Here is a 115962-nt window from a genome sequence, read left to right as displayed (position 1 = left end):
CTGTCCTGTCCATAGACAGTCTATGGTTCTGTCCCGAGTGGACGTGGACATTACGTCGCCTCAGCGCTGCTCGCAGCTGCTCGCAGCTGATGCTTTACGTACAGTCGTAATATTACAGCTGTAACTAACAGCAGAAGAGCTTCAAAGTCACAATAGAAGCTACATTTTAGAAGTTGTACTATTTTTTGTTTGTGAAATTGACATAAACAACAAGTTTCCCGAAGTGGGTTAGGATTTGGGTTAAACATTACATTCACGAGCATTTATTGCTAAATGCGTGTGAATGTGAAGATATTTGCAATGTCCGAGCTCAGGATGAACCCCTGAATGCAGCAAAAGTTCAGTCGGCATATTGTGACAGTCATGGAGGAACAACGGAGCAGTTCGAACTCACAGTTCACACCAGGTACAGTACACAGCAACGAGTTTACTACTGAGTTAGTAAAACTGAGGACGTTTTGAAGTGTTACTACCGTTAGCTAGTCATTAACTAGTAAACCTCCTCTAACAGCCAGCTGTTTGGCAGCTAACAGTGTCATATCTGTGGCGGAAGTTAATAGGATTCAGTTACATTAGCTGAAAGCTGAATATTGTAACAGCCTCATTATGCTGAATTCAGGTCAGTTCCTGATGCTGAGAAGCACCAAGTTAGACTCCATGTAACCTACTTTCATGTAGCTGCAGTCACAACTTGTAAATCTAATGCTGTATGTTTCTGGTGTAACAAATGAACCAGACCAGTTAAATCTCTTGTAAATTCAGCATAAACTCCTCTTAATAACAGAATGATAACAGTATCTCTGAGGTTTCTGCTTATGGCTAGTCTGAGTTCAGAGTGGCCTGGTGTGTCACATGTGTTTGATTTGTTTTTTGATGTATTTGAATCAAATTTCTCACTTCAAGTTAATCATTAATCTTTGTCCATCTATCACTTTAGGCCCGGGGAGGGCAGAAACTTCACCAGATGCTTCATGTGACCAGAGCCCAGAGTCGGTTATCAGCAGACAGCTGAATGAACAGAGCCGCTTTGCTTTTGCTGCCCTGTGTGGCGTCTCCTTGGGCCAGTTGTTTACTGGATCTGAAAACAGGTTGCACAATCATGACAGTGAATGTCAGCAAGGTGTTCTGTATCTGTGTCCTTTATAGCGATATCAATGTGCTCTTGCCTCCTGTGTCTGTCAGTGTGTTTAGGGAGCAGTACCTGCAGGCTTTGGTCCGCTGGCTGGGTCTGGATGAGTCGGTGATGCCGGTTATGGGGGCTTTCCTGTCAGGCTTGGGCTTCGAAGGTACTGACACCTTCCTGTCCATCCTACAGGCGGACCCACTGCTGGCTGCAGGGGCCACCCCAGTCATACAGGTATCACTAATAACACGTTGGATGGGTTGCTGGAAATGAGACAATACAGAACATAAAGGTAGCAATGTATGAATAAAATAACTACAGAAATATGGAATCAAAGATAAATGTGATGAAAGATAATTGGAATTATGGTAGAAGGAACTGGATCAGCAGTTCCTGCTATGAGTATATCCCCAAAAAATCAAATCAATAATTGCGTTATTTCTAAGTTGAGAAGTAGAGTATTTCTTCTTATGAACAGTCTAGAACAGATACTTTATTAAGACCAATGAAAATTTGTCAGAGACTCGGTACAAGAAAAGTGAATATACCGATCACTGACACACAACTTAGACCACTGAGGCAAAGTCAGGCACACCTGTCATTTCCAGTTATCTAACTGCAATAAATGAACACCAGAACCTTCTTAAGTTTTGGTCTTGTGGCTTTTGTTTATCTCTATGTCTCTATCATGGCTCCACATGGAAATTAAACTGAACAGAAGAACTGAAAAATCTATATGTGAGACTTCACAAAGATGGAGAAGGATGCACTAAGATCAACTAAAATTAAGTGGAACCACATCTGCAGCAGTAATCAGGAGGTATAGAAGCAGCCATAGTACCATTTATCAGAGCTGCAGTAGTCATCCTCCTAAAATGACACCACAAATGGTGAACTACTTTCACAATCTAGCTTTAAAAAACAGATGACAGCTGCTTCAGACTTGCTACAGGGGTTATAAAGGTTTAGGTGGCGGCTGTGGCTCAGGTGGTAGAGCGGGTCGTCCAATGATAGAAGGGTTGGCGGTTCGATTCCCACTCTTACCTAGTCATGTGCTGTTGTGTCCTTGGGCAAGACACTTTACCTGCCTTGCCTCCAGTGCTGCTCTCACATTGGTGTGTGAATGTTGGTGGTGGTTGGAGGGGCTGTAGGCGTGGATTGGCAGCCATGCTTCTGTCAGTCTGCCCCAGGCAGCTGTGGCTACAAATGTAGCTTACTACCACCAGAGTGAGAATGATGTGTGAGGGAATGAATAATGGATCCATTGTGGAGTGCCTTGAAAAGTGCTATATAAATCTAATCCATTATTATAACTGGGAAGGTTAGGGTTAGTGAAAGGCAGTTTCTTATGTCCTAATGTCACCTGACATGGAAGCCAATAAGGAAAGGACACTTTTAACCCTGTAAGCCCTAAATATAGAAAAAAAAGGGCAAAAAAAGATAAAATAAAACAAACAAACAAGCAAAAACCCAAATATAGAAAAAAGACTGCACTGCTTATATATATATATATATATATATATATATATATATATATATATAAGCACAAATTTAAAAAATGTAAAAAGACTAAAAATATAGTAAACAAAAAATGAATAACTATATATATATATATATATGTCTGTGTGTGTGTGTGTGTGTGTGTGTGTGTGTGTGTGTGTGTGTGTATATAAAATACATTATGCATCCATAATAATAGAAAACATTAACGGAAGCATGATGAACTTTGGGATCACATTATTTTGTCAGATTGTGATCCAGATAAGTTTGTACTGCTCAGATGGCCTCCATCATCCACACAGAACATCTAAACAAAGAATACAACAATGAAGCTTTTTTATTCGTCTTTGATAAATCAAATTGTATTTCTTCACACACTGACTCTAACAAGTCCTGTCCTTGTATTACAGGATCTGGTGTCCTTTTCTGTCAAAGATGGTAAGAATCTTTGAAGAATGAATGACTTCAAAACTCAGGGTGAATTCATGAAAGCTTTTTACTTTGAAACTTCAATGGCATTTCATGTTCACAGGCCAGTATGATGCCAGAGCGAGAGTCCTGATCCGTCATGTCAGCTGTCTGCTCCGAGTCTCTCCACAGCAGCTGGAAGATTTTGAGGAAACTCTGGGAGAAAGACTGAGGGAAGGCGGAGAGGAGACCGAGTATGTGATGGTCGAATGGATGTGATTACATGTAGCCTTTTACAATAACTAATTAATACATTTTATATAGCTTAAATCTCAGTTCATTCAAAATACTCAGTCTTAGTATGTTTTTTCCCCCTTTTTATTGGAAAATCGTGTGTGTTTCAGTTTGTTTAAACCACACAATCACTGTGCATGGCAGTCGCATTTGTACCGAGTTATTGCATTATGATAGTTAGTAATAGTTGCCATAAATAAGCATTGTTTCAAAAATGTCGCCTTAAATGAACTTGAAGAGTCAAACCATCCATATTTATATGGATGGTTTGTCCCCCTCTGTTTCCATTAGGGAGGAATCCTCAAGGCGGCTGAGGAGAGAAAGGGGGAGGAAGTTACGACGTTACCTCCTCATCGGACTGGCCACTGTGGGGGGAGGAACTGTGATCGGTGATTATCCCTGCTTTAGTTCTGGGCATTTAAAATATCTAGTGGTGAAATTAAAGGCTTTAGTTGAAGATTGAATCAACTGATAATGAAATCACCATAACTTTATCAGAGGAATTCATGCAGACTGCTAGTGGCACAATTTCACCACACTTTTCCCTCTGTAGAGTTTTTCTTTGCACTTAATCACCTACATATAAGGATGAAGAGGGGGCATGACCTGTGCTAGGTGTTTACAGGAGATACTGTTTATCTTTTTACTTATTTATTTGGTAAGTAACTATGCATTACTTTTTGGTTTCTCGTTATGTTTTCTTTAGTATGAGTGTATGTGTATGTATACATACACTACCGTTCAAAAGTTTGAGGTCACATAGAAACGTCTGTAATTTGGAAGGAAAAGCATTTTTTTCCAATGAAGATAACATTAATTGAATCATAAATACAGTCTAGAGATTGTTAATGTAGTAAATGACTATTCTAGCTGGAAACGGCTGATTTTTAATGGAATATCTCCATAGGGGTACAGAGGGACATTTCCAGCAACCATCACTTCTGTGTTCTAATGCTACATTGTGTTAGCTAATGGTGTTGAAAGGCTCATTGATGATTAGAAAACCTTTGTGCAGTCATGTTAGCACATGAATTAAAGTGTGAGTTTTCATGAAAAACATGAAGTTTTCTGGGTGACCCCAAACTTTTGAACACTAATATATGTGTATATGTGTAAATATTAATCATAGACTGTATATAAAGTGGACGTAGTATCTGGCTCCAAAATTGAAGCCCACCCGGAAGTGTCAAAAACTTGCAATATCACGCCGTCCACTAGGGTTGGCTGCAAGAAGCTTTTTCTCCATAGACCCCAATTCATTTTTGGAAAAAATAAAATTTGATAGACTGATGTTCTACAGCTCAGGATTTTTTCCCCCGTTAGTTTTCATGGTCAAAATGAGAGATCATGTGGCTGATCTTAAAATAAATCAATACTGAATTTTAAATAAATCGTTAAAGTTGGCGGAGCCAGGGGGCGTGGCTATACTTGATAGACAGCAACAGAAGCCTCTGCGGTAAAATGTGGGCGGGATAAGAGAGTCCTCAGCCAATCCTGCCCCTAGTTGCTCTCCGGTCCAGCCTGTTTGATGACGCTTTTTACGTCACTGGCTCCAAAAAATCCAAAACGGCGACCAGGAAGTAGCAAAATCCGGGCTTCATTTTCTCAGCGTTGAAACCAACGGGTGACATCACGGTTAGTTCACGCCTGGTATTAATATATATATAGATGTGTGTATATGCGTAGAAATATCTAAATACGTAATATCATAATTGTATAGATTTGTATTGTATCCTACATGTATAAACAGAAATTGTGTATTATTTAAATATTGTATAATATATAGGAAACTGGAAATTATCAATAAATAGTTTATAGGAGGGCTGCACAATGGAGTAGTGGTTAGCACTTTCACCTAGCAGTCAGAAGATCCCTGGTTTCCCGGGTTCTTTCTGCATGGAGTTTGCATGTTCTCCCTGTGCATGCGTGGGTTTTCTCTAGGTACTCCGGCTTCCTCCCACAGTCCACAAACATGCTGAGGTTAATTGATTACTCTAAATTGCCCGTAGGTGTGAATGCGAGTGTGATTGCTTGTCTGTATATGTAGCCCTGTGACAGACTGGCGACCTGTCCAGGGTGTCCCCTGCCTTCGCCCAAGTCAGCTGGGATAGGCTCCAGCACCCCCCACAACCCTAGTGAGGATAAAGCGGTGTATAGAGAATGGATGGATGGATGGATAATTTATAGGAAATGGGTGGGATTAAATAAGTGTTTGTTTACTTCTCCTCACTCCTGTTCGAATATGTAGACCTAGTCCATAAATATCTCAATCAATCAGTCAATCAAACCTTGGTATAGAGTGGCTTTAGCTTTCTGTGCTGACTGTCATCTTTTTGCCTCTGCCAGGTGTGACAGGTGGACTGGCTGCTCCTTTGGTGGCAGCAGGGGCCGGTGCTGTGCTGGGGGCTGGAGGTGCTGCTGCTCTGGGCTCAGCCACTGGCATCGCTATCATGGCCTCTCTATTTGGAGCAGCAGGGGCTGGACTGACTGGTAAGAGCACTGGATGGTTGTGAACAGAAAGAAGTTTTCACCTGAAAAACAAAAAAAACTTGGTGAATTTATGTTTTTGACAAAAGTATGGCAAACTTCTCACACCCTCGACTGTACCATTATTTAGTGTTCATACATGGTCTCTCCAGGGTATAAGATGAAAAAGTGTGTCGGGGCGATTGAGGAATTTGAATTCCTGCCACTGAATTCTGGAAAGCATCTTCACCTGACCATTGCGGTGACAGGTTGGCTCTGCAGTGGTAAATACAGTAAGTACGGGTTCTTCTGTCAATTTCCATTATTTAGGATTAGGCGATTCAGAAAATAGCTTTTATTTTATCTGTGGACTAGTGGACTTTTTGGCAAATTATAAATCTGTATTTTGCATCACATTGACGCAAAAGTCACATTCTATTTCAACATTCCCATCAAGGCACTCAGCTTATTGATTGAGTTGGATCCATTATTTGGGCAGCAACCTAATTTTTGTAATTTAGCCTCTGCTGTACCTTCTGCATCGATAAACATTTGCTTGCATTTACCATATCAGAGGCTAGAAAATTGTATTGATGTACCTATTAAAAACTCATGGACATCTCACATAAAGCTGCCACTTGTGCATGTCTATCACACAGGAATAGTTACTAGGGATATTGTCCTTAACAAAAATGCATATGAGAATTTGCCCCCCAAAGTGGTACCAATGACCCCAATTTTACCCACTTGGCTCATGGACTAATATTACTTTTCATAAAGTGAGGTCACAGGCATAAAATGTGCATTTTATCCATTAGGTGAAGTCAGAAATTAATCAAGAATGATACAACCACAAAAAAAAGCCTGTTCAGGAATGCAAGCAAATAATGTGCTTTGCTATTTTTTCTGCTTTTTTGTAAAACAGTATATTTGAAAATTCACAGATAATAACACTAATTATATTTTAGCATTAAGGCTATCATTTTGATTAAAGAGCTTGCACATACTGGTGGATTAACCATTACAGTACCATAGAAAAATATTTTGGTCATCAGCAACACATTAATTTAGGACAAGTGGTGATCCAATAAATTTGTTAAGCACTGTATATCTCTGGCGGATGGAAAATATGTACAATTTAATGATACACGTCACACTTTTCTGCAACAAAAAGTCACTTACCATATCAAAGAATTTCCTTCTGATTAGAATCAAAGTATCTTCTTATTTTGCTTGCAGATGTGCTATTCTATAAACATGGCAGACCGTCAAGCTCCACAGATACAGTGAGCTTACATCAAGTGTGTGTTGAAACCACATCAGATAGTTTGACTTTTTAACAGTTAATCTTGCATAGCCCATTTTACAGAGCAATGAATGAATTCAGTTGGGTCAGTGCTAGGGCCATCGCATCCTTATGCACACAGTCCAAAACAAAGTAGATTAACCATCTAGTGAGCCAGACACATTTACTGTACTCTATTAGTAATTCATTCTCTACATGTTTTTGCCCAGTACAATCGGAGTTTATGGGCTTTTCCAGGTCAATTACATAGTAGTTTAAATAAAATGAAGAAGCTGCATGATGTGTCCCAGATAATGTTCTAAAACTGTACCAGTAGAGTGTTCACCTAAAATCATACAGACAAACCACTTTGGTTTTGCTTTTGCATAAAATGCAGCTCTCTGTCACTAATGAAACACACACACTCAGTTATAAGCTTAGCACTCTCTTCATTTACAATAGCTGAAAAAACACTTCAGTACAAGAGCTGCTTATTCGCTTCCTGACATGAAAACACAACTGCTGTGTTCCAGGTTCGTTCCAGGCCCCCTGGTGCAGCTTGGGTGAGTGCGGTGAACAGTACTGCCTGGTGTGGGAGTCACGTTTCCTCAGAGATCTGGGCTCAGCCATGACCTCTCTGTTGGACGGGCTGGTTAGCATGGTGGCCCAGGAAGCCCTCAAATACACAGTGCTGTCAGGTATGAGGATGGTTGCGCAGGACGCGCTCCTCACTGGATATATAGTTAGATACACAGGCAACACTGTTGTGTGGCAGACCTTTTGGAGCCAACATTTACTCAGATAATTGCTTGTAAAGAGCTGATGTCTGTTTACTATATTTGACTAACCCTGCTTGACGCTGCATTTATGTATTTTGCACCATCACACTGTCTAGGTATTGTGACGGCTCTGACATGGCCTGCGTCTCTGCTGGCAGCAGCCAGCGTCATTGATAACCCCTGGTGTGTTTGTCTTAACCGCTCAGCTGAGGTGGGGAAACATCTGGCTCAGGTTTTGAGAAGCAGGCAGCAGGTATCGTATTGCCTCTAATTTCTGTTATTACACACTTTAATGTAGTGTTACACAGTCTGCTGTCAGTCTGGAAAACTTGATAGAATATTTTGTGTAAACATTTACTGTTTGTAATTACTTCACCAAGGAACGAGGCGGAGTTATGTGACTATCGGCGTTGGTTTGTCTGTCTGTTTGTCTGACTTTTAGCAACATCACTCAAAAATGGACTAAGATTTGGATGAAATTTTCAGGGAAGGTCAGAAATGACACAAGGATCAGTTGATTAGATTTTGGCAGTGATGTGGCTTATAGTATGGATCCACGGATTTGTTAAGGATTTCTGTATTGTTTGCAAGACAGCAGCATAATGTCACTGTAACTATAACTACAAGTGAACACTACATCAGCTGCCTGCTGACGATCACATGATTGCGATCCTTATACAAATCGCCCGCTGTGGACTTATCAGGGCTTGTCCGTTGGAAATGATGCAAGAAACAGTTGATTTAAATTGTGGGGCTGTTTTCGAGTTCCATCAATTTCCGCCGCCCGTTACATATTTAGGTCACGTGATTCGGTATCTGTACATAATGTTCACATGCATAACACTTACTTGTGTTGAGCACAAGGTCATTTTGTTTGTGGGTACATCTATATTACAGTGAATGTCCACATTCTATGTAGCTGTGATTTTTGATCATCAATAACTAATAAACAAATGCTGCATTTCTAAAAAAAAAAAAAAAAGAATGCTGCATTTCTGATAATGTCACATGGTGGAATGAACAGTCTTGGTGGAGTACTGCACTCTCTGAGTGCTTTTCTAGTTATTTAATGTTTAATATAATATTTAATGTGGCATTTTTCTTCTTAAATTGACAGGTGCAGTAGAGTTTTCATTTTCTGTTTCTTTCTCTATTTGAAGGGGAAGCGGCCTGTCAGCCTCATAGGCTTCAGTCTTGGAGCCCGAGTTATCTACTACTGTCTGCAGGAGCTCGCCAGTGACCAAGGTGTGAGATATTCCTGGGATGAGGTTTGGACTTTTAAAAGTGCCAGTAATCCATCCAATTAGTGGAGCAGAATGCAGACTGCTGCGTTCATGCATAAAAGATGATATGCATTTATGTCTCTACATCCATCATTTTTTTCTAACAAGCTTTATTATTCTGTGTTGTTCTGAATCCTCAGGCTTTGAAGGAGTAGTGGAGGATGTGGTCCTCTTGGGGGCCCCAGTGGACGGCTCTGAGAAGGCCTGGGAGAGAATGGCCAAGGTTGTGGCTGGGAAAATAATCAATGGATACTGCAGGTAGAGCAGAGTTCTTTTCTGAAGTATGTATCCAGCACTGTTTAGGTCTCTAAGCGTTGCTGATACTTTAGTGCTCTGATGTTCTCACTGCTTAGTGAGGTGAGTTCATTGTTTGACTGCAGTAAATCTGGAAACTACTGTCTTGACAGCAAGCTTAATTATTTAAATATTACATGAATATGTTGTTGAGCATGATCTACCTCTCAGAGGGGACTGGCTGCTGGGATTCTTGTACCGAAGCTCAGCTGCACAGCTGTCTGTTGCTGGGTTACAGCCAATCAACATCCAGGATCGGCGGATAATCAATGTGGATCTTTCCTCTGTGGTGAGTCATAGCTTAGGATCAAATTTAAGTTCGTACACTATAGTAAGTACAGCTGAAGGTAAATGAACTGAAGGTTGTTTAACCTTTGAATGTTTTCACTATCAGTTTGGGTTCAGTATTAATTAAGTTCATTGTGTTTGGAGTTTTTTAAATTGTACTCGTGGTCCCTGACTAATTCATAAGAGGGAAGAGAAGTGCGTACTCCTACATGACACTACTGGCAAAAGAAATACAGCATTTCTGACAAAAGATGTATTTGTAGCTGCAATATTCATGTCTGTCAGTTCTAATAGATTACAGCTTATTTATGTGTTTGACCCTGAAAGATTCACATTAAGGTTTGTAAGCATTTATCTGGCTCTTTACGTCTAAGTAAATGCATCACTGGGGTCACAAGCTAGTCACTATCACGTTGATCTCATTGAACATAGCTGCTCGGTACACAATGACCAAATGAACAGACTCAAATCACACTTAAAGATTTAAAGAGCCTGTTAATAGTCGAAATTGTCACTGAGTGATATTATCCACAACACACACAATAAAAAAAAAAAATTGATTATTGCAGCTTGTATTTTTGGACGAATTGTTTATTTTAGTCTAATACAAAAATCTGTTGACAAATAAGGGAAAAAGATGTGACAATGAGATGTACTTTTAGTGGTGTAATGGTATTAAATACGTTTTCACATTTGCGCTTCAGAGGAGTTAAAAAAAGTAAGGCCCCTGCCAGTCTGTTTTAGTATACAGAAATACTTTTTGACAACCCTTAAAATCAACACAAAACCTATTACTTAACACTTATTTTGTTGCTTTGTTGAACGAGATACTGCATCAAAGCTTTCACATTTTACACAAAGAAACGCTGAAAAGAAAAGAACAGGAAGAACACACTCAAAATGTTGATGCAGTGTACACCAGAGACCTGTTCTATAAAGCATGCTAAGAAAAGTAGGACTTAAAGTTCAACAGCTGACTTGAACCTAAAATATCAGTGGCAGTTTAAGTGGTTCCATAAAGGGTAGTTCAAGTTCAAGCAATCAGGCTAGTTGTTGAGGTAACTGCGAGCTGTTGTGAAGCAGCCTGACAGGCCGAGTGTGGATCACATCAATCAGCAGCTGTGGTTCAGAGAGCAGCAACGATTACAAATATATTAAGGAGTCAAGCATCTAAAAAGTAAAAAGAGGTAATACTGCCACCATAGACAAAACCAAGAGAGACAGGCTGTAAGAAAAACTTCTGTTTGATTGAATGGAAATAGCAACTAAATTAAAAAGTATTTTTATACAGCCGGATTAAAAGAAGGATGTGAAGTGCAGGGAATCAGGAGCTCCCCTGGAAATATTAGTTGTGATTTTTCAGGGATCTTGAAAATATTCACCTTATATTGTTTTTGCAAAGCTTTCCTATGTTTCTATTTCTTCATTATCATGACTCATGTGTAAAATGAGGCTGGTATTGATCCATGATGCATGCATGAGGTCGATTCATCATTTTATCACTTTAATAAAGATACTTCAATCTACTGATACACAACTTAGATAGCATTATTTGTCATCAAACTCTAAATTTTTAGGTGAGCAAAATATTGGAACAGATAGATTTTTAAATAGATTAAAGTGAATAAGACTTAATATTTAGGTGCAAATCCTTGGCTTGCAATAACTACATCAAACCTGTGACCCACTGACATCGCCAGACTTTTGCTTTCTTCTTTTGTGATGCATTTTCAGGCTTTCAACCTCTTTCAGTTGTTGGTTTGGGGGATTAATCCCTTCAGTCTCCTCTAAAATGAAAAATGCAGCTCTACAGGGTCTGTAGATTAACTTTGCCAGTCTAAAACCTTCCACTTGTTGCCCCTGATGAACTCCTTTGTTGTTTTTTGTGTTTTGGGTCATTTTGCTGCATGATGAAGGATCTCCCCATCACTTTGGTTGCATCTTTTCTTAAATTGGCAGACTAAATGTTTCTTTAGACTTCTGAGTTAATTTTGCTGCTGCCATCATGTGTTTCATCATTAATGAAGATTAATGAGCCCATCCCAGAAGAAGCTATGCAAGCCCAAGCCATGACATTATCTGTCATGGCTTGATCATGAGTAGATTCTTTCTTTCTCCAAACTTTAGCCTTTCCATCACTTTGGTAAAAGTTAATCTTTGTCTCATCAGTCCTTAAAACTGTGTCCCAGAATTTTTGAGGCTCATCTCTGTACTTTTTTGTCTAATTCCAGCCTGGCCTTCCTATTCTTTTTGCTAATGAGTGGTTGGCATCTTCTGATGTAGCCTGTGTCGAAAACGCTCGATAACACATACCGTATGACTGAACATGTAATTTGCCTTATAGAACCAAAACAACTGGTCAATAAGTTGGAATAACTAAAGTAAACTAGCCTTATTTAGTAGACTTGTTTTGTGGAACTGGCCTCAGGTCATGTAACATAAGCAGTAGGAAAATATGTTGTACAGATAAATAAATAAAAGACCACTTTTGTACAAAGTAGTATTTTTTTTCTTGAGAAAAGTAACATATATATACTGTGATTTACAAAGAAGTATGAACTATTTTCAAACCATGAATGAAAGAACTGTAATTGTGCTTCCCAGGTGAAAGGCCACTTGGACTACATGCGTCAGATGGACACCATCTTGGTTGCAGTAGGAGTTCCGACCAAAGACATCCCAGGAGCCTCCTCTGCTCTTCCTCAGTCCGGACCAGTTACGAATGGGACAGTGGAAATCCCTGACCAAACAGCTAATGAGCAACAAGTGACCATCACACAAAATCCAGCCGAGAAGACTGAAACTTGTACACAAGAAAGCAGGGATGTGAAAGATGTGTCAGAGTCAGAAGAGACGGGTGATGGGTGGGATATCCCTGATATTTCACACCTGCTGGACTCATTCAGTGATACAGAATCGAACAGTCACATCACAACCCGGAACAATTCATCACTCACGTCTGAGGAAAACAACGCCACAGCACCTGATTTTAATTCCCAGCAAGACAGCACAGAGGAGGAGCTGGATAACGAACACATATCATGGAGCTGGGATGATACACACTGGACTACAGAGCATTCACACAAATAAAGGCGGCCAAACTTGTAAAGAGCATGTTACAGGACCAGCTGCTTCCTTGAAAACTCTCATCTTCTCAAGTTTTTTTTTTTTGCAACATCAAAGCTTTGTTGGAGAAAATATTCCTTTCATTCTCAACACAGACTGCACAAGACTCAATGTGACAGCTCCTAGCAACAAGCAACTGAAGTAGCAATTTAGTAATTATTAAATGCTACTGTTAATTATTACTGTGACTAAAAGCGAGTTTCTAGATGTATTAATTTAATATCTATTTAGAATTCAGCAGATTATATTGTTTTTTACCGACTGCGAATATGGACTCACTGTGAGATTAAATACCTGCAAATATTTGTTTGCTTTGCAGGGTTTATTGGATGCCGCAAATAGGTGCCTACTCTATTCATTTCATCATTTTCTTCTATTAGCTTGGTTGCTATAGATATTGTCACAGAAACTGAATTTCCATAAGGCTGGGGGCAACTCAGTGAATATGTCTCTTCAAGGCCACGCTTTTCTCTGTTCTCTTCTACCGACATGAACGTGATACACCGCTTACTCGATGTTACAGTGACATAGTATGCTGGCACTGAAAATTGGAATTAGTCTAAACCCTAGTTTTATAGAGAAATGTGTTTGGAAGGCACATCTTGAACTGTGTAACAGAAAGAAGCAGTTAAAGACAGAGCTGAAGCGTTTGTAGATATTTTTCTGTAAAAGTATAAAGTAGATTTTAATTGTGATTCTCAACTCAGCAAGTAAGGAATGAATTGTAATGAACCTCAGTGCTTGAATGAATGACTCCCTGATATGCTGGCGGACCGTTCAGTCCAGAGTGTCGACCTGATTGGGCAGAAGCAGAGGCAGCTCAATCCCAGCATGCTCAGCATCCAGCAGGTTGACGGCATCGGTGGCGGTGGCAGGGGGGTGGGTGGGGTCAGAGGCCAGGGGTGAGGGGGGGTTGCTGGCAATGTTGGGCTCTCCTGAGTTACGTAGCGAGAGAGAGAGAGCTGGCGAGGGTCTTCTGGGCGACCGCGAGGAACAGCAGGGCAAGAGCCTCCCCAGAGCTCGCTTGAAGTCCCTCATGAACAGCGGGTAGATGATGGGGTTGATGGTGCTGTTGCAGTAGCCCAGCCAGGTGATGGCGTCAAAGAGCGCAAGGGGCACACAGTCACACACTGCCTGGAAGAGCACAGTGAAAATTATTGTAGGCCTTAATGCATCATTTAAGGCGGTGTGAAAATAGACAAAAATACCTTTTGGGAAATGGACGAGGGTGTAACGGAGTAGACATCCTGACATTTGATTATAAATCCATTTCAATCCGACTATTTTATTTTTCTACTTGTGCTATATTTGGCCTGTTTTAAAATGTATTTATTTATTTGACAGGGACAGTGCACATTAATAAACGTTTATTTAGACAGCAATAGATGTAAATATGCCAGATTATAGCAACTTGCTAATTTACATCCCTAGGCAGGTTAATGCAAAGCAAGGCAAGCTTATTTGTACAGCACCCTTCATGTCCTAGACAATTCAAAATGCTTTATATAAAACATTAAGAGCATTACAGTGAGGTGCTGATAGTTAAAAGATATCGTGCAGACTTCATGCATGGACGCATGCAAAGAATGATTTAACCTGGACTTCAAAGTGTCTACATTAGGTGAAAGTTTAATCTCCACTGGCAGTTTGTTCCACTTGTTTGCAGCATAACAGCTAAATGCTGCTTCTGCATGTTTAGTTCAGACTGTGGCCTGGACTAGCTGACCATCTAAGAGCCCTGCTAGGTTTGCATTCTCTGAACATATCAGCTGTATTCTGGGCCTAAACCTTCTGGGATTTGTACAGTACACAGGTACACACAGAAAACATAACAGTGACACATACGGTGAAACATAGGACAATATGTCACAATAAAAGGACATGACAAAAAGCACACAAAGAAGTTAAAGGTCAAAGATGTGGGAGTTCTGTCTTATTTGGGCAAGTTTACTGTAATTATTATGTCTGTGAAACTGAACAAAGCAACATCTAACACAGACGAAGCAAACGCCCACCATTCATGAATTTGTAAAGACATGATCCAAAAAGACGCTTCTTCTGTGAAGACAGACATTTGGCTGACGTTTGCACCAATCACAGTATGTAATTAAGAAAATAGATAAAGAAATGAGCACACAGAAATATCATCTTAAAGTTACTCTGCAATGCTTCTGACCACTTATTGCTGTGGACCAGTGTTTTACATCACACTTTAAGGTATGCATGCGAATACTCACAGGTACTCATCGTACATATAACTCCCTGGATTTACACTGTTCTGCTGATGGGCTAAGATGGCAGGAATGCTTCAAAAGAGACGGGCAAACTGGATATGCATAGTGCACAATTTAAACTATTCAACAAAGGACCTAAAGGACACAGAATGTGAACACAACAGTGTACCTTTAACTTACAACACAATTTTGAAAAATGCAATTTATAATAATAAACAATTTAAACTACCTTTTATTGCCCTTCTGCAAATGTACTCATTATTTTGCCAAAAATGTACATTTATTTATTAAAAATGATTGTCATAGTTATTAATTTCCTTCAAAAACGGTTGTAATTACTCCGCCAAGGAACGCAGCAGAGTTATGTGATGACTAGCGCTGGTTTGTCTGTCCATCTGTCTGTTAGCAGCATTACTCAAAAAACGGACGAACAGATCTGGATGAAATTTTCGGAGAAGGTCAGAAATGACACAAAGAAATTAGATTTTGGCAGTGATGCAGTTTATAGTCTGGATCCATGGATTTGTTAAAGAATTCTGAATCATTGCCAGATAGCAGCACAGCGCCACTGTAACTATGACAACAAGATCACATGATGATCGCGATCCTACTATAAATCAACCACTGCTGACCACGAATTTTTTTGAAAGATTTCATCCGTAGGAAATCATACAACGATTGAGCAGCCTTGTTCTGCGCTCTGAGTGCTTTTCTTGTTCATTGATAAGATAGTAAATAGTTAACAAATAAATACAACCATGAAACTACACAAGCAATATTTGTTGTAAGACTTGTTTGCTAGTTTTCTAATTTACTCTTTAATTTGTGTTTATTTATTGCACTTTTTTTCTTTCAATAATTTATTTACTTAATAGTAATTTAGGATTGCAAGCAGCTGAGTTGGGAAATAATCAACAAACGTAATTTCATTAATGATAGAGCTTGGACAGAAATAAATAGAGGAATAAATAGATAAAGAAATATAACAAAATACATAAATAAGACTTAAAATAGTCTATTTATTGTCCATACAGTACTTTATCTATCTCCTTGGCAATGGTTAGATAAACACAGATCTTGAATATATCCACTAGATTTAGAGAGCGACAGTGAAGGAGGAGGCAGCTGTTAGAGGAGAACTTCCAATATTATCAAGATGAGCTGGGGAGGCAGTGGGAATAGGACAGAAAGGAGGGTGCATTTCACACACCACATTGAGTGTGAAAAGAAAGAAGAGCGCAGACACAGTCAAGTCTCCGTTATCTGTGTTGTGCAGGGGAGAAGCGAGAGGGCACAGATGGGAGATCAAAATGACTGGATAACTGAAAGCTTGAAAAACAGGAGAAGTGTCATTACCAATTTAGATTAAGCTGTTTTTTGACATTCATTTAGTCTCGCCGAGACTAATGAGTGCGTGTGTTTGGTCTATTCAAATCAAAATCAACAACCTAGAAGGAATAACAATTATAAATGGTTCTTTGGTAGGCTGTTTTCTGGGGTTTGGAATGAGTCAGCCACACAAAGCTGAAATGCCAATCTATTTCCTCATTAGATAGCTTGGCAAGTCTATGACGCCCAGGCTGGCCAATACAAAAATAGATCGGTATCCAAGTGTTTTTTCTCTCCTTCTTTCTTCCGTTTGCATTTATTTCACACTCTTTTGTGCCCACCACACATATAAATTAGTGAGAAAGCCACTGAATCACTAATATATATTTAAAAAAGCGCCATTCCAAAGAAATTAGACTGATTTTGAAATGGTTTGAGAAATTGTTGCAAATGTTTATGGTGAAGAAAAAAACAATTGCATGTGCATATATATGAAGTCAAACTGGACAAGATGGATAAAGTTGTTTGTATTTACCAGATCATCTGATCACACATCCAAGACAATAAAAGCACACAGAGAGCGCAGTACTCTGCCAAGGCTGTTCATTCCTCCATACGGGATTATCAGAAATGCAGCATTTTTTTAGGCATGCAGCACTTGCTTATTAGTTACTGATGATCAGAATTCACTGTACCATAGAATGCGGTCATTTAATATAGATGTACCAACAAACAAAATGACCTTGTGCTGAGCACAAGCATGTGTTATGCATGTGTATGTTATGTACGGATTCCGAATCGCATGACCTAAATATGTAACGGGTGGCATGAATTGATGGGACTCGGAAACATTCCTACAATTTAATCAGTTGTCCCTTGTGTCTTTTCCAATGGATGAGTCCCAATAATTCCTCAGTAGTGGATTTGTAGTAGGACTGCAATCATGTGATCGTCAGCAGGCAGCTGATGTGGTGTTCACTTGTTGTCATAGTTACAGTGACGCTGTGCCGCTATCTTGCAATGATGCAGAAATCTTTAACAAATCCATGGATCCAGACTCTAAGCCTCATCACTGCCAAAATCTAATTAAAATGAAAAATTTGTTCGTCTGTTTTTCAGAAATGTTGCGCACAGATGGAAGAACAGACAAACATACACCAATTGTCACATAACTCTGCCTTGGTCCTTGGCATAGTAACAACCCTGACGTGCTAAAATGTCACATACCATCGACCTCATTCTCTGTCATATCTGTGTTTGAGTCAGTGTCTGGCACCTCTACTGACCTGGGCCATGTTAGTGATGAAAAAGGGGAGCCAAGCACTGAAGAAGAGTCCCAGGAGGACTCCCAGCGTCAGACTGGCCTTCAGCGCCCTCCGACCCTGCCGGTGAGCCAGACGACGCTCGCTGTTCACTGAAAGCTGTGGACAGAACAGAACACTTTAGTCCCAGAGCAATGAAAGCCTTCTCTGGCTGCAAAGGCATATTGCAGAAACTGTTCCAGGCCTCCTTTTTGCCTCTTTGACAAGCAAATTAAATCACTGTGATCCACATCGACTAGTTCATGCACCGTATCTGTATTTTGCTTGAAGCTTTCTAGCACTTATCAGATTTATAGATTAAATAAAAGGAATTGCTCATTGTTTTTGAAATATGCATATTCACTTCCTTCCTGAGAATTATAGTATACAACAGAAATGAGTTTGCTCTTGTGCAATATTTCTTAAATGTGAAGTGATTCAAATGTTCATTGTCGCTCAACAATTGAAGTATTTCTAAGCTGACAAATAGAGTGATTATTCTTATGAACAAACAAAAACAAATTCTTTAGTGAAACTATACTGAAAATACATGTCTCAAGAAACTCAATGCAACAAGTGTGAAAACACCTGTGATCACTGGCACACTAGACAGAAAACCCGTCATCACTAAAGCTAAATTGAGTAAATCTATTTGAAATCAGCCTAACTGGATAATCCTGGCTATAAAATGAGCTGTGAAAACCTGAACGTTCTCAGTTTTAGACCTATGAAATGTGTCTATCTGCATGTTTGCAAGTATAGAACGCAATGTAGTTCCTCTAACCAGAGCCACAGTGGCTGTATGCAAAAAAAAGATGCCACAGACAGTGTACAGTTTAGCAGCTAAAAAACAGATGGGCGAGTGCTTCAGACTTAATAAAGAGGTTATCTGTGAGAATCAGAGTTTCTGTGACAGTATTAAATATCCACCTCTATGGACAGCATTAAGGAAAAACATCTTCTTTGCTGTTCAGTACAAATCTGCAAGATTGAACTTTATGAAGATACATGAGGAGAAATCTGATGAATGTTGGCAGCTCTTTCTTTGGTCAGAGGAAGACAAATTTGATCAGTTCACATGGGGTGAGCATGTTTGGTGTGAACCTGTTTAGGGCTTTCACAGTGAATGCACAGTCCTGACAGTGAAGCATGAATGTGGTAGGATGTGAAAGACAATTTGTGCAGCACTAGTGTCCTGCATGTCATTCAAAATAACAATGGGCTGACTTGTGCACTGAGTTCCTACTGTGGGGCTTGTATTGTTAGTGTAGTAAATATAAACTGTTGTGTTTAATTTACATATCCTACTGCTCAACTTAGAAGTCATGTGATTGTTGGGAGGTAATTTAATTTGGAATCATTTCACATTTAAGTGATGTTGCACTGGTGTTCTCATTCAGCTATACACATGAGAAATGAGAAGATCGATACCACTCATACACCTGTGGAACAAAGCTATAGATAGATTCAGCAGACAGTTAGTTTAGCACAGTGATTGAAAAAACTAGTCATTGGAAAAAATATCCCCTCCAAGCACCTCCAAAGCTGAACACATTATGATGAGTTGAAGGAGAATGCTTTTTAGCTGCTGGTAGGTGAAATCTGTAGTCCTTCAGACTGAGAAAAATGAACTCCTGCAAGCAGTCTTTTTAAGTGAATTAAATTTGATTGGAATTGCAATGTTCTGGTCCTTCAACTTTCACCAGGTCAAAATGAAGGGCAAGTATAGGCAAATTTAGCAGTAAGTAGCAAGTAAAAGGACAGTGTATCGGTCTTCTTTCTTCTTTACCTGTGGAAAGTTCCTCCTACACATGCATCGATAAGAATTGTAGGTGTGCATGAGCCCTCACTGTCTAGCTATTTTACCCTGCATCTGGCCTTTATGCTAAGCTAAGCTAATCACCTAGCAGTTCGTGTGGCATATTGAGTATATATGACACAATACTGGCCCTATGCAAGAAAGCAGATAGGAATATTTCTCAGTCAGTGTCAGTGTGTGTGTCCCTTGAGTATCCAGACATAGATTTTTGATGCCTTTTTAAGAAATATATTTCATTTTCTTTTGAGAGACCCGCTGGTACTTTTGTCCTTCACATTTCTTTTACATTTCTCAAGAATATTTATATAAGAAAAATGAACACCTAACATGCCTTACAAATAATGTTAAAAACTATTGCACTTTGTAATAGAGATCTTAAAAATCCCTAAAATGTATCAGACCGAGTTTTGGGTGAAACATGCAGTAAGGATTCAGCCATAAAAGATTTCAGTATTGAAACACATTGATGCACAATGTAAATGAAACTGTCTGACAGTGAAGAAGGTGATTTTAAAGCTCCTCTAAATGGTGTCAGAGTGAAAGTTAAATGTTCAGGTTTAAGTGAGTTACAATACGAAAATGTGATGAACTATGTGGCTGTAGATGTGCTTCTCTCTCCGAGATTTCTGGACCGGCCTTAAACTTCTTTCCATTTACTGGGTCTTGACTTTTCTTTTATATTTTCTTGCGTCAGAATGTCTACAGCATTATTTATTTAACACTATATATATATATATATATATATATATATATATATATATATATACTGTGATTCTTTTCACAACCTGGAAATGATGTTCTTTTATACTCATGAGAACAAAAAAATATCTTCTGTACAACCGTGTCCTTGCAGACAGCCTGTAAACAGTGCGTGGTGCATTCCATGTGTTGATTGAAACCTTATTCAATGACATCCCTTTAGCAACAGCCTCCACCACAACCACAAGGTCTTTTGCCTGTTGAGAGACTTTCTTCACAATTGCCTCAGCAGTAAGGGTACGTATAAACCTCCCTATTTAAACAGCATTTTTCAAGGTTGAGCCTTTTTCTATGCTTGTATAGCTTGCAAGGATGCAAATTCCTGGCCTTTAATCCTAGCCATAACCATGTTAGTTATTAAATGTAGAAGTGGATTTCTGCAATATAATTTTTACAGAATAGCCTGAGCCATATGTATGAACACTATTACTGCTTGGTCTCTGTTTCTTACCGGTACATTCTGTGACACAGGAGGCTCTTGGTGACTGCAGTCATCTCTGTCCTGCTGAGCTTGACCTGCTGCGACCCCAGGCGAAGGAGGCCGGGAGGGTTCTCCAAGAGATGGATGAGGGTGGGGTGGGTGGCTTAGTGCTGCAACCCTCTTGGCCTGTCTCCGTGCTGCCAGAAGGATTCGACAGTAGGTGAAGCAAATGGCGCTGGAGGGCAAAAAAAAGGTGAGCACAGAGGCCACCAGGGCAAAGGGAAGGGTGACCCGCAGGCGGCACTGGAAGGAAAGGCCTCCTGATGGTGACAGCTGAAAGTAGGACTCTGGGTACAGTTTGTCGGAGAAGGCGCTGATATTACTAATGCTAACCCCAGGAACCGACGTGTGTTCACTCCTGTGGCCTAAGCTGTGCCATTTCATCTCAATAGGCAGGAAGGAGGCCATTACTGCCAACCCCCAAGCAGCTCCGACCAGGAGTAATGCGCGAGGCGGTGTCATCCTCTGCTTGTAGCGTAGTGGTGAGATGATGAAGAGGTAACGGTCCAGGCTGATCACACACAAGTTGAGGATGGACGCACTGCAGCACATGACGTCAAAGCAAAGCCAAACTGGACAAAAGGCAGGCCACAGCACCCAGGATCCACACAGCACGTTGAGCATGGCGGGGGGCATGACCACCAAGGCCACCATTAGGTCAGACAGGAACAGAGACACCAGGAAGCAGTTTGAGGTGCACCGCAAAGAGCGATGTGCAAACACCAAAGCGATGAGCAACATGTTGCCACAGATTGTCATGACGATGATGATGGCCAGCATGAAGGCCAACAACCAAGGGCCACTGCCAGTGATGTTCCAAGCAACGGTGGTGGGAGAGCTGCTGTTGGAGCTTCCTATGGAGCCAGACAGGTGAGAGTCAGCCATGGTGCCCAACAATCAACAAAGCGGCTCCTGAAGGTTCTTCTTCAGGCTCCACTGAATGTTACCAACCTTAATCTGTTCTTCTTCTCAGCCAAAGCTCACAGATAAAAGACATTATTGAATAAACAGAAGCCACTGAATTGCTGCGTTGAAAAGACATTCAAACCTGTTATGGTTAACAGAACTGTTCTCCATGGATAAATATCTCCATCTCCCTTTGGCAGGAATACATTCAGGTGTCCTGGACTTACTGTACTTCCACTGCCACCAGTTAAATAATCCAAATAACCAACACCGCTTCACTCATCTCTCCATGCTGGCCACCATGTCTCTGCCTCATCCACAGCTCATAGCCAGAATGAGCCATTCGATAGCTGACTGAGGGTTTCGAAGCAGCATGTCACAATGATGACAAGCTCTGGAGGAGGGCACAGAGAGAGATGAGCTCTGACTAGCCATACAAGTGCAGTGACGGTGAGAGGACCCACTGAAGAAGAAAAGAATAAGGATCAATTCTCAGAAACATTGCTCACCTCACAGAAGTGCATTTGCTTTCACAAGTCCTTTGCTGATCTGGAGCTTTACCGCCTTGCACAAGTCCTTTAATTCTGGGATACAGCATAGGGGAGCAAAAACCAACACAAAACTGTGCGACAGTCATTTGTAAGCAAGGCTCTGTTCACAAGTGCTCTACAGGTATCATGGTTCTTGTAAGGCTGCCTTTATATCGCTCGCTCCTGTTAATCCCCGTGTCGGCCACTCCAGCTTGTCTCGCTGCCTGAGCGCACAGCTACTGAGAAGGAACGTGTCAAAGCATCGAGCTGTTAAAGCATAACCATGCACAATCACAGCCAAGATATGCTAATTCTACATCATAGGAACTTGTGTGGGTGGTCTTTTTCCATGTTTGGTCATACTGAAGCATAACTGTTAATATTATTTTTGCAGTGAATTGTAAAACATTGATGTTTTCTTAAAACGTGTATCTGTTTGAAAGGGTCATTTTGGTATAGTATGTGTACAATTTAAAGATGTAGCAAGAATTATAAGCTGTTGAAATGAATGATATTATTAATGATAATTTTATATCCATTACCTGTATATTGAATGGATATGTTCTGTACATTGCTCCAAAGGATCGGTCAGTGCTTTGAAACCTCTGCCTCCTCTGACTCAGTAACTTTGTTTTGAATATGTGTGGAATTTTCCTCTTTTTTTTTGCCTTAATGTTGTTTTTCACAGTTGCTGTCAAAATCAAATACACGTCGTTAACCTCAAATCTCTTTTCACACTTTGAAGATAGAACATTTACAACGTGTAACATAAATGACTACACCCCTGTGTAATATTTTGTGGGCATATGTGTGTATTACGTATAGAACTAGAAGTCTTCCATTGGATTAAAGTCAAGTGACATACTTGTGCGGGTCATAGATTTCACTTTTTCTTGTGTGATTTTGGCAGATCATTATCATGTGGGAAAATTCCTCTTCTGACAAACTTCTGCAGTCTGAGAGTCATCTTGTCAGCCAGCATTTTGGAATATCCACAGACATTCATGGTGCATCTTTAAGTATCATCTCCCCAACATCTTTTCCATTCAAATCATCACACTCCCGCGTTTGTGCTTCACTGTTTGGTCCATGTATTCACTATGGTAGACCTGCTATGGCTCATATTTTAACTAACATTTTTGCGCTAAAGGGCAAGAAAGTGCTTTCTACACTGTCCATAGGGGACTGCTTTATGCCATCTGAGCTGTCACAGAAACTTTGATTTACACCAGTGACCTTCATATCAAGTGTGAAGCACTTAATCATCTGCTTTTCGGAGCAGGATTGTGTCAATACAACACCGCCCAAGGTGCTATTTTAGGATGGCCACTGTAGCTTGGATTAGTGGTAATATGGCTGGTTCTATACTTCCTAATTCCTGCTGTAACTGCCTTTCCATTGATTTTGTTTGTTTACTGATCGTCCTGTATCCTTTTCCATCTCTGTGAAGTCCAATGATCAGATTTTTTTTAGTTCCCCTGGCAATTCTGGGTCGCTAGTCCATCACCACGTCACACAGAGAGACAAACAAGCAGACCCACATTCAGGCCTACGGACAATTTAGAATCACCAATTAACCTCAGCGTGTTCTTGGACTGTAGGAGGAGCCGGAGTTGATGCAAACATGTATATAGATATAGCCATAAAGTGAAAAAGTTCGGCTTTTCACAGCTTATTTTTTACACCATGTTCATGCAGTTAGATTGATTGGAAATCACAGGTCCACTTAATGTAGTTTCCATGATTTGTTACATTGATTCTGTATTTGGGACCTTGTATTTTCAATGTAGACTTTCTAAAGAGGAAATACTCTACTGTTCAGCTTAGAAATTATGCAGTTATTGAGAGATTATACAATTTTGGATCATTTTGCATTAAGGCCTATCGCACATGGATGCACTCACTTTGGTTATATATCTACTTGTAATTAAGCATGTATTTGACAAGTTTAATCACAGGTTACTTTACAGACATGCAAATTTATGAGCTTCTAAAATGTGATACATTATTATAGAAAAATATATCCTGAATAAATATTTATTCTTTAATTTTTGGTTTCACTGTTACTGTTAGAATGAAACAGAATAACCTTGAATGGGCAATATTTGAATGTTTCACTAAACACCACAAATATGTAAGTACATTTTATATTTTCCAAACTCCTCATGAATAGTAGATTTCTGCTAAGGTTTCAGAGATATTTTTCAGTGGCCATACCTTGTACAAACATTGAGATGACATGATAACCATAATTATTCACTTCCCAGCTCTTGAATACTAAATAGAATGAAACAAAAGCATGCATGGGGTGAAGTCCTGTGCACTGCAGCATTTTAACAGCCTTGCCAAATGCTAAACATAATAAGCAAAGCTCTTAATTTCCATACCCCCTCAGAAGTGACTAATCTCCACCATCACTACGCCCCTGTAATCTTCCACATCAGATCAGCTGCTGCCAGCCCTGTGACCCCCCTCACCCACACCAAGCCCACCACCTTATGGGACTGCACTTGCCTTGCTGCCCCCACCGTCCTCTCCGACAGATTTCATATAACCACTCTAACTCATATTTTAAACACATTTTTTTTAATCTGCACTAATACTTGACTCCTTGCTACTTGGAGTGTATGAAGTATTTTCTGGCCGTTATAATTCATTGCACGAGACTTATTTTTTGTACTACTTAGTTCAGTGTGAATCTACACGATTTTCAGCCCTCATTAAGAAACTGTGGAACAACTTATCACCCAGCCATCACACGTTTTTGTTGTTCTGATTATTTTATTAAATAAACACAGACTGTCCTGATCAGGCACACACAAATCATACAGAGTCATCCTAGGGAGGTTCGTCCGCAGGGAGGCAACACGCCAACAGCCAAAACAAAACCAAACAAAATGATGGAAAAAATAAAAAAGACAGTCCCTTGGTGACTTGCAGCTATTCCTCCTGCTGAAGAAAACAGAAACAATTTGTGTAACTCTTGATGAACATAAACGATGACATTATTAATCTAAGTTAGAAAACAAGAAATACTTATGTTTTTAACCCTCTGGAGTCATTGTTACTGCTATTTTACTTGGTGCCTGTGATCTGATCTTTATATGATATATATCATAAAAATATATATTGAATTTCCCTTCGGGGATGAATAAAGTGATTCTATTCTATTCTATAAATGTATGTATGTGTATATATATACACACACCCCAACCACCGTTCAAAAGTTTGGGATCAGACAGACAATTTCATGCTTTCTATGAAAACTCACACTTTTGTTCATGTGCTAACAAAACTGCACAAGAGTTTTCTAATCTTCAATTAGCCTTTCAACACCATTATCTAACACAATGTAGCATTAGAACACAGGAGTGATGGCTGCTGGAAATATTCCTCTGTACCCCTATGGAGATATTCCATTAAAAATCAGCCATTTCCAGCTAGAATATTCATTTACCACATTAAAAATGTCTAGATTGTATTTCTGATTCATTTAATGTTGTCTTCATTTAAAAAAAATGCTTTTTTAAAAAAAAAAAGGACATTTCTAAGTAACCCCAAACTTTTGAATGGTAGTGTATATATGTATATAAAAAAGCCTGTACTGTGTGATAGAAACCAGTTATCTATGTAATTTAATAAGAATACATATGCAGCTTTAACACCATAGCAGTACACAAAAATATGAATTGTTAAAACTGTAATTGGAATTTGAATTTAGAGCATTTTACTTTTTTCATATTGCAGCACAAAAACCGTATGAACACACAAACTCCAGAGGGGTAAGTTCTATATGTGCTTTATTAAGGGTCCGCAGATCCACAAACCAACCTTTTCACTTTTGTGCAGCAGATAATGTGACCTCAGGTCATTCTGGCAGTTGGCGTATGCCATGCCAAGTCCTGCCCCTGAGCCAAATGAAATCGGCCACGTGTGCCCTATAAATGAGAAACACAGTAAGGACGACAAAGAAACACATAACAGTGTGATTAAAACATAGTAGAGATGGTGTGTGAAATCCTTTTCACACTTCAGCCTTTTTTTTCCTGTACTTAACTTTAACGTGTATGTGCTGCTTTGAGGATAGGTGGTGTTCTGTTCTCATCAGAAGCTCAGCTTATAATAGTGTCTTTAGGGTTTTCAAAGTGTAGGTGGCTTGCTCATTTAATTATACAGCAATGTGCTTTAACTCTTTTTGTTTTTAAATGTTCTTGTGTGGGACCAGCAGTAATGTTATACAGAATTATGGACCCGGACAGGCACGGATGATAGCTAAAGGGGGTCCTTTTTGGGGGTATGACGTACAGGCGCACATACATCAATGAGCGGACCAAGTAAGAAGTTTGACAGTAGCTAGGTGAACGTGTCTGTATCGTTTTGCATCTGTATCTGAAGAGAGAACACACATTAAAAGAACTTTAAACTCATGCACACTTGGAGCCACTTTCTATCCGAGTGTGCAACATTTGACTAATAAATTTGACATAATACAAGTCTACTGAATGATGCGTTTAGTTAGAAAAGACAAGTGACAGTGGAAAAAGCAGGACCTTTGGTAGCAGTAGAGGACAACTCCTACACGTATGTGCTGCAGCAGCTACAGCAGACCCTTAGGTAGCTCTGCTCCTTCTCTGAAGGACCTCTGAGCTAAATGAAAGGTACAAGAGGCAGTAGAGCTACAAATCCATTAAGACTACTTACGTTTGAAGAACAGAACAGAGAATACAATTCCTAAGCCCAGCCCGGTACCTGAAAAACAGAGAGAAAAACATAAACAGCCACAGATTGACACAGATAATACTTAAATATCCAGCTATGGTGTTATCCTTATGTATTGTGTGCATATACTGTCTTATACTGAGTATAGCACATGTACAATTGAATCATATATTTTACATAGGCATTTTGTTGCTTTGTTTTTTAGTATCATGTATTAGATATGGCAATAGATTGTTCTCTATATATTATGCTGGGAAATCTAGTACTTTCCCCTGTGTCAATGTCAATACAGCCAACTCAAACACCTGGAAACTTAAGACGTCTTGCTTAAACAGAAATGACTACACCTCTGTGCAATATCCCTTAAATGTTAAATGATTAAAAATTATATGACTATACAGTAACTGCATTACTTCTAAGGTGAAAAATAGAGTATTTACACTTTTGTAAAAAATTATAAACTGACAGATAAAATTCACTATATTAAAAATACAGGCTCCACAGTCACAACTCAATGCAACAAAAGCCAGTCCACCTTTCATTACTGAACTTCAATTCTTTATTCTTCTTTTTTTTTTTTTAACAATACTGTGTATCTCCACCTTTGAATATGATGACAGATATACGTTTATTCTTCATGGGTTGTCACAGAAACTCTAATTTCATTGGTATCCCTGTGCCAAGTCTGGAGCACTGAAATCTGGTTTTCACAGCTAGATTGTGCTGGCAGCACAGTGGAGTTATTGTTGGAAGAACTGTAGCTTCAATTAGTGGTACCATGCCACACAACTAACCCTTAAACTAAGTAAAGATAAGAATGGAATGGTTCTATTTTTCACTAAAGAAAGAAAGTTGGTGCTCAGTGCTTACTCTGAGTTCAGGGTATTAAAAACTAACAACCACATCAAGAATCTTGTTGTAATCATTGATGAGGATCTAAATTTTAGCAGCCACATCAAAGCTGTAATTAAATCCCCATTCTGGCATCTTAAAAGCATACTCAATCTGAGAAACTCTGTGTGAAAAAACTCATTCATGCTTTAAATACCCATAGAGTGGATCACTGTAATGCTCCTTACTTGCGTCTCTAGTGAGACCAGTAGACATTTACATCTAATTCAAAATGCTGCAGCCAGAATACTAACAATAATCAATAAGAGAGAACACATTAATCAGACTCTTAGATCCCTGCACTGGCTTTAGTAGTCTGAGGCCCTACTTATGGGTATAAGTCTCTGAATGGCCTTCCACTGCTTTTAATGAATCAGTTAAATTCTGGTCTAAGCTGGTAAATACTACGGTTAAATGTGTCTGCACTGATATTCAGCTTGTTTTAATTCATATTTCCATTTATTTGGAAACTTGATCTTTTGTCTTTTTCCAGCCGTTTTAATTAATAATAAATTATTCCATAATTTTTTGTGCACTTTTCTCATTTTGTCACTACTGTTTTTTGATTCATCTAATCAATTGCATTTTATTCTCCTGTATTTTGTGTTTTATCTTTTACACGCTTTCATTTTTTGCCTTTTAATGTAAAGTCCTAAGTAACTTGTGTGTCTAAGGTTCTACATGTCTCCTGTAATTCCTGTTTACTGCTCTACCTGTGTTCCACTGATCATCCTGGATCATTTTCCAGTTTTGTCAGGTTTTTACCATGTAGAGCCATGACGCAGACAGCAACTCCTTTAGCACAAGACTCAGACACCCTCAGTGCAAGAAGGAGCGCTACCGCAGGTCCTTCATCCCCACTGCCATCAGACTGTATAACACTACTGTGTAGTTGTTATTATGTGCAATATTTATTATCTTGTTCTTGCACTTTCGTGACTTTTGCACTCCTCTGTTTTTTGTTTCTAAGAGCCCTGTAATGTTAAATTTCTCCTTTGTGAGATTAATAAAGTCTATCTTATCTTATCTTAACTTAGACATAGACAAACACAGTCCATAAAACTGAGAAGGTTCATAACAACCATTTTCATACAGTGAAATTAAATGAAAATGAAATGTGTACTCAGTTTAGTTTCCATCATCATGTGGTTTCAAATTTGTGTCAGTGATCACTGATTAAGTTTCTAGCTGGACCCTGTATTTTCAAAATAGTCTTCAGAGAGCATTTGTGATTATTCATTAAATGAAATATTCTGCTGGCAGATGATTAGGCTTTGAATTGTTTATAAGTGAAGTGATAATGCACAGGAGTGTACACGCCGCTAAATACTGCACACGACTATGACTTAAAGACCCACTTATTCATAATAACAGTAACGCTGAAGATTACAGTTCACTTCAGCACAATCTGTTGTGAATTATTTAGTTTAAATGCTAAAATTATTACATTTATACAGTTAAAAAATGTATTCATTCATATCTGCCTTCGCCCGAGTCAGCTGGGATAGGCTCCCGCACCCCCCGCGACCCTAGTGAGGATAAAGTGGTGTCTAGAGAATGGATGGATGGATGGATGTTAAAATTAATGAATGAGAGATGATTTTATTTTGGTAAAAATGTGTGAATGCGATAACAGGAAGTACATATATTTCATGTGCTTTTATGTTGGAAGTGAAAGAGAAGTAGTAATACTGCAAAAAGGTATGAGTTCCTAAACGTCTTGTTCCAGTGTTCCTCTAACTACAGCTTTTAATGTTCAGTTAAATGCTCAGAGATCTGAAAGGAGTCTCTCTGGCTTCATTTAAGAAGCTTCCGCTTAGCAACAATGATGCAACTTTACCTTCCGTCATTTCTAGTTAGCTGTATTCATCCTGGAAATGTAGCATAAGCCAAGATAATTAACAGTTTACATGATATTTAAACATATGTGTTATGCTAAACTCTGCCGAAGTGAAGAGTGAGCTCCTGAAACGTTTACACTCATATCAGAGCAAATATGTGCCAGTAAATTAGCAAACATCCAGTCAACAGTTTGTGGATGGCTTTCCCTCTTCTGTCTGACAACTACATTAAGGAGGAAATTATGAGGACCGTTAAAGGCAGTGATATGGAGGGCTGCTCTCTTTAAGGAACTACAGAATTCCCTCTAATGTGCCTAGATTTAATGAGTCATGAGTATAAGACATTCAGTTGTCCTTTACAAGCCCTTATGGCTACCCAGTTAGCTTCTCGTCCCAATGACAGCTGCGGACTACAGTACAACTGCTGCTGGTTCTGCCTTTATTTCTCTTCCGTAACAGCGCCGGTAACGGCAGAAGACTCCAAGATATTTACCGAGTTTTATGGCACCGTCTGCCAGGCATCGGTCCACCTTTTTCCCCAGCTGCTTCTCAGACATGCCGAATGTTAGCTTGACTCGGACTGGAAGTGTCAAATGAACACTGCTTTACGTGCTGTCGGAAATTTTAGACAATTACAATATGAAAGCAGAAGGCACGACAGAGTGGCGGAGGGCAGAAAGTCTTATGATGACAAATTTTAGTTTTAAAACTGGAATTTCATCAGTTTTGTGATACAGATTCAGTACATGTACATAAAGAAATCAAGAACACATACAAGTTTTTTAATACTACGTCCCTGAATGCAGCATCATAAACTCCAGCAAACCTCGCGATGAGTTACACTCGAAACGCCCTAATATCTCCCCCTTGCGGTGAATCTTGGAATAAGCCAAATAGAGCGCCACAGTCTGGATACTGCACAAGCAAATACACTTCCATTCAAAAGTTTGGGCTCACCCAGACAATTTCATGTTTTCCATGGAAACTCACACTTTTATTCATGTGCTAACAAAACTGCAGAAGGGTTTTCTAATTATCCACTAGCCTTTCAACACCATTAGCTAACACAGGAGTGATGGTTGCTGGAAATGTTCCTCTGTACCCCTATGGAGATATTCCATTAAAAAGCAGTCATTTTCAGCTAGAATAGTCATTCACCACATTAACAATTTGTAGACTATATTTCTGATTCATTAAATGTTATCTTCATTGAAAAAAAACTGCTTTTCTTCAAAAATGAGGACATTTCTAAGTGACCCCAAATGGTTAAATAGTAACGTAGTTCCACTAAGTGTCCCAGTAGCCATGACAGTGAACCAGCAAAACCTCCTGAGTGGACTGCAGCCACCATGAACACACACGTGTTCATTGTATTCACCTCAATTCATAGATCATAGATCATTCAATGCACGTGTTTACGTCATGACAGAAAAAAATTCAGAGATGCAGGGTTTTGTATTGCAAAGTTTCTGAATGAAATTTCATTTGACACAAATCAGTACACTGTTTGAAGTCATTACAGCATGTTAACCTTATTAACACTGATTACCTGAGATGACAATGTATAGTTTCTGACAACATACAGTGCAAAACGTGGTATTTATCACACAAAAAGTTCATGTTTTGAAATTGTTACAACTAACAACCATGTGCCATCAGCTGGTGCACATTACGCTGCATCTGAAACTTACAAAACTGGTGTTGAACACACAGAATCAAGATACCAAACATGAAAATCATGTTATATATTGGGACTGACAAATGTATCAAATTCATAAAATGACAATCACATACAAAGGTTCCACTGTCACTCCTCAGCAGGAAAACAGTGAGAAACAGCCAAAAGTCCTCTTCTTGGCAGCAGGCACAGCCTCTCACATGGTGTGAACTACAAGTTGGCTTCTCAATAGATTTCAAGTGAACTCATAAGAAGGGTGGTTGGAAGGGTGTTACTCGTCGTGGCTGTGTTTGGACAGCAAAGGGGCACCAAAGAGGTAGAAACTGTGTCCTTGAAGAGAAAATGTATCTTTGGAGGAAAAAAGAAAACCCCTCTGCCTTTGTTGCCTTTAATCCAGTAATGTGTATATCTGAAATATTTCACTGCCAACCAAGACCCCTTATTTAAAGTCATGGTTTACGTGGAATTCACTTCAACATGACTACAGTGATCATACACTTACTGTACATGTGAATACTTACAATAGCTATCATCTAGTAAATGCTTCTGATAGCCTCAACGTTGTGATTAAGTGACCTTCACAACAACAAAAATATGCTGTTTGACTGCATTCCATCGATGTAAAAAATAATCAGGTGGTGAGCACAGGTGAGGACGACGTCAACCCTCTGTCCCTGTCCTGATGGCCTTCTTGTTGCCCCACTCAATTTCACACTGAGGTTGTTGTGATCACTCATGGGACTCCAGCTGAAGGGACTGTTCTTGTGCTGCTGCTGCTGCTGCTGCTGGCTGGTTGGTTTCTTCTCTTGCTGTCTTCACTGATCCCTTGCTGATGGCCAGGAGGTCTCGCAGCTCCTTGTTCTCGATCTAAATGACATAGATTAACCACATACTTAGAGAATAAATGTCCAAAAGATAGAGTTCAATATCAGTTTATCCAAAATACCTATTATAACATATATTTTTACTTTAAGCAATACATATAGTTTGGTTTAAGTAGCCCAGAGGGATGTAGGACAAAGCAAGATTAATGTATTAGCGAGGTATGTTGAGCCTTAAGACTCTCTTTTAACCTTCTGTGGTATCTGATGCTGCACAGCTAACCTTCCCCAGAGAAGATTCTGTTCAGTGTTTGGCATTTACATCAGCTGTAATAAGCATCATACTTTCATCAGTTATTTTCCCGACCATATTCTCTCTGAGAGATTCTAAGCTAAGGGAACACGTTATATCTGCAAACCTGCTGAGCCAGCACTGGTCATGTCACTAAATGAAGCCATGCAGTTACAGTATTGCACACTGTATGCAACGCATTGCCATGGAAACCTACATGCTTTCAGTTGGTGACAAAGAAAATGCACAACTATGTTTTTATGCTTGGTCCTAATTTGTTTCCTGGTCTGTTTTTCACTGCTGGTGCTGCAGCTAAGAGAACAGAGATCAGAAACCTGGTCAGTCTGTTGCTATTGAACACAGAATATTCCATCAAGAACATCGACATCACTACAATTTGGGGAGAAAACTAGTTTGATTTTCATGTATTCTTCATTATGGTGTCTGATCTAAATGTATTTGTAGAGTAGCATGTTAAAATGTATGAAGTTTAAAGTTTAGGAGCTCCAATGAGCAGCTGTCACATCAGAAATATGTGACTGCATTAAGAGTGTACCCCTAACGTTGGCTGCATTCCACTTACATAATTAAAGAGCTAATTTACAAGCTGTGACTGTTGCAAAGGTTGATTTGCACTGGACGTATAGACTTCCTTACTACGACCACTGTTAAGCTGTGCTTGAAGTTGTTGTCCTGTGAGCCTCCTTTCACCAAGCTGTTGATTCTCAGAAACTTGTCTTCTGATTCTGTTGTGGCTTTGGGTCTTTCAGATCTCTTCCTGTCAGAGTTTCCTCCAGTTACTGAGTGCCTTTTGATGGTGAAGAAAGCTGTACTCACTGACATCTTGACTTTCTTCCTAATTTCTCTACAGAAAAGACCTACATTTAAGTGTTGTGATGGTCTGTCTCTCTTCTATTGCTAATTGCCTTTTCCTCACCATTTTTATAGCAACACACTACTTTCTGCAGTACAATACTGTTCTGGAGGGTATGGTGCCACGCTGTGTTCCAGCACTACTTTAATGCAGACAGAGATGGTTGTAAGTAATCAAGAAAAGTTTGGACACCTGTAGGATTTGGTAGCAGCAACTTTCCAGGCTTGATCAACCTCTACTGCTGCAGAACAGCTTTAGGGTGTTAACCTCTTTCTTGTTTCCTGAAAAAAAGGCCTTTTTGTATAATTCTGAAATGTACATTATTTTTCAGTTTTGGGTAACCTTACCTTATTTTTAAACCTCTGGAAGTTCACCGTGTACCTTTGTACCATTTCAAGCTATTCATTAGATTTTAACTACTTGAATTTCAATGAAAAATTGGAAAAACTGGGGTGTTGTAAAACTTTTGTCCGGTAGTGTACATATGTATATTCTGTATATGCATTATGCTATATGTCAGTGTGCCCCAAATGTTGGTTGCATTCCACTTAGATATTTACAGGAGCTAATTCACAAGTTGTCACTGTTACAAAGGCAGATTTTCACTGGATGTATTTGTGATTATAACTGCACTAATGGGATGACATAGGTGTCCGTGTAATTGTCGCTGTGCTTTGGCTGGGACATGCCCGTCATGGGGAGTTTTTAATGAGTGTAACACTAAGCATAGACAGCTTCTACATGAAAAAAATCTGGTTTGTTTCAGAGTGCTATTTGGAGACATGCTTCTTAAGAAATATGGGCTCACTCAGGAAAACATCTACAGCTGTTCCTGGTTGCACTGTGCTCACCTCTAGTTGGGCGAGCCTCTCTCGTACAGAGCAGTAGTGCTGATCATCCACCTGCACGGCCCTTCTCATCACCTGACCCATCTCACATATCCGCTCCACCTGGGTCTGCACCTCCTGGAGAAGAGTCAGACACCAAGATGTTGTACAAAATCAAGACCTCTGCAACCGAAGTGTATCAATGAATGAGCATTTAAATAATGCAAAAAAAAAAGCCTACTTTTGCGTGGTCCTCATGGAGGCTCAGCACAGGTTTAGTGTCCAGCTCCTTCTTTGCCATCATCAGCTGCAGCATCTGCTTGCGGTACCGACCCATGATCAGCTCTAGGGCGTACTGGTGCTCTTCAAGAGACAACCACAGTTCTGCAGGGAAAGTCGTGAAGTGGGTTAGAACGGACATAAAACTTCAGCCATACAATAGGCAGAGTCGTGTCCGTTTACCTTTATTTTCCTGCTGTAGTTCCTTGATTTGAGTGTTTTCCTGAGTCAGAAGGACATGGGGCTTGTATTTCGTGAGCTCCTGAATCTCAGAACTGTCTTCAGTGTGCTGAGAGGAGAAAGAGATAAAGAGCAGTCGGGAGTAAGAGATAAACAATAGAAAACAAAATGCTTTTTTTCCAGAACTGAGGGTTATGGCCAGGCCTGTTGGACCACCTCTCTGGATCGGCCAAAGACCAGCGCTGCTCTACATACCTGCATAGACCAATTACATCCGTCTGTAACTGTGTTCAGCAATGGCATCACTCGGACTGAATGTCTAAGAATACAGCCTCAAATATTTTCTGAATAGCCCCAAATTGTTTTTGTTTTTGGCATGAGAAACAGTCAAATCTCCTAAAAGCAGCTTATAACATTATCCTCTTGTACAGGAATACAAATAAAAGCCACTGCAATAAATGAGACCATCATCATCATCGACAACAACTACTTTTCAAGAAGGAACTCAAAGCTATATTTTTATATAACGTCATTGATGTAAGTGTGTGCATCAGAACCATGGCTAAGTTTCTTCTTATCATCTCCAGGCAGCAGGTATTCTGGGATTATTATCATTTATTTATTTGTTGTATTGTGTTGTGGGATATTGCAAGTGAACTTTCTTTCCTGCATCTCTTCTTCTGGACTGTTTAAGGGGTCACTCAGCCACGTCACCATTTAATAAAATTGTTATTAAAAATTTCAATGAGCATTAAAAACTTCTAAGCGCTAAAGGAGCCAGAATTGGAGGACATTTTACATCCCACCCAGCAAATTTCAAATAATCCACGTACAAAATACTAAAACATGCAGTTGTTGTGTAAATGTACTTGTCCTGAGACCAAACCTAGAAAAACAGTAGAAAAGAATGTTTGAAAATATTTTCAAAAATAAAAATAAGTCTGGAGCCATTTTTCTCTTGTCTCACTCCGATGATTTTAAAATTAAATTTAAATCTCCTTTTTTGGTATTATTTTTTTCATTGATGTCTCTTATAATTGTGGGAACATTTTTTAATCAATAGAGCTTGTGTTGCAACAACCCTGCTAGCATAACCTTTATAGCTGGTAGAAGAAGAAGAAAACACGGAATCACAGGATCCACTGGAAGTAAATCAAACAGTTTTCCCAAAGAATGTGTAGAGTAAAGCTATGTCCTCTCTTCTATTTTTCATCTTTTCATAACATTGTCAGCCTTGATTGAATGTCTCACTCTACCTACCTCATGTAACCCTGTTATGCATATTATCAGGAAAAGATCAATTATTCTTACTATTTTACATCAGTGAGTTTGTCCTCTTGGTCAGCAGTAACAGTTAGCTAAATACAATACCATTCAAAAGTTTGGGGTCACCCAGACAAGTCATGTTTGCCATGAAAACTCATACTTTTACTCACGTGCTAGCATAATTGCACAAGGATTTTCTGATCATCCCTTACCCTTTCATCACCATTAACTAACACGAAGTAGCATTAGAACACAGGAGTGATGGTTGCTGGAAATGTTCCTCTGTACCCCTATGTAGATATTCCATTAAAAATCATCTGTTTCCAGCTAGAGCAGTCATTTTCCACATTAACAATGTCTAGACTGTATTTCTGATTCATTTAATGTTATCTTCACGGGAAAAAAACGCTTTTCTAATTTCTAAGTGACCCCAAACTTTTGAACTGTACTGCAGCTACCTTCTACTCCTGAGAAAAAGCTGACACTAGCCCTGTTACTGTGGTTAGAGTAGGGATAGTAAACAACAAATAAAACATGGAATAAAAAATGTTACCACTGATGTGAAAGCTGAGTTAATCGAGCCTTTGATAATATATTTCATGTTATTTATGAACAGGAAGCAGAATATAGTAAAACAGAAGGTTTATTTTTCAAAAATACTGAACCCCAAAGTCCTCCATTTCGGTAATGACCCAAAAGTTGACAGCTCTGGTGCACCGCAATGGTTTCCAGTGCGCACCTTTAAATGTGAGCATCGTTCTAAATCTGAAGAAAAACTAACCCCAAAGCACACAGCAAAGTGATATTAATGTGAAACACGGGATAGGCATAGGAAGAACTTTTCCCAGAGTACAGTGTCTAACATTTTAGAACCACTCTTTCCTATAATAAGTGGAACATAGTGCCCTGGTTGGTGCTCACCTTGTCTGGAAGCGCATTTCCCACCTCCCTCATACTGTGCACTCTGTGGCTCAGGGCCCCGGACTGCTCGATCAGCCCCTCGGCGGCCGTGTCGTGCTCCTTCAGCCGCTCCAGAAGAGTCCGAGCATCGCCCAGCACTTTCTCCAGAGTGCAGGCCATTGACTGAAACCGACAGCTCCTCTGTGTATCGTAAAGTAGCTGCTCTCAAAGCCGCTGTCAGGTCAAACGGTGGTAGCTTAGCCACAGAGCCGTAGTTTGCCGCGGCAGCTCTTACAGCGACGCCTGCATACTGTTATGGGACTTTAGTAGTATTTTGTCAATAGGCGGAATAAGTAACGGGTAGGCAAATAAAAATATTAACACTATTTGTTGTCGTCAAGTCGTTTCCGTGTAAAACAAAACGACTCAGTTTTCTTCTGTGGTGTGCAATGGCAGTTAGCACACATAGAATTAGCGCCCCCAGCTGGTGTGGATCCTGCGGCTCAAGTCAGTAAATACTGAAATATGATCAGAATCAGCTTTATTGACCATACACGTACACAACATACAAGGAATTTGGATTCGGCTGGAAATAGAAAAAACATATTTAAACAAAACGAAGAAATTAACTATAGTAATAAAAAATAAAGATAAAAACCTATATATAGATATTTACACATATCAAAAGAATATGTAAACACGGTAGTTAAAAAAGTGATAATTGCTACAATCATAATACTGTGCAAAAAGTAGAGAACACTGTTATTCATGCAAAAATAATGTACATACACATTGGTGTATTGTACAGATGTGGAGGAATTGCTCAGTTGTTTATTTGGGTGATAGCAGTGGAAAAGAAGCTGTTCATGTGTCTTGGTTTTTGTGTACATGGCTCTGTAGCGCCTGCTGGAGAGGAGGAGGGAGAACAGTTTAAGTCTAGTGTGAGTGGTGTCTCTGATGATGTTCCCTGCCCTCTTCCTGGTTCTAGTGGAGACAGCTCCTGGATGGAGGACAGGGAAGCTCCAGTGATTGTTTCTGCAGACTGTTTCTGCTGTGTGGCTGCTCCAGAGGTGCACAGGACAGATTCGATGACAGCAGTGTAGAACTGCATCAACAGCTCCTGTGGCAAGCCGTGTCTCCCCAGGAAATACATCCTCTGCTGAGCCTTTTTATTTTTTAGGAAGGAGTGGATGTTCATTTCCCACTTCAAGTCCTGAGAAATTGTAGTCCCCAGGAGGTTGAAGGACTCCACAGCTGATGGTGCCGATGGTGACGAGAGCTGTGTCCTGAAATCAACAATCATCTCCACAGTCTAGAGCATGTTCAGCTCCAGGTTGTTGTGGCTGCACCAAATCACCAGCTGCTTCAATTTGATAACGTTCATTCTTTCAGTGTTTTGTACAATATCTAATACATCCAACTGTACTTTAATCTTTCTAATGTCTTGGATCATGTGCCTTCTTTCTGTCACATATTTCCAACCATGTATAGCTCAACATATTATACTGTTAGTTCCTTGTCCGTCTGTATTAAGACTGCCCACTTTTTCCAGATCTAAGTGTTGATATTACTCTCTTACCTTCCTTCTCCTTCTTGTACAAATGATTTTTCCCACTTTCTTATGATCTCTGCAAAACATTGTACTTTCTTCTCCATTTGCTGTTGCCTCTTTTCCTTAAATCTTTGTTTAATGGTGTCCTTTATTACTGTCCTGAGACTACGTAACAGTGTGATCATTTATTTGATGTCATTTCTTTAAAGCCAGTATACGCCTGTACTCATAAAAACGCCACTGCACTGTAAAACATCACAACGGAATTCAGTCAAATCAACTTCTCTTTTCTAGTTGATTTAAGGCAAATGTATCATATCATCATTCATATAGACAAACAAACACACTCACATTAACATTAACATCTATGGACAATTTAGAGTTACAAGTTACCGTCAGCATATTTTGTGGACTGTGGGAGGAAGCTTTAGTACCCAGAGAAACCCCATGCATGCACAAGGAAAACATACAAACTGCATGCAGAAAAATCCCAGGAAGGCCAGGATGAGAGCCAGAGATCTTTGAGCTGAAAAGTGAAAATGCTAACCACTGTGCAGCCCAAAACAAACATTAGTATGAATGCAGTCCTTACACATGTAGACTTCTAAATTATTTCACTGTTACTGGGAGCACTCTCACAGATCATCTTCATGCTGATTCTCATCTAAATGTGGCTTCAACAACAGAGATTGTAAGTTTACTGTGTTAACTGCAGAAGAATCTCTTTAAATTTAGAACAAAGAAAGCAAGTATAATTGCAAGCACCGTGAATGTGACTTGGTAATTCAAGCTGATATGTTTATTGAACTTTTTTTCTCAAGTTCAGTTGAGTTCAGTTTGTCTCTAACTTTCACTCGTTTTACACTTTCAAACCTCCAACAACGATTTTGAAGTCATAAATCAACAGAAGTGCAGTTAACACACATGTTGAAGGTGGCATGGGAAGTTAATAATAATAATAATAATAATAACTTTATTTGTATAGCACCTTTAAAAAATGAGTTTTAAAAAGTTCTTTGACACAGACAGGAACATAAAGGAATCACAGCACAAGAGAGAAAGAACAAGATAATTTAAAAGACAGAACATTTAAGACATACACAAAACACAAAATGAAATTGAGAGTCCATGTCATTGGAGCCCAGACAATACTTGCCTGGGGACCAGACAGCCTTTATATTGTGTATTACAAATACACATAAAGTCAAGACCGTATTCCCGGGAATACAGTCTAGCTAAGCTAGGCTAAGACAATACAAGACGTCTGCTACATAAAAGAGACCGTGAGGACCAGAGTAAAAGCTAAAAACAACAAACCTGAAAAATACATACTAAAAATAATAGAACAGAGATTATAAAAAGACACAGAACAATAAAACAGATAAAAGATAAGTTGAAATAGTTTACAATTTATAGTACCCATAATTTAAATTCGGTAAACTGCAAACGGCCCAGTCATGATTCCAAACAGATGATTGCTCTCAGCAGTTTTGTGTCCTTTGTTAACAGCCCTTTGGACAATATTTCAGTATTTATTCTGTGTAAACTCTCAATTTCTCACCTTCTATTCCTTTACGTGTGTGTATGTCTTCTCTTATTTCTGTCGTAGGCTTCAATAGATGATTCGCCACTTCTGATTAGGGATCGATTAGCAACATGTTAATTATTAATAACGATAACAGTCTTCACGTGTTTAATCAAAGATAAAATCAGAAGATTCAGCTCAGAAGCATTGCTGCATCAATTTACATTTCCCCTGCGATGGCTTTCATTATTGAACAAGCCCCTGGACTGCAACATGTGGCCTCAGAAGCTCTAATTTAGGAGTAGAGTAAACGCTGATGGTGAATTAAATGAGGAGTACGTACTGATTTGTGTTGCCTGAAGATGGTAAATGACTTCATGACACATTTCCGTTAACAAGGTTGGATGACCCTTATATATCTGTTTTCGAAACTAGGTAGCAATACAGACAAATAGTTACAGTTATACATAAATATATCGATAACAGAACTTTTTGCGAAGTCTCCCGTGGATCATTGCGGGATCAGCTGATGCAGTGGCCATCTCAACTTTAGGCTCTCTGGTGAAGCTTACCGTTGCCAAATCTCGCGATAGCCGCCTCCCTGATCACTACGTAATGTGCCGTGCTGCTTCTAGCGGCGCTGGTGACAGTGCTGAAAGCTGTTGGGGTGAGTTTTATATATATTTTGTTGTTTGGCGAAACAGTTCACAGATTTATTTGTAATGTCACTGTTGGGAATGTTATTTTTCTTATCTAGTGAGTCTTTACAAGTAAACAGGTTATCTAGGACGTAGTCATACGCAGAGCTCGGGCCTGGGTGGGGGCGGCCGTGTTTTTCCTCACCATAAATCACCACACATTGGGCCACGGAGTGTAGCAGCATGCTAGCTAGCTGTAGCCACTACTAGCCACTTAGCATTGCGGAGAACCTAGCTACATCTTTAAAGAAATAGGCGTTTGTCGTTGTTTCCTAAACATGTACCGGTGTGCCAGAGAGGTAGCTCTTGTGTGGAGCTAATGTGTTAAACAATAACAGAAAAAGCCGCACCTGAATACAATAGTATACGAGCCTCTGACAGCTCTACTTAGCTTCTTTGTTGTCACGTCCTCGTGCCGTTAGCACGGACAACACTGTAATTCAGTTATTAGTTATCTATTCAGTTATCAGTTGTCAACTCAGTCAGAGAATAAATTCAGTTTTGTTTCATGTCGACTTTAATTAACCGCGAGTGAACACGGGCTATATAGTTATAAATGGTGAAGTATTGTCTTGCCGCTTGCAGTCACTTTCCAAATTCGGCTTTTGTCTGTTCAGTTTTCAGTGATAATAACCCGTGTAGGGAAACAGCGCAGTGCTATCAAAAATGTGATTTTATACAAAAATGAACGATTATTTCTTTGTCACGTCGGAGCCGAATTTCCCTGACTTGCTCGCATTGTAACAAGCCGCAGCATAGCTTCTACCAAGTGTGAACATTTTAGAGTAAACGATAAAAAATTAAAATATAATTTGTCTGAATTGAGATTGGAATGCACGTCTGCACTAGAGTAACGTGACACGCTGCTTAGCTACTTGACACTAACTTTTTGATCAGATACTCAGAAGCTCTTGAGCTATTTAGTTTATTGTTGAGAATGCCTAAATATCTAAAAAGCCTAAAGTATCCTGTCGCACTGAATTAATTCCCCCGCAAGACTCGGAGACGCCCTGAGTGTCGGCTGTTTACGACTTTAGCGTTAGCAAGATGCTAATGTGCCAGGTTCTATTTGTCCACACAAGGTCATTTCGAGATTTATACTTGACGGCTACGTTGTTTATTACTGTGTTTAACTAGCAGTAAAAAACGAAAAGTAGCCCGTCTTCTATTGTTTCGGCGCATATTTTAGAGTTTGGCATGTGTTGTGAAATCTGCTGGATAGCTGAAAAGTGACGTTTCCGATGGCGCTGCAAGCCGCAACGTGTTGGATCAGGCCATATTAACTGTTCCAGCTGAGGATAGCGGATTGCTAGGAAGTCACATGGCTGGTCCTCTCAGGGCGGTTGTTGTTTGGGCCCAGACCAGGGTAGCGCCGTAGAGATGAGGCCTGCGACACTAAGCGGGTTGACATTTAATAACAACTATTCTGCGATAGACCGCGTGTTTCCTAATGCTCATAGTTTTAATGATTCGCGAGCGAAACTGTAGTTTCCTGCTCATCAGAAAGTGCTTAAACGGCCTCCTGGCGGTTTCGTGGGTCTACTATTTTTCCGCTTTCTGCGTCACCAAAAGCTGAAAAGGGGGAGCAGAAAATCCCATCTTCTCCAAGGTTATTTTCACAGAAGCGCCGTCTCTGTTTGTTGCTCATAACCTTTAACACACTTACCCAATCCATCTCGTGATAACTGTCTTCTTTGTGCTGCCACTAGGATGTATACTTTCAGCTCCAGTGAGTTTAGTATTAAACCTGAATTTGAAAATATCCTCACAAATGTTTGTTCGTTAATGGTATGAATGCCAAGGAAGCCCATTTGAGGAAAATTAAAACACTCTACGACTAGGAATGCTATTTGAACCTTTTTACAACTGGAGGCATTGCGACACAGTTACAGCAGAACAGATATCATGTGTCCTGGGTTGGCTGAAGCAGCTTGCTATTTAGGTCAACAACACTCTACTATAACCTACTGATGGTCTTTTTCTGAGTTTCTAACTACATTTAAAAAAATATCCACATGCATGCTTACACACAATCTGTATTCATCTTGATTACAAGATGAGACTCACCTACACACCAAACATGTGCACGGTGGTGTCCAAAACAGCTGAGTGCTGAATGAATAAACAGGGCCTTGGTCTGAAACATTGGCATGAATATCATAGCTTGCTCTTCAAGCATGCACAAGGACTTGTTGATCTACAGCTCTTGTCAGCTGCCTGGCATTGTGCACTGTATGTAGAGGCTTCTGAGGAAAACTTATTTTTGTATGGGGATGACGGAGGAAATATACTTGTGTACTTCTAAAATTTCAGGTCACTGGTGCTTGGGGTTGTTATGCCATTTCATATCACAGAAAACCTGAAATTCATATTAGCTGATAGTGTCATTAAATGTCTTCACCTCACTGTAGACTCTTGGAACCCTTAGACATTTTGTGTTAAATCTACATTGTGTCTGTGATCTTTAAGTGATAGATTTATCTAATCAGATTTCCTTTTTCCTCAACAGTATGAAGTGAAACAGAACAGAATTTTTGTACCATCCGCAACTGCTTCAAGTTCAGATCACAACAAAGAAACTGAAGATAAACCTCCCAAAACAAAGTTGCAACACTGAAGACACGTGGCGAAAAAAGGATCACTTCAAGGATTTAAAACACAAGAAGTAACCAAATCCTGAAACGACCAAAGAATACGCACATCAGCCCAACAGAAACGTAGAAAAGAAGCAATCCTGTGCCCAAGTATATTCTAAAAAAATACAATAACTGATCTGAAACCAGAAGTTTGTGCCTACTCAACAGCTTTGACAAAGCACACGTCCCAACGCTGCTCCTTGCCCTCCTCATCCTCACTACACCGCCGACTCACCACCGGGGTGTGGAGTGGGCTGCTATCTGCTAGTTTTTCCCCCCATAGTTCCCCCATTCCCCCCTCTTCTCTTCCCTCTGTTTTCATTGTATTTTTTTCTGAGCAGTGTTATTGCACCTGCGTTTGCCTTTTTTGCGCTCGATTTCTCCCCCTTTTTTACTTTATACAAACATCTAGAACTTGTGCCAGAAATCTGTAACAAGTGTGTGTGTTCAACTGTGTGCGTGAAGAGGTCTGCAGAAATTGCAAAGCCATCAAGATCCTGAGAAATACAAGATACAAGACGACAAATAAAGGTGGGTCTCAGTTTCAGTCCTTTCAAAACAAGGAACATTTTCGTTGGTGTCAACTGTGCCTTTTACTTATGTTATACAGTGATATGCAAATATTTAAAAGCAGATTGTGTAACATTTAATTCTCATTCAGTTTGGACAGCTGCACTGATTTGGGGCAGCGATGAAGAGGTTGTTTGCTTTTTATCACTGAACACAAATAACAGTGTGTTTGTTCTCCTCAGTCAACTCTGACAAACATGCTCCTTTTTATAAAATGGAAAAAAAAATACTGATGTTGATAAAACATTTCTCACCTCATCATTTTGGCTTTGTCAAAATTAAAAAGGCAGCATCTTCAGTGTTTATTTGCAGCAAATGCATTCACAGATTAGTACACATTTAAGGTGAAAGAGGGACATAGTATTGAAAACAACTGCTAGAGTGCTTGGTGAAAAATGAACTCTTTGTGTTTATTGCTCCTTGCGCACAATTACACATCCCTTAAGTGTGATAAGTGCTACTGAGTTGAAAATGGGTTTCTATTATCGTAGTGACCTCTTGTGCCATTTGCTAAAGATAAATCTTCAAGAAACTTCACATAAGCCGCCTGAACTGAACCGCCACCACCTGCAAATAGTTAAACTGATTATTGAAGTTGGACAATTATGATTGTCTTCCCACACCCAACCCGCACCTTTTCCCTATTCTGTCGTTTTCAAGTCATATCCTCCCTGATTTTTGCCTTTTCAACCCTCCCTGGGGATTACAGCCCACAGCTATTTTCCTTTGTTTGTGACACTTGGCACACTGGCTGACTTATCTACCTTACCCGTTATGTTTGTTCCTCTCTTCACCCTTGCAGACATCCAGCGGTGTATCATTGGGTGGTTATATAAGAATAGTACTTAACAGACAAGCAAAAACATTCAGACAAGTAATCAAGTTCAGCAAGTGCTCAAGCAAGTTTGGTCCGAGTTTATGGGAAAATATGGGCAGCCCCTGGAAAGGCTTTGTTGAGTTTACCTTGCCTGCGTCGCCACCCACCGCGTTTGTTAGCGCTGACCTGAGCAGCACCTCCCCTGTCGGACTCAGCCTGTCGCCATATGGCCGATCCGTAAGTTTCACATTCCCACCTCTCTTCTACGTGCCCCACCCCATCGAGCACCCATCCACCCACCTTGCCCTGCATCTTTGCTGTGAATGGCCTAACCTCTTTCATCCTTTTTCAGGCTCCCGAGACTAGCCTCTACTAGTTATATTATTGCAGGGTGAGAGGTGTTCCGCTGATTAGACTGTAAAAATTTGGCATTTTTCACAATTCCCGACAATATTTTTCTTTTCCTCCTTTTTACTTTACTTCACAATCCGGGAAAAAAATAAAAAATCTGTAAGGACCGCGAGATGACCAAATTTCATTAGATTAAATTAATGCTCGGAAATAACTTTGCTCTAATCAGGCAACACAAATACAAGCTGGTCCTGAGGAAAATTGGTAAGTAATTTAAACTGTTGGTAAATAATGTATTCACCCATCAGCACTCAACTAAAACTCACTTTTAAGATGTATGTTTCAAAACAATCATTGCACTGGCAACAAAACACTCAGGCATGCTGCCTATGTACTCGCGTCTTTAATGTTGTATGTTAAAAGACATTAACGTGTAAAAGACCTCACATATGTTATGTCTTGCATCAAAAGTAGATCATGTGATAGTGGAGCGCAGGACCTAACAGAAGAGGCTGCTCTGGGACCCCCCACATAACCCATAATCCATCACCAACTCTCTGTCCACTGTAGATGCAATGCTATTTGACCTGTCATTTGCATTTTCTGATTCTTCATCTTCAGTAGTTTTCTTTTACTTGACCTTGAGTAACATTTGCAACACTGCACTTAAACCACCTCACCTTAACTGGCTGTCCCGAGACGTTGACTGATCTTTTTAGTTCATAGTTTCCTTTCTCCATGGAGCCGTTCCTGTTCAAATTCACTCGTGTTTCCATCCACTTTGTAGTGCTGTAGATTGGTCCTTTGAATTGCAGTTGTTATGGTTGTAGAACCATAATTTCTGAGTGACCTTATGGTTTTCTGCCTGGTATTTAGGTGTGATGATTTTCCTCAGGGGTTTAGTTGATGGTGATGACTTTAAGAAAACAGACACAAACTGGAGAAATGTTTGTCCTCCAAAGGTGATGCATGGACAAACACGGAGTGTTGTATGAAATATCAGGAGACATAGTATGATCAGTTGGACAGTATGTCATAATGTAGTTCAAGAAAGCGACTGGTTTTGCGTGATAAAGCAACAATTTGTGTTAAAGTGTAATTTTTTTTAAAAACGTGAAACACAATGACGTTGCCTCCTCCCAACAGCGCATCCAAGTCTTATCCCCAGTGTCAGAAATGGAAAGAGGCTCCTCTGAACCTCCAGTGGCTCGCAACACTGACCCTGCCGCTTCTGCCTCCACTGGTCCCATGCATATCCCTCGTTCCTGCTCTGTCTCTTGCCATCCCCACCCAGGAAATAAGAAACACAAGCGGACTCCCTTGTATCAGAGATCTGTAAGAGGGCATGTTCGGTGGGGCCCATACTGACTTAACAGATCTGTGAGCTGCTGTTGTGTCGTGGCTTTTGCTAACAGCATGGATTGTAGTTTTGTGAAAAACAAGTTTAACCCCAGAGTGTTGTAGCAAATTTTTATCAGTGAGTTTTTGATACTCCAGTATTGCCACTAGTTGTTTGATAGGTAGGTAAATAGCTGAAACGTTTGTCTAACCAGATTTACATGAAATTTATCCAAACCTTTGGTATTGCCTAGATGTTTTGAGATTCAAATTGCTTGGCAAATTGAGTGAATTGTAGCTTTTTGTGCATAACACGACAAAGTACCACAGTGTTGTAGTTCGTTTTGTCAATGGTATATATCATCCTGAAATTGTGAAGTGTGTTTGCTATGGATGACTGAATAGATCTGGAAGGCTCTAATGTAGCTTTACTTTTTCTTTTTTCCTCCCCACTTCCTCTGAAGTGTGCTATACTTGCATGATTGTTTTTTTTCTTGTTCTTTTTTATGTTTTTTTTTTTTTAAAGGTCGGCATCAAACACTGCATCAAAATGTGTCTACATTTTTTTCCTCGTGTCTTCTTTCTGTTGATCCATCAGTGGATGCATTTTCACACTCTCTTCTCCTCTTCTTCAGATGAGTTTTGACCCAGGAATGCTCCATAACAATGGGCACACTGCGTACGCCAATGGCTCAGGACCTGGCATTAGAGAGACTGGTGTTGTGGAGAAGCTCTTAACTTCCTACGGGTTCATCCAGTGCTCCGAACGTCAGGCTCGCCTCTTCTTCCACTGCTCCCAGTACAATGGCAACTTGCAGGAGCTTAAAATAGGAGGTGAGAGGCTTTGAACCTTGTGGATGGATATTTAAACTTCCAGACATCATTATTTGAAAAGAAAAATTACTGATGCTTAAGTTGTTCCTGTGTCATTGGAAGTGTGATCATTTATTTTCCCGTCTCTCTCTCTCTCTTTCTCTCATCAGATGATGTAGAGTTTGAGGTGTCCTCTGACAGGCGCACTGGCAAGCCCATAGCAGTGAAGCTGCTAAAGATAAAGCCAGAGGTGCTGCCAGAGGAACGGATCTCGGGCCAGGTGGGGCCAGACCTGCACGCCTATCCCTTTACTGTGCTGCATGGTTATATTCATCCAGTTAAGGAACACCATTTTATTTTTGGTTATGTCCTTGTCTGTCAACCTTTATATGGGCCATTGTGTTTCTTGGGTAGAGGGTGTTTTTCTTAGTACGATGTAAATTGTCTCTCCTCTTGTGATCCTGAATCAAATTATGCAATCTCTTTTTCCATCAAAATGTACTGTTCATTCAGATTGCTTGTCATTGCTGGCATGCGTGTTTACTTGAGGTGTTGAACAAATATGACCAAATAACTAGCACAATTTTTGTGTGTACATTAACCTCAGTTGGTTAGGTTCAGACTAAAAACAATCTTAAAGAGTACAATTCTGATACATGTCTGTCAAGAGTCAGGGAGCTGAACTGCTGCATCGTTAATAGAAGATTATCAGGGTAAGACAGACATCCCACACCAAACTTTTGTGCTTGATATATTGGTAATGTACAATTCACAGCATGCAAGTAATGCCACTTATGTTGTAATTGAGACAAACAAATAAATCAGTCTCCATTCAGAGCACAATGTGTCTCCTCAGAGCAGCATTTTATTAATTTCTTAGCTTGGTCACTCGAGTTATCAACATGCTAGAGACCTGACATTGTATGAAGATTTTCCATTTATACTGCAGTCATGTTCATGAAACCCATTACCACTTGGACACTTGATATGTTTGTTACTGTATCATTTGAAATGCAGCCATTTCAACTCTCACATCTTGAGAATTAGTTTAGTATAGTATTATATTCACACTCAGATTGTCAAAGCAGTATGTTCATGGCCTCCACCTGAGATTTTTACCCTTTGCCTGCAGGTTGTCTCCTCTATCCCATTGCACTTGGATGGAAAGTCTGCACCTGGCCAGGTTCCTACTGGCAGTGTTTGTTATGAGAGAAATGGGGTAAGAGAAGTGGAATGGATTGCATCATGCCTGGTCAACAAAATGCAAAATGTTAATGTAATTAGAATTTCATCCTTCCGGTTTTTAAGGATTTGTACATACAAAGATAAATTATTTGTTCTAAGCTTGTCTTGGTATTGCTAAATGTCTATTTGCATCTGTTTTCTAATTACGATTTGTGATAATGTGTGCCAACAATATGCAAGCATAAGCTATGGAGAGCAGTGTCTGCATGTGTTCCTTCCCTTCACACTAGAGCTGGGTAAATATGCCATCTTTAGCCTCCATAGCACAGGATCTGTCTGTCCCTTAATGATATTTTCTTTTTTTGTGGATGATATGGAATTTGACGGTTTAAATTTTATAGCTGTGTCTCAAACCCAATTTCGATGATTGACACTGTTGTGACTCTCCACAGGAAGTCTTCTACCTTACCTATACTCCTGATGATGTGGAGGGTAATATCCACTTGGACACGGGTGACAAAGTCAGCTTTTATATGGAGACCAACAAGCAGTAAGTCTTGACACCGTGTCAACAATGTCCCAATAACAGATTGACCTCGATTTTATATTGATTGCTTGCTCTCTTGTATTTCAGTACTGGTGCAGTCAGTGCTCGTAATATTCAGCTTGTGAAGAAAAAGCAGATGAGATGCCAGGGCGTGGTGTGTGCTACAAAGGTAACAGACACTGATGTTATTACATGAATACATGTTATTTAGCAAACTATGCAGTATGGTTATCTCATAAAACCAAATGCACTATCAAGAGCAGCTGAGAAGAGTAGCTATGCGGTGTCATTGGCCACGTTTACATGAAGTTTTTTAATTCGGAATTAAAGTTTTGTGCTTCGTGTTTACATGGAAATATTAATTCCGAATTAAGTTTTACATGGACCGCACGTTTTTTCCCCTTCTTTAATTCCACTTTAACGCTTGGGTGTTGGAAAGGATTCTGATTGGACAGGGAGTGGACGTGATGTATCCCTGTTTACCGGAAGAGAACAAACTCCATTTGCTGCAGCATTTCTTTTCCCCAACAACATGGAGGAACAACTAAAAAGCAGGCTTTTCGCTTAATTGTGGCTTTGAAACAGCAACTCGACAATGGCGCACTACTTCTGTTGCGCAAGGTTGCAGAACGCGTACGTCGCTACGTCATCGCTACATGAGGAGCCAAGCATGCGCAGAATGACTGGAATTAACTAATGCGGAATTAACTGTATACATGAAGAGAATGTACACAAGAATTAAGTTTTTAATTTGGAATTAAGTGTTTACAAGGATATTTTAAAGCCGAAATAACTTTAATTTCAAATTAAAGAGGAATTAAACGTCTCATGTAAACATGGCCAATGTGAACACAAATTTTCCATCCTCGCCTCAAGCTTATTTGACATAGGTTTAGTGTTTGCGACAAACAGATCAGCTTTAGATACATTAGGCTTCTAAGCATCTTATCTAAATGCTGTTTGTTTGGTTCCTTACCATGACTTTGACTGTATAGGTGATAGAATAATTATGATGTAATGACTAAAATGTGCACGAACAATGTCATCTTCACTTTGGCCTTAGGTAGACTTTCAGGCCTCTATAGTAAGTGTGCGAACTCTCCTAAACTGTAGAGACCTTCCATGCAACTCGATCTTCCTATTTTGTTCTCTTTATATTCTCTTTTAGGAGGCCTTTGGTTTTATTGAGAGGGCAGATGTCGTGAAGGAGATATTTTTTCACTACAGTGAGTTCAAGGGTGATCTGGAAGCTCTTCAGGCTGGAGACGATGTCGAGTTCACCATCAAAGACAGAAATGTGGGTCTTGTAATTCTTTTCAACTGTGCAATATACAATATTTGACTATTCCACTCTGTAGATTCACTTTTGATCAACTGTAACACCTGTAACTCTTTGATCCCCTGCCTGATTTTTGTATACATAATTCCACAGGGTAAAGAGGTGGCTACAGATGTGAGGCTGCTCCCCCAAGGAACAGTCATTTTTGAAGATATCAGCATTGAGCAGTTTGAAGGCACTGTTGTCAAAGTCATTCCAAAGGTTCCCACCAAAAACCAGGTAAGAAGATTAAGAAAATCTAACAAATTGAAGTTTGTATAATTTAAAGAGGCTGGCTCTAAAAAAAAAACAAAAAAAACAAAACAAAACTGTGATCTGCAAACCAGGAAAATAACTTAAGCAAATCTTTCCTGCCTGTTTGTACAGAATGACGCTCTACCAGGTCGCATCAGTGCAAGGATTGGTTTCACTGACAAGGAGCTGCCGTTTGGTGAGAAGGACACAAAGTCTAAGGTGACCCTTCTGGAGGGAGACCACATACAGTTCAACATCTCCACTGATCGCAGAGACAAACTGGAGAGGGCTACCAACATTGATATCCTCCCAGACACCTTCAACTTCACCAAGGAGACACGTGAAATGGTGAGAGTAGGAAAAGAGAGGAAGTCAATGCGATTGTTCTGACTAGTTAATCCTGATAGTACTTGACTGTAGAGTTTTTACAAATCGACTAGAAAAGGGCATTGACGTTTAATGAACTGAAATGAATATTTTGTCACCAAATCTTCTTCAAGGGGGTGATTGCAGCTATACGTGATGGCTTTGGCTTCATTAAGTGTGTCGATCGGGATGCCAGGATGTTCTTTCACTTCAGTGAAGTCCTGGAGGAGAGTCAGTTGCATATCTCAGATGAAGTGGAATTCACTGTTGTGCCTGTAGGTCCTCTTTAGAAGCTTTTCACATAAGAATTTCTTTTATTGCGTAAGAGGGCTCGTTGTGATTATTTGTCCTTAGCAAACTAAATGTTGTGTTGTTTCCAGGATATGCTGTCAGCTCAGAGGAACCATGCAGTGCGCATCAAAAAACTTCCCAAAGGCACTGTGTCCTTCCATACTCAGTCTGAGCAGCGTTTTATGGGCGTGGTGGAGAAGGACGCGCTTACTGCCACCAAGAATGCCAGTCCTACCAAGAGCAAGGAGAAGGTACCATTTGCACAAATGTGACACACGTCTGTGAAATTGCCCCCCCGTGTATTCAGAACAGTAGTCCTGTAGTTCATCTCCCAGCTCTCCTCATCTACCCATCTTTCCTGTTTGTTTTAGTTCTAATGTTCCTCTTTTGCTTTCTCCTTCAATGACCTCCACCTGTTCATGCTCCTTGTTGGTTAGAAAAAAGACAAGGTAGGACTGAGACCCTCTGCATGAAGCCACATGACAAATGTCCCAAATAAAGACGCTGATGGTCATGGCAAATTGCACAAACATACAATGTACTGTATCAGTAGTCTGTATGTTTGACTAACATTTAGTCTAAGACTTAATTGATATCCTAGACTTTAGATGCCCAATCTAAAAATGAAGAACAGACTAATAATGCAGTGTGTAGTTAAGTGTGATGTTGACAAGCCATGCTGTCTAATGAATGTCTTTCTTTTTTTTTTTTTCAAGGGTAAAGTTGTAGACAAGGTTTGTCTTTGTTGGGCTCTTGCCCTTTGATTTTTTTTCTCTTTCCCTTTAGTTGACAGCATGGTATTTGATCACCAATTAACCTGTGGAAATATGGAAACAAATTATGGATTTAGTGAGGAGCTGGGCATCACAATTCAGATGAAACCGTAGTCGTGATTACTTTTAAGTTTTTTGAGAACAGCCAGTTGTGCCTTTTCGATAAAATGTACTATGTATAACTCCAAGAAGTTTCAGGGCGTTTGTTGCTCCTGTGACATATTTATTCGATGTGGGCTCATGTTCCGTACAATATAAAGTCTTGCTCCTCTATGGGCTTGTCGTAGAGAGAACAAAAACATTTTAAGTTATAATGCTATAAAGCATTAAATATAGAAAACACTCAAGTTGTATTTTTAATTATTTATTTAGATACAAAAATAACCTGGAATCGACACATGAAAGATTTGCCAAGAGCTCACAGGTGTTGCTACTCCACATACTTTAGAAATTTTATTACTTACATTTTTGTTTCCATTCTTGTCTCTCATCTGCTCTGCATAAACAAAGCCTGCAGTCAAGCACAGTTCACCTCAGAAGTTCATTTTTGTCATGATTGTTGGTCTCAGCAGAGTCACTAATGGCTTCTTAGATGCACCTAGGGGCACAGAAGTTTTAAGTTGGAGTAAGCTGTGTATTTTTCTTAAATGAGATATGCAGAACAGCATATATTACAATAAAACAACACCTTTTCAACCTAGCAGTGGGTTTTGGGGTTCAGAGGGTTAAGTAACCATTTTTTTAGTCCCTCTGAATTATGTGAACACCACCCAGGTTGATTTATCCAACCTTTCTCCAGTCTCCGTTACTCGGAGGTCCTTTTTAACACCTAAATTTAAGATGATTACTAAATGTTTCTCCCATAGACATAATAAAGGGTGGACGCCGCTCGGGCTGCTGCGCAGCGAGAAATACGGCCGCCATCTTGGTCCGGTCAGCCGCTCCACTCAGCGCTGTTTGACAGCGCATTTAATCCATCTTAACTCTGAATATTAAACTGATTTTCACGCGTTTTTTTTTTTTATTATTTTTTTGCTGCAAACGTCATACGTGTAGCTATAATACAGGACAAATGGCTCGGCGTATTTTAATATTCATAGCGGAAATAATAGATGATGATGATGATGATGATGATAATAATAATAGGTAATAGAATATTCTGATATTAAGCTCGACTGTAGACAGGTATTTTGCAAACACTGTAAACACACACTAATATATGTTAGAGAAGCAGATAATGGCAGTAAAGTCAGTTATTTTAATAATTTGAAGAGACAATATATGATTAAGCTATATATACATATATAAACAAAATACCGACTAATGAACACATTAGTCAGTTTTCTGATATATTGATTATATTGATACTCCATACATGATTTATATATGTAGTATGGTTTTCTCTGATGTATAACTTATCTATTATAGCCTATATATATGTGAATGATGTTGATACTCCCATCTATGATTTATATATATTCATTTTCTCTGATATATAACTTCTATCTGTTTTATGTAGAAATATGTGTTCATTAGTTGGTATTTTGTTTATATATGTATAGTGTAATCATATATTGTCTCTTGAAATTATTAAAATAATTGACTTTACTGCCATTATCTGCTTCTCTAACATATATTAGTGTGTGTTTGCTAAATACCTGTCTACAGTCGAGCTTAATATCAGAATATTCTATTACCTATTATTATTATAATCTATTATTCCCGCTATGGATATTAAAATACGCCGAACCATTTGTCCTGTATCATAGTTACATGCATGACGTTTGCAGCAAAAAATAAAAATAAAAAACGAGTGAAAATCAGTTTAATATTCAGAGTTAAGATGGATTAAATGCGCTGTCAAACAGCGCTGAGTGGAGCGGGTGACCGGACCAAGATGGCGGCCCCACGTCTCGTCAGCCCCAATTGACAGTAGCGGTCGATGCGGCGTCTACTCTTTATTATGTCCATGGATACTGTTCCTAATATGTGAAACCACAGTAGGGATGGGTAATTATGTAGTGCTATGTTTTAAGCTGTAGCTTTTGCAGTAGATGAGTGTAATGCTAACCAACTAGACTGCTGCAGAATGATGCATTGCACACTGGTTCCTCATGCTTTTGTAGCCTATGTGCACACCATCTTCTAATAAACTACATACTCGGAAATCATCTGGTTGAATTATTTAAACACTTCTGGGCAGCTTATGATTGTTGTAGCATTAACAAAACTTTCACTGCTGGCTGGAACCGCCAGAATCGAAGACTTAAAGTACTAATTGGAATAATAATCAAGGTTTGATTTGCTGCCCTTTTTTTATTTTTAGGAAGCTGAGGAAGGAGTGATTGCGTATGAAGACTGTGGAGTGAAGCTCACTGTGCCATACCATACCAAGGACCTGGAGGGAGGAGGTCACCCACAAGTTGGAGACAAGGTATCTAAGTGATACTACGGTTATTTTGCTTGACATTAAATAGATAGTGTTCAGACAATTGTCAAATTGTCTGTTATTTGCTTGAAGCCTAGTCGTGTTTATTTTTCTTGTGAGACTGAGTATGTTGTTCATCTGCAAGGTGGAGTTCTCAATCAATGAAGTGAAGCGAACTGGCCAGCAGAGTGCTGTCTCTATCCGGGTTCTCAACCGTAATGCCTCCAATGCCAAGAGACTGCACGGATTTGTTGCCACACTGAAGGACAACTTTGGCTTCATTGAGACAGCAAATCACGATCAGGAGATTTTCTTTCATTACAGGTAGAGTTTTAAGTTCTAAGGTGGTGTTTTTTGTTTGGTTTTTTTTTATTGACGTGCAGATTTGTCATATTTAAGTGTGAATATATTTGTTTTCTCCTCAGTGAAATGTGTGGAGACTTGGAGAACTTAGAGTTGGGTGACACAGTAGAATACACTCTCTCTAAGGGAAAAGGAAACAAAGTCAGCGCTGAAAAGGTTACCAAGGTGGCTGCTGGTACGTGAAGTTTAATGCCAGCTATTTATTTTATGTTTTTTCATATTTGTTTGTTGGCACAGTATATGGGGCATGTCTATACACTAATGAGTAAAATCTGCTGTTTTCCACTTTTAGTTAATGGCATTGGTGAAGATATTAGTGCATCAGTGATGATGGGGAAAGTCATCCGTCCCTTACGCAGTGTGGACCCCTCCCAGACAGAATACCAAGGACTTATTGAAGTCACAGAGGAAGGTTGGTGTCTTCTTTTTAAACCCAATTTTCATCAAACATTTTTTACATAAGCCCTTTTCAGACATGATCCCTGACATTGCTGCTGCATCAAATATGTTAGACGACATTCTGTCATTTAGACATGGGTCACTTTAATGATAATGTTTATCATGTTATCATTCAAACATGCTAAGCAGAGTGACATAGTCACAGTGTACATGTAATATTTGTCATTCATACATAAGACAGTAAGTGATGCATCATGAATTACAATCCGATGGTAGCAGTTTATCCAGCTGCCCCAATAACTAACACAAAGGTTTATTAATAATGTCCTACACACTGACAATTCTGTGCATTTGTGAAAATAATCTGTCCACTACTTAACAATCACGCTGTTTGTTTATTTTCTTCCCTCCCCAACACACATAAACACACAGGAGGAACGAAAGGGCAGAATTATCCGTTTGGAATCATGGGTATGGCCAGCAAAGGAGATTGTCTGCAGAAAGGAGAGCTTGTAAAGTTCCAGGTGTGCACAGTAGCCCAGACGGGACAGAAGATGGCCTGTAATGTGCTCCCTCAGCGTAGAGCCATGGTGGAGTGCGTCAAAGACCAGGTAGCATTGAGTTATTGATTTGAAGTTTCTTTAACTAAGCTTCATTTAGTTTCTGCTGCGCTGGTAAATGAACGGTGGCAAGTTCTTAATCCTGAAGTTGGGACTTTTTTGTCACTTCCAGTTTGGCTTCATCACATATGAAGTTGGTGAGAGCAAGAAGCTGTTCTTCCATGTCAAAGAAGTGCAGGATGGCCTGGAGCTCCAGACCGGGGATGAGGTGGAGTTCTCAGTCGTTCTCAATCAACGCACAGGAAAATGTAGTGCCTGCAATGTACGCAGAGTCAGGTAAGAACCAGGACTATAGGCTTAGACAAGGTTCATTTATAATGAACCTAGTTGGTAACATATAATGTGGTTAATTGTATCCTAGGTGACATGAGATGAAAATACTTGATCTCATTGTTGATCTTAAATGCTTATTATGTGGCTCACATTTTAGTGAGGGGCCTAAACCAGTGGTGACGCCACGTCCTGATCGTCTGGTGAACCGACTGAAGAGTATCACCCTTGATGATGCCAGTGCTCCCCGCCTAGTCATTGTAAGACAGCCCCGTGGTCCTGACAATTCAAAGGTACAAACAAACCTATAATAATGACGCATCTTGTTTGCATTGTGATGTAATAAGTCGGTGTTCTCAGAGGTGATATGAAATCTTTCTAATGAACAGCACTAAGCTGTTGCTTTGCATACATAATTGATAGATTCTTTGTTTTTATGTCATGCACACAAGCATGCCCAACCCTCGTGGATTTACAAGACACCAATGTACTAGAATTACAGCAATACATACAAAACACACGTTATTCTGCTGCTCAGTTTTCAAACAAAATGCGTAGCCATTTATCCCAGACCTGGCAAAGACATTCTGCCATGAAAATGCTTCCCCTTCTAAACATAACTCAAGTTTTTCATGGTCATCCAACCAAAGGAAATCAGCATAAACGGAGGACAGTCAATCAAGTGCCATGCCATTCAGCGTAGGCGATCATTTCTCTCCGTCTAATCCGATCTTTTGCTTTCTGAACTTGGACTGTTGCCTGTTCCATGTGAGGCCATGATGTCAGTCCGTCTATCTTTTCACGGAGGGCATCTTACTGAAAAGTAACTCTCTTATATCTTCACATACACAACAGTAAAACATAAAATGAACCTCATTTTCAACTTTACCTAATTTACACAGCAGACAGTCTGTCCTTCTCTTAAGCAGCTTTAAACCTCCCAGTCTCTAAAGCTAATGATAATGTTACTGTGCTCACAGGGATCTCTGTTTTGCATATAATATACTTTACATAAAGTTCCACACTGTATCTATCCTTTTATAAAACAATAAATTTGTAATTTTGGTTTATACCAAATACCAACAGACCATTTTTCTATAAACCTAAGAAACATATTACTCCTCATCTCCTGAATATCACAAAATAGCCTATTATGAAAACTAAATAGTTGTTTCAATGAAATAAAGAAAATACAAATGTGTACTTTCCTTGCAAAAGTATTTGTTGTACAACTGCAAATTTTGCTGGTATTTAACAGCTACTTTTTCTTTGTAATCATTTCCTTTGTTCTTGCCATGTGTTGAACATCTACTAAACGTTTTCCTCTCCTGTGCAGGGCTTCAATGTGGAGCGCAAAACTCGCCAGCCTGGTGTAATTGACTGAACAATACAGAGCTTGCCTCATTTGGAGTTGGTGGGATGATGTCCCAAGAGGCAACAGCAGGGGATAAGGGAATTTGATTCGACACATGCTTGTACACAAACTCATCCACAAAACATACGCACACATACAGTAATCAGCATGTGTAATCTTTGTCCCCATCGATACCTGCGAGGGAACTTTTCTTATTCCACAGTTCTCTGCCTCCCATGTATGATGTACTTGATACAGAGTTCCACCCTGCAGTGTACATGGGATCTCTGAGTGTGTGATGTATCCTAGAAGTGATTAGTGTGTAATGGAGGTATTTGTTTCTGAGGGCCTGGTCCCTCTAAATCAGAGTGATGACTGTGTGGCTGTCTGTGTCCTGATCTTTTGAATCTGCTTTGTCTGGAATTCTGCACCTGTAATCTGTCCAGTAGTTTGACTGGGTGAATGAGTGACTGTTGGCATGTCTTTGAACCTCTGCTCCATTTTTGTTCCTTGTACTTTTGCTCCTTTACCCATGGAAACTTAAACAATTTCTTTATCAAGTTTCCTCTACTGTATGCTTTCCTACAAAACGCATAAAGCAAAGCAAAGTTCCCTCCATAAGGAGGATCATATTTCTCATATGTGCGAGCTTAAACGGAGGATTCTTCTCTGCTCGGTTTTTTGAGCAGTTTTTAAAATGCTTTATTGAAGAGCTGAAGTGAAAGCATGGTGTGTGTGCGTGTGTATGAGATGTATGTGAATGTCAAAGTCGTTAATCTAATAGGGTTCACTTTTATCAATCTGGAGCCTTTAGATACCTTTTTGGTATTCACATGCTCCACTTAAGCAATTTTTCCCAGGTGCAGAATTCCTTGTGGCATCTTATATCTGCAGTTCTTTTATACTATTTTTTTTCTTGCACATATTTTTGCTTTTTTTTTTTTCATTGAAACTCAAATGCTAATATTGAATTCAGTAAGGATAAGGTGCCTAAAAAACTACAAGCAAAATGAGAAAAAAAAATAAATTAAAAAAACAATAAAAATTAGAAGTATCCTCTGTTCCCAGCCAACCGCCAAAATATTCAGAACAATCTTAGGGTGGCTTTCTTTTCTAGTAGGAATAATACTGATATGCATCCCAAATCTGTGGGTTGAACTATACTGTATGTAATGTGTGCTTTTTTTTTTTTCTTAGTGAAAGTTCAAACTTCAGATATAATGAAATAAATTTAACTTAAAGAAAGAGAAGGTTCAAGTATTAGAAATTCAGTTTTAAAAACATTAAGAATCAGGATATCAGTTATTGTGCTCTGGAGACAAAGTGGGTGAGCCTCTGCACATTCAGTTACAAAGTTAATTTCTTTGGAGATCACTGGGTTTCAGTTGAACCACGTACAGAGGTTCTCATGTACTTTTGTTAATGGTCTTGAATGAAACAATAAAGTTATATGAAAATCATGAGCCGTTGTGTTGTCTGATTTCTTTCATTCAGTAACTGCTTTATTTTAAGATTGAATACAAAGTAAAGTAGCTGTGAGGACAATTCTGTTAAAGAGCATTTCATAGACGGTGTTGACTTGAGGGTGCGAAAAAAAAAACACAAGATACATTTAGTCTATTACAAAACAGTCAGCTGAAACAAAAAAAGTTGCATATTCATAGTTGCAACTGAACAAAATGATTGTGGAATATTAAAGTCTCAGTAGCGGAGTATACTTCCCAGGGGTTTTGTGCTTTCAGATGTCAGGTTTCCTCTGATCTGGAGAAGAATACATAGATTAAGGCTAAAAGTTTTAAGTTCGTGCAGAGCAAGGACAGCTGTCACCCTCTGACTTCTCTCTGTCCCTGAAAGGGTATAAAATACAGCATCTCATAATTTCCTCAATATCTGTGTGAAATCTGCAAATGTAATGTTACATTTGAATATTTTGTGAATGTGCGTGATCATTAAGTTCAGAGGTGCACTGTAGAGGAGTTTTTGACTTCAGCTGATCATAGGCCGTTCTTTCACTTAGAGTCCGCTTCTTTTGTGAAGCCACTGCAAACACCAAGAGTCAAAGTGAAGGTTGCAAACTAAAGGACAACTGTGTTCATACTCAAATACTTGTTGGGGATCTTCATCCCTACTGAATACATAGAAACATTCAATACAAATTAAACTAGTGGGGTCAATCTATGAAAAATCAGTCTGTTTAATTTTAGAATCTGTAGATTTTTTTATGTTCAATAACTGATATATTGATTGAAGCCATGCAAAACTTTACCCTCATACTAAAAATCTTTTTATTGTTCCAGGCCCTTAAATACATAGTGGTGGGTATTTTTTTTAATCTAAATTTTGTTGAGCATGATTTTTTTCTCTAATGACGTCTCATGAGACAAATAGTAAAATTGCACCAGTTTAATGTTAATGGCATTAAGAAATGGAAACACACATCGAACTCTATGTGTCTTGTCTTTTTTTTCTGATAATTCACCTGAGAAAACAAAAGTCATATCATGGGACAGGTGTTAGGTGAAAACAAAGTTACAGCAAATGAAAGGTCTCATATTTACCTACAGTCTGATACCACACTCATCAGAAAAATATTTCTTGTATTAAGGTGACACTTTGCATGGCTTTGTTCATATAGTAAAGTTATTGTACCAAAAAGATCAGCTGATTCTGAAATGATCAGTCTAAAATTTCAAATTTGTTCTAGTTTCAGGTTGTATCTTTCAATGTCACAAGTTAAATTTACACAGTACAATTAAGCATTAATATATTTACTGACTTTGTGTTTCCTGCTGATTCTAAACCTTGGTGCTGCCCAGATATATGGTGAGCTCAGACCGGTGAATTGCCTTCTTTGTAGCCTGGGGCTGAGAGGTCTGGGCCTCGGACCAGCGTATCCACCACTCCCTGAGCTCAGTGGGTCCTGTGGGCCGCCGCTCCTTTATCTGGCTGGGATGAACTAGAGCATGAGGGGTGTTGAAGTCCTCTCTGGGCAGGACCTTCCTGTTAACATTTACATCCCCATGTGGATCAGATGGTTGCAGATATTCATCCTCAGTCGAAACAGATGACATCTCAGTAGCAGCATTTGCAGCAACTTTTGAAACCATCTCTGAATCTTCTGGAACAACTGCTGAATCGACAAATAAATCAAGTCTCTGCATTTTGTACCTGTAATCCTCCAGTTTAGCCTTGCAGTCCACAGCCTTCGCTCGCATCTCAAGGAATTGACATTGCAAATCTTTTTCATAACCTTCCTCTGCCTTTAATTCATTTTCCCAGAACTGTATCTGCTCCTTTTCCTCGTCCGCTATTCTCTCACGGGCTTCCACTCCTGCTTGTTGGGCCCTTTGTTTTTCCTCAAGCTCAAAAATCTGTTTGTCTATGTCCGTTATCTGGGCCTGTAAATCCTGCAAACACACAAGCTGACGTATTATGGTTTCTCTCAGACTATTTTTCTCATCTTCAGTCGTGGTGCAGCTTGAACTGTGGAGATCAGATTTTGCCTCTTGAGTTTTTTTGCTGTGTTTGTTTTCTTTATCCCTTGTCTGATTTCCCATGCAGCAGGACGTCTGATGGTCCAAGTCTGACTTTAAGCTTTTCTGTCCTCTAGTTTTACCTCTGCTGCTTTGACCGGAGTTATCTTTGACGGCACTGAGAGAAACATCTAAAGATGAACGGTTCCTTTTATCTGACATCTTACTGCTCTCCTTAAGACAGGCAGTACTGTAGACCTTTCCTTTCCCCAAACTTTCCAGCCAATCCCAGGCCTCCTCCATAAGCACCAGAGTCTTTCTTTTAGGCCTTTTCAGGTCTTCTTGTTTCTGCTCAGCTTCTTGTCTTAAACACGACAACGGTGGCAAACTTCGGCGATGCAGTGAACCACTGCCTCGCCGTATTCTAGCACCTGCATCTTTTCTTCTTAATGGCGGGCAGGGCTGGTATCTGCCAACCTTTGCTCTGCTCATTTCATCAGAGAAAGAGGGTCCGTTGTGGAGCAGAGTGAGCTGGACCTCCCTGGCCTGCTCTCCATACCTCTCCAATGTCTCCAAAAGGTGTTCATCAGGCGCCATGCACCGCTCAAAGTCTTTGAATTTCTCCCGTAAGGTGTAGCGTCCAGGTTGACCTAAGGAGAAAGATGACAGTTTAGTTGTCAGCCTGGTCAGCATGTCAGAACATAAACTGCATTAGAACCACAAACACGCGTTCGTACCTAGAGCTTGAGCCAAAGCTAGAACCACTTCTTGGCATGTTGTTTTGTCTGTAACCCCACAGACCACACGTGGGATACTGTCCACTGACACCTTCACCTCCATTGCGCCCAGTCTGCGGTCATAAAAAGACGCAAGTGTGAGGCACATGAACAAGGGCTCTTGCTGTCTCTGCTAGAGGAAGTGGTGGAGACAGCGAAATGACTGTCATTAACATTCTCTGTAATCTGTCTGCCCATCATGGGTTGGTCAAACTACTTGACGCAATTAAATTGCTGTCTACATATACGGATTGTTCAGAAAAATACAACCGAAAACAAGATTTTGAGAACAGCTTTCGCTAAAGAAAATTAAGGGCAAAGTATCACAGTCACCCACCTTTTTTGTCTGCAGTAGCTTGGACCTGTCTGCTCCAGGGAGGTGAATGTTCTGGATGGGAGGAACAGCGGAGCAGTTAAGACTAATTAAAATTCCTCAAGTACTGGGGAATAGTTTATGATCCCACCCATCTTGCATAAAGTCCTCTTTGAAAAAAATGCAGAAAAAATGAATTTTCTTCAGTTCATGTCAAGTTTTATGACACAATGGAAAACCAGAGGAGCACCTTTCAACTATTCCTCCTTACAGAACTTCTTCAGTTTAGCCAAGTTCTTAGGATTTTCATTTTTGAAGCTACTTTGTAGTATATTTACTGCTATTCTTTGGGTCATTTTCTGCGTCAATATCACCCTCAGCTGGTGGACATTGCTGACATTACGTTGTATAATATCTTGATTTAGTTTCCTCTGAACAATAACAACGAGACTCAGACTAGACTCATGACTTGCAGTACAACCTAATCAATATATCAGTCTAATTACATTATTGCCCAATATTGACTTCTCATAGACATATTTGTGCTGGCCTTTCTGTCATTCGATATACACTGAAAATTTTATAATGCCACAATTTTTCCATGATTTTTTAATTGAAATTCAAGTAGGTTAAGTCCTTTGAATAGCTTGGAATGGCAAAAAATGTAAGTGGTGAACTTGTAGAGGTTAAAAATAAGGTAAGGTTACCCAAAACTGAAAAATAATGTACATTTCAGAATTATACCAAAAAAAAGCCTTTTTTCAGGGAACAACAAATGGATTAACACTTTAAAGCTGTTCTGCAGCAATGGAGGTTGATCAAGCCTTGAAAGTTGGTTCTACCAAATCCTACAGGTGTCCCAACTTTTCTTGATTACTTACAACCATCTCTGTCTGCATAAAAGTAGTGTTGGAACACACTGTCGCACCAAACCCTCCAGAGCATTATTTAAACAATATGGTACTGCAGAACGTAGTGTGTTGCTATAAAAATGTCTAGGAAAAGGCGACTAACAATAGAAGAAAAACAGGCTATCATAGCACTTTAAAATGTAGGTCTTTATTATAGAGAAATTGGGAAGAATGGTTTCAGTGAGTACAGCTTTCTTCACCATTAAAAGGTACTCAGAAACTGGAGGAAACTCTGACAGGAAGAGGTCTGAAAGACCCAAAGCCACAACAGAATCAGAAGACAAGTTTCTGAGAGTTAACAGCTTGGTGAAAGGAGGCTGACTGGACAACAGCTTCAAGCTTAATAGTGATCGTAGTAAGAAGTGTCAGTTTCAGCTGTGAAGAGAAGATTTGGAGTTGTATCTCTGACCGGTGGAATTGCAGCAAGAAAGCCATTGTTAAGATGTCAGAATAAGAAACAGAGGCTTGCCTGGCCCGTGAAACACTGCCAATGGACTACTGAAGACGAGAAGAAGGTATTCTGGACTGATGAATCAAAATTTTAAATCTTTGGTTCATCATGCAGGATTTTTTGAGTAGGTGAAAGGATGATTAATCAGTGTGTGACATCAACTGTCAAACATGGAGGAGGAAGCGTGACCGTCTGGGGCTGTTTTGCTGGATCCAGGGTAGGTGACTTGTACAAAGTGAGAGGAACCCTGAACCTAAACGGCTACCACAGCATTCTGCAGCACCATGCAGTACCCTCTGGTATGTTCCTAGTTGGTCAGAGGTTCATCCTACAGCAAGATAATGACTCAAAACATAAGTTCAAGCTATGTACCAGTATTGTCAAGAACAATGAGTTATGTTTTAGTACTTCAAATAGATTGTGGCTGCATTGTAGCCCAGATCCAGCCATTTTTAAAGACAAATTCATTGGTAAATGAATATATTTCCGAAGGATTCACTTTCTTGTGTCTTTCCACTGCCATACAACAGAGTCTGATGCATCACTTCTTTTACTTTTTAATGTGCCACATAGTATACAGTCAAAAATACAACAACAGTGCATGTTGTCCAATGTGTATGTATGTGTAAAATAGTAACTAGCTCAGTCTTATTAACCTGTCCTGTACATATGCTGTCAGCAGTGGAGGATACTGGTTTTAGCTCTGGCTGTGCCTCTGTATCTTTCTATCAGGAAACACGATTACAATCCAGACAGAACATGTAAACAAGCTGCAACCCTCAGCCACCCCAGCAGAGCACATAGCACACACATTCCCCTGTTAGCTTGCTGCATAATGTTTTCCATTTTTAAAATTAGGGCTTTTAACCTTTTCCTATACTCCCTTTGCCTGTTTTGTAGAATTATCTTTATATAACCTACGCAACAAAACATTTTCCTGCAGTAGATGCTCACATGTACACAATGCAGTGTGTTTATGCTGCCAGAATTTCTGCAGTGAGCTGGCATGTAAAAAATGTGTGACACTGTGAATCTTAAGTGAGTAGCAAATATATTAAATAAATGAATTAAAATATTTGATGCTCACAAACCAGGAGAAGGCTGTAAGAAGACGTATAGTCTTTTTATGTAACTGTTTCTCCAGGTTGTAATGTAATTAAGAAATGACAGTTGACAGCAGCAGTGGCGGTCAAGCTGATGTGTGGAACACAAAGAAAACCTTCTGAGAGAAGAGCTTGTAAGAAGGCAAATTAAGACCTGTAACCTATAAAAGGCCATCAGTGATATTTGCAGACTCTAGAGCTGTGGTTCACTGTGCAGAGACACCCAGAAGTGGAAGAATCATCAGAAGAAAACCTTTTCTGTGAGAGACTAATATGGGACACTTCTTATCAAATTTCGACAGGTGCCAATGAGAAGCTGCTATGTCACAAGTGGGCGGTACTTTGTCCTAAGGCGTCTAATCAGAGGCTGCCATGCCATAAGACGGGTTATAGTATTATAGTTTTTTCTGAATGTTATGCTTTCTTGTCCCTTTCAGCTGAATAAAAGGAGGAGAAGCCATCCGAAAATGGACTTTTCTGCTCTGAAATCTGTCGATTTGTAGTTTATTGTGATGTATTCTGTCACGTGTGTTTGGAATATTTCTTGCACTTTTCAAACACTTTAGTCCTGAGACATGAATGCATTTTCTCTCCAAATAGAAAAGCTGCTGACTTCATGCTTGTTTAACCCAATTAATGTCTTACCATCTTAATAACCTTTACAAAAATTGACTTTATTACCTCAGTAAAATGATATTGTGCTTAACACACCTGAAATGGTGAAATGTTTATTCAGGATTTGCCTGTCTTGGTTTCAAAGTGACAACTTCTGTGTGTTATGCATGTGTACATTATGTACGGATACTGAATCACATAATCTACATATGTGTACATTTTTTTTTTTTATAAAGATCTGTTGATCAGTTCATCACTTGACTGTGGAAAATTGCAGGAAACGTCCACATGTCCAAACCCAAATCAGAGCAGAGGCTGGACAGAGGAACACCTGTTGTAGTTTGGCAAAAGTCAGGGTGATGATGATGATAGGAGTAATATGAGATGGAGAAGCTTGGCCTTTGGCTCCCTCCTACCCATTTAAACCACATGTCTAGCTACTGATCATGTCTCAAGTTCATAGCGACAGAAAGTCACTATTCTCGACCTGGCAAAATAAACTCTGCAGAGAACATTTCATTGATGCTCCCTGTGCACTGATGCAATAGTACTTTAAGTTCGCATTCATATGGTAATCTGGAACACTGTGGCACTGAGTTTTGCACTGGAAGACGAGTTGGTCTTACTAAAACATGCAGTAGTGAGTCAAGAATTGTCAAAGAGAAAACACTGTCCCAAGAGATTAGTCAGTTATATCTGCTTTTTGAAATAACAGTAGAAAAAAAAAACCTGTTTGTAATACTACAAATACTAAGAGAGTATGAACTTTAGCATTAAAGTTTACAGATATGGATGGTATTTTAATGAAATGTATAATCTGAAAAGTTATGTCATTAAGTGCATGTCCTGATTTGCTTTGCAGATGTTTCCAGTTCTGACTAGTATTTTAATTTGTGAAGGCTGAACTGACTGACTGCCCAATTCTAACTTGATCTCCTTAACTAGTTGTGCTGAAAGATGAACTTTGACATTTCGGATCACATTCTCTAAAAATAGCTGGCTTGTTAGGTGTCTCCAAGCAGCAGAGACGGGACTGAGATAGAGCTGAATAGTGTTGTGTGAGTAAATGGTCACCAAATTTACAAAACACATACAGTCATGTGACAAATTACAGGAACAACCAACTTAAAGTGTCTTAATGAGGTGGTGATTCAGTATTTGAGGCCAGAACAGCTTCAGTGCTCCTTAGCAATAACTCTCCCAGTCTCCATTATTCCAAAAGATACTTTTAATTCACATTTTTTTGATCAACCCATCTTGTAGTATCAATGGAGGCATTGTCATCTTTGGCAACTCCCATCGGAGTAGAAATGTTTCATCACAAGCACAATATATCTTTGTGTTGATTTACAAGTAGACCCAAACTATGCCAGCAAACTGCCTTTCACAGCAAAACGGAGCCACCAGATACCTTCTAACTGTAGGGGTTAAAGGTCCAGCTTTTGCCTTCAAACTGTCTCCAGTATGTTTTTTTCTACATCTTGTGGTATTTGGCCATGCTGATGGTTGAGTTTTGCAAAACTTGACTTTAAAGTCTGTCAATAACTGCTCAGCTCGAGAGTTGCAATTCTTGTAAAACCATATCATTTTAATGTTTCTTTATAAAAATTCTGATCAATCAAATCAAAAGCAAAGCTAATATCTGTCGGTCAGGCCATTGTAGGAAGAAGGCCACTGCAGCTCTGACTATTGGTACTATGTCTCATTCTATATCTCCTGATGACTGCTGCCACTTGTTTTTAGTTGGTCACAGGTTATCTCGTGTCCTTTTTCGTCTTTGTGAGGTCAAAAAATAGAATTTTTCAGTTTCCCCGTGCAACTTTGTCCATGTTGAGCCACAATGCAGACATGGAGATAGACTCAACCTATAGGTCCAACACTGAAAAGGTTTCAGTTGACAGGTCATTTTATAACCATGCTCAGTTTTGTTTCAATAATCATAAGTTTTCTAACTTGTGTGTCAGTGGTCAGATTTGTATTCACTTTTGTTGCATTGAGCTTCTACTTTGGGGTCTGTTTTTTCAACATAGCCTTGAAATATCATGCCCGTGAAAGACATTGAATATGCTCAGCATGAACACATTCCATTCAATTCAATTCAATTCAATTCAATTCAATTCAATTTTACAATTTTATTGCATCAATTTAGAGAATAAGCCACCTCAGGGCATTTCACATGGTAAGGTTGAAAGTGTACAATATAATATTATACAGAGATACCCATCAAATTCAACAACTGCATTTAAGCATTGGACTTGGAAACAGTGGGAAGTAAAAGACTTGTATACCCACCTGTCATGCTGGTAGCAACTTGTTCAGCTATGAGGATGTTGTATAACACAGCCCCCTCCTACAGTCGTACCCGTCTCATTGTCAAAACAGTGTGCCTGTCAGAGAGACTTAAATAGATCTTGACACATACGAGTCCCCCATTACACCGAGGCATATTCCATGTGGGCACAGCCGGTTCTGGTAACACGTGAGACAGAGGTTACTTAATATTGCCCAGACCAAGCACAGGGCTCCACACTTCCCTCCTACAGTGGTCCAGAGCCTGACCACCTTTACCAGTCCTCAGGAAGCGTTCACTGGAAAAGCATCACCATGCCTAAAGTCTTAGTGCCAGGTGAGTTTGGGCAGAGTGACTCTGAGCTTGAATGTGTACTACATCAATAAGAAGAGGCATTGTTAGCATTTTCAAAGCTGTGTTTATCACTGGCTTAACTTAGAGAAGTCTTTACCAATAGTGTATTCACTTCCGTCTTATTCTGCTTTGTCGTTGGTCAATACATTGAAAAAAATAAAATTCCACCCTTGTGTCTGCAAACCGAGGTGAGTGCAAATGAGAACTCCCAAAACTGTACAAAAATACTTTGAATGTGCGTTACAGAGATCACACTCGTGACTGTGCAGCATACAGTAACATCAACCATACAAGAAATAAATTCCCATTTGCTTAGCAAAGCCGCTCTAATGGCACTGACAGCTGCAATGAGAGGTTCACTGGGGTTACATGCATTTAGTTTGATATGAAGCACACACTGCAAGACATCTTTGCTTCGTGGTCTATGGCTGCACCAAACTGCTGACTACGGTAGTTTGAGTTTTCATAATTTGTCAAAATACCATTCCTGAGCATTCAAAATTATATTCTGACACTTGTGGCCTGTGTATCAGCTGTTGGGTGGGTGATTAAGTGTCAGCTGTGAATATGTCAGGAGAGGATATAAGATGGATGTGTCCTGTCAGCACTTTTACTCAGATCAAGTGCGACATAAGATCAGGTCATGCAGTAACTTTGACTCAGTTTGTTTTCATTCTATTTATTTTTGGAGCACATCCCCAGCCTAAAAACCTCTACCATTCTAAATGCCATTGTAATCTTTGCTAAAAATAGGCTTGCATTCACCAGGTGCAGGGCAACTGGTCTGACACATTATACCTCCAAAAGTTTTTCAAACTGTAAAAAATAGAAATGCAATGGCCTAATCAGCTGTAGTCTGGAAAGTTTGATTTAACAGAGATATTGACTGTAATGGTTCTGCAGATACTGGTGGGGAATGTGATTGACTCGGTGTCTTGCAGTCTACGGAGGCAGATTTTATGACCAGCAAATCTGCAAACGGAACAGGTGTTGAGAGTGGATATAAATGTTAAAGGCCCTGTTTATCACAAAGGCCACATGTTGCACTTATTTCTAGTGGCATTTAGCCAGTCTTGTTTCACATTATGCAGGCTAACGGGATTTAAACTCAACATAGTCCAGAAATATTTGCAATTCCAATAATAATCTGAAGAAGGGGAAGCGCCAGCGAGATTGTTTTCACTAAAGACAGTAAGCCAGCGGAGAGCTTTTGTGAAACACACTTACTTCCGTATTATTGATTGCTTTGTAACATTAACACACATTTTCTGTTTTCCCTATTAACCTGGGCTGGCCCATCCTAACTGGGAATTTTCGCTAACTCAGCAGAGGGAGAAAATGAATATTGAGCAAGGAAATTTGATGGGAGTCAAAAAGACAATGTGAAGCATACCAGATACATTAGTTACTGCATGGATGTTAATAATTTCAACAAATAGCTCTACATTTGAGTGCAAACTATTAATATGAATCTTGGCAAACAAACACTTATCCCATGTAATGGAGCATAGGGGAAACACCATTTATTTATATACTGTTCACATTCAATATCATTTTTTTTTTTACTGATTGCACAATATTTGTATCAGATCACAAGCACAGAATCAAAACTGTCCTTGCCACCAAAGAACAGGCATAGATAGCTCTTGCAGAAAATACTATCTGTACTGTTATAAATTCTTGTGAGTATCTTGCATATTTGATTCAAAACCTGTTGAAGTTATGAAAGCATTTCTGCATGTGGTGGGAAAATGGAATTACCATGTCTTTGTCCAGCTGTAGAAACTGTAAAATTCCATTTAACAGTCATGTGACCTCTGACCTGGTGTTTCACCTTAATTCCACTTATCCATTTACCACAAAGTGTAAACACTCATCCAACATTTAGTTTTATTACTCATATTCACAAAATTTGTGACTGCATGTACTTCTAATTTATATTGGTAGTGTCAGAGCGGATTCTTTGTTAGCAATATTATAGAGCAGTCTATGTTCCTAATATCCTAAGTGTTGACTAGTATCGCATCTATATGGTGTTGTTTTTTATCCATCAGCTGTAGATAAGGTCACCACGGTGGGACATGTTCATGTATAACACTTTGAATATAACATTTTCTAACCAATGCTTTTCTAACACTCTCTTTTCTGGACTTTATTCCGGGTGGTTCTTCTCACTTGATGGGCATAATCAGAGTCGCAGAGTAAGTACTGAGGATGATAAGTGGAGCTTAAATTCACTATGATGTTAAGCTCCATATAGGAACTGTTGTCTTAGAGTAGACAACCGTGGCTCTTGGATAATAAATGCATGTAAGAAGTGGTGTTTGATCTAAAGGACGTGTTAAGTAGAGCCACTTAGACTGTTCATTGTGTTTCTTTTGAACACTGCAGCTTGGTTCATAACTCCATTCATTTCAGACCATGACCCTCTTTTCTCACCATGTTTTTGACCTACTGACAAATTCATCCACATTGAGCCAATCAAATTAAAAAAAAAAGATAAAATAATACTACAAAATAAACAGTGACTGAAAACTGGGTCTGGAGTTATGCATCACAGAAGGCTTTACCATCCTGTATCCACATGAGTCAATTGTGGTTATGAATGTTCGCATGTACTAAAGTCTGTACACATCCGGCTCAAGTGGTTATGTGCCTTCTGTGTCATAGATGTCCAAAAATCCACCATTGTGGATTTCATCTTTCAGCAGTAATATTCATGTAGTGTAGTTCAGCAGTTAAAGCATCCTGAACGTGGCTTACCTGGTTTAGTTCAGTGCGGCATGATGTGATGGAAGCAGAAGGCATATGTGTTATCAAGAATACATACCTTTGGCATGCCTGACAGAGACCGATGACAAGATGAGGGCCTTCGCGGAGACGGTCTTTGCATCTGAGACCAAAGGCGAGGACATCCGCGATGAAATCTCCTTGTTTGATGTGGCTGACGACTGTCCCATCATCCACGAAGAGATGGCCCATCATCTGCAGGTTGATGATGATGCTGAGAAACGGTGAGACGGAAGATATCAGTTTATTTCGCAAAATGGTGAAAACAGGACATTTTAATTTGAAAACGCAGCTACATTGTACTAATCTGTGGAGATAATTTGTTGCTCATGACAACTTTTCAGAAATTTTGACAGTGGATGAAGCCATCCACTAAACCTCACCTCTTGTCCACAGCAAGAGGCGCTGCCGCACCACAGCCAAGGCGGCGGCTGGTTCTCAGGCTGCTGCCACTTCAGTGTCAGTGGAGGTGGACATGCCGACTTACCTGGAGGTGCCAGAATTCCAGAGAGTGGCCATCATTGGAGACTATGCTGCTGGGGTATTGTTTATGTGTTTATTGTTTCTATTGTTTCTAGTGGCATTTAGCCAGTCTGTTTATTTGGATGTATATTTTATATATAAAATTTGGACACACCTTCTCATTCAATGTTTTTTCTTGATCTTTTTCTACTTTCTACATTTTATATACATACTGAAGACATCAAAACTATGAAGCAAGATATATGGAATTAAGTAGCAAACAAACAATTGTGAAATAACTAAGTATCTTTTCTGTTTTAGATTCCTCAAAGTAGCCACCCTTTACGCTGATTACTGCTTTGCAAACTCTTGGCTGTCTCTCAGTGAGCTTCATGAGGTAGTCACCTGAAACGGTTTTCACTTCACAGGTGTGCCTTGTCAAAGTTAATTTGTGGAATTGATTGCCTTGTAAATGAGGTTGGAACCATCAATTGTGTTGTGCAAAAGTCAGGTTGGTTTACAGTTGACAGCCCTATTTGACAACTGTCAGAATCTATGTTATCTATATTATGGCAAGAACCAATCAGTGAAGTAAAGAGAAACGACAGTCATTACTTTAAGAACTGGAGGTCAGTCAGTTTGGAAAATTGCAAAAATTCTGAATGTATCCCCAAGTGCAGTCATAAAAACCATCAAGTGCTATGACAAAACAGGTTCAAAAGAGGACTGCCGCAGAAAAGGAAGACCAAGAGTCTCCTCTGCTGCTGAGGATAAGTTCATCTGAGTCACCAGCCTCAGAAATCACAAGTTAACCGCACCTCAGATTAGAGCCCAGATAAATGCCACACAGAGTTCTGGTAGCAGACACATCTCTACATCAACTGTTCAGAGGAGACTGCCCCAATCAGGCCTTTATTTTCAAATAGTTGCTATGAAAACACTACTAAGGAAGAGTAACAAGAAACACAAGGAACAGACATGAGACCAGTAGAAATCTGTGCTTTGGTCAGATGAATCAAATCTGAGATCTTTGGTTCCACCTAAGGTGAGCAGATGGTCTCTACATGCATGGTTCCCACAATGAAGCATGGAGGAGGTATGATGGTGTGGGGGTGCTTTGCTGGTGACACTGTTGGGGATTTATTCAAAAGTGAAGGCACACTGAACCAGCATGGCTACCACAGCATCCCGCAGAGACATGCCATCCCATCTGGTTTGCATTTAGTTGGACCATCATTTATTTTTCAACATGACAATGACCTCAAACACACCTCCAGGCTGTGTAAGGGCTATTTGACCAAGAAGGAGAGTGATGGAGTGCTGCATCAGATGACCTGGCCTCCACAGTCACCTGACCTAAACCCAATCCAGATGGTTTGGGATGAGATGGACCACAGAGTGAAGGCAAAAAGGACCAACAAGTGCTCAGCATCTCATGGAACTCCTTCAAGATTGTTATGAAACTATCTCAGGTGACTACCTCATGAAGCTCATCGAGAGAATGCCAAGAGTGTGCAAAGCAGTAATCAAAGAGTGGCTATTTTGAAGAATTTAAAATATAAAACATGCTTTGACTTAGTTCACATTTTTTTGTTTACTACATAATTCCATATGTGTTCATTCATCGTTTTGATGCCTTCAGTGAAAATCTACAATGTAAATAATTGTGAAAATAAAGAAAAACCATTAAATGAGCAGATGTGTCCAAACTTTTGACTGGTAGTGTATATATGGGGTTTAGTCACAGGTGCAATGAAGCAAGTACACAAGCAACAGTGAGCCAGGAGTGATCAGACATGAAAGAGACGAAACAGTAGAGAGCAATTAAACATGGCCATGCCTCCTATTCAATATTTAAATACTTTAATAGAGCTGTTGATCTTCAGGTGTGACTTTAAATCAACAACTGCTTAGTCAGACTGACGGGTATTTCAGTCACTTTAGCCTTTCAGCTACATCCGCTAATATGCTAAACCAGGTTTAGAGATTAATTTGATAAGTTTAGTCAAAACTTAGAAATAAAAACAACAGAAATGAATAGACCCTGGTCAGAATGTAATCCTGTATTTCATCAACCAGCTGCTTCCTTTAAGCCCTTAATTATAAATAAAGGCAATAAAGAAGTAATAGTAACTCATATATCAGACTAAATAAACTCTTCCCAAGCGGATTTTTAGCCAGAATTTTGTTTTACATGGTTTCATTTATTTGAAAAGGGAGCCTTGTCAGATTAGTTTGTGCAAAGTTTGTGACTTCTAAATATCTAAAGAACTCACAACTGGGCGAATGAGACAAATGCACCATCAATATGTTGATGCTGTACATATTTCATGTAATTCCGTGATTTAAATCTATAATAGTAACTCCCAATCTTGTGAGATAAATTTTAAAAAATGGAAGCTAGATATTTGAAGTCGACAAGTTGACACCTGTAGCAGTTAACTTCATTTCCCTCTGTATGCTACCAAAGACTTGGCCAAATGGGCATGGATGCACTTATTAAATGTGTCTGTTAGTCTTCTCATATTAGCAGATTCCCATGTATGGAGCTCATCTGAGAGCAGGCTGGGGTTCAGATTTCATGACTGATTATTATTTGTGCTTCAGATAACTCAGATCTCACATTTGTTAAAGTACAATTTCAGTTAACTCATTACATAACATATTGCATAACATCACCAAGATCAAATGGCTGCTCATGTAGCAGCATGAGAAAACTAGGGGTGATGTTTTGTACAGCAAGCTGACTCCTGAAAGTGCTTCGGTGCTGTCTGTGTAGCTGGTGTGAGTATTAACACTAATTATAATAACTTTTATTTACAAAACACATTTTCTAAACCAAGTTCCTATTCAAAAGGCAGCAAAATAAAACAGACAACTCATAAAATCATCCCAAAACATGGTGGGAATCATGGTGAAAACAGGAGTGATGGGAGTGTGGCTCTTGGTTCTTTCTTTAAATTAAAAAAAAAAAATCTACTTATATCTTGATGAACACTTATTTTTTGAAAAAAGTTTTCACAAAAAAGGCAAACTTCTCATTGTCTTCTACTTTCTAAAAAATCTAATTAAGTTCAAGATTATATCAAGTAGAAAGTTTCAACAATTAAAACTACAATTCAGCTGCCACCCTTTCTACAAAATAAACAGAATTATCTCCTGTTTCATGTAGCTTTTTCTATTATGAGTTTAACTGTAAGACTTTGCATGAGTGTAAAGTGTCACATTTTAATACAGCCACTAATTTTTGCAGGTATTAACTGTCAGATCTGTTCCATGTGTTATATGTGCTCTTCAGGTGACCATGGATGACTTTGAGCTGTCCTGTAGGGGTCTGTATCGTGCCATGACCATCAGGGAGAAGTACATGAGGCTGGCCTATCAGCGCTTTCCAAGAACGGCCTCCCAGTACCTGCGGGACATCGAGGGAGAGAGCTTCAAACCTGAAGATCAGGTGCAGCCTGGTGAGATGAGGCTCAGTAGATACAAGATGTGTCATGTATCACATTTTAGTGTCTCAAGTGTTCTTTTTATATGTTACATCCGTTCTCAGTCTTCACATCTCCTCCAAAGAATGGGGAAGATCCTTTTGACACTGCGGACCTGCCAAAGAATCTGGGCTACGTTGCCCGCATGAAAGATGGTCTCATCTATGTGTACAACGATGGTGCAGCTGCTGACAAACATCAGCCCAAAGACCTGCCCTGCCCCGACTACAACACCTTCATCGATGACATGAACTTTCTCATTGCTCTCATTGCACAAGGCCCAACGTAAGTCCTCTAAAAGTAGAACTTTACTCTGCTTGAAACCCATCAGCCTTTAAAATGTCCCACAAAGATAGCTCCCATACCTTTTCTTTTAAAACTGTGTCAGGAATTTACCACTTTCAACTTGCCCTCCTTTTAGATGGCCCCCAGGTTACCGAAGTCTTTTATCACAAGTTGTGTGGGTGGTCCTTGGAATCCACACTTGAAAAGTGCAAAATGAAATAACAGCCAATTACAAAGCCGTTTTTAAAACATTTTCCTAATTTTTTTCATGCTGGCCCTTGAAATGTTAAAACTGTTGCATGAATATCAGCTCAGGGTCAGCCCATGTATCATGAGCGCCTCTTTGTTTTGCAGTAAGACTTACACTCACCGCCGTCTGAAGTTCCTCATGTCCAAGTTCAATGTGCATGAGATGTTGAATGAGATGGAGGAGATGAAGGAGCTGAAGATGAATCCTCACAGGGATTTCTACAACTGCAGGAAGGTAACTATAAGCAGAGCATTCTGCATAGACACAGTCATGTTATTTATGCATATACATAAAAAAACTATACAAAATAAGCTCATGCAAATCAGGGCGCCACTATTTTCATGTAGACCTACACAAAAGAGATACATAAACTATGGGTACTGTTGCCACAAGGACTGAATTTCAGAAGAGATGAGTGGATTCCTTCAGGCTCCTCTTAAAATCTTTACATGAACTTTTAATAGGCAAAATGTGCAGCAGATCATAAGTATCAACATATTAATATGAAATATGGCCATATATTATGTGTAAGCACATTATGTAGGTTCAAGACAATACACTTCCTACTTATCTTCCTGTTGTTTTGCAGCTGTCATGGCTCTTGTGCTGTCTTTAGCTCCCTCTTTTGGCCATACATAGTTATTACACCACCTAAACCCCAAACCTCGGTGATTCACTCTCATCTCTGTGCCATTTCAGGTGGACACTCACATCCACGCTGCTGCCTGCATGAACCAGAAGCACCTGCTGCGCTTCATCAAAAAGTCTTACCGTGTGGACGCTGACCGTGTCGTGCACAACCTTAAAGGGAAGGAGGTCACCATGAAGGAGCTCTTTGAGTCTCTGCACCTGCATCCCTACGACCTCACCGTGGACTCACTGGATGTGCACGCCGTACGTTTCTAAGTACATTAGTGGCCTCAGATGTGTGCAGACAATAAAATAACAATTCATGCATACAGGAGTTACATGACAGGAAGGATTTTGTATGAAAGCTTGCAACTATTCATGTTGACTATTTAAATGCACATACTAGTGATTCCATAAAAAGTCAATCAGTGCTTCCCACATGACTCCCTGAGAATCAACAGATCTTTTGTATGTACCGTAGGTTTAGTATATTTAATGAAGTCATGCACAATGTTGCTATCATACTATGACTACATATATATATATATATATATAGGGGAAAGTCAAAAATTGATGAAATAATCCTATTTTAGAAAATGATTCAAACACAGAAGAAATCAGAAGATGGGCCAGAAAGGTACAAGCTGGCTTTGTTTAATATACTAAAGTTGCCATATTGGGAAATTTTTGTTAATATACATTAACACAAGACTCAGATAATAAAACAATAGCTGATGATAATCAGTACTTTTTTGTTTTAGCAGAAATGTGTTAAAATTACAGGATTGTACACATACTCGTAGACAATGTAGGAAGTCTGTTACAACCATATTTGCCATGTCAGGGATTGTACAATAATTAACACTGTCACAAGTTTGCAGAAAAATAGTTCACAAGTTGGTCTCACTGGTGAAGATGACAGTATAAAAACCCGAAACCTGTTGACATTTAAATATCAAGAAGTTTAAGCAAAGATCATGACACTATTTGACCTTCCATGATCAAAATCTATCTTCTTGTATCTCTGTTGTTTCTCTAAAGGGCAGACAAACCTTCCAGCGTTTCGACAAGTTCAACGCCAAATACAACCCAGTGGGAGCCAGTGAGCTGCGTGACCTGTACCTGAAGACAGAGAACCACATCGGTGGAGAGTACTTTGCAACCATCATCAAGGTTAGTTTCTATATATAGCAAGATGTTGTTGTCAGAAGGCATAACAAGAAATGATTTGTCGGTGAAATGATGGTATAACCGCTATTCTGCCTGCAGAAGATCAACAATAAAGAAACAGTATTGACATCCAAGTTCATGCCTGCACATCAATGGGATTTCAATTCTTATTAGTTTACACACAAATCTTGGTTTCTTGTATTTAGCATCCCACTACTGATCAAACTAATCCTTTCCCCTCAAACTTTAAGTGAATTACGCTTGATTTGACCTTTGTGTACACCAGGAAGTAGCAAGTGACCTGGAAGATGCCAAGTACCAGTATGCCGAGCCTCGTCTGTCCATTTATGGCTGCAACCCCAGTGAGTGGATCAAACTGTCCAGCTGGTTCAACAAGAACAGAGTCTTTTCCCCAAACCTCAAATGGATGATTCAAGTACCCAGGATCTAGTAAGTTTTAGGTTTCTAATCTTTCGTCCCTGTAACCTGACATCTGTCAGACCAACAGAAAACTATGAATTATTGCTTGTACTTACAGAGTGTGCTATTAAGGAACCGATCTGTTACCCTGAAACTGACTTAAAAGATTGCTAGACTTCTTTTATCTCTTTGATCTCAGTGACATCTTCAAAGCCAGAAACTTTGTGCCCCACTTTGGCAAGATGTTGGAGAACATTTTCCTTCCCGTGTTCCAGGCTACCATCGACCCACAGTCCAACCCAGAGCTCAGCATCTTCCTCAAGCATGTGAGTTCAGACACAACTAAATACTAAATCTTCTCTTAGACTGATTTATCAACCATGAGTCGGGATGCAATTGTGGGAAAGTTGCATACAACTAAAATGACCACACATCTGGATCACTTTGTAGCCTTAAAAAAATACAACTTCTGTAATACATTAGGAATTCCTGTTATTCACAGCTATCTTCGCTTCAGTTTGGAAACTGTCAGATTAAAAGTGAATCCCTGTATGTCCAGTATAATGGACTGTTTGTTTTTATCCGGACTATAGGTGACAGGTTTTGACAGTGTGGACGATGAGTCCAAACACAGTGGCCACATGTTCTCCACTAAGAGCCCAAAACCAGAGGAGTGGGACATCGCCAAGAACCCCTCCTACACTTACTACATCTATTACATGTATGCCAACATTGCTGTGCTCAATCAGCTCCGCAGGTGAGGAACTTTGCTTCTGGAATACTGGTTTGAATTCTAGGAATAGGATTACTTCATGTTTTGTCTGAGAGACTCCAGGCATTTTTTCATGAGACTTTCCCATCATCTAATCTTCTCAGTAAACTCTTACAGTGAGTTCATATCTGACAACTACAACATTGCAATACATCTCTCTAAGAGTAGTCTCCTTTCTGTGGTGTAATAGTTGTTTACCTTCTGCTCTCCAGACAGAGGGGGATGAACACGTTCACGTTCAGGCCTCACTGCGGTGAGGCCGGTGCCGTCACCCACCTGCTGGCTGCCTTCATGACTGCTGACAACATCTCTCACGGCCTCAACCTCAAGAAGGTCAGTCCTCTGAGTGCAGAATGTCACTTGCTGTGGATTAACACTTTCTTTCAGCAGCACACATGATATATACATTCATTTCGACGTGACTAAGCATCAGTGCACCGACTTCTGTGGAAGAACCATGATGTACTAGAACCACTGACCAACCATGACTATAATGAGAGAAGATTGAAACAGATTCTCTTCTGTTGTTTTGTTCACCATATTTGAATTGAAAAATGAATGATGATAGAACATATGGATCTAACAATGGAAGACGGAAAACTATCCTACAAGTTTATGTGAGCAGATATACATAATTTTGCAATAGTGTTAACTAGAAACTCCCAAGTTTTGTAAATTACAAAAGTCCAATAGCTGCTCTGAATGTTGAGTAAGGCGCTGAATGATTCTTTCCTCAAGGAACAGTTCTGACATTTTTTTTCGGACAATGTTCTCTTACCTGAAAGCAACAAAAGACGTGCATTCAGGATACACAGTATTTTGTATTTTCTGATTAAAGCTCCGTAAAACCCAGATCTAAGACACTTAGTAATCAATTGCGGCTGGCTTTCTCTGTGAACTCATATTGGATTACTGTACCACTGTTGATTTGATTTCCCATTTTCTGAAAAGAGTAAGTTTGTAAGGGGATATTTGGACTGTTGAACAACTAATATTGTAACATCAAGTGCAATGGCACCTCCAGAAATGTATTATGAGGCCAAATGGGGTGAATGTAAATCCTGGGTATACTTTGATTTCTTAATTTGGAGTTAATGTTACTAAATATTTCATGTGCAAAGACTAGTACAGGTACAGTTAACTGCAGATTAAAAACTAAGTGAAGACAACTGAGGTGAAGAAAAGTATACAGTGTCATTTACCATCAGGTCCAGACTGATCCTGTCTCCATGGCAGGAATCATTTATCATTCAAAGCAATTAATGAAGCTACTGCTGTGTTGTGCTGTATTGCGTTGTTTTGCTTTGTGTTGTGTTGTATTGCATTGTGGTGCACTGTGTGCTGTAAGTCTCTCTTTGGACACATTCATATGAATCTTGCTGTGAGTGCTTACTAAACTCAGAGAAAAGTCTCCTACAAACAGCTACAACAAACAGAACTGTAAACCCTTTGACATCTGAGTACGCCTCTGTGAACTGAAGGCACCAACTGTGTCTTTTGTGTTGTCTGTGATGTTTATGGCCGGACTGCTCAGCAGACCTCCTGCTACTACACATAGCCATCTACTGTAGTACTGCTTTCCTCTTCACTCAATGTAGCTGCATTCATTGAAAATTCAACACCAGAGTTTCACTGAATGAACTTGACTTTTCAGACCTTTGGTGGCCACAGGTGCAGCCATAAACCTCAGTCCCTTTGGGGGCACCACTGGTCAAGTGTCAGATTTGGCTGTAAGTTCAGTATCTCTGACTAACTCTCATCATGTCTCTCCGGCTACTCTCATTTCATTCAGTTAAAAACATTTACATCGCAGCCATCTCCCCTCTCCTCTGGTGTTCCCCAAAGCTGCAATCCTGGTCCAGTCTCTGGTCACCTCCTGCAACTCCCTTCTCTCTGGTCTCCCCTCAAGTCCCTCCCTAAACTCCAACTAGTTCAGAATGCTGCAGCCTGGATCATCACCAAGACACCTTCTCTGCACCATATCACCCCTGTTCTCCAACTTTATTAGCTCCCATTCACACACTGCATCATCTACATGCTCCTAACCTTCAAGACCCTCCATAACCTCGCCCCTCCTGAATTCCTCCACATAAATACACCTAGATGGACTCTCAGATCATCTTCCTTTTTCAGCCTCACCGTCCCTCCTGCCCATATGACCACCACGGGCTCCAAAGCTTTCAGCCGCTCTGCCCAGCGCCTCTGGAACTCCCTCCCACATGACAACCGAAACATGCTGCCCATTTTCAAATCCCATCTCAAAACCCACCTGTTCAAACAAGCCTTCACACTCTGACTTTCATCTCAGCGCAAAATTTCTGTTCTGTTTTCAAAATGGTTTAAATTTTAATTTCGAAATTTTTACATCTTTAAGTTTTTTTTATTGTTAATGTGTTTTAACTTTGGTTGTTTGTACAGTGTCCTTGGACTTTGATGAATTATCCCATCAGTAGACTGAAGCTGATCTTGTAAACTCATTTTCTCCACCTCTCAATTGTTCCAATCCAGAGCCCTGTGCTGCAGTACCTGTATTTCCTGGCCCAGATCCCAATTGCCATGTCTCCTCTCAGCAACAACAGCCTGTTCCTGGAATATGCCAAGAACCCCCTGCTGGAGTTCCACAAGAAAGGCCTGGTGGTCTCTCTGTCCACCGACGACCCCATGCAGTTCCACTACACCAAGGTGTGAGCCCATGAGAACGCCTTTGATGATACTGCTCACAATGGTGCACACTGGGTTGTTTATAATGGGCATTGTGTACATTTATAGATGTATGAATTTCAGTTTTCTGAGGTCAGAAGCTAGTTATGTAGTGCACACAAAGTAGAATATAATATGCTCTGAATGAACACCCAATGTAAGAACACACAACAAGTTTACGCCAGAGCGTGCAGATTTAGATGTGTGAAGAATCATCTGTTTTATTCAGTGAATTACACATATGTAACTGATCATGATATCAGAGTGTAAGTCCTGGACTATCTATCCCCAGGAACCCCTGATGGAAGAATATGCCATTGCAGCGCAGGTGTTCAAGCTAAGTACTTGTGACATGTGTGAGATCTCCAGGAGCAGTGTGATCCAGAGCGCCCTGTCTCACGAGGTAACAAACACAACGTTCCTCTGACAGATCTATACAGATCCTATCATCACAGCTTACAGGCATCAGACGACACATCATGTTCCACATGCAGGTCATTTTATGCTTGCATTAAAGCATGCTGTTGATCTTGTTTTGTGCTCCAGGAAAAGGTCCACTTCCTGGGTCAGGATTACCTGAAAGAGGGTCCAGAGGGCAATGACATCCGCAAGACCAACGTGGCCCAGATCCGTATGGCGTACCGCTATGAGACCCTCTGCTATGAGCTCAACCTCATCAAGGAGGGCCTGAAGACTGAGTAAAATCTTGGTCCAAAGTCATCTCTTTTGTGATGTAGAAAGTCTTCTCCTTTTGTTTTTCACAGTAACTCTTAAGCTAATAAATCTTTTAAAAAAGACCTTCTATTGCACTGATGCTGTCTTCTTTGAAGGAAGAAATGTGTCTTAACTGTATGCCATATGCACATTGTTTCAAAAGTACATTACAGTGTGTAAATAGCAACTGGAGAAACATCGTGTATAAGAATGAAAAGAAATAAATGTGAAATATCAAGGGAGTGTTTGTGATTTTTCCATACCACTTTGCAATGTTATTTGCTTGACAGCAGGATCTTGTCCAGTTCTGTTGTTTGTACTTTGGCAGTGTGACTGTTGCCTTCAGACGTTTCTTGTAAGCTTGGCGCCTTGTTGTTTTTATATCCTGCACCAAAAGTACTTTTCTGTTTATTGCACAAGAAGTTTAGTCATTTTGTTGTGCCAGCAGAATGAAGAGGAAAATGTGCATCAGTCATGCAAATTTAATGAAGTTATTAGTCTGAATTGTTGCAGACAGCATCAGTTTTACTCACAGTTATTGACAGCTTCCATGATGTCTGCCATTTGCATTTTTAAAAAGCCCACGGTAGCAATACACTTAGCCCTCAGTCTGAAAATGTGTAGGATGTTGTCAGACATCTTGGCGTCTTCCTGGATTTGTCTTTGAGTTTTAATAAACAAGTCAGCATCACCACAAGGAGCAGCTTTTTGCCAGACTAAAGCTGGCTTTATCTACTTCTGTGGTGTTGACACAGTCCAACAGTCCTGTCACTTCCTCCATGCATTTGTATACACTGCTGCATGTTATTAACTTTATGTTCTGTCCTTTCTTTCTGTACATCCCTGCAGGTATTTTGAAATCTGAACTTGCACATGTCTGACATGCAATTACTGGTTCTACCATCCTGTCTAGTGTTTATGCTTTCCTTTCTGTTTGTATCCACTTTCCTTTTGTCTCTCCCCTTAACTCTCACCCTAACTGGTTAAGGCAGACAGCCGCCCTCCCTGACCCTGGTTCTGCTGGAGGTCTATTCTTCTCTACTGTAATAAGGTGGACTCAGAAAATCTTTGAATTTGTTTGGTTTTCTTTGTATACTGTTGTCTTGTCTTAACATTTGTGCCAGATTTTTTTTTAGAACATATTACACTATTGGCTCTTAGCTTTAGCATTTAAATTAGTCATTTTAATTTATATTACATATGAAATTGTTGAGTTTCAACCATAATAATTTAACTATAATAATACTGTGAGGTTTAAACCTTAATATTAAAACTGGTTAAGTAAATTTGCAATCTCTTTCCTGTACTGAATGGCTGGGTCACTTTAGTTACTCTGTCAAGGAACGCAGCAAGGTTAAGTGACGATCTACATTAATTTGTCTGTCTGTCTGTTAGCACCACTACTCAAAAACGGAATAACGAAATGGATGAAATTTTCAGGGAAGGTCCTAAATGATACAAGGACTAAGTATGTGGCTGGATCCACGGATTTGTTAAAGATCTCTGTATCACTTTTAGAAAGTGTCACAGTGTCACTGTAACTATGGCTATAAGTGAAAACTACGTCAGCTGCCTGCTGACGATCACATGATTGTGATCCTACTACAAATCAATCGCTGATGTATCAGGTCTTATCCATTAAAAATGATACAAGGAACAGTTGGTTAAATTGTGGGGGTGTTTCCAAGTCCCATCAATTCCCACAACTTCGTATCCATACATAATGTACACATGCATAACACACGCCTGTGCTCAGCATAAGGTCATTTTGTCTGTGGGTACATCTATAATAAATGGCCACTTTCTATGCTGCTGTGATTTCTGCCGCAAATTATTTTCAAGATTTCATTTGTCGGAAATGATACAACGACTGAGCAGCCTTGACAGAGTACTGTGCTCTCTGAGTGCTTTTCTTGATTTAAATGTGCTGTGTAAATATTGGAGACTTGATTTTATTGTACTGAATGTGACAAAGTCTAAATTATTACAACTTAATTTACCTGAATTCACATTTAGCTCTGTTCAACACAGAGGTTAAGTCTGAGATCTAAATCATTTCTAAAGAGCTAATTCACTTCAGTTCAGCACTGAAGCTTTGATCCTAATACACGTCAGACATGCTCTGCGTATTGGATTAATTAAATTCTCATTCATGTCGAGCAGGTGTAGCTCCTTACAGTGTCCATATTTCCCATGACATCTGAACACAGCAGCGTTTCTTCATCGTTGACAGCTGCAGCGGTTCATGTGATGACGTCATCTCTTCACGATTCAAGCAAACTCTCACAGAAGAAGCTGCGTCAAGCTGGACACACCCACCCACAGGAAGCCCGGAACACCAGGGAATTACACAATAAACTTCTGCAAGTCATAAATAAAGCAGCCGGGCCATGACTCAGCTTTAGATAAAATACAAATAGCAACAAACCCCAAACCTTTGAATATTATGTGATATATTCCAAGTCATACAATATCCTCTTCCTTACCGTCCTCTTTCTGTTTTATAGGTCTCTTATTATAGTTCATTGTAACAATATGTCACTTTCACACTTGTATTTTAAGCTTTAGTTCAAAATATTGCAGTCGTTCATTCCATCATGCTGTTGTAACTCTGGATTTTAGTGTGCTTTGAAACCAGCTGATGTGCTGCTGTCCATGACCCTTTGAGGAAGAGGGCAGCAGTTCAGACACATTTTATGACCTATAGAGAAAAGAAAGAAACAGAAAAAAACATGAGGATGGTCTTTCCTGTGTGCGTTAAGTCTACTGGCACACTGGGGTCACTCACCTATGTTTAACAGCAAAGAAAATTGGATTTTGTAGAATATGATCTCATTAAATAATCAAAAGATATTTTTGATGTTCTCAATTAGTCTGTCTCAACAGATGCGTTACTATTTTCAGAATCCTCCTTCACTACAGGAAACAAAACCATCAGGCAATGACCTACCCAATGAAAAGTTCTTGCTAAGGATTTGGAACATATAGTAAGATGGAATTGTTTGTGAATTACCCACGTTAATGACAATGCACACCTTCATGCATGCAATCGTTCCACCAAAACCATTTTGCAGGGACACTACTGCTGGTTCCTTTGCTTAGCTTTGGAGTCAAGGTAAACTCTTAAATCAAAACAACACATCACACCATCCCCCCCACCCCCCACCCCCACCGATGCAACGATGATCAGTCAGACCATTCTACACAGCACTGTAATAGTGCTAGCAAAAGGTCTGACTCTGAGAGACAAGTGATACACTGATCCAGAATAAATGTCTCATTAAAAATAAATCTGCAGATGTAATTCACTATGTATGGACATAACACTGAAAAATGTTTGAGTAGAGAACACAGAATCAGGTCAGGATGCATTTTTTCTCAAGGGATTTATGGGTCATTTCAGAATTCGAGGACACTTGGGCTTCAAGTTTTTGGAAAAGTAAACCTTCTCTTTTACTATATTCTGCTCCATATTCATCAATAATAGGTTAAAAAAACTATCAAAGGCTTGATTGGCTCAGCTTACATATCAATGGTGTAATTTTATTCCATGTTTTATTTGCTGTTTGCTAACCCTACTCTAATCACAGTAACAGGGTTGCTAATCCATGCTCATGTTAGCTTTTTCTCAGGAGTAGAAGCTAGATATTTAGTTAGCTGTTACTGCTGACCAAGAGGACAAACTTATTGATGGAAAAAAGTCAAGAAAAAAGTAAAAAGAATTTGTCTCATCTTGATAGTATACAAAACAAGGTTGCATGAGGTAGAGTGAGACATACAATGAAGGCAGACAATGTTATGAAAATAAAAAAAAATGGAAGAGAGGACATAGCTTTGCTCTACCCATTCTTTTGGAAAACCATTTGATGACGTTAATTCCAGCTTATCATGTCACGCACTGTTTTCTTCCTCTTTTAACTGCTACAAAGGTTATGCTAACAGGGTTGTTGTGGGACACATGTTCTATGCATGGTAACTATTATTTAAAACATTATGTTGATTAAAAAAAATTTCCCCACAATTACAAGAGACATCAATGAAAAGAAATACAAAAAAATAGAGAGACTTAAATATCATTTTAACTGTTTTGTTTGAGATTCAATTTGGTCATTGGGGGGTGGGACAAAAGTGTCACATACTGAGAAAAGTGAGAAAAGTGTAATTTTAGACTTATTTGGTATTTAAAAAAATATTTTCAAGCATTCTCCTCCTAGACTAAATTTTCCAAATTTAGTCTCAGGACAAGTAAATTTACATAACAACAGCATGTTTTAGTATTTTGTACATGGATTATCTGAAATGTGATGGGTGGGATGTAAAATGTCCTTGAATTCTGGATTGAGCCTAATGGGTTTTATTTTGGAGGTCCCAAGCGGAAGTCGAGTTGTCTCTGTGCAACTTGACTTGAGTCCAGCGGAGGAGGATTGTTCTGCTGGAGCTGCTTTTCTCTGCTCTCTGGATACTTTCTTTGTTGTTGTTGTGCTGCTTTATTAAAACAGGGGACTCGTTTTATTGTCTGCTAACACTGTGAGAGGTGAAAAGTTGTCTGTAAGTGTCCTAATAGAGCTCCCTCTGAACGGTGAGCCCACTTTATCTGTGTTTTTCATTTTAAAGGACGGAAAACGAGGGAAGAACACGAGTTTTGTTGCCCCACGGAGGTGAGTAACGACACATCCATTTTCTATCTTTAAATTCAATCAACAACTTCTATGACAGCTTGGAGCTGTACTATTACACTGCAGTGAGTAATTGAGATTCTGGTCAGCTGTTTATTGTTGTTACAGTTTTCCATGTGGATTCTTGACAGTGAGAAAAGTCAACACCAAACTTCTGAAAAGATGCCAAGTTAAAACTGACAACTTTAGTAACCTTTTAATCAAGATCAAGACTGACAACTGACTGTTGTGATCTGATGAACAGTGTTGTTAAATAAATCTACACTTTATGAGTAACTAAAACACAGTAATAGTATCAATAATAATAACTTTTTTTATTCAAAAGGTGCTTTGACTGTCAAAACATGACCCAAGGAGACAAGACAGAGCAGTCAGTTGAAATAAAGAGTAACAATGCTAATAAGTTAAATGCATAATCAGCTAGATTAGGACGCATATCAAACAAAGGAGCTGGACAGTTTAAAAGATAAATAATAGGATTGAAAGTTTAAAGTTAGAAATTCAAAATCAAACAATTAGAGAATTAAAAAATGTGAGAAGACATTATTCTTGTATTGCTGTTCAGCTGCTGATTCAGAGTCAGTCCAGTTACTGAGTCAGAGGACTGCTAGTAATTACAACAGATAGGAACATTTAGCATGTTTCAATAGTTGTTAAGGGAGTTTTGACCACATTTTCTTTCTTTCTATCCTCTCAAAGCGATTTCTTCACTGATTTCCCACACCTATTACACAGTTAGGCCAGACATGAAGCAGCTCATCGGTCCTCTGAGACTGCTGGACCTTCATGCTGGCATCCGTTGATGGAAATCATCCGCAGGTGTTACCAAATATAGGAAAAGCATTGAGTTAATGAATAACCGGCTGCAGCTGAAGGCATCTTCTTTGTATGCATCACTTGTGGTAAAACTGTTCACTGTATTAATAGTAAATCCTTTGAGGTTCAAAGAGCCTTAGTCTGCGAGAATCTGAGAGGAGGGAATTTGGATCCAGTTTCCAGTAGTCTACTAGTAGTCTACTAGTCTATACAATCACAATAATGTTGAATCTAAGCTGATCTATAATATTGAGGCTGTATTTCAGTTTTATTTATTTGAGCACACTGAAACTTTAAAGGGGTGTTTATGCGACCCATTGATCAGTGTGATAAGTGACAATGAGCCTAATTACCTCATAGACACACCTTGTACATTTTACAGAATGTCTTGGATGAATTTCACAAATTCATGATACCCTTTTTGCACGCGAGTCTGAGCTGAACCTTGATCTGTAAAAAAAAATATATATCGTAAATCAAATTGCACTATCTGTCAGAAAAATCCAAAGTAAATATTTCCCCTAGAAGCCCTCGTTCACAGCCATCAACAAGTGACACAAAATGACGCAGCTCGTCCATTATTCTGCTGGAGTTGTCAGAATGGATGTCTGCATGCACAGAGGCTGTTCTGGTGGCTGCTGACGGATCAGTCATTTCGAGGCACTTCATCTTGCTTCGTCCTTTCATGCTGCCATATAGCAAACCTGCATTTTTCTTTTATTGTGGCATTAACCGTCGACTGTTGATGATGAACCGCAATCGTACAGCACCTCACCCACAACATGTTGTGTCATGCCGCACTTCTCCGGGAGGGCGTGTTGTGGTGGTTTTGAAGGTGCAATTAGGTTGAATTTAGTTCCCAGGTGATGATGGGGTACTTCAGCTTTATGTGTCCCCTGTCTGGTTCCTACATGGAAGACTCAAGAGAGTTTCACTAAAAAAAAAAATACAAGGAATTCTTTTGTGAGAAGTTGACAGCCTCACAAACATCAGTAAAGTTCATTTTGAATTGCCCTCAGGCTTTGATACCTAATATCACAGCACTTTACAGGTTGCTGCAGCAGGAATAACAACATTTGATCTGAAGGCCTGGAGACCTGTTTGCAAACGTTTCTGTAACTAGCCAGTGGCTGATATATTTCTGGAGTTATTGTATTTCAAAGACAATATTTGATTACCATCAGAGGGTTTGAATATAGCAGATCTAAACATATCCCAAATCAGCGGTTGCTTGCAACTTGGTGCAAATCTCTCCGCACCATAATTATGGACAGTCTGCTGATCCTTCTTCCTGCAGCTCAGGAAACGCAACTCATGCCTTCCTGTACAACTCACCGCACATGGACAAATAATGCAAGTGGGTCAGTTTGGGAGTCGCATTGTCGTTGCGTGGTCTAGCAGTGATGGTGCAGCATTCCACCGCAGACATACATTTGATTTAGGTCAAACCAAACAAAGGCATCACTTGCGAGACGGACTGTCTGTCGTTAAATCTATGTCTACCCCCTCTTCCTCTGCAGGAATGCGGTTCATAGAGTTATTATGATCATGAGCAGTGCTGTGGAATTTTACCGTGTCTCCCCTTCTCCAGATTCACTTAGCCTCGGTCCTAATGTGCAACGTGTCCAAATGGTTTGGTTCCAGCGAGACAGGAGCGGCTGTACACCAGCATACAGTCGCCTCATTGATGTTGACTCAGGGAATATGAGTCAGGGTGGCTGCAGAGTAAACTTTACATGAAGTTGGCAGTGTTTAGTAGCAACTGATCAGATGTATCCACAGCTTGAATTACATCTTTATATCATGCATACAGCAGAGAGTCCCCAGCTCTTTTATCATGTGTCTGATGAACAGCCCACTCATGTAAAACACGCCTATCCCACTGTGTACGCAGGTGTGGTTGAAATGTTCTCCATCATCTAGTGTCGCTGGCTCTGTATGTATGCCTTGAGATTAGTGTGTTGTCTCGCCTTTTAAGCTATTTGAAGTCACTTAAAATGCTCATTATTCCCACACATCTGAAATAAAGCGTTGAAGCAACAATTAATTGGACACAATGCTTTGCTGTATCATTTCATATTTGGCCAGCTACCAGGTTTAGGATGACAGTTGCACAAAATTCGCCTGAGGCTAGAGGAGGGTTGGGGTGGAACAACACACAGACACACAGCAGCAGAGAACTGTGCTAACCTTGTTCCTGTCGCTGTCTTTTCTTATTCTGACAAAGTTTATTTTTGGAAACCAATCTTGACAGCAGCCTGGCCCTCCTGACCTCTCTGTCCCTACCTACACTTTGTAGAAAACCTCAGGTGTGTGCTGCTTCAAAAGTGACTGTGTCCTCTTGCGTGGCATGTGTATTCTCTTGACCATGCAGTGTTGTGTCTGGACTTGTTTTTGTAAGTGCAGTAATGAATAATTTTAGTGTCTTGTCTTCTTTCAGGTCGTGTACAAAATGAAGAAAGGGGGAAATGTCAGTCTGATAGCACAAGAAGAATAAAGACAACAGAATCAGCAATAAACCTTTTGACATTTTTGTTTTGGTGATAGTTTCTGGATTAATTAATACAAGAACACGTGGATTTTTCTGCCCGTCTTTGTGAGGAGACCCGTGACGCATTCATTCATGGAGAACTCCAGCTGAGCTGACACTTGCCCCCTCTCAACATGCTGAGAGTGGAGCAGGGCAGGCAGGGGGTTGGTGAGGTCGATCACCTGCAGAAAGAGGCCACGACGACCAGGCCGGGCTGGCAGTCAGGGAGGCCGCCTTCACATAAGCAGCACATTAACATCAGAGAGAAGATCTCCCAGTGGGAAGGTCGCAGTCAACAGGGCAGCAGCCAGGATGCCGGAGTCAGAGCACATCCTCCGACTGTATCCCGAACTCTGTCTGGTGATCTCCTCGGCAACGGATGTTCCAGCGAGTGCTCAAGAGGGGGGCTTCATGCAAAAGCCAACCTCTCAAAAGCAAAGACGTTGGGATTGGATTTTCGAGAATCTCCGGGACCAACTGGACATGGTGTGGTTGGTAGGAAGTCAGAGCCTCTGCAGAAAAATTCCACTCAGTTTTCAGCCTCATCCCCAGGAAGAAGTACACTTGCTACGCAAATATGTGAATCAGCCAAAGTGAAGGCTAACCCTTCCATCTCTACGAGTGGACAGATCATTACTACGAATGGTGACCAAAACATAAGCCGCATCTTGGATGTTGAAGTAGTTTCTAAACCTCTACCTCTGTCAACAGACGAGCACGAAGACAACATGCCTGCTGGGAATTTCTACACTTCACAGGGTTTCTGGCGGAAGCTTGAGGGGGACAGGCTGCTGTGGGAGAAAGGCAGGGAGTCTTCAGGTGAAGCCAACCCCCCTCCCAAACCTCAGCGGACGTTCCAGTATAGGGGAGCCAACAACAGCAGCACGGGGCAAACAACGCGATGGGACAGCAGATCCCCTCATAACCACTCCACCATGAGGGGCAGGAGGGTGGCTCACCCACCGAGCTTCCCACCTCCTCCATGTCCGGTTGCAAAGGCTGAAGGGCTTTCGAGGCATAAAAAGAACAGGTGAGTCACTGTACTTAAAGATAAAGCACAAATAACCCTTAAATACTTTTTAAAAGTTTTTGTAACCGGTGGCTTCTCTTCTCTGCGTTGTATTAATTTAGCCGACACATATATCTTTTTTTTTTTTTTTGGAGGCGATTTTGGCCCTTCGCAGTCGATCAAAAGACACACAAAATGGCTCTTAGCTGGCTGGGAGGGTGACTCATGAACAGGGGCTACAGTCCCCGACGCAGTGGTTGTGGGTTCGAATCCAGCTCATGGCAATTTACTGCATGGCATTCCCTCACTCTTCTACCCATGTTTCCTGTCTCTCTCACTGTCCTATCAAATAAAGACAAAAATGCCCAAAAAATATTAACTTTAAAAAGACACACAAAATCTTCCATCACATAAGACTTGTGTTATGGAGGATATTAAAGAATGCATAACCATATTAGAATTGGAAAGCGGACTTGTAAGTAGAATTATGTTGCGTTAAAACACACAAATTACAACTTCACAATCTCGTTTACCTCTCTCTGAGAACACATGAACAAAAGGGGAGAGGAAGGCGGGAAAAGCTCATTTATAGGACAACGTGTGACTGCTAAAAGTGTACATAGAGGTACAGGGACCGCCCAGCAACGGTTCCACACAACAACTGAGAGGCAGACCAAACTTTGTGTAATTATAACAATAAACATAACAATAAAATAAAATATATATGGTATTTCATATGTTACTAATGCCATGATACATAACCCACAACCACTGCTGCACGACTGACCCTGTTATATTTACATGAAAGAGAATTTCTTGTAGCACTGTGATCTCAATGATGTTTTTTAAGAAAACAGCTCCTGCTCGTAGATTATTGGGAAACTGACCCAAAATCCTTCTCTGTTTCCAACTGTGGCTAAAACACTTTTCAGTGTTTACTGAATTGCAGACATGTTTTTAGAGCGCATTTGGGGAGGGTGCTGTCAGAGTAATTGCTGGCTGGGGTCCTGGTGTGATGTCACATGATATCTGGCAGTATTGTTCCCTATTGTCTGGACGTGGCCTAGTTCCTCAGCAGTTATGGGTCATCATCAACTGGCACGCACACACACTTTCTCAAGACTAAGCAAAAGCAGACAAAACTGTATAACCCATGTACCCCACTGTCTGGGTGATATGGTTGTATGCCAACATATTTACAGTTAAAAAGCACTCTTACTGGTCTTAATACATTTACTTGCTCTGGAATGAGCAGTAGCTTATGGTATCTCACATTAGCAAACCTGAGATATTACTGTTGGCTTTACTGAGCTGGTTTGCTAACCTTACTGTGTGGCACTTCTCGACAAGTGCTACTTTTTTTTGTTAAGCTATTTTTTGGCCTTTTTAGCCTTTATTAGAATGCACAGTGGAGACAGAGACAGGAAACGTGGGGAGAAGAGTGGGAAACGGACCTGCAGCAAATGGCTGTGGGTCAGACTCAAATCCACGATTGCTGTGTTGAGGACTATAGCCCTTGTTTATGGGTCACCCGCTGAGCCAGTTGAGTTACAGGAGCGCCCGTTGTGCTGCTTCTTAACATGTCGCCGATTAACATTTTAGCAATTTTGTCACAGATGTGCAATTCATAATTTGTACCTTGTAGTCTCATTCCACTGAGCAGGTCACCTAGTCACCGGCGCCAGATTTGATTGACGTAAAATAGCCTCATAATTGTTGTGTCTGCTCTTACTTGGTGTCATTTTATTTGGTACTCCTATCTAAAAAGAAAGCAGTCCAGTTCAACAGTCCAGCATGGAATACAGTCTTAATGAAGTTCTTAAGAAAAAGGAAAAACACATTCCAACTGAGCAACCTACCAATAGATATCTGACTCAAACTTTGCATCATCCAGTTGCCTCATTGGTGAACCATTCCAACTGAGCATCTGCTTCACAGTCCACCAGTTTTTTGTTTTACTTTCTAGAGTTGCTTCTGCTAAATTCTAAAGTTTCTCATCCATGACCAAAGCATGCAGCAAGTTTTGCAGCTGCTTGCAAGAGTCTTCATGCACTCCAAGCATCTGAGAAAATAAGGACCCCGTAGATAACTAGGATTTTGTATGACAATGTCCCCCCAACATTAGGGAAATTCTTAGTGTTATGTGGCTAACATTACTATTCTCTTTGATTGTATGCTCACTGGTCAGAGCTCTGTTGAAAATGTAATGCTGAGAGACATTCTGAGATGGTGAAAACTTTACGGCTGCTTTGAACCAATAAATAAGGACTAGGTGGGTTACTGTGTTTTTACAAGTTGAGTTTTAAACTCAGACACTGTTTACATCTTTTTGCGTCTCTCCTGCTCTGTGTAATCACATATAAAACAGCTGGATTCCCTGTAAATATGTTCTCATTTATTTATTGTTGCTCCACCAAGGAATGCGGCAGGGTTATGTGACGATGGGCCTACACTTGTCTATCTGTTTGTCTGTTTGTCTGTTTGTCTGTCTGTTAGCAACATTACTCAAGAACGGACTGATGGATTTGGATTAAATTTTTAGAAGTCAGAAATGACACAAGGACTAAGTGATAAGATTTTGGCAGTGATGCGGCTTAGAGTCTGGATCCACAGATTTGTTAAAAATTTCTGTATCATTGCAAGATAGTGGCCCAGAATCACTGTAACTATGGCTACAAGTGAACACTACATCAACTGCCTGCTAACAATCACATGATCCTACTACAAATGCACCACTGCGGACTGATCAGGACTTATCCATCAGAAATGATACAAGGAACAACTGATTTAATTGTAGGGGTGTTTCTGAGTCCCATCAGTTCCCACCACCTGCTACATATTTAGATCATGCGATTTGGGATCAGTACATAACTTACACATGCATAACAATAATTCTTTTTATTAAAGATTTCATCCATCAGAAATGACAGAGCAGTCTTGGTGGAGTACTGCGCTCTCTGAGTGCTTTTCATGTTCTGTTTCTGTTGTCAGACAATGGAACAAGTCTGAAATATTGACTGAAATTAGCCATTTTAAGATTATGTGCTGACTAGCAAGCACTTCAGATTCATTTTAAAGGTCCCACTCTTCACTGCTAAAATTCTGTTTTTATAACCAAAGCATCATATCATAAACTCACTAAACACGAGTTAAAAACAGTGGCTGTGAAATGATGAGTCAGAGAGACAGAAGCTATAGGGTGCTATTGCCACTCACTCATTCATGCTGCGTTGGCTGCCATGCAGTTAACAGTTCTGCTCTGCTCTGTCAATCACAGACACAGGGAGTCGTCTTCTTCGAGGGCGGGGACGGAGGCAGCCAAGTTGTATTTAAAGTTACAGCCTCTGAAACAACCTGTTTAGAACAGGATTAAAGCCAGGAGTTGTACAGTCATGGTAAAATGGACCTTCTCTGTGATATTTTGAGCTGAAAATTGAAAGAATCAATACAGGGACATGAGACTTTCATTAATTTGCTGAAAACAGGCACAATATAGGACTTTTAAAGCAAATAAATAAAGATATTGTGTGTGGTAAAAGAGAAATCCAGCATCCAGTGTCTGTGAGGACTGAACGATATGCCAAAAAATATATATATCATGATTATTTTGACAGATACCATTATTATGATATGACTCCCAATTTTGGTAGCTATGGTCATTTGTGAAAGCATTTTTGCTTTTCCACTAAAACAAATATTATAATTTTGTTGTGATTTTTGCTTTGTTTTGTAGTGAACAAGGATGTTCCCTTATATCTAGAGAATGTGATTTGTAGCTTTACAGTGCTTCATTTATGGTGGTATGTTGTAACCCATTCCCCTAATCAAGACATTGCAGCTCCTTCGACTGCAGTATTGCACCTGACCAGAGACTCTGATAATATACGATGAATTGTTGAGCTCTAATGTCATTTTTACATGTTATAAGATGCTTCCACAGGGTGAGGTATTACATTATACTCAACCTTAATAACATGACAAGTGGTTTCTGCTCTGAGCCAGGTTAACTGATTGTCTCCATACTTGGATACCGTCAAACACATGTAAAATTGTACCATATATTCAGTTATTTCCTTCCATGATAGTTTATCACTCCCACTATTTTACTGTTCGATGTCAGCAGGGCGTTTGTGCTGGGACAAGTGCTGAACATAAGGCAGCAGAGTGAACAATAGCATGGCAGCTATCTTAGGACAGAGCCCTCTTTCTCACTGCCTTCCCTTCCTTCACTGTCACAGGAAGTCCTTTGAGTACGAGGATGCATCACGTCTGACGGCACAGCGAGACACGCCGGGAGGCAATAGCAGGCATTCGGGCATTTACCACGCCTACTCTGATGACAACATTTATGAGGACATTGTCTGTAAGTTTAGCTTCCTGTGTCATAAAAACTGAGGAAGACATTGTAGCGCTGATTGTGCTTCAGAATTTTTAATCAGCTTGGCTGTTATCTTAGCACTGAAAGTCAGAGAGACTGTTTCATTGGCTGCATGTGCACTTCCAATACATGAGAATCTCAATTTAGAATCAGAGCTGATTAAAGAGCTTTGAAAAATATACCTACCCAAAAGGGGGCTTTTTCCTTTTAGGAGTTTAATGCAGATTTTACAGTTGCTGGAATTAAGACTTTGAGAGTTATGTTCAAATTGGGAAAGCACTTTATGGGTCAGATATAATCCTTCTGAACCCTAGGCAGTTTTGGGGCATTCTGTTCCATTTTCACTAGCTGTGGGCTCATTTTTCCTGCAATATAAAGTCCAGAACCTTTTTGGAAACAGCACAACCATGATTAGAAGTAGTGAGAACTAAAATGTCTGCAGCTATAATGCCAGCAATAGTTGATTTTCATTTTTGTCAAATGTCCAACATTCCAAATGCCCACAGGTTTCACTGGAGAAAAAATAATCCACACGCTATGAATGTTTTTACTGCTTACATTTTTAATTTCAGTCATGGAGGAACTTTTTATTTTTTAGTTCGAGTTAGGGCCAACAGTAAAATTTTAAACCAGACACTTAGAATACGGTGATTTTAATTTAAATTTTTGTCATTTTTGTTTAAGTTTCTGGGTCTCACAATATTTTTAAAAGGCAGCATGCCTTTGGGGTGGCCGTGGCTCAGGTGGTAGAGCAGGTCATCCAATGATTAAAGGGTTGGCTGTTGAATTCCTGCTCTGTCCTACTCATGTGCTGTTGTGTCCTTGTGCAAGACACTTTGCCTCCAGTGCTGCTCTCACACTGGTGTATGAATGCTGATGGTGGTCGGAGGGGCCGTAGGTGCAGATTGGCCATCAGTCTGCCCCAGGGCAGCTGTGGCTACAAATGTAGTTTACAACCATCAGAGTGACAATGTGTGAGTGAATGAATAATGGATTCATTGTATGTGCTTTGAATGCCTTAGAAAAGTGCTATATAAATCTAATCCATTATTATTATTATTATTACATCTGACAACATATTTTAGAATTCAGGGGGCTCAAATTAAATGCTTTTGAAATGTGGCTGTAAGTCCGCATTTAACGGCACACATTGCCTCAGTTCTTTGAAGTACTGGGGAGGTAGGGGGCTTCGAAGCACGCTGCTCTACTTGCAATGATTTTTGTGTATTCAGGCTGTCTGAGTTGTTGTAATCACAGACCTTAAAATCATCCAGTCATCCTGTCTAATCTTTCCCATCACTCTACCCTCCTCCCGGTGAAGTGACCCGAGATAACCCCTACGAGGATATCAAGCTGTCTCCCATGTGTCTTCCTATTGCCAGGCCTCACAACCCAAAGGTATTGGAGGATATTCCATTCTTGTCTCCCTTTCACAGTACTTGAGTGTTTTTCATTAGTTCTTCAGGGTGTAACAAATAATAGCCTGAGATTGTTAGGGTGGAAAAAGGAAGTATTAGAGTTTTATACTATGTAATCAACTCAGTTTTTCTTGTTCACCAGGTGCCTCCTAAACCCCAAACACTGCAAGGCTATGCTAGCAAAGTGGAGAGGAAGGACTTCCAACCAGTAGCAGCTACCAAATCCTCCACCCTTGTAGATGCTCCCAAACCAGCTACACCCAGACGCCCAAGCACTCAAAAAACACACAGGGCACCTCAGGTAGGTGATTATTATTATTTTTAGCAATCATATCTCAATATTATGGCAGCATAAGAATTTTTTGTAAGCTTCCATTTTGTGAACAAAGTGCCATGTAATGTGTGGACTGATGAGTCATGTGGTAAATAAGAAAGAAAAGAAGGAGGCGGTGACTTGGAGAGCAGGAAGGAGAGCATTCTGGAAGACATAGATAGGGGCAGAGCAACATGCATGTGCTTCTCACAAACTCACACGGTACATGAATTGGAATTTCCAACTCATGGCAGCAGGACGAGTGTGGACAGGGGGAAACTTTGATGACAAGGTAATAAAACAGACTTAGTGACATATACCTGTAGAGGTAATGACTAGAAAAGAGTTATAGATTCAAACCTACATGACTCTTGACACCTCATGCTGTAAGAAGGTTTGATAGATGCCATTCAGGTTTATGTTTAGACTGTATTTGCAAGATGTTGAACAGTTTGTTCTCAGTTATGGTGTAAATAAAAAAAACTGCAAAATATATAATGTATATGTTAATAACGAATTTAGTAAATTAGCTATTAAGCTCTTCTTCTGACAAACAACATCATGTGCCATCATGTATTTTAGGTACAAGTTAGCTTCCTTGACAGACAGTGCTCCTCTTAAAGAGAAACTTGAGTTTCCTGTATGTGCTTGTTCCTGGATGAAGCTCTGTGTTGATGTAAAGCATGACTTGATTTAAGTCAAAGTCCCTGTCTCGATCAGTCTGAAGTTCTGATTCCAAAGAGATGATTAGGAAAAGTTTAATTTCAGTTCTGCTTATCGGATTCTAAACAGATTTCACTCTCTCAGTGTGCTGCATGTATGTTTGTATATCTACAGATATGCGTCGGCAGCATTAGTCATGTGAGCTGAATGCCTGTGTGTCTTCCCATCTCCTAATGCGTTTATGTTATTGTCATGGTGTAGAAAATGCTTTACAAGGACACTTTATCGATTCAAGAAGTAGGACATGAAAATATCAGCTGGTAAAGAGATCACCATCGCTCCAGTTACAATTACTTTATCAAGCTGTGTGTTTTTCCTGTTGACATTTATGAGTGATAAGTTTCACACATCTCAGCTGTGAAGAGTGCAGGAGGATGCTGTAATAACCTGATATTGTGACAGTGAACATAACACAGGAAGCTTTCAGTAATTATTCTTCTTGTCAGGGCTCATTACAGCTGACTAAAGTGTCTTTACTGCCTGTATAGCAGACACTTCACTGTGACTGGGTGCTGTTTCTTATCTCACAGATCAGGGAACTCACTTTACACAACAAACCAACTAGTCTAACTAACTATCTTTCTTTAAATAGAGCATGCGATCAGGCTGTGGGTGCGCTTACCTAACCTGTTTGAAAGGATAAGAAATACATGATTGTTCAAAAGTTTGAGGTCACTTAGAAATGTCCTTATTTTTGAAAGAAAGACATTTTTTCAGTGAAAATAACATTAAATGAATCAGAAATACAGTCTAGACATGGTTAATGTGGTAAATGACTATTCTAGCTGGAAACAGCTGATTTTAATGGAATATCTATATAGGAGTACAGAGGAACATTTCCAGCAACCATCACTCCTGTGTTCTAATGCTAGATTGTGTTAGCTAATGGTGTTGAAAGGCTAACTGATGATTAGAAAACATTTGTGCAATTATGTGAACACATGAAGTGTGAGTTTTCATGGAAAACATGAGATTGCCTGGGTGACTTTGTTCTTCATAGACAGAGCTGTAGTGGAGGAAGTACAGTACCAGTCAAAATTGTGGACACGCCTTTCATCATGTGTACAGTTTAATGATTCTGTACTTCTGGCACTACTGTTCCTTTTGTGGCAAGTGTTTCTGTTATAACGTCTCTGGGTCCATCATAAAATATCAAACTGTGCTTTTCAGGGCGCTTGCAGAAGAACACAGCAATGTAAGGGTGAAAAAAAATGCTGGAAATCTCTACTATACACTACCAGCCAAAAATTTGAACACACCGTCTCATTTAGTGTTACATTATATATATTTATTATTTTGTACATTGTAGATTAATACCAAAAACATCAAACTTTGAAAGAACACATATGGAATTATCTTGTAAACAAAAAAGTGAACAAATCAGAATATGTTTTCCATTTTAGATTTTTCAAATTAGCCTCCTTTTGCTTTGGTGACAGCTTGGCACAACCCTTGGCCAAGAGTGGTTCTTGTCAACACTCAATTTGTAGAATTACTTGCATTCTTAAAGTGTTTGAGACATTCAGTTGTGTTGTGCAGAGGTAGGGTTACTATATAGTGAATAGCCTGAATATTTTTGCTATCTCTCTGATGGGTTTGTTTTGATTTTCCAGCCTAATGATGGCTTCATGATAGTGATGCTCTTTGGATTTCATACTGAGAGCTGACCTCACCAGATTCCAAACACAGATGCCACACTTAAAATGAACTCTAGACCTTTTCTCTGCTCCTTTTAAATGAAATAATGAGTGAATAACACACACCTGGCCATGGAACAGCTGAGCCGCCAGTTGTCCAATTACACCCTTAAAAAGGGTGTAGGGCACATATAAAACGTGTTGTAATTCCCACACCGTTCACCTGATTTGGATGTACATACCCTCAAATTAACACTGAAAGATTGATTGTTTCATTTCAAATCCATTATGGTGGTGTGCAGAGACAACATGCTGAAAATTGTGTCAGTGTCCTAGTATTTATGGCCCTGACTGTATTTACTTAGAGGCTGTAATAGCCTGATTCCGGGCTGACATGTACCTGTAAATGTGTTCTGCTACACAGTATGTCAACAAGATTGAGACCATCTTTGACGATAAGCGAGGGAGGAAGCGAGTGAAGAATCAAGGAGCCACTATGCGAGGTGAGACACACTCAGACTGATCCAGATGCCCAAATCTGCCACATCAATGCTTCAGTATGATTAAGCTGAGCGTCTTGGTGGAAATACCCAGCATTTGATGGTACACGCAGGGCCAGCCGGCAGTGCCACCCATCATGACAAACAAAGGCTGACTGTCTGCATCTGATTATGGCCTGTCAAGTCCTTTCCATTCCTCTGCTTCTCACTAATCTCTCCCCCTCGAATTCATATCAGCAGAAGAGACCAGCGGGACAGAGAGTGACCCTGAAGACAACACCAAAGGTACCACCGCAGAGTTGATCTGTCAGTCATGTCTCCTCATATGAATCCTCTCAGCCCCAAACACCTGCCGATGGGTTTAAAAGGGCTGCTGTCTGTAATAACGATGCCAAAATGACATAATTTTTAGAGTGAGAAACTGTAAAAGCACAGATTCACCAGAATTTTAACTTTATGACAGTCCTTGAACTACTCATGTGTGACATCTAAGCTAAAATTGTAATATTTCATCAGAATTTATTTATCATACAAAAAATAGCCAGGAATAGCCGAAGCGTAGTCCTGCATCAAATGTACTTTTTTGGATTAAGAAGTCCTGGTAATATCTGTAAGCATTAGATGTAGACATGCCCAAATATATGGAGTGCTGTGGCAAAAAGAGAAGATAGCTAAAGAAAAACCCCTGGCATCCTGCAAAAATTTATCAGCTCCAGGGAAGTTGTTTTTTCCAAATTTGTTTTTATCGAGGCATAACCAAAAAGGGAGAATTTACTTGTACACCGTTTATGAAGTTGAACTAAAAATATTTCAGATTTATTTAAAGTTATCTTAATTAAAAAAAATTGCTTTTCTTTCAAAAATAAAGTGATTTCTAAGTGACCCCAAACTTTTGAACAGTAGTTTATGTGTGTACGGATAGCAAAAGGTGTCTGCTAAAATCTACCAAACCACTAAATGATGTATTCAGATTGCTTGATTTAGTTGCTCGACATTTCAAAACCCTAATATCTTCAATTTAGAGTCAGAATCAGAATCAGCTTTAATGGCCAAGTACATGCAAATCATACAAGGAATTTTGTTATGGCTGTTGGTATCACCCTAGGAATAAGGGAAGAGAATAATTTTTAAAAAAACTATAGGAAAAAACAACTCTCTTACACTCAAATATAACAAAGAAAAAATCTAATCTTGCTATTTCAGAACCTCTAGCCTGGAAAGTGTTTGGGGTGAAAAATTAGAACAATGACTGATCAGTTATCAAAGTAGCTGTGATGGTTGCAGCTCTAATAAAAGCAGCCATAGTTATACAGTACATTATATTTAAATGGCCTCATATTGCTTCTCTGTGTCTCTGGACAAACATGACCATACCATCCCTCTGTGTGGTTTCTTACAGGTTCCAGGAGGTCCGTTTACATCCAGTCTACACTGAAACGTCGGCCAGGCTACCGCACCCTGGAGAGAGACTTGATCCAGCTCCAGCAGCAGCAGCTTTTCCAGATCTTTGTGGTGGTGTCGCTGAGAAAAGGCTCACCAGGAAACACCTACTCCCCTGAAATTACTCAGCAGTTCCCCAAAATGGTTAGGAGGAGCTTTTACAGTAACATCACTCTGTCATTCCTTTAGACCAGCGGTGTCAAACTCATTTTAGTTCAGGGACCACATACAGGCCAGTTTGATCTCAAGTGGGCCAGACCAGTAAAATCAGAGCATAATAGCCTATAAATAACGACAACTCCAATTTTTTCTTGTACAGTTCTGAAAATATTTGTATTTAATGAACTTTTTACAAAACAAATGTGAACAGCCTGAAATTTAAAAAGAAAAATGAGTTCAGTTTCAACAATATTATGCTTCAGTTTGTCATTTACACATTACAATTTGCAGATCACAGTGTGTCGACAAAGACACAGAACATTTAGTCACAGGTATCAGGAACTGAACAATATATTAGATCTAGAAAATATTTTTTAATTTACACTTTTTCAGATTTGCAACTTGCAGTTGATATCTTCTCTGTAATTTTTACACTTTGCAAAGTCGTCCCACGAACCAGATTGGACCCTTTGACGGGCCGCTATTGGCCCACAGGCCGTATGTTTGACACCCCTGTTCTAGGCAACAGACACCCCTGTGGTTTGAGCGTACGGCTTTAATTAAATAGCATCTGTAACTGGTTAGTTTCCAAATTATCATCCTGTTTGGCAAAATAAAGGGTAGATTAGTCTTACATGACAAGGAATACTTGCAATTCGGGATTTCCTTCAGGGGAATTTCCCAAGCTGACATAAGTCAGGAGCTGCTGCGACAGAAAAATGAATTTTTATTCATATATTTCAATTTTGTCTCAGTACAATTTGGTCGGCTTTGAAACCTTTTATTTTTATTTTTTTCGTCAAGTTCTGTATGAGATGCTATTAATTGACACAGTATTTTGGGGTGGATTAGAACAAGTGCATTTGAAAAAATGCTAAAGACTTCACTCATAATTGTCTGTACTTATTGAAATAATCTCTATTAAATGATATTAGAATCCAGTTGAGCGATTTTACTTGGTTCGTCTGGGACGTCATTTTGAGGCCTGCCGCTGTACTAAATCGCTCTCTCTGTTTCAGTTTGAGAAATCGTCCCGGCTCTCTAAAGAAGCAGAGGATCAGTTGAAGGTCATTCCCAAATTCTGCTTTCCTGATTCTCAGGACTGGAAGCCCTCTGCACACACGCCAAGGTCAGCTTCTACACTGCAGTAATGTCCGAACAAAATGCTGCTTCACAAAGGCTATGACAGTGGCATAGTGCTATTCTAACTTCTCTCTTCATCTGCCCTTCATTTCCTAAAGTTTCATTTTTTAACTTGTCATTATACACGCCTTTTATGTGTTTTAATACATTCTGTCGAACTTTCTCCTTCATTGTTGTATTTATTACCCCACATTTCCTCTTTTACTATTTATATTCTCAGATGTCAGCCGAAGCTCGTGAATTGCTGCCGTAACAACTCAAATTTCTCACAGGGATGATTAAAGCTCCGTCTGATCTAATTAAATCTCTGAGTGCTGGGGGGAATTGGGCATTATTTTTGTTTCTACTGGGAATGCTCCATTGTTGTAATGTGATTTGCGATCTCAGCTCACATTGTCTTCCTGCCTTTGAAACGTTCAAAAATCATCTGTGGCACTGCACATATCTTTCTGTATGCTCAGTCTGAACCTTAAAAAGTATTTTTAAAAATGATCTTCTTAATATTCAACCTGCTTTTTTTTTTTTTTACCCAAAGCATGATGAATCTTTTACAGATATGGTTCATGTTTTAGTCAGTCCAATTCTGTGTTTTTGATGTGTTTACAGTGAGACCTTTTCGTTTGTCCTGACTGGAGAAGATGGAAGCCGCTGGTTTTGTTACTGCCGCAAGATCCTGGTGAGCATGGATGTGTTAGCATTAGTGTCTGAATCATTGACTCGAGCGTTCATGTGTTTATGTGTGCGGAATTACGTGGCAGCCGGCCACGCGCTTACTCAGCATCTCTGAGGAGATGTGAATCACAGACCATAAACCACTTCTGAATCAATGACAGAGGGCTTGAAGAATTTCATCTTTGTGTGTTTTAGATCCTTTGAAGACACTCTGTTTTAGGTTGAAAGTTTGACAAATTGTGTTCGCATTCATTTTTTTACCTTTATGAAAGTAGTACGACTGTTGCGTTAAGCATACTGTTTTATTTTATTGCATTTATAAACTTGACAGATTTAGGCCAAATCTGACATGGAGAGTTTCATATTTACTTTTCTGGGTAGGCATGCTCATTAAAGAGACTCTTTTTTGTACAGTTTTGTGATTTTGCAGATTTAATGGGAATAGGGTTGCACAGTATTGGAAAAAATGTACATTGTTTTGTTGCTCTGTGATACGAAAAAAGTACAGGAATTTTCAGTGGATGTTTTGAGTTTGAAGGAGAGTGCATCTGTGACAAAAATGCAGTTTAATGTCAGTGAACGCTTTGGAGCCCTTCTCATGATGTAACAGTGGCTCTGATTTTGATAGCATTCAGATCTGGCTTTGTATTTGTCATACAGGGCTCTAGTTGCACTCTGCTGTGTAGCTATGTTTGTTGTTTTTACAGTTTAGAAAAATCTAGGGCAAAACTAACAGTGAGAGTTTGATCTTCTTATGGAGATAAGCTTCATGCTGCTGTCATAAACATGGATGGAGTTCAGACTTTGGACCCTTGATTTGCTTTTTCCCCACTCTACAAAGGTGCCATTAAAAATGCTATTAAACCAATTAATAAGGAGAAATAGCCTCTTGACATTGTAGCTCTACTTCTTGTTTGCTTGGGTATATGTTTAATGTATTTTATGATGTTTTGTGCTCTGTTGTTTCCTGTTTTATGACATGAAACTATGTGTTATTCAAGCCCAGTGGAAAGGGGAAGAGGCTTCCTGAGGTGCACTGTATTGTCAGCAAGCTGGGCTGTTTCAACCTGTTTGCAAAGGTAAATTAACCATACAGTACACTCTACTCACTTGTTTTTGCCAACAGAATCCCCTATAGGAAGATGAAAGGAGCTGGATTAACTAAAATTCAGTGTGTGAAAGCCTTGAAACTGTATGTATTATGATGGAATGAGACCACACTAGACGATCATCTTCAGCAATCACTGGGTGTGTTTTTCAAAAAAGAAATTGTATGCATGTGGCTATGTCTCAGCTATTCTTCAGTTGGCCAAGGGAAATTTGAATACAGTGAATATAGTGTGGTGTAAAAGCATTTCCATTCACAGCTGCTTCTGTTTTATTGCCAGGACTTGAATTAACACTGGTCCCTCCCAATAGGAGTCACAGTTGTTTGTCTGCCTCTGTCTGTTCAGATTCTGGAGGAGGTGGAGAAGCGCAGAGAAATTTCCCCGGCACTGGTTTACCCTTTTATGCGTAGCGTGATGGAGGCCCCGTTTCCAGCCCCCGGACGCGTAGTCACCATCAAGACTTTCTCCCCTGGCTCTGGGAATGAGGTAACCCTAAAACCAAAAGAGGAAATGTTAATTGATAGTTAGTTCCTCCTAACCACTCCCTTCTGCAGACTCAGAGTGACTCAGAAGTGGAAGTTATATGTGGAAACAATAGGGCTAAGCCATGTCAGCTCTGATGGGTTCATGTTGGGACAGTTATGTGTGAAGAGAAACCACTTTAGTCATTACTGTTTACGGACTCAAAATAAGCAAAGTTATCACCGTCCAACAAAAACTTAAGGAAGTGCTGCAAAATCTCTGCCTTGTTCTGATTCAGCAGTTAAGAAGCTCATAAGAGGTCAACTGAAATTTCCACTTCTGCTGCTCTTAAGTGTGTCAAGTTCATTGTCTTGAGCAACATTAACCCTCTGAGCAATAAGCAATTTCTGGGTGTTTGCTTTTGTCATATTATTACTCACAGTGGGATCAAATAAAGTCCAGCACTTCTTTGGAAGTGGAGAGATGGCAAGACAACTCAGAATCGTCTTTTGTGCAGTACAAAAAAGTGGGTCAGTATATAATTGAGGGACTTTTGAAGTCCATGGTCTATATCTTGCATAGATTTTTACTAAAAGTATGTTTTTAATGCAAGAGTATGCAAAATCCCTAATTATTTATTATGGAACCAATCGCTTATTAATAAAAAATAACTGAATGTCACTAAAATGTACACTGAATAACCGTCAACCACCTTCTAATTAGCTAAACAATAATAAATGAGCTTATTCAAAATAGTTTTGATTGTGTTCTTTTTATTAAGTTGAGATAATCATGACAGATATTTCTTTTTTGGCAATATATCAAATTTTATATGGAAAATAAAAAATTGTATTTGTGACAGAGAAATCACTTTCAATTATGTTACCTATGACAAAAACATCTCTCAAGGAAGTGTGATAATTACAGATCACATGACCTGCTCCACATGATGTCATTTCCTCCTGAGGAAAAGTCTGGCAAGACTCCAAGGCTTTCTGAGTTGTTTAATATAAAGTAGTGTTTGAATTAAGTGTGGATTTATTGCATATCAATAGGTTTACTACAGTATGTTTATAAATAACTTTCAATTTCAATTTTACTCAATTGTATGTATAATATTTTTGAAGAATCTTTCTCTAAAATGCCATGTGGTGTTTGGTTAGAGGCGGCCATGTTGAGTTTAGGTCTGAAAACAGCAAAAATGTCAATTTTTCGATTTGTTTACAAAAACTGAAAAATCCTTTTGACAAGTACCCACAGATGTTGCCAGTACTGGGCAAAAATGGTGACTCGCCACACACTACTGTTCAAAAGTTTCTGGTCACTTAGAACCCCATTCCACCCTTCTACCTCTCTATCTCTACCTCTGCCCTCCTACCCCTCTATCTCTACCCTTCTACCTCTCCAGCTCTCTACCTTTTCTGTCTCTCTCAACCTGCCCGGCCAGCAGGCAGATGGGTCCCCCCACATACAGAGCCGTTTTCTGCTCGAGGTTTTTTTCCCTGTTAAAAGGTGTTTTTCTTGCCACTGTTCCCATAGGGCTTTCTCTGGGGGTCAGGCATATGGGTTCTGTAAAGCGTCTTGAGACAGTTTGACTGTAATTAACACTGTATAAATAAAACTGAATTGAATTGAATTAGAAATGTCCTTACTTTTTGAAAGACAAGCATTTTTTCCAATGAAGATAACATTAAAAGAATCAGAAATACAGTCCAAGCATTGTTACTGTGGTAAATGGCTACTCTAGCTGGAAGTAGCAGATTTTTAATGGAATATCTACATAGAGGTACAAAGGAACATTTCCAGCAACCATCACTCCTGTGTTCTAATGCTACATTGTGTTAGCTAATGGTGTTGAAAGGCTAAGTAATGATTAAAAAAAAACCCTTTGCAATTATGTTAGCACATGAATAAAAGTGTGAGTTTTCATGGAAAACACGAAATTGTCTGGGTGACCCCAAACTTTTGAAACATACTGTGTGACGGATATTTTATTACTTACATTTTAAATTAGTTTCCATGTTTGTGTCCTTTCTCCTTTGTGTGAACACAATCTGGAGTTCAGCCCAATTTAAATATAGAATTTCTGAATTTTTGTCATGTTATTTTTCATCATTGTTGCATGTTGCAAGGTTGCAAAGATCAATGCATGTTTTTTTTTACTTTTTTTTTTTTTTTTAACAGAATCTGGTTAGAGCAATCCTTTCACTTTTGACAAACTTTTAAACAAGACATCCATCCATCCATCCATTCTCTATACACTGCTTTATCCTCATCAGGGTCGCAGGGGGTGCTGGAGCCTATCCTAGCTGACTCGGGCGAAGGCCATGTATAATAAAATTATTTTGATATTAATATTTGATATTAAATACTTCAATTAGCTACTTAAATTTGCTTAAACATTCCAAATCAGTAAGTGTCAGAACGGTGAAAAAAAAACGGTTTTTAAAATTGCCGTTTGTACTGGAAAATTTTGGGGTCAGAGAATAAATATAAATCTGTCTGTTTGTGCATGAAAATTTAGACTGACTTTATGTGCTGCTGCTTTGCCAGATACTGACTTTGTGTCGACCCGTGGACTCGAGACTGGAGCACGTGGACTTTGACAGTCTGCTGCAGTGTCTCAGCGTTGGTAAACTCCTACAAGTATTCGCCTCCCTTCTGCTTGAGAGGAGGGTCATCTTCATCGCTGACAAACTCAGGTATTGAATCCACTGCATGGCCTCATCTCAATTGCTGGTATCTATTATATGCAGACTACATAGCAATATCAAAGTTTTAATTTAAATAATTTATATTCTCCTTGATGTATGCCAGTTAAGGTCAATGCCTTACAATATGACGAACCTAGTGCCATCTGTCTGTGTGCACTTTGGCCTCAGTGTGCTGTTTTACTGAAATCTAATCTGTGACCGAGTCCGAGGCTGAGTTTAGTCAGGTTTGTTTGTTCACCAAGAGTTCCTGTCCTTGCTCAAGCTCAATATTCTTACTCAGGTTTGACAGTATTATTAGATACACAATGTCAGACACATTTTAACCATAAAATAAGATTATGATGAAGGCTAAATGAAATTAAAAAACACTGGGTTAAAATAGTCTTGAATTGGGTCAGTATATTGACTTAACTCTCTGAACTTCAAAACCAGCCAGCAGGTTTTAAAGGCTTTCATGTTATCTTAAGTAATCGCCAAAATTACACCATTACCAGAGTAAAAACTGTCAAAACATGAAAAATAATTTAAATCACTGTATTCAACATGTAAACATTTGCCAAAAATACACTGTTTGCACCAGATTATAACTTTACTGTACAGCACTAGGGCAAAATATCCATGTTTTAGTTTGAGGAAATAACCCCACAGTAATATAGAAATGGTGAGTACAAACAGCTTATTCATACAGCATAAAAGCAGCCCATTTTTTTCTTAAATTTGGACAAAAATATATCTAGTTTTGTATTAAAAGTCATTATTAACAACTACCATCTTTGACCTGTTGTTGAGCCTAAAAACATGAGACTGGTAGGCTATGGAGGTTCTATATATATACATTTTAGGGAATTCCATGTTTTCCATGAACCTTTCAACACCATTAGCTAACACAATGTACCATCTGAACACAGGAGTGATGGTTACTGGAAATGTTCCTCTGTATTCCATTAAAAATCAGCCATTTCCAGCTAGAATAGTCATTTCAATTGTATTTCTGATTAATTTAATGTTATCTTCATGGGGAAAAAATGCTTTTCTTTCAAAATAATGACTTTTCTAAGTGACCCCAAACTTTTGAACTACCTAGCTAGCTTCAACTGTTAAGACAAAGCTAACATTAGCTTGGATTAGCAACCCTGTTACCCTGTCTTTAGAGGAGGGTTAGCAAACAACAAAAGAAACATGAAATAAAAATGGTACCACTGATGTGAAAGCTGAGCCAGTCAAGTCTTTGATAGTTTATTACATATTATTGATGAATGAAGCTGAGCAGCGATGCCGACTGCTTAGCTCACATCAAGAATTAGCAGCCTCAAGAAGAGTCAACAGGCCATTTGTTTGCGACACAGTGGAACAAAACTAACTTTAAAAGGTTGCTAGAAACACAGTTGAATCAGTCACCTGGATATTAAAGACTCAAGGATTTCATGGGGAAAACGTAGTTAGGGAATGGGTTAAAAAGTATTTCAAGAATCCAGATTTAAAGTGGGGTTTTTTCTGAAGTGTACAACACCAGCAGCTGAAGTAAGAAAAAGTTCTGCTTTCCAAAAGATGTTTAGCAGTAGAAATGCAGAAATAGTACAAATTTAACCAAGAGCATGAGCTGCATTTTTGGATAACTCTTTGGTCCACAGCATCACAGTGACAATGTGGTGACCACTCACTCTTTTCTGGGAGCTATGGTTCTCTCTTTGTGTCATTCGATCTGTGTGAGAACTGAACAGTGTTTTGTTTGTGTCTCCTGTACTCTCTTGACTGCAGTGTGTTGTCTCGATGTGGCCTTGCAGTGCTGGCTCTGCTGTACCCATTCACTTGGCAGCACACTTTTGTGCCTGTTTTACCAGCCAGCATGCTCGACATCAGCTGTTCCCCCACCCCATTCCTCATCGGGGTGCTGGCACCGTACCTGCCACAGCTGCTGGAACTGCCCATTGAGGAGGTCTGTCAGAGTTATGTAAAAATGGTTGAAAATCATTGTGTCATAGTTGTTTCAGTGCCACGTTTTGGCTTTGTATCCATATAATAGCTCAGACTGAGTGACTCACCTTTTTAAAGCTCCTGTTGCGCAATAGTGACTCTTTCAGTCAGTAACTGTCATCCCTTCTCTTCCCCAGGTGCTCATAGTGGATCTGTGTGCAGACAAGTTTGTCATTCAGGTGTGTAAACATAGCATATAGTGCGAGTGATAGGTGTGGTTTCATCAGGAAAGATAGCTTTGCCTGCACATGTCCCTTGTTGCATGTTTTGATGGGGACAAAGAAAACGATGCCACACACACAAGTGCTACAGAGATGAAAGTATGCAGGGCGTAAGCTTAGAGAAGAGTCCCGTCATGACGCAAATATGATAGTTGATTCAGAGCTGCAGGTTTGTCAGTTAACAATAAGCACATATTGTATTCAGGCAATGATCAACTTTTGTGTGGCTGTATATTTTGTGTGTTTGATTTGGGGGCAAGTGACATGCAGTCTGTCTGCCCAGGTGAACCCTTCATAAGTCAGCTGGGATAGACTGCAGCCCCCCTGAGACCCTACAGAGGATGCAGCAGTGTATAAGAAATAGATTTTGATTTGGTTCTTTCTTGATATTTCAGATTCTGAGCTCCTAATCTTTGTTAAAGCACATCTTTGTTAGCTAGACACTTACTCAGTGTCAGTTATATGCTGCCTGTCAAATGTTTGAACACACCTTCTCATCTAATGTTTTTTCTTTGTTTTCATGACTGTTTACATTGTAGATTCTCACTGAAGGCATCAAAACTGAATGAACACATATGGAATTATGTAGTAAACAAAAAAGTCAAAACATGTTTTATATTTTAAATTCTTCAAAGTAGCCACCCTTTGCTTTGATTACTGCTTTGCACACTCTTGGCCTTATCTCCATGACCTTCATGAGTCAATCATCTGAAATAATTTTACAACAATCTTGAAGGAGTTCCCAGAAATGCTTGCTGGACTTTTTGCCTTCACTCCGCCGTCCATCTCATCCCAAGCCATCTGGATTGGGTTTAGGTCAGATGACTCTGGAGGCCAGGTCAACTGATGGAGCACTCCACCACTCTCCTTCTTGGTCAAATAGCCCTTACACAGCCTGGAGGTGTGTTTGAGGTCATTGTCATGTTGAAAAATAAATGATGGTCCAACTAAATGCAAACCGGATGGGATGGCATATCTCTGCAGGATGTTGTGGTAGCCATGCTGGTTCAGTGTGCCTTCAGTTTTAAAAAAAGTAAGAAAAACATTGAATGAGAAGGTGTGTCCTAACTTTTGACTGGTAGTGTACATAACTTTATTAAAGCTGGTAGCCTCCTCTCCTCAGCATGTAACATCACTATGTGATAGTTTGGACTGAGGGGCTAGAGACATATATGCACAGTGTGGTCTTCTTGCAAATACAGACAGCATTACAACATTATGTTTTTGTTTATTGTACATCAGATTTGAAGCATATCTTTGTATACGTCAAAGCACCAAAAATAAGCTTGAGTTTCCCGTAAACTTAAGTTTAGCGAATTCTTCAGAACAGAGTAGAAAAACATGATCAATACTTTTAGTCAGCCAGTCACACATACATACAGTGTTTCTGTTCAACCCACTGGTATTGCAGCTTTTCCCCACTAAGACCACAGAGGCTAATTGTGCTGCATGTGAGACAACGTGTAAGACAGATCAGATGTGTGTTTGTAAATGGCATCACGTGATGGCCTTTCCTGTCATTTTGGCAGATGGGTGATGAAGACTGCATTCTGCCCAGTAAATTACAGGCAGCTCTGCAGCAAATCCTGGAGGAACGGGAAGAGATCCTAAGACAAGACAATGGAGACACATCTGGAGGTTGGTATAACACATTGTGGGCAACAAACAAGATGCTGTTTGTCTGTCAGGGGATCAGATATTTGCAGAAGACCTGTTTGCTTCAGAATTAAGTCATAATGTAAGCTATTAGTTGTTGTGGAACTAATAGATCTATATAGTTAGACACACTACAGTGTCAAGATTAATCTGCTTTGGAGAAAACCTGGTAACTTGTCTTCTTTGTTCAAATGTGGCCCATCCAGGCCAGCAGGCTGACCTGAGCTCCCTGGTGTCAGAGGGCTTTGTGCGGTTTTTCGTGGAGCTGGTAGGCCACTATCCTCTCCACATGGTTGAGTCCTCCAACGGAAGCAAAGAGTTTCAGCGCGACAGCTTTCGAAAATCTCACCCCTCCCGTGGAGTCCGCCAGTTCCTGCAGCTCTTCATGGACACCCAGATGTTTGCTGGATTCATTCAGGACAAAGAGCTGCGCAAGGGAGGAGGACGAGGTAGCTATGAAGCAGAAATTGCATAGGTTGATCAAAACTTACGAAGCTGTGCCTATAAAAATCAAAAAAACTACCTGATTTATATCTTTCTGCCATCCCCATCAAAGTAGTCTCTCTGTGCAGACTTTCTCTGGAAGTCCCGTTATGTAAACTTGTCAAGCATGATGTGTGTTCAGCGCTGAATCTTCTGTGTCAAACAAGTGACTGTTCAAGTTCAATTTCCCAAATTAAAATTCAAGTGGAAACGTCACCAGATATAACCAGTAAGGTGGCTGAGGAATGACAGTTGTGTTGTGGCCAAAAAGCCCCTGTGTTATTGCTGCTCTCTGACCAGACAATGCAGCACCCACATGCCATCACACCGCAGCTCAGGTTGTTTGTGCTGAATATTCTCTCTCATACAGTTCAGGACGTTTACAGTACAACTCAGCCTCAATAGTCTGACCCTGTTGGACTCAAGATTTGAGAACTTTATTGTCATACACACAGCAGAAACACAGTGGTTACCCTGAGTAATGAAATTCTTATTTTGTGAGTTCCCTTCACACAACTGAAATGAAAATAAAATGAAATAAAATAGAATATAATAAAAATAAGATAAAATAAAAATAATTTTAAAAAATCTATAAATTCGTTCTGCAAATGTTAGCATCTTGTTCAGTACTGTTATATACAAACAAGCATTGATATGTGCAAAGACAGGAGATATATGCAAAATGTTGCTTTTTATAGATACTGCAGGCAAATCAGTAATTTAGTAGCCTGATGGCCTGTGGATAGAAACAGTTGTTTAGTCTGGTGGTCCTTGCTTTCACACTCATGTAGCGTCTGCCAGAGGGCAGAAGTGTGAACAGTGTGTGCTGTGGGTGGGTGTGGTCCTTGCTGATGCTGTGTGCTCTCTTTGTGACCCCGTTGATGTAGATGTTCTGTAGTGGGGGGAAGGCTGCTCCACAGATGAGTTGTGCTGTCTTAATAACACGCTGGAGAGCCTTCTTGTCCTTACTGCTGCAGTTCCCTACCCCTTATTCCTGATGCAAAAGCACATGGATGTTGAAGAGCACAATGAGCAGGCTTCTGGTACTCCTGACTTCATGCTCCTTGCACAGTTTTGGAAATTCTTGCTCTTCAACGGTTAAAACTGCTGTTTGTTCTCTTGTGGTAGCTGCAGACCCACCTCACATCACCAACCTCCATATGAAGGCTGGATTATGAGAGCTGCTGACTGACACACAATCCGATGTTTTCTTCTCTGCTCCATGGAAAAATAACAAATGCACACATAGCAGTGGTCACACACATGTGTAACACGGGTCCTGCTGTTGATAGCACAGTGTCATATGACACTCATAACAGTTAGTGCTCGCACGTGTTACATGCACATGACCATGATCTCTGTATGCGCACCGAGAATAGTCTTGGAACCTTTTGATCAACCATCATAGATTGTCGACTTGGGACTGTTAGGACAAAGCTTGAGTTAGAGTGAGACACTGGTGTTAACTCAGTACACTGTCAGGTTAATTAGAGTGAAATCACTTTTCGTAATAGAATCAATAGGAAGGTAAAATGAGTGCATGAGGAGACGTGTGATGACTGTAAAGAACATAATAAATATGATGTGGCATAAAAATTGAAGGCAGATGTTTCTACAGAATCTGTAAAATGGATAAATGGTTGTCCATCCATTATTTATACACCGCTTAATCCTTAATCCTCATTAAGGTTGCATGGGAGCTGTAGTCTATCCCAGCTGACTTAGGGTGAAGGTAGGGGACACCCTCAACAGGTCACCAGTCACATTTGCATTCACACTTACAGATAATTTAGAGTTGCCAATTAACCTGAGCATGTTATTTGGACTGTGGGAGGAAGTCGGAGTACCCGGAGAAAACCCATACATGCACAGGGAGAACATGGAAACTCCATGCAGAAAGATCCTGGGAAGGTCAGGAACAAACTGGGGATCTTCTAGCTGCAAGGCATAAATGCTAGCCACCGATCCACTGTGCAGCCTCAGATAAATGGATGTATTTAGTTGAATTATATCAAACTAGACCTGTGACCTAAGTTGCATGAGTCATGGCAGGAAGTGAACTACTACAAAAGACATGAAAAACAGGGTGAAAAGCATTCTCTCTATTTAAACACCAGGGCATTAAATTGTGTAGGATATGAATGAAAATCTAAACCATTGTCATGTTAAGTTCACTCCTGCTGCACATATTTCGTGTTGATGACAGTTCCTTGTTTCCCTCAGGTCTCTTTGAAACAAGAGTGGCCGAATATCTGGATTCATGCCCTGATCCTGAGCCGAGTGGTGTGAACAAATTCCTCAAAGGACTGGGTAGGTGAAACTTCATCAGATTTTCACTTCAAAACTGTCATTTTCAACAGCTAATTGTTGCCTTCTGCTTGTCTTAGGCAACAAGATGAAGCTACTACAAATGAAATGAAAAAAAGACCAACACATTTGCTTGTGAATGGAAGACATAATTCAAATTTAAACACTTGCTGCTGGACTGGATAAGATAAATGAATGTGGTTGAGAGAGTCTTGCGCCTGAATGTGAATGACACAACAAGGAGTTTTGATATGAGTGGACCAGTCTTGTCTTATAGCCGTGCATGTATGTGTGAGAGCAGTGCAATTGTTGTTGCATGAGAACTGGAAGCATGTTATCTTTTTCATTTTCAGCATTGGTCTTTGTGAAACTGCAAAAACATTCCCGCTATCATCCTGAACATGTGGGGTTATAATTAATTTGAATGGAAACTTGTTTACTTGCAACTTTATCTTTGAACCAAGAAATGTAACTTTAATGTTGCCCTTCACTCTTGTCAGTACTTTACCATTTAAAATGATGTCTGCTTCCAAACGTCTGTGTTTTTAAAAATGTTAATGTAAATTCTGTTATAATTGTTACATTCCTTTATAGCCCAAACTAATTTTGTGTTTCTGTTTGCATTTCAGATTTAGTTGTTCTTATCAGAGCATTTCAAAGTGTTTCAAGGTTAAATCAAAACTCTCTTTTTCTAACTTTATTTGTGACTTAATCCCTGTTAACTGGATTTGTAAATATATTCTTTTTGTATTTTGCACATATTGAGAACCTGTGTACAGTATTTGAAATATTTTTGTAATAAAGCACGACATGTCCTACTTACTTTTTTTAAATAAATCAGTTTCCAAGGACATGATTTAATGTGTATCTGTGTCATTCATTATACACAAGCCTCAAACTAGCCAGGGGCCTGTTTCACGAAGCAAGTTTAGTGAAAACACTGAGTTTGTTAACCCTGAAATGAGGAAAACTCAGAGTTTTCCTTTTCACGAAGCGAGGTAACTCTAGCCTGTTTCACAAAGAGGCGTAACTTAAACTCTCGGTCAGTTACCGCAGTAACAGACTCTATAACTTTAACCTGGTCGCCAGCAGGTTTATCTCAGAAAACCTCTCTCAGAATGTCTCGCTGATTCCCTAATAGCTTCTTCATACTCGGTAACATCGACTTCTACAAGATGTGAATGTTCTGCTGTGTCTCCATGATACCTTCAACTTGATGTATACGACCAACCCCGCCTGCTGACATGCACCCATACACCATGATGCTGCCACCTCTATGTTTCACTGTGCCACGCAAGTTTCTTGGATTGAGAGCCTCTCCTGCCTGTCTCCTAACGTACACTGCGCCATTTGATGCTCTCATGTTGTACTTGTAGAGGTGGCAGCATCATGGTGTGGGGATGCATGTCAGCAGCTGGGGTTGGTCGTATACACAGGCATGTCATTGGGAAATTACCAAATAAGTGAATCCTTGGAAGCAAGGGAGCAGAGCGACCGAGTTGGGGGGAGGGTTTGGGAGATGGGCAGGGTCCCCCTCCCATGCAAGAAACCTTTGAAATTTAAAGGCTGAAATGGTGCATTCTGGTGAACTCTGACACCTAGAATTCTTTAAACATGAAGGCTTAAAAAAAATGTCTGTATGGGACCTTCTAGGCACCCCCCAAAAACAGCACAAAGTCATGTTAATGTGATGAAACCAAATATTTATACTGGATTCAAATTTGAATGAGCCACATGAAGTCATCACTATGTGTGCTTTCCGATCGACCATGGGAGTGAGCCTCTTCTGTTGAGGAACTTGTGGGGCAATGCCACTGGGTTGTTGCAAGCATAGACATAATAAAGAGTAGACACCGCATCCACCGCTACTGTCAATTGGGGCTGACGAGCGGTGGGGTCGCCATCTTGGTCCGGTCAGCCGCTCCACTCAGCGCTGTTTGACAGCGCATTTAATCCATCTTAACTCTAAATATTAAACTGATTTTCACGCGTTTTTATTTTTTTATTTTTTGCTGCAAACATCATACATGTAGCTATGATACAGGACAAATGGTTCAGCGTATTTGAATATTCATAGCGGGAATAATAGATAATAATAATAATAGGTAATAGAATATTTTGATATTAAGCTCGACTGTAGACAGGTATTTTGCAAACACTGTAAACACACACTAATATATGTTAGAGAAGCAGATAATGGCAGTAAAGTCAATTATTTTAATAATTTGAAGAGACAATATATGATTACGCCATATATACACACGTGGACAAAATTGTTGGTACCCCTCAGTTAAATAAGGAAAAACCCACAATTCTCACTGAAATCACTTGAAACTCACAAAAGTAACAATAAATAAAAATTTATTGAAAATTAAATAATCAAAAACAGCCATTACTTTTGAATTGTTGATTA

At 39.7% G+C, this 115962-nt stretch overlaps 8 protein-coding genes across 16 annotated transcripts; 4 read left to right on the top strand and 4 right to left on the bottom strand.

The window, feature by feature from the left end:
* The first annotated feature begins 214 nt into the window (after window positions 1-214).
* On the top strand, window positions 215-13152 carry tmco4 (transmembrane and coiled-coil domains 4). The gene is made up of 14 exons (XM_022215456.2): window positions 215-406; window positions 938-1088; window positions 1183-1357; window positions 3034-3061; window positions 3156-3285; window positions 3617-3714; window positions 5672-5815; window positions 5965-6084; window positions 7610-7774; window positions 7972-8108; window positions 9016-9100; window positions 9279-9396; window positions 9604-9721; window positions 12325-13152. Exons 1-14 carry the CDS (start codon window positions 328-330, stop codon window positions 12808-12810), a joined length of 2034 nt encoding a protein of 677 aa, XP_022071148.1. The 5' UTR covers window positions 215-327; the 3' UTR covers window positions 12811-13152.
* On the bottom strand, window positions 12833-23117 carry htr6 (5-hydroxytryptamine (serotonin) receptor 6). Of its 3 annotated transcripts, none has more exons than XM_051949921.1 (4): window positions 21818-23115; window positions 20740-21623; window positions 17696-17830; window positions 12833-13980 (listed from the first exon to the last, which is right to left on the bottom strand). In XM_051949921.1, exons 2-4 carry the CDS (start codon window positions 21547-21549, stop codon window positions 13624-13626), a joined length of 1302 nt encoding a protein of 433 aa, XP_051805881.1. In that variant the 5' UTR covers window positions 21550-21623; window positions 21818-23115; the 3' UTR covers window positions 12833-13623. The 3 variants fall into 3 exon arrangements, with proteins under 3 accessions (XP_051805881.1, XP_051805882.1, XP_022071149.2); XM_051949922.1 differs by having other exon boundaries at window positions 22185-23115; XM_022215457.2 differs by having other exon boundaries at window positions 20740-23117.
* Window positions 23118-24966: 1849 nt separating this feature from the next.
* On the bottom strand, window positions 24967-30292 carry micos10 (mitochondrial contact site and cristae organizing system subunit 10). Of its 2 annotated transcripts, none has more exons than XM_022215463.2 (4): window positions 30150-30292; window positions 26907-26954; window positions 26037-26143; window positions 24967-25157 (listed from the first exon to the last, which is right to left on the bottom strand). In XM_022215463.2, exons 1-4 carry the CDS (start codon window positions 30211-30213, stop codon window positions 25146-25148), a joined length of 231 nt encoding a protein of 76 aa, XP_022071155.1. In that variant the 5' UTR covers window positions 30214-30292; the 3' UTR covers window positions 24967-25145. The 2 variants fall into 2 exon arrangements, with proteins under 2 accessions (XP_022071155.1, XP_051805884.1); XM_051949924.1 differs by having other exon boundaries at window positions 24967-25154.
* Window positions 30293-31092: 800 nt separating this feature from the next.
* Window positions 31093-37233, bottom strand: sike1 (suppressor of IKBKE 1). The gene is made up of 5 exons (XM_022215461.2): window positions 36795-37233; window positions 34611-34716; window positions 34390-34532; window positions 34173-34286; window positions 31093-32201 (listed from the first exon to the last, which is right to left on the bottom strand). The coding sequence occupies exons 1-5, from the start codon at window positions 36951-36953 to the stop codon at window positions 32064-32066; spliced, it is 660 nt and encodes a 219-aa protein (XP_022071153.2). The 5' UTR covers window positions 36954-37233; the 3' UTR covers window positions 31093-32063.
* A 3152-nt stretch (window positions 37234-40385) lies between these two features.
* csde1 (cold shock domain containing E1, RNA-binding) lies at window positions 40386-58705 on the top strand. 5 transcript variants are annotated; one of them, XM_051949272.1, is made up of 22 exons: window positions 40386-40517; window positions 43058-43715; window positions 44557-44808; window positions 46896-47094; window positions 47244-47353; window positions 48206-48292; window positions 48711-48808; window positions 48893-48974; window positions 49974-50102; window positions 50238-50363; window positions 50511-50726; window positions 50879-51019; window positions 51125-51286; window positions 51752-51769; window positions 54135-54242; window positions 54382-54560; window positions 54662-54774; window positions 54892-55011; window positions 55431-55609; window positions 55731-55894; window positions 56049-56181; window positions 57225-58705. In XM_051949272.1, the coding sequence occupies exons 3-22, from the start codon at window positions 44683-44685 to the stop codon at window positions 57270-57272; spliced, it is 2538 nt and encodes an 845-aa protein (XP_051805232.1). In that variant the 5' UTR covers window positions 40386-40517; window positions 43058-43715; window positions 44557-44682; the 3' UTR covers window positions 57273-58705. The 5 variants fall into 5 exon arrangements, with proteins under 5 accessions (XP_051805232.1, XP_022071143.1, XP_051805233.1 ...); XM_022215451.2 differs by having other exon boundaries at window positions 47244-47410; XM_051949273.1 differs by lacking the exon at window positions 44557-44808 and having other exon boundaries at window positions 47244-47410.
* A 1331-nt stretch (window positions 58706-60036) lies between these two features.
* rassf11 (Ras association domain family member 11) lies at window positions 60037-61555 on the bottom strand. Its single transcript, XM_022215459.2, has 2 exons — window positions 61453-61555; window positions 60037-61365 (listed from the first exon to the last, which is right to left on the bottom strand). Exons 1-2 carry the CDS (start codon window positions 61553-61555, stop codon window positions 60038-60040), a joined length of 1431 nt encoding a protein of 476 aa, XP_022071151.1. The 3' UTR covers window position 60037.
* Window positions 61556-70360: 8805 nt separating this feature from the next.
* ampd1 (adenosine monophosphate deaminase 1 (isoform M)) lies at window positions 70361-81447 on the top strand. Its single transcript, XM_051949954.1, has 14 exons — window positions 70361-70542; window positions 70715-70859; window positions 74079-74244; window positions 74334-74553; window positions 74908-75037; window positions 75503-75697; window positions 76475-76606; window positions 76890-77053; window positions 77223-77349; window positions 77617-77780; window positions 78008-78128; window positions 80304-80477; window positions 80788-80898; window positions 81042-81447. Exons 1-14 carry the CDS (start codon window positions 70391-70393, stop codon window positions 81195-81197), a joined length of 2157 nt encoding a protein of 718 aa, XP_051805914.1. The 5' UTR covers window positions 70361-70390; the 3' UTR covers window positions 81198-81447.
* Window positions 81448-85608: 4161 nt separating this feature from the next.
* Window positions 85609-114405, top strand: dennd2c (DENN/MADD domain containing 2C). Of its 2 annotated transcripts, none has more exons than XM_022195428.2 (19): window positions 85609-85867; window positions 89142-90261; window positions 94479-94603; window positions 95940-96016; window positions 96179-96337; window positions 99134-99212; window positions 99450-99494; window positions 100609-100793; window positions 101828-101937; window positions 102558-102627; window positions 103625-103702; window positions 104078-104218; window positions 106748-106896; window positions 108667-108844; window positions 109020-109061; window positions 110633-110741; window positions 110966-111208; window positions 113466-113552; window positions 113630-114405. In XM_022195428.2, the coding sequence occupies exons 2-19, from the start codon at window positions 89366-89368 to the stop codon at window positions 113659-113661; spliced, it is 2805 nt and encodes a 934-aa protein (XP_022051120.2). In that variant the 5' UTR covers window positions 85609-85867; window positions 89142-89365; the 3' UTR covers window positions 113662-114405. The 2 variants fall into 2 exon arrangements, with proteins under 2 accessions (XP_022051120.2, XP_022051119.2); XM_022195427.2 differs by having other exon boundaries at window positions 99447-99494.
* The last annotated feature ends 1557 nt before the right edge of the window (window positions 114406-115962 follow it).

Source organism: Acanthochromis polyacanthus, chromosome 6 (genome assembly GCF_021347895.1).
Source record: "Acanthochromis polyacanthus isolate Apoly-LR-REF ecotype Palm Island chromosome 6, KAUST_Apoly_ChrSc, whole genome shotgun sequence".
Classification (NCBI taxonomy): domain Eukaryota; kingdom Metazoa; phylum Chordata; class Actinopteri; family Pomacentridae; genus Acanthochromis; species Acanthochromis polyacanthus.
This window is presented reverse-complemented; position numbering and strand designations above follow the sequence as displayed.

What these genes read in the sequence shown, in the direction of transcription:
- tmco4 (XM_022215456.2), top strand. Translation starts at nt 328, where the DNA reads ATGCAGCAAAAGTTCAGTCGGCATATTGTGACAGTCATGGAGGAACAA. An exon ending in GAACTCACAGTTCACACCAG is followed by an intron (nt 407 to 937) that starts GTACAGTACACA and finishes CTATCACTTTAG; the next exon opens with GCCCGGGGAGGGCAGAAACT. An exon ending in GGGCCACCCCAGTCATACAG is followed by an intron (nt 1,358 to 3,033) that starts GTATCACTAATA and finishes CTTGTATTACAG; the next exon opens with GATCTGGTGTCCTTTTCTGT.
- htr6 (XM_022215457.2), bottom strand. Translation starts at nt 21,654, where the DNA reads ATGGCTGACTCTCACCTGTCTGGCTCCATAGGAAGCTCCAACAGCAGC. An exon ending in CTGTGTCACAGAATGTACCG is followed by an intron (nt 17,831 to 20,739) that starts GTAAGAAACAGA and finishes TTCTGTCCACAG; the next exon opens with CTTTCAGTGAACAGCGAGCG. An exon ending in TCATCACTAACATGGCCCAG is followed by an intron (nt 13,981 to 17,695) that starts GTCAGTAGAGGT and finishes GTGCTCTTCCAG; the next exon opens with GCAGTGTGTGACTGTGTGCC.
- micos10 (XM_022215463.2), bottom strand. Translation starts at nt 30,213, where the DNA reads ATGTCTGAGAAGCAGCTGGGGAAAAAGGTGGACCGATGCCTGGCAGAC. An exon ending in AGACGGTGCCATAAAACTCG is followed by an intron (nt 26,955 to 30,149) that starts GTAAATATCTTG and finishes TCTGTTTTTCAG; the next exon opens with GTACCGGGCTGGGCTTAGGA. An exon ending in CTCTGTTCTGTTCTTCAAAC is followed by an intron (nt 26,144 to 26,906) that starts GTAAGTAGTCTT and finishes TCTCATTTATAG; the next exon opens with GGCACACGTGGCCGATTTCA.
- sike1 (XM_022215461.2), bottom strand. Translation starts at nt 36,953, where the DNA reads ATGGCCTGCACTCTGGAGAAAGTGCTGGGCGATGCTCGGACTCTTCTG. An exon ending in ACTACAGCAGGAAAATAAAG is followed by an intron (nt 34,533 to 34,610) that starts GTAAACGGACAC and finishes CTTTCCCTGCAG; the next exon opens with AACTGTGGTTGTCTCTTGAA. An exon ending in AGAGGCTCGCCCAACTAGAG is followed by an intron (nt 32,202 to 34,172) that starts GTGAGCACAGTG and finishes TATGTCATTTAG; the next exon opens with ATCGAGAACAAGGAGCTGCG.
- csde1 (XM_022215451.2), top strand. Translation starts at nt 44,683, where the DNA reads ATGGGCAGCCCCTGGAAAGGCTTTGTTGAGTTTACCTTGCCTGCGTCG. An exon ending in GAGATTTTCTTTCATTACAG is followed by an intron (nt 54,561 to 54,661) that starts GTAGAGTTTTAA and finishes TTTTCTCCTCAG; the next exon opens with TGAAATGTGTGGAGACTTGG. An exon ending in TGCAATGTACGCAGAGTCAG is followed by an intron (nt 55,895 to 56,048) that starts GTAAGAACCAGG and finishes CTCACATTTTAG; the next exon opens with TGAGGGGCCTAAACCAGTGG.
- rassf11 (XM_022215459.2), bottom strand. Translation starts at nt 61,555, where the DNA reads ATGGAGGTGAAGGTGTCAGTGGACAGTATCCCACGTGTGGTCTGTGGG. An exon ending in AGCTTTGGCTCAAGCTCTAG is followed by an intron (nt 61,366 to 61,452) that starts GTACGAACGCGT and finishes CTTTCTCCTTAG; the next exon opens with GTCAACCTGGACGCTACACC.
- ampd1 (XM_051949954.1), top strand. Translation starts at nt 70,391, where the DNA reads ATGAGGGCCTTCGCGGAGACGGTCTTTGCATCTGAGACCAAAGGCGAG. An exon ending in TTGGAGACTATGCTGCTGGG is followed by an intron (nt 70,860 to 74,078) that starts GTATTGTTTATG and finishes TGTGCTCTTCAG; the next exon opens with GTGACCATGGATGACTTTGA. An exon ending in ATTCAAGTACCCAGGATCTA is followed by an intron (nt 77,054 to 77,222) that starts GTAAGTTTTAGG and finishes CTTTGATCTCAG; the next exon opens with TGACATCTTCAAAGCCAGAA.
- dennd2c (XM_022195427.2), top strand. Translation starts at nt 89,366, where the DNA reads ATGCTGAGAGTGGAGCAGGGCAGGCAGGGGGTTGGTGAGGTCGATCAC. An exon ending in TCAAGGAGCCACTATGCGAG is followed by an intron (nt 99,213 to 99,446) that starts GTGAGACACACT and finishes AATTCATATCAG; the next exon opens with CAGAAGAGACCAGCGGGACA. An exon ending in CTCAGCAGTTCCCCAAAATG is followed by an intron (nt 100,794 to 101,827) that starts GTTAGGAGGAGC and finishes TCTCTGTTTCAG; the next exon opens with TTTGAGAAATCGTCCCGGCT.